The 144,179-nt window shown below is 43.0% G+C and overlaps 2 protein-coding genes and 2 pseudogenes across 5 annotated transcripts; 1 reads left to right on the forward strand and 3 right to left on the reverse strand.

Moving 5' to 3' along the window:
• Positions 1–12,777: 12,777 nt before the first annotated feature.
• Positions 12,778–71,316, forward strand: TXLNG (taxilin gamma). Of its 2 annotated transcripts, none has more exons than XM_004063857.4 (10): positions 12,778–12,974; positions 45,365–45,668; positions 46,955–47,046; positions 54,975–55,145; positions 56,447–56,641; positions 59,433–59,552; positions 61,098–61,172; positions 64,402–64,494; positions 66,628–66,723; positions 68,245–71,316. In XM_004063857.4, the coding sequence occupies exons 1-10, from the start codon at positions 12,873–12,875 to the stop codon at positions 68,569–68,571; spliced, it is 1,575 nt and encodes a 524-aa protein (XP_004063905.1). In that variant the 5' UTR covers positions 12,778–12,872; the 3' UTR covers positions 68,572–71,316. The 2 variants fall into 2 exon arrangements, with proteins under 2 accessions (XP_004063905.1, XP_063558892.1); XM_063702822.1 differs by having other exon boundaries at positions 12,824–12,974; positions 66,628–66,782; positions 68,245–68,385.
• Positions 71,317–71,451: 135 nt separating this feature from the next.
• On the reverse strand, positions 71,452–97,307 carry RBBP7 (RB binding protein 7, chromatin remodeling factor). 3 transcript variants are annotated; one of them, XM_031005737.3, is made up of 12 exons: positions 96,814–97,307; positions 95,854–95,998; positions 89,742–89,887; positions 85,468–85,641; positions 84,391–84,506; positions 80,477–80,637; positions 79,542–79,668; positions 79,344–79,421; positions 78,839–78,915; positions 76,037–76,094; positions 72,630–72,740; positions 71,452–71,905 (listed from the first exon to the last, which is right to left on the reverse strand). In XM_031005737.3, exons 1-12 carry the CDS (start codon positions 96,827–96,829, stop codon positions 71,837–71,839), a joined length of 1,278 nt encoding a protein of 425 aa, XP_030861597.1. In that variant the 5' UTR covers positions 96,830–97,307; the 3' UTR covers positions 71,452–71,836. The 3 variants fall into 3 exon arrangements, with proteins under 3 accessions (XP_030861597.1, XP_055232637.1, XP_030861595.1); XM_055376662.2 differs by having other exon boundaries at positions 79,209–79,421; positions 96,814–97,231; XM_031005735.3 differs by lacking the exon at positions 96,814–97,307 and adding an exon at positions 96,272–96,685.
• A 4,655-nt stretch (positions 97,308–101,962) lies between these two features.
• LOC115932442 (uncharacterized) lies at positions 101,963–102,035 on the reverse strand (annotated as a pseudogene).
• A 24,064-nt stretch (positions 102,036–126,099) lies between these two features.
• On the reverse strand, positions 126,100–128,920 carry LOC101151340 (solute carrier family 35 member C2-like; annotated as a pseudogene).
• Between the last annotated feature and the right edge of the window lie 15,259 nt (positions 128,921–144,179).

A 144,179-nucleotide genomic window follows, 5' to 3' on the forward strand; every position in this document is an offset into this window, starting at 1 on the left:
AAAAAAAAAAGAATTGTCCTGCAGACTGGGGGCAGTGGCTCACACCAATCCCAGCACTTTGGAAGGCCAAGGAGGGAGGATCTTTTGAGCCCAGGAGTTCAAGACCAGCCTGGGCAACATAGTAACACCAAGTCTCTACCAATAAAATGAAATAAATAAAAATTAGCCAGGCATGGTGGTGCATGCCTCTAGTCCCAGCTATTTGGGAGGCTGAGGTGGGAGGATCACTTTGCTACCGGGGAAGAGTGTCCAGGTTCTTGGCGTCTTGAGCAAAGAATTAGACAAAACGCACAAACAAAGCAAGGAAGGAATGAAGGGATTTATTGAAAATGAAAGTACACTCCACAGGGTTTGAGCAGGCCCAAGCATAGCTCAAAGGCCCTGTTTCAGAATTTTTGGGAGCTTAAAAATAACCTCTACTTGAGGTATGCCCTATGTAAATGAAGAGGATAAAGTAAAGTTACAATCATTTACTTGGCCTACGCCCTATGGAGAGGATATTTCCTGTCATAGCTGAAGTGTGAATCGGCCTTTTATTCCCTGCCTCCAGATCCTATTTTCCTGCCTCAACTTGAGCCCTGGAGGTAGAGGCTGCAGTGAGCTATGATCACACCACTGCACTCCAGCCTCGGTGACACAGCAAGACTTGTCTCACAAATTAATAATTAAATAAAAAGTAAATAAAATATGACATTGATCAAAACTTCATTAGTAGTATTAGAAGACAAAGTTGAGATCATCTACAAAGTACAGATGTTCCCTGACTTATGATGGCGTTATGTTCCAATAAACCCATCAGAAGTTGAAAATATCATAAGTGGAAAATGCATTTAATACACTTAACCTGGCCGGGCGTGGTGGCTCATGCCTGTAACCCCAGCACTTTGGGAGGCCAAGGCGGGTGGATCACCTGAGGTCAGGAGTTTGAGACCAGCCTGGCCAACATGGTGAAACCCCTTCTCTACTAAAAATACAAAATTAGCCAGGTGTAGTGGCACATGCCTGTAGTCTCAGCTACTCGGGAGGCTGAGATAGAAGAATTGCTTGAACCTGGGAGGCGGAGGCCGCAGTGAGCCGAGATGGTGACACTGCACTCCAGCTTGGGCAAGACAGAGCAAGACTCCATCTAGGAAAAAAAAAAAAATACACTTAACCTACCAACCATCATAACTTAGCCTAGCCTACCTTAATGTAAGCTCATAATACTTTTTTTGTTTTTTTTGAGATGGAGTCTTGCTCTATTGCCCAGGCTGGAGTGCAGTGAGACGATCTCGGCTCACTGCAACCTCTGCCTCCCAGGTTCAAGTGATTCGCGTGCCTCAGCCTCCCAAGTAGCTGGGATTACAGGCGCCAGCCACCACGCCCGGCTAATTTTTGTATTTTAGTAGAGATGGGGTTTCACCATGTTAGCCAGGTGTGTCTCGAACTCCTGACCTCAGGTGATCTGCCCACCTCGGCCTCCCAAAGTACTGGGATTACAGGCGTAAGCCACTATGCCTGGCCAAGCTCATAATACTTATATTAGCCTACAGTTGGTCAAAATCATCAAACACAAAGCTGTTCTACAATAAAGTGTTGAATATCTCATGTGCTTTATTGAATACTTGTACTGAAAGTGAAAAACAGAATGGTTGTATGGGTACTCAAAGTCAAATTCATACAACTTTGGCACCATCGCAACATCAAAAATTGTAACCCTGGAACTGTCTGTAGCAAAACAGGATATAGGAAAATAGAAGAGAAAAGATAAGAAACATGGAGCAGGGCACTGTGGCTCCCACTGAGGTGGGAGGATCACTTGGGTCCAGGAGTTTGAGACCAGCCTGGGCAACAGAGCAAGACCCTATCTCAATTTAAAAAAAAGAAAAAAGAAACATAAAAAAGAAATTATTAATAGGATACTATACAACTAGGTTGTGAATAATATCTACATGAAAATAATGTAAAAAAAATTAAGATATTAAATTAACAAAATGAAAACAACCATTTAGAGAGGATGATGATGGAAGTGAGCATCTGTGTGTGTGTGTGTGTGTGTGTGTGACTGTGAGTGAAAAAGCATAGACCCTCTTCCCTAGAAGCAAATCTATATATATCTTTCTGTGATTTCATAATCAGCCTGATGGCAAGTGACAGAAAAATCCAGAATTACAGTGGTTTAAACTGGATGCTGATTTCTTTTTCTTTTTTCTTTCTTTTTTCTTTTTTTTTTTTTTTTGAGTCTCACTCTGTCGCCCAGGATAGAGTGCAGTGGCACAATCTCAGCTCACTGCAACCTCTGCCTCCTGGGTTCAAGGGATTCTACTGCCTCAGCCTCCCGAGTAGCTGAGATTACAGGCGCCCGCCACTATGCCTGGCTAATTTTTTGTATTTTTAGTAGAGATGGGGTTTCACCAGGTTGGCCAGGATGGTTCCCCTTTCTTTTCTCTTCTCTTTTCTTCTCTTTTTTCTTTTTCTTGAGACGGATTCTTGCTCTGTCGGTGGTGCGATCTCAGTTCACTGCAACCTTCACCTCCCAGGTTCAAGCAATTCCCCTGCCTCAGCCTCCCAAGTAGCTGGGATTACAGGCACGCACCCCCACATCCAGTTAATTTTTTTTTTTTTTAAGATGGAGTTTCGCTCTTATTGCCCAGGTTGGAGTGCAATGGTGCGATCTCAGCTGACCGCAATCTCCGCCTCCCGGGTTCAAGCAATTCTCCTGCCTCAGTGGCCCGAGTAGCTGGGATTACAGGCATGCACCACCACGACCGGCTAATTTTGTATTTTTTAGTAGAAATGGGGTTTCTCCATGTTGGTCAGCCTGGTCGTGAACTCCCAACCTCAAGTGATCTGCCCACCTTGGCCTCCCAAAGTGCTGGGATTACAGGCATGAACCACCGTGCCTGGCCTAATTTTTGTGTTTTCTTTTTAGTAGAGATGAGATTTCACCATGTTGGCCAGGCTGGTCTCGAACTACTGACCTCAGGTGATCCACCTGCCTTGGCCTCCCAAAGTGCTGGCATTACAGGCATGAACCACCGAGCCCAGCCCTTTTCTCTTTTTTTTTTTTTTTTTTGAGACAGGGTCTTACTCTGTCGTCCAATTTGAGGCTGTAGTGGGCTAGGATGAAAACCACTATACTCCAGCCAGGGTAACACAGAGAAAGAGATTCTGTTTCTTAAAACAAAACGAAACAAAAAAAAAAACTTGAAAAAATTGTTCGGCTGGGCGCAGTGGCTCACACCTGTGATCCCAGCACTTTGGGAGGCCGAGGCGGGTGGATCATGAGGTCAGGAGTTTGAGACCAGCCTGACCAACATGGTGAAACCCCATCTCTACTAAAAATACAAAAATTAGCTGGGCGTGGTGGCTTGCACCTGTAATCCCAGCTACTCAGGAGGCTGAGGCAGGAGAATCACTTGAACCCGGGAGGCGGAGGTTGCATTGAGCCGAGATCGTGCCAACTGCACTCTAGCCTGGGTGACAGAGCAAGACTCCGCCTCAAAAAAAAAATTGTTTTAATTGTTTTGAGACAGGGTCTCAGTTTGTCAAAACAAAAAATTGTTGTTTTAATTGTTTTGAGACAGGGTCTTACTTTGCATTCTAGCCTAGGTGACAGAGCGAGACTCTGTCTCAAAAAAAAAAATTGTTTTGTTTTGAGACAGGGTCTTACTCTGTCACCCAGGCTGGAATGCACTGGCATGATCACAGCTCACTGCAGCCTCAACCTCCTAGGCTCAAACGATCCTCCTGCCTCAGCCTCCCAAGTAGCTGTGACTACAGGTGCGCACCACCACACTTGGCTAAGGCTAATTTTTTATTTTTTGTAGAGATGGGGTCTCCCTATGTTGCCCAGGCTGGTCTTGAACTCCTGGCCTCAAGCAATCCCCCTGCCTCGAATTCCCAAAGTGCTGGGATTACAGACATGTGCTACCACTCCTGGCCCCGAGATTTTCAATGAAGCCTAAACCTATTTGTGGTTTGTATTTTTCTTTTCCATTGTCTCTATACATGAACGTTGTTTCCATGTCCTTGAAGTCTATAATTATAGGCGAGACTTGGGGAAGTATATCAAAACAAAATGAATGAATCCCAATACTCTGAAATATGCAATATACGTATTCGAATTTTTGAAACGCACATACTCTCTCCCAATAGTCCATACATGAGAAGAGTTTTTATTTTAAAAATCCTCTTTCTGCTAGAGCTGGCACCCTGGTGTGTGCCCATCTAATAGTACACTCCATAGCCTGCCATCAGTATGCCTGAGTGATCTGTGTACAAAGTATAATCATTTTCTAAATCTTTCAGTGTCTGCCAGAAATGTGGACATCTATAGCAAATGCAGAAACTGGCCAAATTCCTACAAGGACTAAAATCAGGGTTAGCTCAGGAAGATGGTATTGTGTAATCATATTAAACAATAAGCTTTTTGTTCTGTGAAGAGGCAAACACTCTTTTTCACTACCTACAACCCCAATAGTATGCAACAAACATGAAATTCAACTCTTTTGATGAAACAATACTCTTGGCTGATTTAAAAGTTAGTAGGAGCTTTTCTTTCTGTGAAAGTACTCTGAGGTGGACAAGTCAGACTAGTGTGGCTAATTTAACTTCTGTTGACCCTTTAGACACAGCTCAGATGTCACCTTAAACCATCCTTAAACCTCCCCACCACCAGTAGAAAATAACCCTCAAGAGGTTACCCTGCAATACCTCCATTTTATAAATTACTTTATTGTTTGTTGTACATGTGAGTGTTCAGTGTTGGCCTGGGTGCCCCTTATTCTAAATCAAGGTATGCCTGGTGGCTAATACAGTGCTCCTGTTTAACTGATGAATGAAAACTTTCTATTGCCACCAAGTTTATCCTGGGATGACCTTGGTCCCTTGGCTGCTGGAGGGTCTACACAGTGTTGCAGAGGGACATTGCTGTCAGAAAACTCTCCAAGATGTCACAAGAAGGGATAGGATATCACCTTGGGGAATTGAAGGTTTGGTCCTCATCTGAACAGATTCAGAAAACAGATTTATTAATGCAGTTATCTATTCAGGGGATCTTTTTCTCAATAAGTATGTGTGGAGAGCTTTCTCTGTGCCTGGGTTTTTTTTTTTTTTTTGGTGGAGTCTTCCTCTGTCGCCCAGGCTGGAGTGCAGTGGTGCGATCTCGGCTCACTGCAACCTCCACCTTCAGGGTTCAAGCAATTCTCTTGCTTCAGCCTCCGTAGTAGCTGGGATTACAGGCGCCCACCACTATGCCTGGCTAATTTTTGTATTTTTGATAGAGGCGGGTGTCAACATGCTGGCCAGGCTGGTCTTGAACTCCTTACCTCAAGTGATCTGTCTGCCTCGGCCTCCCAAAGTGCTGGGATTACAGGCGTGAACCACCGTGTGCAGACTGTGCCTGGCATTCTGCTGGGCACTGGGAATATAGGAGTCTTATGGGCACAGTCCTTGCCCTCACTTTGTTTACTATCTGGCTGGGGGAAAGAGTCAATTAGACAAACCACTGCCTTGAAGAGTGGGGACTGGCCTGGTATGGGAAGTACAGTATGCTAGGGGTACATAACACGGGCAACTAAGATATCCTGGGACCAGTGGGGCTTCCTGGAGGGATCACCCAGAGTACACTCTCTGTCAGGGAATAGGTACACATTAACCAGAGCTGCTATATAAAGTCGAATATGCCTGTAATCACAGCACTTTGGGAGGCCGAGGTGGGTGGATTGCTTGAGCTCAGGAGTTTGAGACTAGCCTAGGCAACACGGTGAAACCCCATCTCTACCAAAAATACAAAAAATTAGCCAGGCATGGTGGTGCACTCCTGTAGTCCCAGCTACTTGGGAAGCTGAGATGAGAGGATCGCTTGAGCCTGGGAGGCGGAGGTTGCAGTGAGCCAAGGTCGTGTCACTGTACTCCAGCCTGGTCAACAGAGTGAGACCCCGTCTCAAAAATAATAATGGCCAGGTGTGGTGGCTCATGCCTGTAAATCAGCACTTTGGGAGGCTGAGGTAGATGGATTACCTAATGTTATGAGTTCGAGACCAGCCTGCCCAACATGGTGAAACCCCATCTCTACTAAAAATACAAAAATTGGCTGGGTGTGGTGGTGGGCGCCTGTAATTCCAGCTACTTGGGAGGCTGAGACAGGAGAATCACTTGAACCCGGGAGACGGAGATTGCAGCGAGCCGAGATTGTGCCATTGCACTGTAGCCTGGGCAACAAGAGTGAAACTCTGTCTCAAAAAATAAATAAATAAGTAAATAAAATAATAATAAAGTCAAAATGTCCCTTTATTAACAATGAGCAAATGTAAGTGTCTCATGGAGTTAAAAAGTACACATCTACATTCTCTCCCTGTGGTCACACCACAGACCTGCTTCCAATTGTAGGAAGCACAATTACAATGGGAAGGTGGTTAGGTAAGAAATCAAATCAATTCCCATTGATCGAAGGTGTTAGGATAACTGGAGCCTCCATCCCCACGTAAAGGATAGCCTTACAAATAGGATGATCATTTTTGAAGTCCTCTTTTTGACCAAGATTCTTTGTCTTCCAAAAATTGCTTAGATGGGCTTTGGCAGCCTGGCCTTCCTTACTCTCTCCCTAGGTTTCTAGGTTTCCACTCTTCTCATAGCCACATTGCTTCTTTTTTTTTTTTTTTTTTTCCGAGACGGAGTTTTGCTCTGTCACCCAGGCTGGAGTGCAGTGGCCCGATCTCGGCTCACTGCAACCTCCGCCTCCAGGGTTCAAGCAATTCTCTTGCCTCAGCGTCCCAAGTAGCTGGGATTAGTAGCCACCACGCCCAGCTAATTTTGTATTTTTAGTAGAGACAGGGTTTCTCCATGTTGGTCGGGCTGGTCTCGAACTCCCGACCTCAGGTGATCCACCCGCCTCGGCCTCCCAAAGTGCTAGGATTACAGGCATGAGCTACCGTGCCCAGCCCCCCATTGCTTCTTTAGCTATGTTAATATCTGTGATCGTATTATAGGGTATGATGAGGCCTGTAATTTACTGTCAGCAAAGATAGAGAAGGAAGAGGTGGAGGAGGAGTGTGTTGTGTTAAGAGCTGGAAATGACCCCACTTAGGACTTTATACACCAGGGGTGGTCAGCTAGTATTAGTTAAGGAGTCCATATTTCCTATTCTAGCCACTACAGATGCTTCTGTTAGCCATAGCTCAACCAATAACAGAGGCTTTCTTAAGTAGCAAAATGAAGGTTAGAAATGGGTTTTCTTGCCAGGCGCAGTGGCTCATGCCTGTAATCCCAGCACTTTGGGAGCTGAGGCGGGCGGATCACCTGAGGTCAGGAGCTCGAGACCAGCCTGACCAAGGTGGAGAAACCCCGTCTTTACTAAAAATACAAAATTAGCTGGGCGTGGTGGCACATGCCTGTGATTCCAGCTACTTGGGAGGCTGAAGCAAGAGAATGGCTTGAACCCAGAAGGCTGAGATTGCAGTGAGCCGAGATCGCGCCATTGAACTCCAGCCTGGGCGACAAGAGCGAAACTCCGTCTAAAAAAAAAAAAAAGAAATGGGTTTTCTTTTTTCTTTTTTTAGACAGGGTCTCACTCTTGTCGCCCAGGCTGGAGTGCAGTGGCACAATATTGGCTCCCTGCAACCTCCACCTCCCAGGCTCAGGTGATCCTCCTGCCTCAGTCCCAAATAACTGGGACTACAGGCGTGCACCACCACACCCAGCTAATTTTTTGGTATTTTTTGCAGAGATGGGGTTTTGCCATATTGCCCAGGCTGGTCTCGAACTCCTGGAGTCAAGCGATACACCCACCTTAGTCTTCCAAAGTGGTGGGGTTACAGGTGTGAGCCACTGTGCCTGGCCAGAAATGGGTTTTCGTAGGTGAAGTTAGTAGCTTATTAGCTTTAGCTAGTATAACAGGCATTAGAGGCTGGGCATGGTGGCTCACACCTGTAATCCCAACACTTTACAAGGCCAAAGCGGGAGGATCTCTTGAGCCTACGAGTTTGAGACCAGCCTGGGCAACATAGGGAGACACCCTCCTACCATCTCTACAAATATATATATATATATTTAATTAGCCAGGTGTAGTGGTACACACCTGTGGTCCCAGCTACTTGGGAGGCTGAGGCAGGAGGAACACCTGAGCCCAGCAGGTGGCGGCTGCAGTGAGCCGTGATGGCACCACTGAACTCCAGCCTGGGTGACAGAGTGAGACCCTGTCACCAAAAATAAATAATAAAAATAAAAATAACAGCATTAGAATGGGCTCACATTAGTGAAATCAGGGATATTCAAGACATATGCATTGTTTAAAATATGTGAGACTCTCCTCACTTTTGCGTTAAAAGAGTATAAGAATCTTTCTTAAAAAAAATCTTTGTCATACAGACAATTAATAAGAAAAAAAAAAGAATCTAGCAAGTCCGAAGCTTGTTTCCTTCAGGATAATACTCTAGGCTAAACCTCTAAACGGTCCTGTGTCCAGCTATAAACTCTGAGGGTTCCAGTTCCCTGATATCGGCTATAAGGCCAACAGAATCCTGCCTCTGTAATAGTGGTGAGTCCACCTTGAGAGCTCTACATTTCATCACAACGGTGGTCAGAGCATCTCAAAGATCAAAGAGTTGGGACCTCATTGAGCTTACTGTTCACATGAATTGTTTGATGCCTGCTTGCTCAAGACTTTAATAAACATCTGAATAAATGGAGCCATATTCAGGTTATATTCACATTCCTTAGGGAGCCTGGAGAGAACACCCCGTACCCAATGAGGAGCTATTGTTCTGGTGGCCTTTACCCTTCTAGCAGGCACAGTGTTTTTTTTTTTTTTGAGATAGAGTTTCCCTCTGTCACCCAGGCTGGAGTGCAGTGGCATGAACTCGGCTCACTGCAACCTCTGCTTCCTGGGTTCAAACGATTTTCCTGCCTCAGCCTCCCCGAGTAGCTGGGACTACAGGCACACGCCACCATGCCCAGCTGATTTTTTTTTTTTTTTGTATTTTTAGTAGAGACGAGGTTTCACCATGTTGGTCAGGCTGGTTTCGAACCCCTGACCTCAGGTGATCCGCCCTCCTCGGCCTCCCAAAGTACTGGGATTACAGGCGTGAGCCACAGCGCCCGGCTTTTTTTATTTGATAACTTTATTTATTTAGAGACGAGGTCTCGCTTTGTCGCCTACGCTGGTTTCAAACTCCGGGGCTCAGGCGATGCTCTTGCCTCAGCCTCCTAAACTGCTGAGATTACAGGTGTGAGCCACGCCTGCCGGCACAGTTAAAAGACAATAGTCCTGGCGCAAAGGTGAGAACAATCAATGTAAACAGAACATTGGATGACCCTTAAAGTCTTGGACATAAAGAAAGGATAGGCCAGGCATTGCGGCTCAAGCCCGTAATCCTAGCACTTTGGGAGGACGAGTTGGGCAGAGGACTAGTCGGGCAGAGCACTTGAGGCCAGGAGTTTGAGAGCAGCCTGGCCAACATGGCGAAACCCCATCTCTACTAAAAATGCGAAAATTAGCCGGGTGTGGTGGTGCACGCCAGTAATCCCAGCTACTAGGGAGGCTGAGACACGAGAATTCCTTGAACCTGGGAGGTGCAGATTGCAGTGGGCTGAGATCATGCCACTGCACTCCAGCCTGGGCGACAGAGCAAGACTCTGCATTTAAAAAAAAAAAAAAAGAGGCCAGGCACGGTGGCTCAGGCCTGTAATCCCAGCACTTTGGGAGGCCGAGGTGGACGGATCACAAGGTCAAGAGATGAAGACCATTCTGGCAAACATGGTGAAACCCCGTCTCTACTAAAAATAGAAAAATTAGCTGGGCGTGGTGGGGCACGCCTGTAATCCCAGCTACTTGGGAGGCTGAGGCAGGAGAATCACTTGAACCCGGGAGGCAGAGGTTGCAGTGAGCCGAGATTGGCCACTGCACTCCAGCTTGGGCAACAAGAGCAAAACTCTGTCTCAAAAAAAAAAAAAAAAAAAAGATATGCATTTAATTCAATTAAATATTTTTCATTTCTCTGAAGGCTTGGGGTTAATGGCATAGTTCTTTTCTTTTCTTTTTATTTTTTGAGACAGAGTCTCGCTCTTGTTGCCCAGGCTAGAGTGCAATGGCCTGATCCCGGCTTACTGCAACCTCCGCCTCCCGGGTTCAAGCGATTCTCCTGCCTCAGCCTCCCTAGTAGCTGGGATTCCAGGCACGTGTCACCACGCCTGGCTAATTCTATTTTTAGCACAGACCGGGTTTCACCACGTTGGTCAGGCTGGTCTTGAACTTCTGACCTCAGGTGATCCGCCCGGCCTCCCAAAGTGCTGGGGTTACAGGCGTGAGCCACCGTGGCCGGCCTCTTTCCTTAATAAAGATAACTTTATTGATTTTTTTCATTCCATACATACTTAAGCAATATAGAAAATCATGAAATTTGAAACCAGCCTGGGCAACATAATGCCCCATCTCTAAAAAAAAATTTTTTTTTGAGGAATAACTTACTTTTTTGTGTGTGTGTGTGTGATGGAGTTTCTCCTCACCCAGGCTGGAGTTCAATGGCACGATCTTGGCTCACTGCAACCTCTGCTGCCCGGGTTCAAGCGATTCTCCTGTCTCAGATCCCAAATAGCTGGAATTACAGAAACCCACCACCGGCTGGGGGCGGTTGCTCACACCTGTAATCCCAGCACTTTGGGAGGCCAAGGAGGGCAGATCAGGGGGTCAGAAGTTCAAGACCAGCCTGGCCAACATGGTGAAACCCCTGTCTCTACTAAAAATACAAAAATTAGCCCAGCGTGGTGGCACGTGCCTGCAATCCCAGCTACTCGGGAGGCTGAGGCAGGAGAATTGCTTGAACCTGGGAGGCGGAGGTTGCAGTGAGCTGAGATCGTGCCACTGCACTCCAGCTTTGGGTGACAGCAAGACTCCGTCTTGGGAAAACAAAAACAAAGAAAAAAGAAAAGCCCACCACCACCACCATGCCCGGCTAATTTTTGTATTTTTAGTAGAGATGGGGTTTCACTATGTTGGCCACCGCACTCCAGCCTGGGTGACAGAGAGAGACTCCGTCTCAAAAAACAAAACAAAACAAGACAAAACAAAAAAACATACTCGGACGCAATTCTACATAAATGGAATTTTTTTTCTATATCAATTTTTTAAAATGCTTATCAGTTTTAGTGGCTTCGTGGCATTCTATTGTACCATAATTTAACTACAGTGCATTTCCCACTTGATCCCTGGAGAATTGCATCACTGATAGATTTTATTCTGCATCTTGTTGGGACTTGCCTTTAAGAATATGAGACATGATGGCTGAGGTCATCAGTTTTATAGAGTCTAGTTATCGGTTCATTATCAGTTGTCACCTACGTCTCAAACTATGCTTTGGTTTTGAAATCGCAAAGCTGGACTGTGATGTTCTGCCCAGGAAACAAAATAATGATAATTTTTTCAAACTTACAGAAATATTTAAAAGTAATGGATGGAATTTCCCCAATATTGAAATTTACTCTCATCTATGTTATTAAATTGTTGCCGCCTGCTACCACCGTTTTGTATTCAAATCTAATAAAAATGATATGACTTGCACAGATTTTCTTAATGAATTATTATTATTATTATTATTATTATTATTATTTGAGACAGAGTCTCGCTCTACTGCCCAGGCTAGAGTGCAGTGGCGCGATCTCGGCTCACCGCAACCTCCGCTTCCCGGGTTCAAGAGATTCTCCTGCCTCAGTCTCCCGAGTAACTGGGACTACAGGCGCGCACCACTATGCCCGGCTAATTTTTGTATTTTTAGTAGAGACGGAGTTTCACTATGTTGGCCAGGCTGGTCTGGAACTCCTGACCTTGTGATCCACCCGCCTCGGTCCCCCAAGGTGTTGGCATTACAGGCGTAAGCCACCGCGCCCGGCCTCATAATGAATTATTTAAGACAATATATCAGGATTTCATGATGGTCTGTGCCTTTCAGAAGCTCGGCCATTGGAGATCTGGTTCCATCAGATGGAAATAGGGAATATTCCTGAGGAAAACTCCCCTCTCCCCCCCAACATCATATCAAGAAAAAAAAAATTCGGTTCAGCAAACCGAGTCTGTTGAAAAAATTTAGGTAATGAAACGAGTAAACGGGGTGGGAGAAAGCAGGATACATTCAACATGAATGAAGTGTCAAGTAAGTGTGCAGAAGCCGGGGCGGTTCAACCAAGGTGAATAGAATGCGGCACCTATCCCGCGGGAGCTCGGGACAAGTAAACCGTGGTAACAACTCTGGTGGAGGGGCAGGGCTCGGGGCAGGTGCCCGAGCACGAAACTTCAAATTCTAAGAGCCAATACACCTTCCGTCTTGAAAGTCGCGAAGTATTTTCGCTTATCCCCAAATCATTCGCGCCCAATTCCTAAGAACGGCAACAAAAACAAAAACACAAGAATGTGTCGCCGATCGTGCTCCTTCTCAAACACGGGGATATTTCTAAACTTTCCGCGAAAGATCATAACGAGTACCTTCCTATAGCCAGACACCGCCCCCAGAAACCGCAAGTCCCACTAGGACGCACACGAAGCACACTGGGTGCAGCACTCTCCCCTTTTCAGAACGCCGCTTTATGTTCCAATCCCGATCCGAGCCCGCGAGCTGTGGCCGCACGCCCTGCTGGGACTTGTAGTCCATTCCCGAGTCCCATTCCCGATCCGCGCAGACTCACACGGCCTCTATCTGCCCTTCGGTCTTGCTGAAGCCCAGCCCAGTATTCAATGCTCCCCACCCCCATCTCGCTCCGTCCCCTCGGGGGCCAACCTCCTCCGGTCACGTGGGAAGTCTCACATGCGGCGATTGGTCGTGGGGGCTCGGGGGCGGGGCGAAAGGCCCTGCGAGATTCTGTGCCCCTTGTCGGGCCGCTTGTTTGGCTGCTGCCGTCACCTCATGGCGACGCGGGTAGAGGAGGCAGCGCGGGGAAGAGGCGGCGGCGCCGAAGAGGCGACTGAGGCCGGACGGGGCGGACGGCGACGCAGCCCGCGGCAGAAGGTCAGTCAGGGGGACGCCCTCGTTGTTGTCGGGCCCGGGGGATATTTGGGCTCCCTTTTTCAGGGTCCACCTCTTCTCTCTCCCTGGTTACCTATAGCCACGGGACGAACATCCGGTCCTCTTCCCTCCCGGGGGTGACGACAGTGGGAGCAGGTGGGGGGGGTGGGACCGCGATGGATGGGGTGGGAAGGGACGACGGTTGGGGTTTGGCGGCGCGCGGCGGGGAAGCCGGGAGGGAGGGCAGGGGGCGCACGCGGTTCTAAGGGAGAAGGGGTGCGAGGCGGGGGTGCGCCAGGTGTGACAGCCACGTGCGGCCAGCACCGCGGGGATCCGGGCGCCAGGCGTTCCTTCTCCCAGTCACCGCCGTCACCGTGCTCCCGGCGCTGAGCGCCGCCGTCCGGGGGCTCGCTGGGGTCGTGGGCTCGCCCTCCTGGCGTCGGGCAGGTGCGCAGGGCGCGCTGCGGGGTGCCCCCGGGCTGCACAGGCTAGGCTGTTGCGCAGTACGATAACCGCGCGGGAGCCGGGGTGTGCTTGGCCCCCCTTCCTCCGCCCCCCTGCGCTCCCCGCCACTGCGCGGGCGGGCGGGCAGGCGAGCGGGTGAGTGTCGCAGGGCCGGTGCCAGCGGGACGCTCGGCCCCCGGGACCTAGACCCCGGGGCTCCGAGGGCTTGGCTGCACGTGGGGCCGGGGATGGATGGGGAGGCGATGCTGGAGGACCTCGGTCCTGCAGAGTTGGGATATCGCATGATAGCTGGTCCTCCCAGTCCTATTTACCACCCTCCTCTTTTTTCCCCTCTTTTCTTTCTTTCATTTATTATTAGTTTTTTTAATTTGATGAGTGGAAACTTGAATGCCTTCCCGACCCTGGCCTTGGGTCTTTCTTAATCTGGGAAACAGGCCGGACTGTTCCCCTTGCCTTACTTGACTCACGTCAAGGAGTTTTCAGTCCCTCCCTAGATACAGGAAAATTGAGACCTCTTTCAGAACGGGACAGTTCCACTTGTTCTGGAGCTCAGTGGGTGGAGTTTGAAAAAGATTGCACAACGAACGGGGTACAGGGTTTTCGGGGCCCTGGAATGGATAATTGCGGGGACTGAGACTGGGAAGGTGGGAACCCCATCTCTTTTTTTCTTGCAGGTGAACATACTGAAACGTTCGACTTGTTGGATATCTTGCTTGATCACCGAGGGCTATTTAATATTACTTAATTATGTATTTGAAAACTCTTAACTCCTGTATGAAATTACTAAATAATATTTTTCTAATGCAATTCGTAAACTTCAAATGGGAGAACAAAGGTCCAGTTTACGTCTGAGCAGAGTGTTAAGAATTAGCTTTTTGGGGCCTGTTTCTAAGGTCAGGTATTTTCATGTTTCTGCGTGACAGTGTTACTACTTCTCAATTACCTCTCTTTCTTTCTCTCCCTCTCTTTGTATTCTAAAAGAAAGATCCAGTGCTTGCAGGACTGAAAAAGAAGCTGTGGACCAATGTCCTGTAAGGGATTCAACACCATCACTTTGGACACTTCACTTATTCCCTAAGGGTGGAGTGCCAATCTCAGTGTTTGATTTCGTAGGTTCCCCAGGGGAGGAGGACTCTGATAAAAAGCCACTGCAATTGAGGATATAAGTTCCCTTTTATGACACTGGGATAAGGACAAAAAGTCGTTGAATTAGGAACTGAGGTTTAATCAACTAGCATTTAAAATAACCAAGATAGGAGGTAATGACCCTTTGAGGTGCAGAGCTCTGGTTAACAGCTGGATAGGAATAGTCATGTGTGTGTCTACTCATTTTTGTTTATGTACCTCATACTCCATTCTTCTTTGCTTATGCTCTTCTGAGCATCTTTTTCCTTTTGATTTCTAACTGACAGTGACGGCATTCAAATACATGGTAAAATATTAATCTTTGAATTTTCATTTAACAAATTGGGTGAATTATCTTGTGTTTGCAAAAATCATTTTTAAGCCAGCTATGGTGGCATGCACCTGTAGTACCACCTAGTCGGGAGACTGAAGCAGGAGGCTAGCCTGGGCCGCAGAGTGAGACCCTGTCTCTTAAAAAAACAAACAGACTTGTTGTGGTTTTTTTTGTTTTTTTTTTTGAGTCAGAGTCTTGCTCTGTTACCCAGGCTGCAGTGCAGTGATGTGATCTTGGCTCACTGCATCTTCCACCTCCTGGGTTCCAGTGATTCTCGTGCTTCAGCCTCCTGAGTAGCTGGGATTACAGATGTGTGCTACCACGCCCAGCTAATTTTTATATTTTTAGTAGAAACAGGGTTTCACCATGTTGGCCAGGCTGGTCTTGAACTCCTGGCCTCAGGTAAGCCACCCACCTTGGCCTTCCAAAGTGGCGGGATTACAGGCATGAGCCACTGCAACTGGCCAAAAATTTTTTTAAAAATCATTTTTACATTACTTCATTGTGTCCCTTAATTTTAAAATTTCTTTTGGGTCACTGACTTGAAAAAATATTTCTTAATTCCAACTTAACTTCTATCCTTTTTTTCAGGAAGCAGAAATGTTTAATGAATTGAGTTTTTTGAAAATATTGAAAGAATTAAAAGAAAAGTGAGTGTTTTGTCATTATCTAGTTACATTATGGGACCTGAAGTGAGGAACAATTGGAGATGGGCTTTTTTGGTTCCTGGTTGCTTTAACCATCTGCCTAGTCACTCACGACCTGCTCAGTTAATTGTGGCATTGTTTCATAACTACATCCATTTGAATGGTCTCTTGAGGTAACCTTTTGCTTCTAAAGGTAATGTTACAGTACATTACTAGGGGTCTCTTGAGGAATTGTCTAAAACTGTGCTGGTAGTAGCCACTAGTGACATGTAGCTAAATTTGTTAATTAAAATTACAATTTTTTTTCTTCAGTCATACTAACCAAGTTTCAGGTATTCAGTAGCCAGTGTGGCTAGTGGCTACCGTATTAGAGCAGATCTAGAATATTTCCATCATTGCATAAAAATTTTATCAGCATTGGTCTAAAAAGATGAGTACACAATATCTAGTATGTCAGGCATTTTTTAGAACATCAGGCTCATTCGTTTTACTTCCTAAATCCCTATGTAGAATTTGCTTTATAAGGTTGATTTAAAAAAAAATTAATAGACTTTTTTTGGGAATGGTTTTTAGTTTTACAGAAAAATTGAGTAGAAAGTACAGTTTCCATATACCCCCTCACACACACCCTTTCCCCCTATTATTATTATTATTTTTGAGATGGGGTTTCGCTCTTGTTGCCCAGGCTAGAGTGCAATGGCATGATCTTGGCTCACCACAACCTCCGCCTCCCAGGTTCAAGCAATTCTTCTGCCTCAGCCTCCCAAGTAGCTGGGATTGCAGGCATGTGCCACCACGCCCGGCTAATTTTTTTTGTATTTTTAGTAGAGACGGGGTTTCTCCATGTTGGTCAGGCTAGTCTCAAACTCCTGACCTCAGGTGATCCGCCCGCCTCGGCCTCCCAAAGTGCTGAGGTTACGGGCGTGAGCCACCGCGCCCGACCCTTATCCCCTATTATTTACATCTTGCATTAGTGTGATACTTGTGTTAAAATTCATGAGCCAATATTGCTATATTATTATTGACTAAGTCCATAGTTTACGTTAGGGTTCACTCTGGTGCTATATATTCTATGCATTTTGACAAATGTGTAGTGACATGGATCCACGATTACAGTATCACACAGAAGAGTTTCACAGTCCTATAAATCCCTTGTGCTCTACCTATTCATCCCTCTCTCCCTTCCCCTAGACTACTGACAGCCACTGATTTTATTTTTTTTAAATTTTATTGAGTTGGGGGTCCTGCTATGTTGCCCAGGCTGGTCTTGAACTCCTAGGCTCAGGCGATCGTTCTGCCTTGGCCTCCCAAAGTGCTGGAATTATAAGTATGAGCCACCACACCTGGCCTGATCTTTTTACTGTCTCCATAGTTTTGCCTTTTCCAGATGTCTAAGGTTGGTATTTTTTTTCTTTACTAGATTTTTGCTTGGGAATGTTAAAAATTATTTAACTACTATTAAACTAATTTTTAGGTCCATAAACCATGTGGAAGGATAATACAAGGTACCTAGGCCCAAATTAACAAAATCTTGCATTTACATAATGCCCTGTAGTTTTTATGGCACATTTGCACATATATTAACTCTTTCAGCACCAGTCAGATGCTGTGGAGAAGGCTGGGCAGCTTTCACTGCCCTCATTTGCTGATGACAAGCTGCTCAACGATGTTAACTCACTTGCCTAAGGGGTGAAGCTGAGTCTGGAACCCAATACTCTTTCATCTATACTACAGTAATGAGTAGTGTAGTACTGGGTAAATCTATGGATTTTGGAGTTGGGACTCCTGGCTTTCTGCCGCCCATAGCTCTGCAACCTTGGGCAAGTTTCTCAATCTTTCTAAGCTTCAGTTGCATCATCTGTAAAGAGGGGATAATGCTCATACCTACCACGGGATTACTGTGAAGAAGGAGTTGATGGGACACATTTGGCACAGTGTGGGATATGTAGAATTTTACATGGTTTGGAGGGGAGGACATATGGAAGAGATTAATTTCTCTTGCATTTAGGGTGCTAATTTTGTAAATCCATCTTCCAACCTTTATATTCTCTCCTCTTCCCAGAATCTCTCCGTGATAGACATAATGAGGAGAAATCAGGTCAGGGTTGGGCAAGAGTATGGGGGCAGGAAGAAGCCATTTCATTAATCTTGTTTTTCTCCCCATTTGCCAACTTGATGAACTTCCACTCTTCTGGTACAGAGATTAAGTAATGAGAAGTAAAGTGATCTTCTGCTTACACCATTGTTTTCTAATTGTATCACCAAGCTTTGGTAAATTTATTTTTTTCTTTTACTGGGATCAAATAGGACAAGCAGTAACGAGAACAAACCAGATACAGCATATTCTGCTATTCATGCCACATTTTCATATCATATTATGCCATATTTATTATGTTATTAGAACGTGTTTTATTTATTTATTTTTAATTTATTTTGTTTTTTTGAGATGGAGTCTTGTTCTGTCGCCCAGGCAGGAGTGCAATGGCGTAATCTCAGCTCACTGCAACCTCCACTTCCCGGGTGCAAGTGATTCTCCTGCATCAGCCTCCCGAGTAGCTGAGATTACAGGCATGCGCCACCAGGCCTGGCTAATTTTTGTATTTTTAGTAGAGATGGGGTTTCACCATGTTGGCCAGGCTGGTCTTGAACTCCTGACCTCAAGTGATCCACCTGCCTTGGCCTCCCAAAGTGCTGGAATTACAGGCATGAGCCACCGCGCCCTGCCTGGAAGGTGTTTTATGTTATTTTGTGTGTTATTTATATTGGTCTTGCCTAGAGAAGTTTTGTTTAGGAGGGTATATATCAAATCCAAATGACATAAAACTGCTTTTATGGGATTCTTCACACAAGATTCACTGTAATGGGCTTCTATTAAATAGATATGCTGTCACAGTTTTACACTTCTCAGAGCTATGTTTCAAAGGAAAGAAATTTTGAGACCTCAAATTTCATTTGTGTTTCATGCACTGTGTTAGTCACTTAAGGTGTGAATGCATTCTAATATCTCCTTAACTCTGCAAGGTAGGTGGTATCCCCAGGTATATAGATAAGGCATCTGAGTCTCAGTCAGAAACAAACTTGCTTGAATAATAGAGCCCACAGTTGGTGACGTTTGCTAGGGTTAGTGTATAGTTGTATAATTGATAGTATGACAGATGTCTTCTAATGCACAGGAAGTTTCTGCTTACCTCGTTAAGTTTTAACTTAATACCTCAAGAAATCTGTTTGCCTGTTCCTCCTCTTCCTGCTGCCCTCCCCCTAATTCCTCTTGTTTGGTTCTAATGTGATTATGAATAACTTTTAGTTAATATAACGGATGTGTCAGTATTTATAAAGTATGGGCCAGGCATGGTGGCTCATGCTTGTAATCCCAGTGCTTTGGGAGGCCAAGACGGGAGGACTGCTTGAGGCCAGGATTTTGAGACCAGCTTGGGCAACACAGGGAGACCCCGTCTCTATGAAGAATAAAAAACTTAGCTAGGCACATTGGTATGTGCCTGTAGTTTCAGCTACTTGGGAGGCTGAGGTGGAAGGATCACTTGAGTCCAGGAGGTCAAGGTTGCAGTGAGCCACGATTGGGCCACTGCTCTAGCCTGGGCAAGAGAGTGAGATCCTGTCTCTAAAAAATAATAATAATAATAAAAATAAGTATAGGCCAGGCACAGTGGCTCATGCCTGTAATCCCAGCTCTTCGGAAGGCCGAGGCAGGTGGATCACCTGAGGTCAGGAGTTCAAGACCAGCCTGGTCAACATGGTAAAACCCCATCTCTACTAAAAATACAAAAATTAGCTGGGCATGGTGATGCATGCCTGTAATCCCAGCTACTCGGGAGGCTGAGGCAGGAGAATCACTTGAACTTGGGAGGCGGATGTTGCTGTGAGCCAAGATCGTGCCACTATACTCCAGCCTGGGTGACATAGAGGGAGACTCCGTGTCAAAAAAAAAAAAAAAGTGTACAATAATATACAAATTTAGTATCATATTCATCAACATTGAGATGGGACATTTCTAGAAGAGGGTAGAAATAGGTAAGGTGACCTTTAAGATCCATTAAGACCCTGGGAGTACATTTTTATGTTTGAATCTACCTCCTAGTTGAAATTCTGTTGGCACTTATAAATACTTACATTTTATTACTTGAAGGAAAAGATACATAAAATAACTGGTGTTTTCCTCCTATGCTATCAAAATAATTGTATTAGCATTTATTGCTTAGGGTGTTGATTTGCATTCTGTGTTGCATTTCCAAAACGTCCCTAGAATGACCTCTGTTATCTCCTACTTCCCACCTTATAGTCTGTCCTGAGTAATGTTTACTGGCTACTTTTTTTTTTTTTTTCATGTTTCTTCTTTCCCCACTCTCAAGGTAGTAGAATGGTTTGGCAAGAAAGATGTGCCAGTAGCTTAGAAACTCATTTCTTTATGGGTCTTTTGGATTGCAAAATGGGCCATATTAAAAGTGAGAATGAATGCATTTTGTAAAATATCTTTTTTTTTTTTTTTGAGACAGGATCTCCCTGCGTTGCCCAGGCTGGAGTGTAGTTAACACTTATTGCGGCCTTGAACTCCTGGTCTCAAGTGATCTTCCTGCCTCAGCCTTCCTAGTAGCTAGGACTATAGGTGTGTGTGCCACCATGTCTGGCTGTTTTTTTTTCTTTTTTTTGAGAGACAGGGTCTTCCTATGTTGCGCAGGCTGGTCTTAAACTCTTAGGCTCAAGCATGATTCTCCTGCCTTGGCCTCCCAAACTGCTGGGATTACAGGCGTGAGCCACTGCACGCAGCCTGTAAAATGTCTTCATTCAAATATTATAACAGTTCTGCTATGTGTCAGCAGTTTATATCTATCAGCAATTTATACCTATTATATCTACTTATGGCGCTAAGAAGGTAAGTACTGTACATCCCAGTTTACAGATAAGGAAACTGACAGGTTGGCCTCCCTATGGCCACACAGGAGATGCTAAGTGGTATATTCAGAGTTTCGGCTCTTTGGGCTCCAAAGCCATTGTCCATATTTCGTATCTCTCATGTTAACATTTCCTCAGATGGTAAAGGTCACATAAGTGCCCCTAGTTGAAAGTGAGCAAAACATGCTGGTAGATAAAATAGTAATAGTAATAGTTTTTGCTAAATGAAGACAAATTATGAAGGATGGAGTTGGATGATTAGGGGATATCGAAAATTGATTGTAATTTGGGGACCAGAGGAGTTTTGAGCCTCTTAATATCTTTTGCTTCATTCACCTAGGCCCTAGGTTAACCTTGAGATTTATGATTTAGGAGGTATGCCATGCTACAACTTCCTGCAACAGTACCTCCAAGTGTAATTTGAATAAATTGAAAGGTAGAGAGTTTAGAGAGACTCTCTTTAACTTCTTCTAAATAAAGTTCATATAACCTGGTGTTAGCAAAGAGTTGAAGTGGTCTGGGGAAGTAAGACAAATAAAAAGAAGGCTTGATGTTTCAGAGGTGTATCAGGATTGGTCCATATGGAGCTAGGGAAGGATGACTTCATAAAATTGGGACAGGGATGTTCACTTAGGTAACCCATAAAAGTAAAGGACCATTTTACATCTAAGAGTCTGTGGCTTAAAGATGCTAGTTGTGTGACCCAGCCCCTGTCCTGTAAATAGATCAGGTCCAAGTATATTTCAGTGGCTTTGGGCATTAAAATCTTTGAATGTCCTGCTCCTTTGCTGCTGAAATAGGTACTTACACTAATACAAGTATCTTTCAGTTGCAGATATTCATTGAGTTACAGTTTTAGAACTAGAAGTGATTTTGCAAATCATGGAATCCAGCATCCTTTATTTTTATAAAAGAATAATTTAGCTGGGCGCGGTGGCTCACACCTGTAATCCCAGCACTTTGGGAGGCAGAGGCAGGCGGATCACGAGGTCAGGAGATTGAGACCATCCTGGCTAAGATGGTGAAACCCCGTCTCTACTAAAAATACAAAAAATTAGCCAGGCGTGGTGGCGGGCGCCTGTAGTCCCAGCTACTCGGGAGGCTGAGGCAGGAGAATGGCGTGAACCCGGGAGGCGGAGGTTGCAGTGAGCCGAGATTGCGCCACTGCACTCCAGCCTGGGCGACAGAGCGAGACACTGTCTCAAAAAAAAAATAAAAAAAAAATTTATTTTTATAAAAGAAATAGCCACAGAAGTTAAATGCAAAATTTAATGCAGTCATTAACATTCACTTATTAAAAGGCAAATGATGTACACAGTCTAATATAGATGTTACCAGTAAATGTACAATATTAGCACTTATACTGCTAGGTTATGAGACTAAAGAAGCTGTGTCCAAAGTAGACCTTTCCCGGATCCTTTTACTCATTCTTGGTTTCTTCACCAGTGGGGGAGATCAGGTTCCCTCATCCCTTAGTTTAGCACTAGTCTGCCTCTCTTTTCTTGTCATTTACCTACTAATGGTTCTGTGTGTTCTTTGTGCTCTTACATGCTGTGACAGTTACTCTGGATGCTTTAGCTGCCTGCTCCCAGGTAGTAGTTAGGACAACTCCTAGAACTTACCCTGCCTCCAATTTATGATCCCTCCTCAGAACTCCATCATTTCTCTGGCTTCATTTATTTATTAATTTGTTTGGGTAACATGCCATACAGTTTGCCCATTTATAGTGTATAATTCAATTTTTTTTTTTTTTTTTTTGAGTTGGAGTTTCACTCTTGTTGCCCAAGCTGGAGTGCAGTGGTGCGATCTCGGCTCACTGCAACCTCTGCCTCCCGGGTTCAAACAGGTCTCCAGCCTCAGTCTCCCGAGTAGCTGGGATTACAGGCATGCGCCACCGTGCCCGGCTAATTTTTTGTATTTTTAGTAGAAACGGGGTTTCATCATGTTAGCCAAGATGGTCTTGAACTCCTGACCTCAGGTGATCCACCCACCTCAGCCTCCCAAAGTGCTGGCGTTACAGGCGTGAGCCACCGTGCCCAGCCTCACTTTTTTTTAGTATATATTCAGAGTTGTGTGACCGTCACTACACTTGTTCATTTTTATTATTTTTTATTAGAGACAGAGTTTTGCCATGTTGTCCAGGCTGGTCTCAAACTCCTGGGCTCGAGGGATCCTCCAGCCTTGGCCTCTCAAGGTGCTGGGATTACAGGCGTGAGCCACTGTGTCCGGCCGCACTTGTTTATTTTTAACATAACCTGGGAAGAGCATGCTCTTTAGAGAGTATGTTTTTTACAGAGAAAGACAAGAATTCAGTCTCTGCTTTCCTTTCCTAGGTTCCTGACCGTGGACATCGTACTTAAATTACCTTATCACTGAGGCTGCTTGTTTATCATACCTGCCTATAAGATAGTTCTGAGAATTAAATGAGGAAGTAGTCTATTAAATACTGTTACAGAGGCTTCTGAATGAGCCAGAGCAATGAAGTTCAAGGGAAAGTGTTTATACCAGTTGTCCCTCACCACCCATTTGGATTCCACTGATTGGCACATCTGTCACTTAACAAAAAGGGGGAAAGATGCCTATTTGTTAGGTGTAGTTGAATAAGAAGGAAGTGGCACTCTTCTCCCTGTTCTCCTCCCTGGTCCCAGGGCATATTCCCTAGAGGTGGATCTGCCTGCTTATTGCTGCCAAGATGTGGACCCCTTTCTGGTCATGGTTTGACAGAGCTGGCCTTCTAGTCTCTCTATTCCTGCTCCCACCACAACCAGGACAGCAGTTCTCAAACTTTGGTTTGAGGATCTTTTTGTACACTTACACATTATTGACAGTCCCAAGGAGCTTTTGTTCTTGTGGGCTTCTTTACCTAATTTACCATATTAGAAATTCAATAAAAATTTTAACATTATTAATTCACTTAAAAAATGAAATGAGGCTGGGTGCGGTGGCTCATGTCTGTAATCCCAGCACTTTGGGAGACCGAGGTGGGTGGATCACCTGAGGTCAGGAGTTCGAGACCAGTGTGGCCAACACAGGGAAACTGTATCTCTACTAAAAATACAAAAATTAGCCAGACGTGGTAGCGCATGCCTGTAATCCCAGCTACTTGGGAGGCTGAGGCAGGAAAATCACTTGAACCCAGGAGTTGGAGGTTGCAGTGAGCCAAGATCATACCATTACACTCCAGCCTGGTCGACAGAGCAAGACTGTCTCAAAAAAAAAAAAAAAAAAAAGAAGAAATGTTGTACTCTGGTTATCTATTGCTGTGTAACAGATCACCCCAAAACTTACTGACTTGGAACATTTGTGATCTCACAGTTTCGGGGTTTAGGAATCTGAGTGTGGCTTAGCCAGGTCCTTTGCTTTAGGGTTTGTCGAGGGCTGTAGTCACCTGAAGGCTTGACTGGGAAAGATCCACTTCCGAGCTCACTCTTGTGGCTGTTGGCAGGATTCAGTTCCTCGTGGGCTGTTGGACTGAGGCCTCAGTTCCTCATGAGCAGTTGGCCGGAGGCCTTCCTTGGTTCCTTGCCACATGGGTCTTTCTGTAAGCATCTCACAACATGGCAGCTGCTTCATCAGAGTGAGTAAGAGAGAGTGCCAGCATGAAAGAGAAGGAAGTTGCAGTCTTTTGTATCGTAATCATAGAAATGACATCTTCTCACTTTTGATAAATTCTCTCTTCATTAGAAGCCAGTCACTAGGTTCAGCCCGCACTCAAGGGGAGGGGACCATTGGGGGCCATGGCAGAAGCTGCCATACATGTTAACATAAGTAACATTTTAAAAAAATTAAAAATACCTGATTTTCCAAAATGTTACTGGAAAGAGTGGCATTCTTTCACATTTTTGCAGATCTCTATAATGAATGGCTTAATAGAAGACATCTGCTTCTGCATTCAATCTGTTGTAATATGCCCTTTCAGCCTAAGTATATGAAGAGAATGTGGCCTCACACATGTATGTAGTTGGAACAGGGAGGAGTATTGTAATAGTCTTTGTGGATAATTGTGGAAATCCTTTGATTCTGTTGGTCTGTCTTGCGTGTCAAATGGGTCTCTTTTCCCCATGTATCATTTTGTAATACCATCCATTAGTCATTTCGAAAATATTGGTTAACTGAATTGTGTTCATCTTCCAAACGTTGGTACGTTTTGGTATACTATATAAAAATTACATTTGTTAATTAATCACCACTGATCTCATCAGAAAAGTCTTTTTAAGTATTGGGAAGCTGTTTAGCTCATGGTGGCAGATAATTTTCAAAAATTCTATTTTTTGCTTGAAAGCTCAAATTTTATCATTGGCAACAAGTACTGTTGTTTGCTTGCCTTGAAGTGGCAGGCTTTCTTCGTATATTTTGGAGAAAATGTCTGCCAAATACCCAGGTCTGAACAAACAACCATAGTTTGTTTATTTAAAACATGTTCCGTAGAAAGAGCAGCAAGTTGGGTTCATAATTCAAACAGCTGCACTCGTGCTTTTTTCGAAGACCACCAGCATACTGTGGTGTACAGCAAAAGTTTTTTGTTTTTTTTTTTCCTTAGAGACAGGGTCTTGCTCTGTCGCCGAGGCTGGAATACAGTGGCATGATCATAGCTCACTGCAGCCTTGAACTCCTAGGCTCAAGCAAGCCTCCTGCTTCAGCCTCCCAAGTAGCTGGGACTACGGGAATGTGCCACCATACAAGGCTAATATTTTTATTTTTTGTGGAGACAGGTTCTCACTATGGCTGGTCTCCAACTCCTGGGCTCAAGTGATCCTACTGCCTTGGCCTCCCAGAGTGCTAGGATTACAGGTATGAGCCACTGCGCCCAGCCAGCATTCCCCCTTTTTTTTTTTTGAGACGGAGTTTCGCTCGTTTCCCAGGCTGGAGTGCAATGGCGCAATCTCAGCTCACCGCAACCGCTGCCTCCTGGGTTCAAGCGATTCTCCTGCCTCAGCCTCCCGAGTAGCTGGGATTACAGGCATGCGCCACCACGCCCGGCTAATTTTGTATTTTCAGTAGAGATGGGGTTTCTCTCCATGTTGGTCAGGGTGGTCTTGAACTCCCGACCTCAGGTGATCCGTGCACCTCGGCCTCCGAAAGTGCTGGGATTATAGGCATGAGCCACCACACCCAGCCGCATTTCCTTTTTAAGGTGGAATAATATTCTACCTTATATATTAACCACATTTTGTATATCCATTCATCTGGCGATGGATACTTGGGTATTCATCATGATTCTTAGCTTTAGATGTGGTTCTTTAGGATGTCCCCTTATAGAAGCATCGACCTCCATGCCAGGCTTAATAAATGTAGGTCTGAAATAATGGCTTCCTCCCCTCACTTCCTACTCTGCTCCTTAGTTTCTTTAGCTATACAATGGGGTAATGTTCCTACTGTCTTAGAATTGTAACACTGAACTAAATAATGTATTTAAAATGTCAGGCATTAGGCCGGGCATGGTGGCTCATGCCTGTAATCCCAGCACTTTGGGAGGCCAAGGTGGGCGGATCACGAGGTCAGGAGTTCAAGACCAGCCTGGCCAACATGGTGAAACCCCATCTCCACTAAAAATACAAAAATTAGCCGGGCATGGTGGCGGGCACCTGTAGTCCCAGCTACTCGGGAGGCTGAGGCAGGAGAATTGTTTGAACCCAGGAGGCGGAGGTTGCAGTGAACCGAGATCGCACCACTGAACTCCAGCCTGGGTGACAGAGCGAGACTCTGTCTCAAAAAAATAAATAAGATGTCAGGCATTTAGTAATGTTAGTTTTTTTTATTCCTTTTTTTCACTCAGAACTTAGCCTTGAAGGTATTCTGTTAGCCATCTTGTGTGTTCCATTTATCTCACATAGTAAACTTAGATATTGACCATGTAATTCCACTTGGGAATAATTATCCATCATCAAATCTTTTTTTTTGAGATGGAGTCTCACTCTAGCCCAGGCTGGAGTGCAGTGGTATGATCTCGGCTCACTGCAACCACCGCCTCCAGAGTTCAAGCGATTCTCTTGCCTCAGCCTCCCGAGTAGCTGGGATTACAGGCATCCACCACCACGCCCGGCTAATTTGTGTATTTTTAGTAGAGACAGGGTTTTACTATGTTGGCTAGGCTGGTCTGAAACTCCTGACCTCAGGCGATCCACCCACCTTGGTCTCCCAAAGTGCTGGGATTACAGGCGTGAGCCACTATGCCCAGCCACTTTATTATTATTTTTAATTTTTTATTTTTGTGAGACAGGGTCTCACTCTGTCACCCAGGCTGGAGTGCAGTGGCACAGTCTCAGCTCGCTGCAGCCTCCACCTCCCAGGCTCAGGTGATCGTCCTGCCTCTGCCTCCCGATTAGTTGGGACTATACGTGTTCACCATCACACCTGGCAAATTTTTGTTTAGAGGCGGAGTGTTGCTATATTGCCCAGGTTGGTTTGGAACTGCTGGACTCAAACAATCTGCCCACCTCAGCCTCCCAAAGTGCTGGAATTACAGGCGTAAGCCACCGAGCCAGGCCTGGAGAGGAGGAAACTTTTTTTTTTTTTTTTGAGATGGAGTCTCACTCTGTCGCCCAGGCTGGAGTGCAATTGCGTTATCTCAGCTCCCTGCAACCTCTGCCTCCTGGGTTTAAGCGATTCTCCTGTCTCAGCCTCCTGGGTAGCTGGGATTACAGGCGTGTGCTAACACATCTGGCCAAGAGGAGATACTTCTGAAAAATGCTTATTTGTTAGTGTATTTCCTATGGAGCAGTTCTTGGCTTCAGCAACCTCAGACCTGATACGGTTTGGATCTTGTTCCCTCCAAATCTCATGTTATATTGTAATATTGTAATCCCAGTGTTGGAGGCGGGGTCTGGTGGGAGGTGGGGCCTGGTGGGAGGTGATTGGATCATAGGGGCCCTCATGGCTTGGTGCCAACCATCCCCCTGATAGTGAGTTCTAGCGAGATCTGGTTTTTAAAAATGTGTGGCGCCCCTGACCCCTTAGCTCTCTTGCTCCTGCTCTCGCTGTGTGGCATGCCTGCTCCTGTTTTGCCTTCCGTCAAGAATAAGAGCTCCCTGGGCCTCGCCAGAAGCGATGCCAGTGCCATGCTTCCTGTACAGCCAACAGAACCGTGAGCCAGTTAAGCCTCTTTTCTTATAAATTACCCAGTCTCGGGCATTCTTTTTTTGTTTGTTTTTTGAGACGGAGTCTCACTCTGTCTCCCAGGCTGGAGTGCAGTGGTGCGATCTCAGCTCACTGCAACCTCCACCTCCCGGGTTCATGCAATTCTCCTGCCTCAGCCTCCTGAGTAGCTGAGATTACAGGGACATGCCACCACACCTGGCTAATTGTTGTATTTTTAGTAGAGATGGGGGTTTTACCATGTTGGCCAGGCTGGTCTCGAACTTCTGGCCTCAGGTGATCTGCCCACCTCGGCCTCCCAAAGTGCTGGGATTACAGGCGTGGGTCACCGAGCTCGGCCTCAGGCATTCTTTTATAGCAATATGAGAATGGCCTAACACACCTCCCTTTCCATTACGCTTACCTGAAGTCTAGTCCCCAAAACATCCAGATAGTCAAGGACTTTCCCCCTTTACTCAGTGGTCAACTGATTTATTTAAAGGCAACCTACCTTTCTCCCAAAGATAGTGATTTCTTTAGCATTATGATAGATTAATTCTCCACCTAGTGGGGTTGGAGGGAAAGAGATTGGCTATTTTCTCTGCTTATAAATGAGTCTATAGTCGTTGGTGAGTTCTCCTGAAGCCCATGTCTTGCATGTATTTTATTCTTAATGTTAGTGTTGCATGTGAACCGTGTGACAGTAATAAAAAGCCCGGGCTTTGAACAAAGCCAGACTCCCTGTGTTCAGATCTTGGCCTAACCGTTGCATAATCTTGGGCAAATAAGGGATACTTTTTATTAGTGATTTTTTTTTCTTTCTTTCTTTCTTTTTTTTTTGAGACGGGGTCTTGCTCTGTCACCCAGACTGGAGTGCAGTGGTGCGATCTCGGCTCACTGCAACCTCTGCCTCCTGGGTTCACACGATTCTCCTGCCTCAGCCTCCCGAGTAGCTGGGATTACAGGCGTACACCACCACGCCTGGCTAATTTTTTGTGTGTTTTTAGTAGAGACAGGGTTTCACTCTGTTGGTCAGACTGGTCTCGAACTCCTGACCTCGTGATCTGCCCGCCTTGGCCTCCCAAAGTGCTGGGATTACAGGGGCGAGCCACTGCACCTGGCCTTTTTTTTTTTTTTAGACACAGTCTTACTCTGTCACCCAGGCTGGAATGCAGTGGCACAATCTTGGCTCACTGCAGCCTCTGCCGCCCAGGTTCAAGCAATTCTCCTGACTGAGCCTCCCGAGTAGCTGGGATTACAAGCGCACACCACCACGCCCAGCTAATTTTTGTATTTTTAGTAGAGGCAGGGTTTCGCCATGTTGGCCAGGCTGGTCTTGAACTCCTGACCTCAGGTGATCCGTCCACCTCAGCCTCCCAAAGTGCACCTGGCCCCTTTTATTAGTGATTCTGACCACTACTTAATGTTAAATTGGCTTGGTCGCATTTCCCACTGGCATAGAGCAAGGCAAAGGGAAAAGATGACATGAAATAAGGTATGACCTCCTGCCGTGTTCAGATTCTGAGCTTGCGTTAGTAATGGAAAAGTGAGTAAGTATGATACTGTGATATCCAACCAAAATCTCAACTTAAAAGGTCTTTTTTTAAAAATAAAAGTAATACATTCATACAATAAAAAACAGTGCTTTCAGTTTTCTGCTCGGAGAAGGCCAAGATGCTTTTTTTTTTTTTTTTTTTTTTTTTTGAGACAAGAGTTTTGCTCTTTTGCCCAGGTTGGAGTGCAGTGGCGCGATCGTGGCTCACTGCAGCCTCCGTCTCCCAGGTTCAAGCAATTCCCTGCCTCAGCCTCCCGAGTAGATGGGATTACAGGTACCTGCCACCATGCCTGGCTGATTTTTGTATTTTTGGTAGAGACGGGGTTTCACCATCTTGGCCAGGCTGGTCTTGAACTCCTGACCTCGTGATCCACCCTCCTCGGCCTCCCAAAGTATCGGGATTACAGGCGTGAGCCATGGCGCCCGGCCTGCTACTTTCTTTGGTTGTCCCAAATCGGGGTTCGTCGGACACCTGCTGCCTCCACCATGCAGCCTAAGTTTGACCTAACAAACTTTGCCTTACAGATGTGGCACGGATCTTTAAGAACTCTCCGTAACCATTAGAGATCCTGGGGACTGCCCAGTCTGTGGATTGCAATGTTGATGGCTGTCACTCTCATGACATCATAGATGACATCAACAGTGATGCAGTGCAATACCCAGCTATTTTTTTTTTTTTTTTGAGGTGGAGTCTCGCTCTGTCACCCAGGCTGGAGTGCAGTGGCGCAGTCTTGGCTCACTGCAATCTCCATCTCCCGGGTTCACGCCATTCTCCTGCCTCAGCCTCCGGAGTAGCTGGGACTACAGGCGCCCGCCACCACGCCCGGCTAATTTTTGTGTATTTTTAGTAGAGACGGGGTTTCACCGTGGTCTTGATCTCCTGACCTTGTGATCCACCCGCCTCGGCCTCCCAAAGTGCTGGGATTACAGGCGTGAACCACTGCACCTGGCCAATACCCAGCTATTTAAGAAGCACAAAGGGGCCAGGCGCGGTGGCTCACGCCTGTAATCCCAGCATTTTGGGAGGCTGAGGCGGGCAGATCACGAGGTCAGGAGTTCGAGATCAGCCTGGCCAACATAGTGGAACTCCGTCTTTACTAAAAATACAAAAATTAGCCGGGCATGGTGGCGCACGCCTGTAATCTCAGCTACTTGGAGGTCTGAGGCAGGAGAATCGCTTGAACCTGGGAGGCGGAGGTTGTGATGAGCTGAGATCGTGCCACTGCACTCCAGCCTGGGCAACAGAGTGAGACTCTGTCTCAAAAAAAAAGAAGCACAAAGGAAAATATTCCAATAAAGGATCATTTGACAGCCAAAAAGTAAAATAAATTAAGGCAGAGCCAAGAATTATAAAAAGAAAAAATAATTCTTCATTTCCAACTTCTAGGTCCACAATCCAAACAAAGGTAATTATGGTGAACAATTTTGGGGATATTCTTGTAGGAAAATTGTATCCATATATTGGCTTATACAGTATATGGATATTTTAAATTTATACTGATGTATTCATCCTGTACTGGCCATTTGCCTTTTTTCCTACCTAATTATACTATGTCGGCATACGATCTGTTTTATTCCTTTGAATGGCTGCATGGTTTTACCTTATATGGATGGCCGTTATTTAACCAGTTCCCTATTGGTGGACATTTAGGTTGTTTTCTGGTTTGGTGAGTAACCATTTACACTTGAGTGAGAATATCTGGAATAAACTCAAAGCGGTAGAATTGCTGGGTGAAAGTGCATGTGAGTTCAGAGGTTGATAGAGCTTGCTAATACCTCTACAAACCCACTCTACCAATTTAGAGCCCCCCACCCCCCGCCAAAAGTATGCTGAGTGACCTGTTTGCCCACACCAAGGTTGTTTTTTTACTCCTTTAAAATGTGGTAAGTTAAAGATGGTACCTTGGTTTGCTTTGCATTTTTATTTGTATATTGGGCATTTTTAGTTCTTTAATTGTGATCTGCCTGTTCACAAACCCTTGAAAACTGTGTCTCTGGCTCATCTGTAAGGGCTTCCTGCAGTCTTTTGGCTAGACTGAAAGTTTTTAGTTTTTAAAAATTTGTTGTAGATTTAAGGGGTACAAGTTTCGTTACATGGATACATTACGTAGCGGTGAAGTCTGAAGTCTGGGATTTTAGTATAACCATCACTAGGAATGGTATAAGTTGGGCCCAGTAGGTAATTTCTCATACCTCACTGTCCGTTGTCCCTCCACCCCAGGAATTTCAAAGATTTTAATTATTTAGCAAACTCATCTCCAATCACCACCACTGCCCCCGCCCCCCCTTTTTTTTTTTTTTTTTTTTTTGAGAGACAGAGCCTGGCTGTGTTGCCCAGGCTAGAGTGCAGTGGTGCAGTCATAGCTTGCTGATCTTCCAAGCTCAAGTGATCCTCCTACCTTAGCCTCCTGAGTAGCTGGGACCGCAGATGTGTGCCGTCACACACGGCTAATTTTTTTATTTTTAGTAGAGACAGGTCTTGCTGTGTTGCGCAGGCTAGTCTTGAACTCATGAGCTCAAGCAATCCTCCTACCTCGGCCTTGCATAGTGTTGGGATTACAGCCGTGAGCCACCGCACCTGCCCTCCACCCCCTTTTTAAAAATAGCTTCTGGGCTTTTTGCTTTCCTTTGAAGGGCCTTCTTGGCTACTCTGTGCTACTGAGATAGCCCTGCTCTGTCTATGGAGCAGTCATTCTGCTGTATATAATTTCATAAAAATAAAAAAACCAAAACAACAACAACAAAAGAAAGGCCTTCTTCATGCCAAGGTTATGGAAAAAAATTTGTTGAGGACTTCTTCAAGCTCTTTGTGGTTTTCATTTTTCATGTTTCAATCTTGGTATATCTGGAGGGGGTAAGACAGGATACCCCTTTGTTCCCCCATATGGTTTGGGAGATATCATAAATCATTTATTTCCTTTATCAATTTGAAATGACACCATTTTTAATATAGTAAATTTCCATGTATGGGTCTGTGTGGTCTGTTTTTAAAGACAGTGCTATATAACTTAGGAAGTCTCAGACAAGTATTTCATACTTAAAATTTACATAAGATCTCACCTTTGGGAGTTTATATTTGGAAACATTGAGAATTTATTATCTTAAAGAATATAGGCATATTGTAGAGACATGTATACCAGAATCTAATTATATAATAGTGCACAGTAATATTTTATCTGTTAAAAATAAATATCCTTTCATTTCATTTCTTTGTTCTAACACAGTAAAACAGACTACTATTTAAGGAGGCATTGAGTTATGTAATACATATTTTAAAGGCTTTGATCCAAAATGGTTAAAACAGGAATTTGAGATAAATGATTGATAAAGCATTAGCTGTGAGGAAAACTGTGCTATCCACAATAGTTCTTTGGAAGATTAAAATAGCCTTAGTGTATACACTGTTTTAAATGACTTATACAAAGCTGAAGTCATTTTTGTAATTTAGCCACATGACAATGTGATTTTTATAATAGGTTTGTTTGTGAAACTTTGTATTTGGAAATGTGAAAGCCCCTCAAAATACTGGAAGGGTTTAGGAGGAAGGTTTATGTTTTATAAAACCAAATAAGGCCAATAGCTGATGCCCCAAGAGTATGGGGTATCTTTGATATCTTTCACTATTTCCTCATCCATTTCTGCCTCCACTGCCCCTCCCAGGGCAGCGCGAGCAGGGTTGCGCATACACTGTTGTCCGTACACTCCTGGTTGAAGTTAACAACTCTTAGGGTAAATTATTAGAAACAAAGGGTTGGAAAGATTTTTAGAGATAATTTGGTTTATCCTAAAACACAAAATTAAGGCCAAGCATGGTGGCTCACGCCTGTAATTCCAGCACTTTGGGAGGCTGAGGCGGGCAGATCATCTGAGGCCAGGAGTTCAAGACCAGCCTGGCCAACATGGTGAAACCCCATCTCTACTAAAAAATACAAAAATTGGCCAGGCGTGGTGGCTCATGCCTGTAATCCCAGCACTTTGGGAGGCCGAGGCCAGTGGATCATGAGGTCAGGAGATCAAGACGATCCTGGTTAACACGGTGAAACCCCATGTCTACTAAAAATACAAAAAAATTAGCTGGATGTGGTGGTGCGCGCCTGTAGTCCCAGCTACTCGGGAGGCTGAGGCAGGAGAATTGCTTGAACTCGGGAGGCGGAGGTTGCAGTGAGCCGAGGTCGTGCCACTGCACTCCATCCTGGGGGACAGAGCGAGACTCTGTCTCAAAAAAAAAAAAAAAAAAATTAGTCAGGCGTGGTGGCACACGCCTGTAGTCCCAACTACTCAGGAGGCCGAGGCAGGAGAATCGCTTGAACCCGGGAGGTGGAGGTTGCAGTGAGCTGAGACAGGGCCACTGCACTCCAGCCTGGGTGATGGAGCGAGACTCTGTCTTAAAACAAACAAAACAAAAACAAACCACAAAATTAAAAAACAACAACAAACTAACTCCAGTTCCTTAAATAATCACTTCAAATTATTTGAAGCTGTCCCTACCCCCAAATTAGACATGTCTTACCTCCCTAAATCCCAGAGTTAATCCCTGCTAAAAATTCTACATATCTTTCATGATGTTTTCTGAATGCATATTGGTATTTCTAGTGTGCTGTGTATTTTTAGACATTTAATTTAGATTTATTTTGTAACTGCGTCAGAGATCTGTTTGACTTTGAACTTGCATTTTCCAAAGCTGATTTATAAAGTGAGGGAAACAGTGTAATAGAGAGAACATTGACTCTTGAGTTTGGTGGACCTGGTTTTGAATTTTCCCAGCCCCTTTTACTGATTTTAATATGATTTTGAGCAAGTTACTTAATCTCATCAAGTCTCATTTTCTGTACCTGGGAACAATAAGGCCTGTATCTCAGTGAGGCAGGGAAGGTTAAATGGGGTCACTCTGAGAACACCTCACACAGTGTCAGCCTGAGGTGCTAAAGGTTCCCTTTACTTATTTGATAAGTTCCTCCTAGACTGGGAATCTGAGGCAAGCTAAGGATGTCTGTCTAGGAAAATGCAGAAATACACACAACTTTTCCCAGCTGCTCCCTCTGAAGGTCCACTCTAGCTCTTGCTGGCAAGGACTGGGTAATTTGTGTCCTCTGCATATGCCTGGCCCTGGTCAAAGGTGTTTGAGCTCATGTGAGCAAGCAGTAGTTGAAATAATTAGGAAGTGAATGTGGGTGTTGGTAGAAGGGAAAGAAACCTAAAAAATTTTTTTTCCTTTTGGTTTTAATTTCCATGTTCTTAGTTTTGAATGTTTTGATCCAAAAAGCTATTACAAGTAGTTGATGAATGCAGAGTACTTCCTCATGTTCATTTGCAAAAATTTCTATGATAGTTGTTCTTTGCTCCTGTCATTTATTATTGATAAACTGGTGACCTCTCATTTTGAAGGCATCTCTTGGTCAGTGAGTGAGTCCTCTTAGCTCCAAGTATTGAGACAGTGGAAGGAAGATTGCGAAATATATCCTTTGACCGGAGGGGAGTGGCTAGGGTGGGGGATTATTGGTGTTTAAGGCTCTTGTAAACAAACACTTGTAGCACAGTGTTGTGCTTCTGTAAAAGGTACACATGCTGCTCACAAGATGCAGATGTGATAGCTTTTGTGTCATGATTTTCTGCAGGGAAGGGTTCTAATAGAAATCCATCTGGAAACTACTCAGTGTTGGTTTCATTTTCATTTGAGATTGGAATTTAAATAAATATTTCCTCCCCTTTTGTTTTTCCAAATAAGGCACTATATTAGAGCTCTTCATTTTGCTGTTAAAAAACATGTTAAAGCTCTCGTAAAGGTAACTCATGGCACCTAACTTAAAAGGTGAAAACACGCCTGCTGTGAAAGTCTTGTCCCCACTCACCCAGTTTGTCTCCAGTAATGTTTCTTTGTGTCCGGCCAGAGATTGGATATACTACTCTGCTCATACATTTACACCTCCTCAAGCCTCATATCATGGCATATGGTATGTGCTACAGGGTATTTTGCTTTTTCCCTTATTAACCTGTCCTTACCAGTAATTATATAACCGCCTTATTCTTTTTTTTTAACAGTGCAGTACTCAGTTGGATGGATGTACAGCAGTTTATTCATCCAGTCTATTATTTATTGATATTTAGGATATTTCTGAATTTTTGCTACCATAAATAATGCTGCATAAATAACCTTATGTATTATGTCATTCACAAATGCACTGGTATATCTGTAGGAAAAACTGGTAAGAAATGAATTTGCTGGATCAAAGCATATGTGACTTGATGTTTTCTCCCTCCAACATCTTATGAAAAATTTCAAAGCTACTGCAAAGTTTATACTAAACATCAATTTTGCCACCACCTAGATTTTACCTTTGACATTTTACTCTGGTTGCTTTTTCAGTTATCCATTTATCTGTCCCTTCACTCATGAAGCCATCAGAAGTACATTATGTGCTAAGTTTTAGCAAATGCATGCAGCTCTGTAACTGAAATCCCCATCAAGATACAGAGCATTACCAACACCCTAGAGGTTCCCTTGTGCTGGTTCCCAGTCAGTCCCTTCCCCGACTGGACTCCTTGGTGGTTAAGTCAATTTATCCTCCCACCAGGAATGCTTGAGAATGCCCCACACCCCCTCCCACAGTGTTGTCGAAGTTTTTGATGTGTAAAATGATATCTTATAGTTGTTGTTTTTTTTTTTTTTTTTTGAGATGAAGTTTCGCTCTGTTGCCCAGGTTGGAGTGCAGTGGTGTGATCTCGGCTCTCTGCAAACTCCGCCTCCCGGGTTCAAGCCATTCTCCTGCCTCAGCCTCCTAAGTAGCTGGGATTACAGGCACCCGCCACCACGCCTGGCTAATTTTTGTATTTTTAGTAGAGACGGGGTTTCACCATGTTGGCCAGGCTGGCCTCGAACTCCTGACCTCAGTTTATCTGCCCGCCTCAGCCTCCCAAAGTTCTAGGATTACAGGTGTGAGCCACCGCACCAGGCCAAGATATTTTCTTCCAGTATTTTCTTCCAGCACTTCTCTGTGTGTGTATGTACATACACACAGATGGTTCCTGGCTTACTGTGGTTCAACTTGCATTGTTGACTTTAGGATGGATTTATCACTGTGTAACCCCAATGTATGTTGAGCAGCATCTGTATACATATATATAGTGCGTATACAAAATATACAGTACATTCTGTTTTGTAATTCATTTTTGTACATCGTATTTTGGGAGCATCTCTTCCCATTATTAAATAGGCTTCTCTAAGATGGCTGGGCCAGGAGAAGGATGTTTGAACAGTAGTAGACAGAAGGTAGTTATGAAGCAGTATATTTTTGTGGTTAAGAGCATGGACTCGGAAGCTAGACTGCTAGAGTTCAAATCTTTGCCCTGCAGTTTACTAACTGTGACCTTAGGCAGGATACTTAACTTTACATGCCATAGTTTGCTCATCTCTAAAATGGAGAAAATAATAGTGCCTACCTAGTGGCATTGTTGTGAGGATTAAGCTAATTAATATAGGAAAGTTCTTACAGTAGTGCCTGGATGTACTATTTACTGTGTAAGTATTAGCTGCTACTACTATTATTTATATAAGAGATTGATCCAAGAAAAGGCATCCAGAATGGGCATCAGAGAGAGAAGACAGAGTAGGAAATTGTACTGGGCATATGATATAGAATTCTCTGGTTGAGGAGATGAGGTCTGAGAAATCATTTACAATTTAATAAAGTTATTGGCCTAAGAATTTGCTTAATATTCAATAGCCCAGGTACAGAGCCTCAAGTAGGTTGTTAATTGAATAGTCCTTGTGGTAGAAAAATTGGGGCCTGCTATTTCAAGAGTATTTGTAGACTGTGGTTTGAATCAAGTCCTGTTGGAACTGGGCTTATTGATAAACAAAAAGATTTTGTAGAGCCAAAGTATATCTTTCATTAGCAAATGTAAAAAATACCCCAATACCACATCAAAATTAGTTGTACAAGAGAGAAGGGAAATGTAATACTGTCTTGCTTCTAATGATAAAATAAAAATAGTGGTATTTTCATTTTTTGTTTGTTTGAGACAGAGTCTCGCTCTATTGCCCAGGCTGGAGTACAGTGGTGTGATCTCAGCTCACTGCAACTTCCACCTCCTGGGTTCAAACAATTCTTGTGCCTCAGCCTCCCGAGTAAACCGGGATTCCAGGCACGTACCACCATGCCCAGCTAATTTTTGTATTTTTACCAGAGATGGTGATTTGCCATGTTGGCCAGGCTGGTCTTGAACTCCTGACCTCAAGTGTTCTACCCACCTCGGCCCCCCAAATTGCTGGGTTTCCGGCATGAGCTACTGTGCCTGGCCAATAGTGGTATTTTCTATAACTTGTGTATTAATGCCTAGGTTCTTTTCGTGAATTGTTTTCAACAGCCATTTTTCCCTCTGTATGCTCCCCATCAGTTGGCATCTGAGTACCATTTGTGCATAATAAGCTATTGCTACTTAGGAGGCTGTATGTATCAAATACGTGATATTGTAATATGTGATAAGAGTTCAGAGGCAGGAGTATCTGGAAAGACAAAAAAATCGGAAGTATTAACTACAAATAGGAAGTGATGACATACAATTAAAAGGAAAATAGGTGATGTGGTGTTTGTGCACTATACAGATTAATTTAATATTCTTCTTTATGCCATATGACACCACCTATTATTCTGCATTACACAATAGTTTTTTGGCCTTCCTTGAGTCTATTTTTTTTTTTTTTTTTTTTTTTGAGATGGAGTTTTCCCTCTTGTCGCCCAGGCTGGAGTGTAATGGCGCGATCTCAGCTTGCTGCAACCTCCGCCTCCCAGGTTCAAGCAATTCTCTGGCCTCAGCCTCCCGAGTAGCAGGCATGCACCACCACGCCCAGCTAATTTTTGTGGTTTTAGTAGAGACGGGGTTTCACCATGTTGGCCAGGCTGTTCTTGAACTCTTGACCTTGGGTGATCTGCTTGCCTCGGCCTCCCAAAGTGCTGGGATTACAGGTGTGAGCCACCGTGGCCGGCTTTTTTTTTTTTTTTTGAGACGGAGTCTCGCTGCCAGGCTGGAGTGCAGTGACCCGATCGATCTCGGCTCAATGCAACTTCTGCTTCCCGGGTTCAAGTGATTCTCCTGCCTCAGCATCCCGAGTAGCTGGGACTACAGGCACGCACCGCCACACCCAGCTAATTTTTATATTTTTAGTAGAGACGGGGTTTCACCATGTTGGCCAGGATGGTCTTAATCATCTCTTGACCTCGTCATCTGCCTGCCTCAGCCTCCCAAACTGCTGGAATTACAGACGTGAGTCACCGCACCCGACCCTGAGTCTTTATATTGTTTTTTTGCTGTATAGTGGTAATAGTAAATGACCTGTATACTTTTTTTTCTTTTTTTTTTTTTTTTTTGAGATGTAGTCTTGCTCTGTCACCCAGGCTGGAGTGCAGTGGCACGATCTTGGCTCACTGTAACCTTTGTCTCCTGAGTTCAAGCAATTCTCCTACCTCAGCCTCCTGAGCAGCTGGGATTACAGGCGCCCGCCACCACGCCCAGCTAATTTTTGCTTTTTCTTTTAGTAGAGACGGGATTTCATCACATTGGCCAGGCTGGTCTTGAACTCCTGACCTCAAGTGATCCGCCCGCCTTGGCCTCCCAAAGTGCTGGGATTACAGGTATGAGCCACCGTGCCTGGCCAATGACCTGTATACTTTTAATCTGAAAACAAGAGTAACTTTTAATTAAATCTCCTTATGGTGTTTTGAAATAAGTGAATATTTATTCCTTTTTTGTGTGTGTGTGAGACAAGAGTCTCACTCTGTCCCAGGCTGGAATGCAGTGGCGCGATCTCGGCTCACTGCAACCTCCGCCTCCCAGGTTCAAGTGATTCTCCTGCCTCAGCCTCCCGAGTAGCTGGGATTACAGGTGTGTGCCATCACGCCCGGCCAATGTTTGTATTTTTAGCAGAGACAGGGTTTCACCATGTTGGCTACGCTGGTCTCAAATTCCTGATCTCATGATCCACTGGCCTTGGCCTCCCAAAGTTCTGGGATTACAGGCATGAGCCACTGCGACCAGCCTTTTTTTTTTTTTTTTGAGGTGGAGTTTCGCTCTTATGCCCAGGCTGGAGTACAATGGTGTGATCTCGGCTCACCACAACCTCTGCCTCGCAGGTTCTAGTGATTCTCCTGCCTCAGCCTCCCTAGTAGCTAGGATTACAGGCTTGCACCACCACGCCTGGCTAATTTTGTATTTTTAGTAGAGACGGGGTTTCTCCATGTTGGTCAGGCTAGTCTCGAACTCCTGACCTCAGGTGATCTGCCCGCCTCAACCTCCCAAAGTGCTGGGATTACAGGTATGAGCTACTGCTCCAGTCCTATTCCTTTCTTCCAAGTTGAGGTAACCATGAAGTCATCTGAAAAATATATCTGGTAAAGGACTTGTAGCTAGTTACATAAAGAACTCTTACAGTCCAACGATAAAATAACAACCCAATTAAACATGGGCAAAAGATCTGAAAAACATTCTTCAAAGAAGGTATACAAATGGCCAGTAGGCACATGAAAAGATGTTCAATATTGTTAGTCATTAGGGAAATGCAAATCAAAAACACAGTGAGGTACCATCACACTCAGTAGGATGGCTATAAAAAAATAATAATAACAAGTGTTGCTGAGGATGTGGAGAAATTGGAACCCTCACACACTTCTTGTGGGAATTTTAAATGGTACCAATGAGCTGCGCGTGGTGGCTCACGCTTGTAATCCTAGTGCCCTGGGAGACTGAAGCAAGAGGATTGCTTGAGCCCAGAAGTTTTGAGACCAGCCTGGGCAACATAGCAAGACTCTCCCTCTACAAAACTTAAAAAAAAAAAAAATGAGCCTGGCGTAGTGGCACATACCTGTAATCTCAGCACTTTGGGAGGCTGAGGCGAGAAGATCCTTTGAGCCCAGGAGGTTGAGGCTGCAGTAAGCTTGCATTGTGCAGTCTGGGCAACAAAGCGAGACCTCGTCTCCAAAAAAAAAAAAAAAGTACAGTTGCTTGGGAAAATAGTCTTACAGTTCCTCAAAAGGTTCAACATAGAGTGGCCATATAGCAATTCCACTCCTAGGACTGTACCCTGGAGAAATGTCCACACAAAAATGAATGCATTAATGTTCATAGCAGAAATAGTCATAATTGGCCGGGCGCCGTGGCTCAACGCCTGTAATCCCAGCACTTTGGGAGGCCGAGGCGGGCGGATCATAAGGTCAGGAGATCGAGACCATCCTGGCTAACACAGTGAAAGCCCGTCTCTACTAAAAACACAAAAAATTAGCTGGGCATGGTGGCGGGCACCTGTAGTCCCAGCTACTCGGGAAGGCTGAGGCAGGAGAATGGCGTGAACCCGGGAGATGGAGATTGCAGTGGGCCAAGATCACACCACTGCACTCCAGCCTGGGCGACAGAGTGAGACTCCATCTCAAAAAAAATAAAAAGAAATAGTCATAATAGCCAAAAATTGGAAATAACCCACATGTCCATCTGATGAATGGATAAATACAGTGTAGCCAAAAATTGGAAATAAGCCACATGTCCATCTGATGATTGGATAAATACAATGTAGTCTATCTGTATAAGGGATATTATTCAGCTACATGCATGGAATACTGATACATGCTATAACATGGAGGAACCTTGAAAATTTGCCACATGCAAATAGGCAGACTCAGCCCAGCGTGGTGGTTCACACCTGTAAACCCAGCACTTTGGGAGGCCAAGGTAGGTGGATCACCTAAGGTCAGGAGTTCGTGACCAGCCTGGCCAACATGGTGAAACCCTGTCTCTACTAAAAATACAAAAAATTAGCCGGGCATGGTTGCGGGTGCCCGTAATCCCAGCTACTTGGGAGGCTGAGGCAGGAGAATCGCTTGAACCCGGGAGGCGGAGGTTGCAGTGAGCAGAGACGGTGCCATTGCACTCCAGCCTGGGTGACAGAATGAGACTCCATCTCAAAAGAAAAAATAGACAGACTCAAAAGGCCACATATTGTATAGCTCCATTTATATGAAGTGTGTCTAGAATAGCCAAATCCATAGAGGCAGCAACTAGATTAGTGGCCTGGTGCTGAAGGTTATAGAAGCATTAAGGGTTGATAGCTAAGGAGAACTGGGTTTCATTTTCAGGTTATGAAAGTGTTGCAAAGTTGACTGTGGTAATGTTTGCACAACTTTGTGAATGCAGTAAAATTAGTGAACTGTACACTTTAAGTTGGGGAATTGTATGGTATGTGAATTATATCACAATAAAGGTGTTACAAAATAAATTGCTAATGGAACTGAAAAACTACAAATGAACCAATCTCATTCCTCAAGTAGCCTCAGGGTTAGGACAGGCCTCAGGGTTTTCTTGGTGAAAATTATTTATGCTTCCCCTTTTTTCTAAAAATTTCATGCTCACTGTATTTTTGATACGGCTTGACACCATATTTTCTGGGATTGTGTGGGTTTTATTATCATTAAGTGTCTGAGAAATTCTGTGTTAGAGATAAGCAGTCTTCTATTCTCTTTTGTTTGTTTGTTTTTGTTGTTGTTGAGATGGAGTCTCGCTCTGTCGCCCAGGCTGGAGTGCAATGGCGTGATCTAGGCTCACTGCAACCTCTGCCTCCCAGGTTCAAGCAATTCTCCTGCCTCAGCCTCCCGAGTAGCTGGGATTACAGGAATGCACCACCACGCCCAGTTAAATTTGTATTTTTAGTAGAGACGGGACTTCACCATGTTGATCAGGCTGGTCTCAAACTCCTGACCTCAGGTGATCCGCCTGCCTCAGCCTCCCAAAGTGCTGGGATTACAGACGTGAGCCACCGCGCCCAGCCCTTCTATTACCTCTTTATACACTTTTCATCAATATTTAAGGCCAACATTATAATTTTGTAGTGCCATTCATTCATTCTTTTTTTTTTTTTTGAGACTGAGTCTCACTCTGTCGCCCAGGCTAGAGTGCAGTGGCGCGATCTTGGTTCACTGCAACCTCTGCCTCCTGGGTTCCAGTGATTCTCCCTGACTCACCCTCCCAAGTAGCTGGGATTACAGGCGCCCACCACCATGCCGAGCTAATTTTTGTATTTTTAGTAGAGATGGGATTTCACCATGTTGGCCAGGCTGGTCTCAAACTCCTGACCTCAAGTGATCTGCCTGCCTCGGCCTCCCAAAGTGCTGGGATTACAGGCGTGAGCCACCGCGACCGGCCTGTAGTGCCATTCTTATACCTAATGGTTTTCAGGGAATAGATTTGAAACTATTATTATTTTTTTTGAGATGGAGTCTCGCTCTGTCACTCAGGCTGGAGTACAGTGGTGCGATCTCAGCTCACTGCAACCTCCGCTTCCCGGGTTCAAGCGATTCTCCTGCCTCAGCCTCCCGAGTAGCTGGGATTACAGGCATGCTCCACCACGCCTGGCTACTTTTTGTATTTTTAGTAGAGGTAGGGTTTCACCATGTTGGTCAGGCTCGTCTTGAACTCCTAACCTTGTGATCTGCCCGTCTCGGTCTCCCAAAGTGCTGGAATTACAGGCGTGAGCCACTGCGCCTGTCCGAAATTTTTTTTTTTAAATTGGGGAAAATGGTATTGATAGTACTCACTTTTTCCCTTTCTATTGCTTTTGTGTAAAGGGTCTCTTTATATATCTATGTGCCCAATTAGTACATGACATTTCAATATTTAATTAGAGGCGAAACTAGTAGTTACATGTGAAATGTAGCATTGAATTATCACTTTGCATCTGTTCTGTTAATAATAATACTGCTATAGTATGTTATTTGGGTATATTAATGATTTTTTTTTTTTTTTTTTTTGAGATGGAGTCTCGCTTTGTCACCCAGGCTGGAGTGCAGTGGCGCGATCTCGGCTCACTACAACCTCTGCCCAGCTAATTTTTGTATTTTTAGTAGAGACGGGGTTTCACCATGTTGGCCAGGCTGGTCTTGAACTCCTGACCTCAAGTGATTTGCCCACCTCACCCTCCCAAAGTGCTGGGATTACAGGCATGAGCCACCTCGCCCGGCCTATTAACAATTTTAAGAAGTTTCTACAGTAGTGAAATCTTACAAATGATTTTTCCTAAAACTTGATTGTGAATCCTCTCCCACCCCAAGAGACGAAGTCTCACTATATTGCCCAGGCTGTCCTCAAACTTGCCTTAGCCCCCAAATAGCTAGGACTACAAGCATGCCCCACGATGCGTGCCATTGTGAATTTTTGAAAAACTTTATGGGTTACGCTTGAGAAACATTGCTCTATAGAATATGATACATATGGAAGTGAATTTTTAAAATCTTTTCAAATAACTTAAGAGTTTCAGTATTTGTAAGTTTTTTCTATCTGAATTAGGCTTAGAGTGTGGCATCAAACCATAACTCTGAAATATATAACCCATTTCCCCTTAATGTGTTAATTTTTTTTAAGATGTCAAAGTATTACATGCACATTATTTTAAAAGTGTCATGAAAAGCAGCATATCTTTAATCTCTCTTCTTAGAGGAAAATATTTGTTTTGGTTCCTCTTACTTCTTGAATAATGTATAAATTGCAACTTTTAAGATAAACTTTACTGAAATACATAAATTGAGAAAAGTATACAAATCATAAATGTTAGGCTTAATGAATTTTCACAAAGTGTATGTGTTACCTCATCTAGACCAAGAAATAGAACACTGCAAGCACCCCAGGAGGCCCCACCCCCGATGGTAACCGCTATCCTGATTTCTAGCACCATTTATTAGCTTGCCTTGTTTTTGAACTTTATACATAAATGATTTCCTATAGTAGATACTCTTCTAGCACCTTTTTCACAACATACGTCTGTGAAACTCATCTATGTGGTTGCATCCAACAGTAGTTCATTCTCACTGCTTTGATACTATAGTTTATCCATTCTGCTACTGATAGAAATTTGGGTTGATTCCATTTTGGAGCTATTAGGAATAGTGCTCCTTTATTCTTGGCCTTTGGATACACATATGTACACACTTGGGCAAAATCCCAGGAGTAGAGTTAACTGGGTTAGAAGGTATCCATATATTGCCAAAGAGTTTTTCAAAGTGTCCTTGCCAATTTGTTCTTATGAAAGCACAGTACTGGATTTATCAACATTAGACTATAAAATATAAGATTTTATTTTCCTTAACCTCTCTATCCCCTCCTACTTTGATATTTTGAGTTCTTCAGTTGCACAAAATGATTATAACCTAAAATCTCAAATATCTGCTCTCCCATAAATTTTGAAAGTAGCTTTTGTCCATTTGTGATAAGAGAAGGGTACTAAACACCTCCTCACCTCAACAGTATTATTCAGAAAAGGAAGAGGCCCTCTTTCATACAGAGAGTAAATGCACAGAATTTAAATTTGTGCCACATCGTGACCAGGAAGTGTTCACAAGGGGAAAAAACTCAAATAGGGTTAACAATGTGATAGAAGACAGAGTAAGGTAAAATTACTGACATAAGAATAACATACTGGAATAAAGGCATCTTTACCATGTGTATTAGGGCAGGGATAGCTGCTTAAAATATCAGTCTCAAAATTTCCATGGCTTAGCATGAGAGAAGTTTATTTCTTGTTCACCTATAGTCCAGTGTAGGTTTTCTTTGTAAGTAGGGTGGCTTTCCTGTATGTACATAGGATATGGAGGCCCAGGCTGTATTTATCCTGTGGCTCTGCCATCCCTTAGGGTCTTGGAGATGTCTGCGTTTTGCCAGAGTCGGGGAGAGATGGTTGAGAAAGAACTTGTGCTTCTAAGAATAAAAGTCTTGGACAGTCGTGTCCTATGCCCACATTCAGTTGGTGGGAACTTCACGTGGAAGTCGCCCCTTGGTGTAAGGGGGCTGGGGAATAGTCCCTGGCTGGGCACTTGTCTCATAGTGCCAACTCCACAGGAACTTGGGGGAGCATGGGGTTTTGATGGATAGCTAGCTAGCCATCCCTGCTGTACTGTCTCCTTGAGGATAAGATCAGAATAATTAATATTCATTAACTGGGGACAGTTTCACTTCTGTTAAGGTGCTAATTATGTTAAGTGGTGAATTTTTATGTGGAAATCAATTTAGATTTATAACCAAATGGGTTTCTTGCCTCCTTTGGTACTGAATAGTTGTGTGATTCATTTTAACTAATTTCCTTATACTTTATAGTTAGGTCACCTCTCAGTGAAACCTAGAAAGTACCATATTTACATCAATTTTGCAAACCACTAAGGAAGAAAAAACCATCAGGCTATGATGTTCCATTGCTTGTAAACATTGATTACATTTGATTTAACCCCTTCTCCATCTTTTTTCTCCTCCTTTCCTCTAGTTTGAAATTGGCACAATGGAAGAAGCTGGAATTTGTGGGCTAGGGGTGAAAGCAGATATGTTGTGTAACTCTCAATCAAATGATATTCTTCAACATCAAGGCTCAAATTGTGGTGGCACAAGTAACAAGCATTCATTGGAAGAGGATGAAGGCAGTGACTTTATAACAGAGAACAGGAATTTGGTGAGCCCAGCATACTGCACGCAAGAGTCAAGAGAGGAAATCCCTGGGGGAGAAGCTCGAACAGATCCCCCTGATGGTCAGCAAGATTCAGAGTGCAACAGGAACAAAGAAAAAACCTTAGGTAATAATCCGTTCAGTGGTTGGACGTTTCACATGCTAATCATTTTACTTGTGTTTTCTGCAGCCCAGATAATTTTGAACACAGCCACTTTAGAGGTGCTTAGCCAACACACCTAGTGTCTTCGGTGAGGTCAGTCCATGTGTCTGCTGCAGTTATGTGCAGGAGGCGAAAACAGCAGAGAGGACGCTTAGTTTTTTTTTTTTCCAAATAATCAAGAATTGGCTAATTAAAAAATTTTTTTTGTAGAGACAGGGTCTCACTGTGTTGCCCAGGCTGGTCTCAAACTCCTAAGCTCACGCAGTCCTCTCCTGCCTTGGCCTCCCAAAGTGCTGAGATTTCAGGTGTGAGCCACTGTGCCTGGCCACATTGCAGTTATTTCTGATCATTTTCAGTAATCGTGTTTAATCGTCTCTTAAAGGTCTTATTGGCCTTGGGTTAAATGAGAGAAGATTTCATTAATAAAATTTTATGTGAGTAGAAAAGCATTCTTTTTTGAAGTCACCCTTTTTCCCCCATAGCAGTCTGTATGTCAGAGTTATTTTGAGATATATATTTTGATGCAATATCTTACATATAAGAATGAACATTAAAAAAATAAAAATGGTACCTATCACCTAGCTTAAGAAATAAAAGATTACCCCTTACTTTGAAATGCCATTAGTCCCCTCCTAATCTCAGCCACCTGCCTCTCTCTGCCAAAGTCCTTACAGTATTGCTAAGATCTTTCCCCACGGGAAGAGCTATCTTGTCATCCTTTGGTTAGTTAACCTTAGTTAACACACAGAATATACTTAGTAAATCATAAGAAAAGCACACGTTTTTAAATTGTTCGTAGGAAAAGGTTTGTTCTCCTGTGATTATGTGTGTCTTTGGCAAAGTGTAGTACCAACTGAAACTCCCTTTGAACTTGCTTGTATATTCGAACTTGGTTAGCAGGAAGCTTTAAAAAAAATTCCATGCCCTTTGTAACTTGCCCTTTGTCTTAACTTGGACATCAGTGATGAGGCAAGGAAATTTATAAGCTTTTAACAAGAGTTCTTATAAATAGCTAGCAGTGTTAGTGAGTGAGTTAAGAAATTTGGGGTGGGTATGGGGAGGGGAGTGAGGCCTGCTAATCCAGAATTTAAAAATTGCCTTTTTCATTGAGCTGGTAAATCTCTTATTTATAATCATAGGTGTAAATTAGTTTACTCTGGATGTCAGAGCACGGGAATTGTTAGTAGAATTTACAGGTTAGATTTGATCTCATTCTTCTGGGACTTACTTCTTTTCTTGTTAATCATCAGGAAAAGAAGTTTTATTACTGATGCAAGCCCTAAACACCCTTTCAACCCCAGAGGAGAAGCTGGCAGCTCTCTGTAAGAAATATGCTGATCTTGTGAGTATTAAGCCAAGGATGTGAGAGCCATATAAAATATAGCAAAATGTGTGTGTGCTTGATAAGTTTCTTAAAGTACAAATTTGATATGGCCTTAAATGTAAAATTATACTTTATTCTGAAATTGAAGAAGAGAATCTGGTTTGTTGGGGCTTTTTATTGGTTGTATAGTTTCATTTTATGAGGTAATATATAGGGAACATTGTAATACTAAGATGTGGCATAGATTTTCTAAAACTCAGTTTTAGAGTCTAAGTCAGCCTTTCCATTGCTATGTTGTCATGCCTTAGGTGCCACTCAGTTGGGGTGTAGTGGTTCCTGTCTTAAACTTTTCCTAAGGGAATTCTAGAGATTGAGGACTGTTTTGATTGAGATTGTGAGTTACATGAAATCATCTGCTAAAACAATACTTTGTCTCAGAAATACTTATTTAGCATCTACTATGTGTCAAGCATCCTTTTTTCCATTTTCTAGAAACATTGACCTTATCAAAGAGTTTGTTCTCAGCTTTATTATTTTATTTTATTTTTTTGAGACGGAGTCTCGCCTGTGGTCCAGGCTAGAGTGCAGTGGCGTGATCTCAGCTCACTACAAGCTCCACCTCCCGGGTTCACGCCATTCTCCTGCCTCAACCTCCTGAGTAGCTGGGACTACACGCGCTCGCCACCACGCCTGGCTAGTTTTTAAAATTTTTTAGTAGAGATGGGGTTTCACCGTGTTAGCCAGGATGGTCTTGATCTCCTGACCTCGTGATCTGCCCGCCTCGGCCTCCCAAAGTGCTGGGATTACAGGCATGAGCCACCGCGCCCGTCCATTCTCAGCTATATTACAGGTATTACAGGTAGCATTAATTCTCTTTTTGGAGTTTCTTTCTTTCTTTTTTTTTTTTTTTGAGACGGAGTCTCGCTCTGTCACCCAGGCTGGATTTCAGTGGTGCGATCTTGGGTCACTGCATCCTCCACCTCCCGGGTTCAAGCTATTCTCCTGCCTCAGCCTCCTGAGTAGTTGGGACTACAGGAGCGTGCCACCACGCCTGGCTAATTTTTTGTATTTTTAGTAGAGATGGGTTTCACCGTGTTAGCCAGGATGCTCTCCATCTCCTGAACTTGTGATCCGCCCGCCTTGGCCTCCCAAAGTTCTGGGATTACAGGCATGAGCCACCGTGCCTGGCCCGTGAAGGCAGTTTCAACTTGGAAACCCTGACATCCTATTTGAATTGAAGAATGGGAAAATCATAGAACCCTTTAAAGGAATGGTTGTGGGAAACTTTTAGAATAAGTGGTTCTAATATAAATGCTAAAATTATTGCCTTTTGTGAAATACTTAGGTGAATTATCATGTACAATTTATATGCATCTTCATCTGTTAAAACAGTTAATTCTATATCATAAGCCATTACTTTTTTTTAAATCAATGATCAGCTCTAAAAAAATGAATTCTGAGGCCGGGCGCGGTGGCTCACGCCTGTAATCCCAGCACTTTGGGAAGCCAAGGTGGGCGGATCACGAGGTCAGGAGATCGAGACTATCCTGGCTAACACGGTGGAACCCTGTCTCTACTAAAAATACAAAAAAAAAATTAGCCTGGCATGGTGGCAGGCGCCTGTAGTCCCAGCTACTCGGGAGGCTGAGGCAGGAGAATGGCATGAACCCGGGAGGCAGAGCTTGCAGTGAGCCGAGATCGTGCCACTGCACTCCAGCCTGGGCAACGGAGCGAGACTCCATCTCAAAAAAATAAAAAATAAAAAAACTGAATTCTGTTAGTTTATTGCTTCAAGAATGACAGTTACAGGCCAGGCATAGTGGCTCATGCCTGTAATCCCAGCACTTTGGGAGGCCGAGGTGGGTGGATCACGAGGTCAGGAGATCAAGACCATCCTGGCTAACACAGTGAAACCCCGTCTTTACTAAAAATACAAAAAAAATTAGCCGGGTGTGGTGGCGGGTGCATGTAGTCCCAGCTACTCGGGAGGCTGAGGCAGGAGAATGGCGTGAACCCGGGAGGCGGAGCTTGCAGTGAACCGAGATTGCGCCACTGCACTCCAGCCTGGACGACAGAGTGAGACTCTGACTCAAAAAAAAAAAAAAAAAAAAATGACAGTTACTTTCCCTTAGTTTATGAAGTGGTCCAGGTATACCTCAGTTAGCTGGCATTCAGCAGCCTGGCACCTTTCACTATTTGTAGCAACAGGACGCCCTGTGCATCAGTGAAAATGTCCCAGAGCAGTCACAAATGCAAAGATGGCCGAAAACACAGCCTGGTTGGATTGATGGCTTCAGGAAAGGAATGCTTCCATTGGCTGTGGAAGCCAGTCCCCCTTGGTGCCTTTCACATGGGGAGAATCATGCAAGAAATGGTGGAAAAAGAAGAAAGACAAGAACAGAAAAGGGAAAAGAAAAAATGGAGAAAAGAGTAAAAACCAGAAAAAGCAGTGTCGAAGGTTAGCTACCCAACCCAGTGATGTGACAATGACAGACAGCCATGAATTGGTTAGAAGAGAGAACAAACAGTGATCTGGGGTGGTTGTTCTCAGACTCACACCGATCATTGAACTTGTGGTTAAAATGCACATTCTGATTCACTAGGCCTTGGTTGGGGCCTGAGGATCTGCATTTTAACAAATTCCCGGGCAACAGTGATGATGCTGCCAGACCTTGGATCACACTTGAAGTAGCAGGGGTCTAGGGTGTTTTTGTTTGTGGCTTTTGGTTTTATTGTTTTGATTGTGGATAAGGTTATTGCTAAGCACCAGCAGTAATGACTGTGTTCATTTCAGGATGTGACACATTGAAGACTTGCCTAGTGAGTAATCTCTCTTTTATACAGATTTGTGCCAAAAATTTGAAAGACAAAATGTGTATTGTTTCCAGAAAATGTTCTAAAGCTTGATTTCTTGAAGCAACACATATTTCACTTAAAAGGTAGATAGAGGCCGGGCGTATAATCCCAGCACTTTGGGAGGCCGAGGCAGGCGGATCACCTGAGGTCGGGAGTTCGAGACCAGCCTTACCAACATGGAGAAACCCCGTCTCTACTAAAAATACAAAATTTGCTGGGCGTGGTGGCGCATACCTGTAATCCCAGCTACTCAGGAGGCTGAGGCAGGAGAATCACTTGAACCTGGGAAGCAGAGGTTGTGGTGAGCCAAGATCGTGCCATTACACTCCAGACTAGGCAACAAGAGTGAAACTCTGTCTCAAAAAAAAAAAAAAAAAAAAAAAGTGGAGTATATATATGTGAGGTCACCAAGGGAGTCACAGCCTTTTCCCAAGGATTATTCTGAAAAGTTCCCTTCCCTTTTGCCATCACTGTCCTCTGCCCGTTTATGACATGTATCATCTGATATCATTGTGCTTGTTGCACTGACATGCATAACTGTTTTGTGGAGCAGTTGGAATGGATTTCTGTGCACTGTAACTGGGATTGTCCATTGGAGAGACCCTGTGGCCAACATGTTCACCAGATCACATGGATTCATGAAATTGTAGCATTTTGCTTTTAGCTGTGGATACCATTAACATGATCCTTAAGTACTTTATAATGCTATTCTTTCCCATCCTGTAGTCAGTTTGTATAGATTATATAATCTATAGATTATAATAATCTTAATATATGCTTGGGTAGGTTCCATTCTCCTTACTCTTTTCTTCTGAAGTATCTTGGCTATTCTTGGCCCTTTACTCTCTATAGATTTTAGATTCAATTTAGTAGTTCCATGTGTTGGGGGGCACTATTTGGGATTTCAAAGAGCATTTCACAGAATCTGTAGATACATTTGGGGGAGAATTGCCATCCTCATGATATTAATGTAACTTAAAAAGTGGTTATCCTGGCCAGGTATGGTAGCTGAGCCCTGTAGCATCTGCACTTCAGGAGGCTGAAGCAGGATTGCTTACAATCAGGAGTTCAAGACCAGCCTGGGCAATGTCGCAAGACCCTGTACACACACACACACACACACACACACACACACACACACACACACACACAACGTCGCAAGACCCTTTACACACACACACACGCACACACGCCTGTAGTCACTGCCTCTTGGGAGGCTGAAGTGGTAGGATCGCTTGAGCCCAGGAATTGGAGGCTGCAGTGAGTTCGTGCCACATGGCAACCCAGCCTGGGCGACAGTGCAAGATGCTATCTCCAAAAAAAAAAAAAAGTTATCCTTTTGAGGAAAAAGTAAAATTAGATCCTTACACACCAGAGGCAACAATCAATTCCAAATAGATTAAAGGCTTAAATGTCAAAAATTAAGCTTTGAAATTTGTAGATATTATTTTGATTTATCAATAGATAAATATTTTTCCAACCTTGAGTTTAGGAAATATTTCTTATAGCACAAAAAGCACTGTCAGAGGAAAGATTGTACAAATTGGCTTTATTGAAATTAAGAACTTTGTTTTCGTCAAAAGATGCCCTGAAAAAAAAGCGAGAAGATGGCCAAGCGCGGTGGCTCACACCTGTAATCCCAGTACTTTGGGAGGCTGAGGCAGGCGGATCACGAGGTCAGGAATTCAAGACCAGCCTGGCCAATATGGTGAAAGCCCGTCTCTACTAAAAAAATAAAAAAAAAAAAATTAGCTGGGCATGGTGGTTGCGCGCCTGTAGTTCCAGCTACTCAGGAGGTTGAGGCAGGAGAATCGCTTGAACTGGGGAGGTGGAAGTTGCAGTGAGCCAAGATCGCACCACTGCATTCCAGCCTGGGCAACAGAGTGAGACTTCATCTCAGAAAAAAAAAAAAAGTGAGACGACATTACAAACTGGGGAGAACATATTTCCAACAAATATAACCAGCAGGCAATTTAGTATCAAGAATATCTAAAGAACACTAATGTGAAAAGGACAAATAGCCCTATGGAAAGCTGGATGAGAGACATGAAAGGGACATTTCATAGAAGTGGAAAAACAAAGATACGAAGATACCTTAACATAAAGGTCCATAAACATTCAAAGAGATGTTCCACCTGATAAGTGATTAGGGAAATGCAAATCAGGACCACAGTGAGATGCCATTTTACGTCTATTGTAGTGGCATAAATGAAGAAATCTGATCATTTTGGAGAGGATGTGGATCTGCGTGGTCTCTTATATATTGCTGTTGGGAATATCAATTCACCATTGTCATGTGAAATCAAACATTTAGAAATCATTGCCCAGCAACCTCATTTCTGATGTTTGCACAGAGGAGAAATTCCTGACACGTGTATACCAGGAAACACATGAGAATGTTCATACCACTGTGAGTAATAACAAAACCTAGAGACAGCCCAGATGCCTGTTGATGCAAGAAGATGGATTAATAAAGAGTTTTGTGTGTATGTGTGGTGTGTTTTTATTTTTTATCTATTTGTTTGTTTATTTTTCAGACAGGGTCTCACTCTACCACCCAGGCTGGAGTGCAGTGGCGCAATCATGGCTCACTGTTTATTTTTTAGAGACAGGTTCTCACTTTGTGTGGTATGTTTGTGTGTGTGCTGTGTTTTTAAAAAGTGGAATATTATACAGCCTGTGGGCCAAATGCATCCGAAGTCTGTTTTTACACTGCCCACAAGCTAAGAATGGTTTTAATTTTTAAGATGTTTAAAAATAAAGAAGAACACGTGACAGAGACCATATGTGGCCTGCAGTGCCTAAAATATTTACTTGCTGGCCCTTTACAGAAAAAATCTGCTAAGTCCTGATCTGCAGCTACACGCCAACAATGTGGATGAGTCCTAGCAATGTAATCGAGTTGTGCTGTCCAAGACAGTAGCCATCAGCCACATGTGGCTTATTAAATTAGTGTAAATTAAATGAAAATTTCAATTCCTCATTTGCACTAGCTACAATAAAGTCAAAACAGCTAAAACCAAAAGGATTTTTTTTTAGAGAAGTACACACAGATGAAATGAAATTATATAGAAAGGAAAGTGAAGGAATAATGAACACCGGATTCAGGACTGCGCTAACCCTGGGTCAGGAAAGGCAGGAGCTCTGCACCCTGGTGAAATTACAGCTAGTATGTGCCGGACCTGCAGCCTCTTAAACTGGGCAGCCGCGTGCAGTTCGCAGTAATTTTGCTTTACAAAATTATGCAAAAACAATGATGTTTTTTTCCTGCAAGAATTTCAGTAAAGGTGTTTTTAATATCTGTAAATGTGGCTGTAAGGATGCGTGATATGTTTTGGTAGGCCACAAGATGTCACTCTTGCTCTTCAAATTGTGACTCAGCATCATTTTCTTTTTCAGTAAAAGCTTTATTGAAAGGTCAGTAAGGCTGCCATCTTATCTGTTCATGTTGATTTAACCTTGAAACAGACTGATTTGTTCCATACCCAAAACTGCAGCAGTTCTTCTTACAAAGAACCCTGAGTGCTGTTCACTGAGTTTTAGATTCTGATGACTGTTTCAGTATAGTAGTCTGTGGGTGTAAAACTTGATGGTATTGACTCCTAAAGCATCATTTAAAAAAAACAAAACCCTGCCGGGCGCAGTGGCTCATGCCTGTAATCTCAGCACTTTGGGAGGCCGAGGTGGGCGGATCACCTGAGGTCCGGGGTTCGAGACCAGCCTGACCAACATGGAGAAACCCCATTTCTACTAAAAATACAAAATTAGCTGGGTGTGGTGGCGCATGCCTGTAATCCCAGCTACTTGGGAGGCTGAGGCAGGAGAATCGCTTTAACTCTTGTTGCCTAGGCTGGAGTGCAATGGCGCGATCCATTGCACTCCAGCCTGGGCAACTAGAGTGAAACTCCATCTCAAAAAAGCAAAACCCGGCCAGGCATGGTGGCTTATGCTTGTAATCCCAGCACTTTGGGAGGCCAAGGCAGGTGGATCAATTGAGGTCATGAGTTTGAGACCAGTCTGGCCAACATAGGGAAACCCTGTCTCTACTAAAAATACAAAAATTAGCTGGGCGTGGTGGCAGGTGCCTGTAGTCCTAGCTACTCGGGAGGCTGAGGCAGGAGAATCGCTTGAACCCGGGAGGTGGAGGCTGCAGTGAGCCGAGATTGTGCCACTGCACTCCAGCCTGGGCAACAGAATAATAGTCCATCTAAAAAAATGATAATGAAAATAAAAAAATCAAAACCCCAAAGCACAATAAATTGATTGTTAAAATATTTGAATTTCAGCAGGTTTTTTGCCAGGTAGGAAATGATCTAGACAGACATTCACCCAGCAAACAGCAATTCGGGACATGCCTGGCTTTAGCACTGAGTCACTCCTGGCCTTCAACATTGGAGTAGGTTTCAGCTAGAACTGGAGCTGGTTTATTTTCCAAAGGGTTAAGGCTGGAATACTTGGGCAGTGTTCCCAGTGGGCCCAGGAAAATTCAGGGGCAGGAGGTATCCAGTTGAAGGGCATCATCCTTCAAAAAGCACAAGATCGTAGCTGGAAGTTGAGGAGCCCATGTTGCTTGTGAGTTGTTGGGTTGAAAGCAGGGAGAAGATCTGTGATCAGTGTCTGAAGTCAGAAAGCTGGCAAAATTCAGGACCCCAGGGGATAGCAGGCCAATACGGAAGTCAAGAAAGCCAGAGATTCAGGCTGCTGGGTTCAAATCCCACCTCACCCCTTACTGATTATCTGTACTAATTAAAGAATGTTAGGCAACTTATTAATGTCTCCAGGCTTATACATTTCTTCTATAAAACCTGGATAATAAAGGGTTGTGAAAATTAAATCTGTCTAAAGAATTTTTTTTTTAAAAAGAAAAAGATTGATTATTTTCTGCTGCCCTAAATTTGCTTACTTTTTTGTCACAACTGGAAGAGAAGAGAAGGGTGGCAGTGTAGCATGGCATGAAACAATTTAAATAATATATTACACCATAGTATTTGACTTTTTGAAAATGTGTTCCATAGCTCTCATCATAATTCTAGCCATAACTGTAAGATTTTTACTGTACTTCCTAAATATAAAGTGCTTATGAATTTTAGCTGGAGGAGAGCAGGAGTGTTCAGAAGCAAATGAAGATCCTGCAGAAGAAGCAAGCCCAGATTGTGAAAGAGAAAGTTCACTTGCAGAGTGAACATAGCAAGGCTATCTTGGCAAGAAGCAAGCTAGAGTCTCTTTGCAGAGAACTTCAGCGTCACAATAAGACGTTAAAGGTTAGTTGCTTCATTTGTCTGTTTTTTTCAGGAGGGACTTATCTGATTTCATAATCAACCTTGTGCCTATCTGAAATAAATCCTTGTCTCTACTTGGAGGCAGATACTGCCTTGCTTTTTATTTTGCTTGGCCTGATGCCTTGTGTGAGGTCATTGTAAATGTAAGACCAATTCTTTCTACGTAAGTTTTGGTTTCCTGTTCAAGGAAGAGCACCTTAGTTGCCTCATACTTGGCTCCCGGGAATCTACGCTCAAGGCCCTCCTGCTTAGAGCCATGGCTTAGGAAGCTCAGAATTGCCAGTTTTCTGCTGAGCACTGATACAGCTGATCACCAAGTAGGAAAAGCTGCAGTGAAATGAGAAACTAGTAACAGACAGTTTGGGAAGGGAGAACTGCTGAGCTCCTGGGTGGAGCATTGCCCAGTTCCACTGGCCCACCCCCAGCCATTCAGTTGCTAAGTACTTTTAGGAAACCACTTATACCTTGGCTGATTGTAAAGGAAGAGGGAATAGGTATCCAAAGATTCATTGATATCAACAGGGGAAGAAGGAAAGGAGCAGAGCCGTGGGAAGGAATCTGCCTCTTAGAATGGGACAGACTCCCTTTATGCCCCAACAAACTCCCTTTATGCCCCAACAAACTCCCAAGGCCCTAGATTATAAGCGCACTCTTGAAATGGATCTTCACCTGGTATGGGAGCCATTGTTACCTTCTTTGCTTTTGAGCCCTTGGATTTAGATGTCAAAGTAAGTGGCATTTTTTTTCCCATAGGAAATCAATATTTTGAGTAGGCTGGTAACAGTTCAGACATGTAAAGGTCTTTTGACACTCATATCCTAGCAAGAATTGAAAGTAAGCTTTGAATTTTTTTGTTTTTTCTTTTTAATCATCAGAAAGTAGTTACAAAAAGGAAGCTTTTTGAGATGAGGATTCCATTTGTCCTTTGCCCTTTAGGGAGTAGGTGTGACCCAGAAAGTAAGTCGCAAGGGGGCAGGATCTCTTCCGACCCATCTAAGATGATGGCCTGTATAACCGGCGAGTATTGCAGTAGAGTGAATTGTAGACAGCCATAACATTTATTTTGTAGCAGGACAGTTTGCATCTCTCTGGTTATCTGTCTACTTAGGAAAAACTGCTTGCTTTTCAGTGATAGCCTTCTGGTCATAAATAAGGGGGAGGAATTGTAGTTCAGAAGCAACACATCAGGGCAGCAACAAATGAACCCACATTGCAGCAGCTTCTCTTGTGAGCATCTTCTCTATAGATCTGTATTATTAACAAAAATTATTTTGGGTAATAAGGAGGAAAATATGCAGCAGGCACGAGAGGAAGAAGAACGACGTAAAGAAGCAACTGCACATTTCCAGATTACCTTAAATGAAATTCAGGCCCAGCTGGAGCAGCACGACATCCACAACGCCAAACTCCGACAGGAAAACATCGAGCTGGGGGAGAAGCTAAAGAAGCTCATCGAACAGTATGCACTGAGGGAAGAGGTAATGGCATTTGGTTTATTTAAACGGCTTCTCAAGATTAGCAAAAGTGTCACCATTCACACCTAAAGTAAAACTGCTGTCACGGGTGTTTCAGAACTTTGCATATGCATCGGTTATTTATTAGGAAACGATCAGGCACCACAAATGAGATCATCACTTGATGTCCCAGGAGTCACTGGGTTTGGGACTTATTTGAGGTTATTTCTAGGAGACCCGTTTAAGTACTGCTTGTCTTCCATGAAATACTGGAAGATTGCAATTTTCGCATGTAGATTGTTTTCCCTTATCCAGACTAATAGTGAATAAATATTTGGGCCCCAAATACCCTGTATCTCAGACATCTATGATAATCTCTACAGTATCCACTACCATTGCATTATACTTGTACAGTTAATGTTTCAGATTTTTTTTTTTTTTTTTAATGAGGGCTTTATATTATTTGGGAGGAAAAACCTACTTCTAACCCCTCACACATAAGCCCATTGAGGGTAAAAAGTTTACTGGGAAGATCCATAGCTAATGAACTTGGCCATTGGCCTTCAATGAAGACTTTTGGAATTATTTTATAAGCTAATCTGGAAGTTCAGAGGTAGTGTCCTCTGAACAAAGTGAGGAACTTGAAAAACCAGGTTAGTACCTATTTGCTAGAAGGTACTAACCTGGTTTTTCAAGTTCCTCACTTTTAGAGGTCCGATGGACAGGGTTAGAGACTTTAGGTTTTTTTAAATGGTGCATCTCTGCCTTTAACATTTAGTAAAATGTTGGGCTTGTTATGTTTCTTACAGAAATGGATTCAAAAAGCTGATTCAAATTAAAAAAAAAAAAAAGATCAGGCATCTGTGTGTTACTTTATCTTGTTTTCAACTCAAACTTTATAGTTTTACATACAGCCCTTCAAAAACTTTTTTTTTTTTAAAGATTTTATTTTTCTTACTGCCTTTTGTTTTTTTAAAAAAAAATTATGGAAAATTTCAAGCTTAACAAAAAGTAGAGAGATAATATAGCACCTGGCTTCAGCAGATGAAACCGTAATTCCGTGTGTGTGTGTGTGTGTGTGTATAGAGACAGTTTCTTGCTAAGTTGCCCAGGCTGGTCTTGAACTCCTGGCTCAGGTGATCCCCCTGTCTTGGCTTCCCAAAGTGCTGGGATTGTAGATGTGAGCCACTGTACATGGCTGATAATTTCATCTCTGTTCCCCTAGATTATTTTGAAGCAAATCCAAGATGTCAAATATTCCATTGATATTTGAATGTATAGCTCAAAAAAGTAAGGATTTAAGTATAACCACAATACCAGTTTCATACCTAAAAAATTAACAAATAGGCCAGGTGCAATGGCTCATGCCTGTAATCCCAGCACTTTGGGAGGCCAAGGCAGGAGGATTGCTTGAGCCCAGGAGTTCGAGACCAGCCTGGTAATATGGCGAAAGCCTGTCTCTACAAAAAATACAAAGACTAGCCGGGTGAGGTGGTACTCACCTGTAGTCCCAGCTGCTCGGAAGAGTGAGGCAGGAGGATCACCACCACTGTACTCATGGCTGGGTGATGGGAGTGAGACTGTCTCAAATAAATAACAATTACTGAATATTAAGTATCTAGTCACTATTCAAATTTTTTGGATCAGCTTCTTTTTAAAAGAGAAATTGTTTGAAACAAGATCCAAAGAAAGTCCATTTCACTGGTTTATATAACGCCAGTCTCTAAAATATAGGTTCCCCCCCTTTATTCTTACACTGTATTTATTGAAGAAACGTCTTTTTTGTCATAGAGGTTAAATTTTCTTTTTATTAGATTATAAAGCCCTTAATTGTCTTAAAATGATTCTTTGTTTTGTTGTTTGTTTTGACAGTCTATGTACCTCATAACTGATGTAGCAGATTTGAAAATCAGATTTGTTTAAATCATATTGTATGTGTCTTATGTAATGTTCTTTGGTCAGAATATAATGATCAGATTACTTGCAGGCGCTCTCTTGAGAGCAGTCTGTGGTGCTCTCAATACATAGTTAGACCACCTTACTTCACCAACCAGCATTTTCCCCTCTCATATAGGGTATTGTAACTGGAAGAGTTCCGTTTCTCCAGCTGGGAAGGGATTGTTCTGTTGACTTTATTATACATCAGTAACCACTTAACAGTTTTGTTTGGAAATACTAATGAGCTTTTACCAAATGTCTAAAGTGTGCCAGGCACCAAGCACCTTACCTAGTGTCACCATCGCATTTACTGTTACAGCTCTGCAAGGTAGGTGGAGGTATCCCCCTGTACAGAGGAGGGCACTGCGCTCCAGCGTGGAGAGGAATTAGCCCAGGGCCACACACTGGCCAGGATTTGACCTGGGCCATTCCTACCATCATACCATGCTGCCTCCAGCTAAGGAATTTGGGAAAATATGGGGAGGGAAAAAAGGAACTGTGTGCATGATGTATGGTTTAGTACTTTGCTCTTCTTATCCTTCTTTGTCTTGGTGCACTCTGAGCCTTATTTTCAGTGTGGGGCAGAAATAGGAAGTACCAAGCTGGTGAGGGGGACAGCCCATGTCTGACAGGGTGGGGGAACAGGCAACAGTCAGAGGGCCGCGCTTCTGCCCGTGTGGGATGGTTTGCAAGGTGGTGTCAAATCGCCGCTTCTCTCAGCGGAGTATACAGGGACAGAGAGAGAGCTGGTGTTCTTAGCTGCAGTGGTAGCAGCAGAACAGCAGGGTGAGCAGGGTGCTGTAACTGCTGTGATGTTTCCTCCCCACTGTGTTCCTTTCTTTGGTGAGTGATGGAAGAAACTCTCCTTTTCCCATAGCACATTGATAAGGTGTTCAAACATAAGGAACTGCAACAGCAGCTCGTGGATGCCAAACTGCAGCAAACGACACAACTGATAAAAGAAGCTGATGAAAAACATCAGAGAGAGAGAGAGTTTGTAAGTTCTACTTCTTAAAAACAAAGACATTATTGCCAACATTGTAACTGAGGCCATTTGAAACATCAAATTGTAACCAAGGCCGTTTGAAACATTTATCTGTTCTACCTTTAATGTAGCACCTGGGGGCATGCCAGCTGGTGTTTTGCTGTAGATTGAGAAGAGAGTGTGTGGTGTGTGTGTGTTAGAAAGCATTTGGCTGTTTATTTCTATTTAACCTTTTATACAGAAAATATACTGGAAAGATTATACCAAATCAGTGGGAAGACCTGCACTTGTTGTTTTTCTGTGCTTAGAATATTTCGTTCCCATCTTAGATAATGGTCATCAGGTTCAAGAGTTGTGCTCACATTTAGCACGTTAAATTTGGTGATTCAGTTTAACAACAAGCTTACCAAGCCACAGGTCTCCTATATACGATTACATTTTGTTTTCAAACAAGTAACTTGAAACTGGGGAAGTCATTTATTTACTTACTCTGGTATAATTTTCTGATAAAATTTAAACAGAATTCTCTACCCTAATCACTCAGCATTGTTGCCAGTGTATGCTCAGATTCTATTGCCTGTCAGTAATTGTGAATACAGTGGAATCTCATTGGGTATGTATATTACCATGTGCAAATTCAGCTAAGTGCTTATCCACAAGGGAGAAATGATTGCAATAATGCAGACTGTTGCATCCACAGCCCTGACATGAGCACAGTGTGAAGATTCAGTTCCTGAGTGGCCCTCGTCATGTGGGCATGTCACACTGAGTGCATCTAGGGTTTAGAGCGACATGTTTTTCACAGTGTGATCCTTCCATATGAACTGACAATAGTATCCAGTGTTCAGCTGAGAAATGGTTATCATTTCCAAAGTTGGAGTATAAATTTTATACACACACACACACACACACACACACTCATATTCATTACATGTGTGTACTTTCTGGTTGCTTCAGTAGGACTTTTCTAGGCTTCTTTGGACTATGTGTGATATTTTACTTCAGGGACTGAATTTCACAACTGCCTACTATGCAACTTTGTGATTTTCTTGAAAGCACAAGTACTATATATAAATGAAAATGTCCACCCCCTCCCCGCTTTCTAAAAAAGTGCTCAGAAACCAGGTCTCAAGATTGATTGCGTTGCTTTCCCCATACGCTTTCACTCTGCCTCGTCTTGCCTCCGGGAATAGTGGGGCTTTTCTAAGTCACCCAGATAATATCAAGATTATCAGCCATGTTCTCTGCTAATACTGTACGTGTAATTATTTTCACCTAAAACACAACAATTTAACTCTGAGTTTTAGAAACCATATTAGGCCCCCAGGGTACTTTTTCTGCTTCAGCAATAAAAAAAATTGTTCCTGCATTCCTAAGTGTTAACCAGCGGGACAGATAGAAGATACAGGTAAATGGCAATTTGTGGAACAGACTGTTTCATCTGTAGACCTGTGGTTCTTGCTAAAATAGAAGGATGAAGCCTAACTCTGATCATTTGATATTTAGTCCTGCTTGTAATTACCATTAGCATTTTGCCAGAATGTTTCTGTTTTCTAGTTATTAAAAGAAGCGACAGAATCGAGGCACAAATACGAACAAATGAAACAGCAAGAAGTACAACTAAAACAGCAGGTAACTTCACAGCAGGGGACAGTACAATTTTTAAGAAAAATCTGTGGTTCCTTTGATTCTGCATATCTTCAATCTCCTCTAAGATGGTTTTGCTTTTTGCTTTTTCCCAGCCAGAGCTGACCAGGACTGAGGCAGAAATCTCATGGCCCTCTTGGTATTTTCCACTTTATTTAGGTTAACTACCTCATCCCAGTTTGCCCAGCACTTTCCTGTTTTTGGTACTGAAAGTCTTGTGTCCCAGGAAATGCCCCATCTCAGGCAGCCTGGGACGGTTAGTCAACCTGTCTTCAGTGACCCTTTCTAAGAGCCCAGAAAATTCCTCCCTTTTTCAGTCAGTTACACTAAATTTCCCACTAAAGGAAAACTGACACATCTGCATATTTTATTTATTTTGTATCAAGTTGAACCACATGAAATTGCTAAACAAGAATATGTCCTTGGCCTAAAAAAATGGCAGTTTCATATAGTGAACTCTAATATCTTTAGAGTTTTGTGCTATAAGCACGTAAGTTGTTTTAAAAACTACATATAGCTGGGTGTGGTGGCATGCCTGTAGTCCCAGCTGCTCAGGAGTCCTAGGCGGCAGGATCGCTTGTGCTGGTGTTTTTCATCACGGCCCTCCCTCTTGTTCATTCCAGACCCTGTAAGTGTGTCCTACTGTGATCTCTCTCTGTGGTTGCCTTGTGTGGAATGAGTGTAGGAGGAGTTAGCTCCTTAAAAAAAAAAAAAAGGTACAGGAAAGACTTGCCGTGGCTTTACAGATGGGTAAAATTAGGCATTTGTACCTATACATTCATCCTTTTTTCAGTTAACTGGATTACATTTGGCTGAAAGAAGTGTTACTTAAAAGTTTATCATATAAGTTTTTGTGAAGACTCTAGATTAGCTGTAAAATAACACTGATACCTTGAGACTGGCATGATCTTCATGAGCACCTCTTTGAAGTGCTGCTTTTCTTTGGGAACATCTTACAATGTGATGAATTTAAGGTCCTATAAAGCTAGCCTAACTTAGAGTGAATATTCAAGAGGTGTCAGATATGAGGAATCTTTGGAACTGAAGATCATGCCAGAAAGCTTCTAGGAGATTTGAATCTCTTACTTATCAGCCCTATACAGTCAGTTGTCCATGTAAATAGAGATGAGAATTGATGTGGAGAAGGTACGAAGTCTCCAGATGGCTTTGGAAGATGTTCCTGAACGTGGATGTCATTGACAATGCTGCGGAAGTCACCAGAGGGCCCTTTTACCAAGCCCCCAGGCCAGCTCCAATTCTATTGTACTGTCACCACCGTAGCTTCTGTTGTCTGTGATCTGTACCACTCAGAGTCCTCTTATCCAGTCACTATTTGTTTCCTTTGCTGTCACCTCGTTTTCCTCTACCTAAATGTGGCTGTCCTTCCCAAGCATGTCTCACCTTCTCTGCCCTTACCATGTCATTTCCCAGCATCTGCTGGTGAAACTCAAAGTCTTTGTGCTGTCTTCACCCGCTGTTTTGTAATCTAGCCATGGAGGTCCATGTGTGATGATAGTGGCCACTTATTGGCTACCCACTGGGCCAGCACTGAACTCTCACATGGGACAGTCTTTATTTGGATGTTCCATTTTCAATAAAAGTGGACCATGCCTGCCAGGCGCAGTGGCTCATGCCTGTAATCCTAGCCAAGGTGGGCGGATCGCTTGAGCTTAGGAGTTTGAGACCAGCCTGAGCAACATGGTGAAACCCCATCTCTATAAAAGATACAAAAATTAGCCAGGCGTGGTGGTGTGTGCCTATAGTCCCCTCTATTCAGGAGGCTGAGATGGGAGGATTGCTTGAGCCCAAGAGGGAGGTCGAGGCTGCAATGAGCCGTGATTGCGCCACTGCACTCCAGCCTGAGTGACAGAGTGAGACCCTGAAAGACCACATCAAAACTGCTGTAACTTCTAATGTCCCTCAGGCACTAATACTGCTCCCTCCCTCTGCGTGAGCACCACTCTTGCCCCAACTCCAGGCCTGTCATGTCAGAGGCCCCGTCAGTGTCTGCTAACAAATCCTGTGTGTTCTCCAGGTCACCCTGCATTTCTCTTCCTGCTTTGTCCTCATCCCAGGCCAGGACCTTGTGCAGATGTGGCTTGGCCATCTCACAGGGACCTCGTCTAGCCTAACAAGCACGAGGTCACTGTGAGATGACTTTCAGTTGGCTTCTGCGTCCACCACACCACAGTGCGTGCTGCTTAAGTGCTTCCGGGATGGCCTGTCCCCCTGCTGGCTGTGGCTGGGCGGGCACCATCATATTCCACCCTGCCCTGCATCCTGTGCGCTAGGTGGTGCTGGTGAATATTCTGCATCCAGCACTGCTTATGCTGTTTCTTGGCCTCTGAAGATCCTTTATTCTTCTCTGCTTTTCTTATATCTATCGTGTGATCTTGCCCAAAATACTTTATTCCTCTGGGTCTCTCTCTGTTCCTCTATCCTGAAAATAATGTGATTATGTTGGATAGTCTCTGAAAGGTTCCCTCCTGGTCTAAGATGAACTCATTCAGCTCACCTATGAGGGCCAGCTCAGGCCTCCCACATGAAGCTTCCCCTAAGTATCCTGAGCCTCACTGTGCCCTTCCCCGTATACTTCTCTGGACTCCTTTCTAAGGGGGAGAAGATGGTGACTCCATTTTATATTTTGCTTGCCTTGTTGGTTAGCATTTTTTCCCTCATCCTTAAATAAAAATTCCTTGAGGGTAGGACTATGTTAAGAGTAGATCTCTTTACGTTTTCTTTTAATTTTACTCTCACCGAATTCTTCTTCCCCAACCAAACCAATTCTTTGGCTTCTGTTGCATTTTCCTCCCTTCGCTGAGGAAAGAGATACCATTGCTATCAAACTAAGAACTCTGCAGGTGATATTCTAAAGGAATGATCTTTTCCCAAGGACAGTTTTCACGTGGCAGGAGAGGGGTAGTTGGGCGAGCACTCCACATGCATGACGTTTATAGTCACCACATCCTTCAGGCTGTGTTATGACCAATGGGTGGAGATCTAATATTAAAGTCAACAGAATGTCCTCAGTTTTAATGCATTTCTGTGGGTTGTCAGAACTTTAGCCATCTATGTCTGGTGTCCAAGGATTGGATGTGCATTTGTTCGTATTTCTATCACTTGTAATAAGTAACCATACTATGTTCTTTTGAAAGTTTGGGAACTGGAATTGTTTGCGTGGAACTCAGAATGTTTCATACTTTTTTTCCTATAGCTTTCTCTTTATATGGATAAGTTTGAAGAATTCCAGACTACCATGGCAAAAAGCAATGAACTGTTTACAACCTTCAGACAGGAAATGGAAAAGGTATTTACATATTTTTAGTAGAATAGTATATCAAATGGAATTTGTATAAGCTCTTTTAAGTGTGATTACTATTTTGCTGAGTTTCCTTTGTTATGATACTGTCTTCATTTTCTCTTTAGTGATCCTCCAGTGGCATTTTTGGTCATTTTGCCCTCAATGTACCCCAAGTAGCTAATGTTCTCTATGCTCTTAGAATTCTACCTTTATTATAGTGAAATCCTATATTAAATGCAACTTGTTAGAAATAAAGTGGTGGTTTTTTTGGTGTGTTGCTGTTTTTTGTTTGTTTTAACCACTTTAGAGGATCATCCTCAGCCCTCTCATAAAACTGTGTCCTTGGAGATTAACTATTGAAAGACATCCAAGCCCAGAATAATCATCATATATTTTGGTTGGTTGATATATCAGTGTTTCTACCTTTTTTAGCTTCTCTGTTTTTCTTATCTTTACTCCCACTGAATTCTTTCTCCCCTGACCAAACCAATTCTTTCACTTCTGTTGCATTTTCCTGCCTATGTTAAGGAAAGAGATATCCTTGAGATCAAGCTAAGGACCAAAGTATATAATTTTATGCATATCCAGCCAGCCAGCCAGCCTTATTTTACTTGGCATCCTTCCCTTAAAAATGGGGGATTTAAAAACATAGTGTTGGGTTGGGGAGAAGTACAGTAGTGCCTGGCACTTTGTTAGCATTCAGTAGATGTTAGTCATGACTCTTATTAGATCTCACATAGTGGTGGAGACCGTGCGCCCTGGGTTAATGTCCCAGTTGCATCATAGAACGTGTGACTATGGACAAGTTGTTAAACCTTTCTGTTCCTTCACTGTTAAAAATGGTAACAAAAACCTGCCCTTCATGAAACAGAGTATTTCAGACAGTGCTTGGCACATTAACATGTACTCAGTTACCATGTGGCTGATTGGTGCTCAAATTACCACCTCCAGGTATTTTTAGACCTGGTAATCTGGAGAATTCCATGAGTAGCAGATTCGTTCTGCCTGCCAGTCCTTTCAGTTGAGGCTGCAATTGAGGGGGCGCTGTTAGGCACAGTGCAGGTGATAGCTGGACGCCAGCACAGACTCACTGTTGAGGTGGAACAGAGAGTTCCCGCCTCCTGGATCTGCCATCCTTCTGGTCCTCTGGGACTGGAACACATTCCTCTCTGTCCGTGGCTGCAGAGATCACCATGGGTCAGCAGTCAACCTAGGTCTTCCACCAGCTCTTCCCATGGCCTTTGTCCCAGTTTGCCTTGTGTTACAGTTTTGTGGGTAATCACCCAAGGCACAGGGCACTGGCTCTGTCTTATCCTTGTTTCCCTTAACACCACCTGGCTCAATGCCCCGACCTGGATCAGAGCTGGTGTGCAGTCAACAGTAGATGAAGGCATATTGAGAAAGTAGCTAGCTACAGGCATGGATAAATGCATCCTGAATTTCTGAAAACTGTGTTCTGGTAGCATAGGTTTAACACTTCCCTGATTTGGGGACCCACTTTATCTTTAGCAAAATCTGAAGTAAATCAGCCTCACGAATTGTGAGGATGACCAAAGCTGAGGTATTAACTACTTTTATCTTCTTGGTCACTGGAGTCTTACCTGAATCATGCTGCCTTGAGTTCTGAAACTGATGTGTTCTTGGAGGTTGTGGTGGAGTGTCAGTTCTTAATGTCTTGTGGGGCTGAAGATCGCTGTCCTCCCAAGAATCTGAGGAATTCGTTTAATGGACAGAAAACTCAGTCATGGGCATTTTTTCATACAACTTAGGGAGAAGGAGGGCTTGTCTCTCGTTACCCGGAGCTGGGATGAAAGCTGCACGTCAGCCTTAACTGAGTTCAGAGTGTGGTGGCTGACAGCTTCCTCCATGTGCTGCTGCCTCTGAAATTGAGGAGATTAAATTTGTTTTTCTCATAATACAAACCCCCTTCTTTGGTTCCACCCTAGGAGCTTCTGAGATAAGCTCTGCTACCGACAGGCAGGCACAGCTACTTCTATAAAGACACACACAGCTGTCAGCCGGGTGAGGGAGGTGCAGGGATGGGGGAGGGGAGGGGCACAGAAACATTTTTGTGTACTGGGACAGGGAGTAGAGATAAGGAAGGGAACTTAGAATTTAAATGTGCAATTGTGTTCACAGATGACAAAGAAAATTAAAAAACTGGAAAAAGAAACAATAATTTGGCGTACCAAATGGGAAAACAATAATAAAGCACTTCTGCAAATGGCTGAAGAGGTGAGATGGTCTCCTGCGACTAAGGTGTAGTCTTAGTCATGGGGACTCCTTGAGTTCAGGTACCTATCGGGGCCGGGGACGTGTGCTCTAACACTACTGCCATAGTTGAGGACTCCAGCCCGCGTTGGGGCGGGGGTGGGGATGAGTTGCTGGGTAGAATCTGTGACTTCTTTCCTGGCAGTTAGGTTAGGGACAGGGCCCTGAGTGAGGGGCTGAGCTTCCTACCACCCAGTTAATCAGCCCAGGCTTGTGTCGGAGATAGCATAAAACATCTAGATTTTGCTTTCTTCTACAGCAGTGATTTCTCAAACTTGAGCTTGCATCAGACGCCTGCTTGTTAAGACCAGGATTGCTGGGCTTCTCCCAGAGGCTGAGTCACTAGTTCTTGGGGGCGGAGGCAGATAATCTGCCTCTCTAACAAGCATGCAGGTGATGCTGATGCAGCATGCAGGGCCTTTCTAGCTTGACTTATTAGGCTTTCAAAAAAAGCAACAAAGTACGTTTTGCCTGTTTTATATAACACTTCAAGAAAGAAATAAAACGCTGGGGCACATGTGTACAAGAACCTTGTTCTCGGCTGGGCGTGGTGGCTCATGCCTGTAATCCCAGCACTTTGGGAGGCCGACGCAGGTGGATCATGAGGTCAAGAGATCGAGACCAGCCTGGCCAACATTGTGAAACCCCGTCTCTACTAAAAATACAAAAATTAGCTGGGCATAGTGGCACGTGCCTGTAGTCCCAGCTACCCAAGAAGCTGAGGCAGGAGAATTGCTTGAACCTGGGAGGCGGAGGTTGCAGTGAGCTGAGATTGCACCACTGCACTCCAGCCTGGGCGACAGAGCGAGACTGTCTCAAAAAAAACAACAAACTTCTCATCTAAAAATTGGTAGAGGAGAAATCTATGTAGAAGTGAGTCATTTTCTGTATGTAGGCCTTTGTGTCTGCTACTCTTTGTGATATCTTGAATTTCCTTAATAGTTCAATAGGAAATGTCTTAAAAAGTTTATCTTTGGCTCACGCCTGTAATCCCAGCGCTTCGGGAGGCCAAGGCGGGCAGATCACGAGGTCAGGAAATCAAGACCATCCTGGCCAACATGGTGAAACCCCATCTCTACTAAAAATACAAAAATTAGCTGGGCGTGGTGGTGTGCGCCTGTAGTCCCAGCTACTCGGGATGCTGAGGCAGGAGAATCACCTCAACCCAGGAGGCAGAGGTTGCAGTGAGCCGAGATCACGCCATTGCACTCCAGCCTGGCAACAGAGCAAGACTCTGTCTCAAAAAAAAAAAAAAAAAAAAAAAGTGACAAAAGGAATTTAATTTTGTCCCCCTGAAACAATATGTTAAATCTCATTTGGTATAGTTATGGGTGCAGTCATGCTAGCTAGCTAGAATGTTAGGAGGCTGAAGAGATGGAACATGTTCCATAGGTGAGAAGTGTCCAATATGGCTGAGCTGGCTTAATTTTTTTGTAACCTGATTGATATTTAACAAGGTTACAGAAATCCTCTTTTTTCTTACAGAAAACAGTCCGTGATAAAGAGTACAAGGCCCTTCAAATAAAACTGGAACGGTTAGAGAAGCTGTGCAGGGCTCTTCAAACAGAAAGGAATGAGCTCAATGAGAAGGTGGAAGTCCTGAAAGAGCAGGTATCCATCAAAGCGGCCAACAGGGATTTAGCAGCACCTGTGATGCAGCCCTGTACTGCCCTGGATTCTCACAAGGAGCTGAACACTTCCTCGAAAAGAGCCCTGGGAGCGCACCTGGAGGCTGAGCCCAAGAGCCAGAGAAGCGCCGTGCAAAAGCCCCCGTCCACAGGCTCTGCTCCGGCCATTGAGTCGGTTGACTAAGATGAGGTGTGATCACTGTATTGAGAGATATATTTTGTGTATAACTTTCTCTGTTAGTAGTTAACTATTGGTTTTGTGGTGAAAATTTTCTTACTTTTTCTACCATATCTGTATTTTCTTAGAACTACTGGACTTATGTGGTACAGGAGGCTGCTTAGCAGTTTTGAATAGTTTAATCTATAAATTTTCCTCAGCTGTGTTGCACATCGGCCTCGTTCTCCCTCCACTGGAATGCATGTGTTCATTGCCTTGTCCTTTCTCTCCCTGCTCCTTGCACATTATCATCCTAATGAAAATTTCACTGACAGGGCCGACCATTACAAGGGAACTTTGTTCTGACGATGGTTCCTTGATGTGAAAACAATATTAATTTAAACGTCTTAGCCCCGCCCCCCCATTAATATTATTCAGAAAAAGAAAATACCAAGGTGATTAGTTTTGTCTAATAACCCATTTAAATGCCAAGTAAAAATAAAACTCTAGTGTTGGGTCAGAAGCATATTTGATTGAAATTAGCTTTTTGAAAACATTTATATCTCGGGACAAATTGAGATGGCCACATGCCTAGAATCCTAAGTTTCGGCAGAATATGTATATAAAGATGTCACTTGTGGACAAAATAGTACATAGAGGCAAATCACTAGACAAATAAGCTTAGTGTTTACGTGACTGAACAGTCATCCTGCTTTGGTTTCAGGTGTGGGATTTGGACCATGAGGGGCTCCCGTAGAGGATGGCGGTTTGTGTTTGATTCTGATTTGGGATTTCAGTACATATTCTCCACTTCCCATAGAACGCCACTTATTCTTTGAAAACTGGTGTTCATGTTTGCCGTTCAATGAAGTTCCTTGTCAAAGACAAGGACGGTCAATTCACGTGTCACTTTCACTAGGCAGAAGTTTCTCCAATACCTTCTGGCTACTTGAAAGTTATTACAAAAATTCCACCAGCAAAGTACTCCAGGTTTTTCAAAAGGGAATTTTCATTATGGATCAGTACCAACCGAAATTGATTTTCATTTCCAAAACAAACACTGGCACCAACATTTTTACTTTGGGAAGACTTGGCAGAGTGTTAGTCATGATCTGTTACTTATGTGTTCAGCCTGTTTCTCACCCCCTTCTTAGTTACCATCTCTTTTTTAAGAAGAAAAAAGAAAAGCCACAGTGTTATCAAGGTCTCTACACTTGGACTGGGGGAAAATTTGAAATTAAGCACATAACTTTTGAATTAGTTGTTTCAATGTTGAATGTGGCGCAGTTATGCAGATGATTAATCAGGCTGAACTGATGGAAATTTTGACTTTGTCCCTGGTATAATTTGCATTGAAATGCTTTATGAAATAAAAGGTTCTACTAGAACTGATGTTAGCACATTCCACTGAGCAAAACTATCAGACTGACACTTGTTAAATTGCTTACTGGACTGAATAAACTCTGTTTTGTCCAGTTAAAAGGGTTTTCTCTTTGTTACAAGTGTTATTTGTAAAGTCCTGTCACATTCATGGTCTAAACTGGGTTGAAAGAATTGAAAATTGTCCAACAGATAGGAAACCGCCTGGAGTGGAGGAGGGTTGTATCTAAGCCTCCACCATCAGTCATGTTAATTCAAGGGGCCACAGTGGAGGAGAATAAATCCACAAAGTAGATTATCTAATTACCATCATCAAAATGAGTCAGAAGCAAAAAACACCACCCTCCAACAGCCTCTTACGAGTACACCCTGTTCTGCTACTAAAATACTAGACTCATTTCCCTGGTGGGGGGGGGGGGGGGAATGCAGGTATAGATCAGAAATATAATCTACCTTAAAATTAGTACTAATGATCACATTTCACAAGAACTCTGCTGGATGTACAGCTCTTAACATTTTATTAAGCCATTTGTGTAGCCCACCACGTTTCTTTGTGGTGCTTGTCCTGTGTGGAAGATTGTAAATCTTGGGCCTGTTGCATACTTCCAAGGGCTTTAAAGCAATGTGATTAACAGTACTTGGCCTGCTGCTTTTGGCTTACTTTGTATTTTTAGCTAGATGCTATTATAGTGTTGAAAGGATATGGATTCTGTCTGGGATGCATTTGTTGTCCTTTCAGAACCCTTCCTCCCATTACCCTGTGAATAAAAACAAATGGGACCCTCTGAGAAGGACATCTTCCTACAGTGATCACCTCACCAGCCCAATGTTGTGGCTTTGTAGCACACCCCATATCTACCATATTCTAGAACACTGTAATGCTACTAGGCTGGCCCAGAAAAGGTTTAAATGTTGAATTCACTTAAATTGCAATTGTTGCACCATCATGGAATCGTGATGTGTATTATTTATATTGGCGGTAGACTCCAAGGTGTAGAGAAAACTTGGGTCTTGGGTAATATGGACCATTTCATCCTCAGACTTGTTAGGAGTACACTTCTTGGTCTTGAGACCAGTATTTTTCAGTTATGTATGCAACTGCCTTTATTACACCTGGTTATCACAATTCAATTCTCAGGTGTTGCAGAAAAATCTACCTCTTTCAGACTGTAGATGGAAATAACTGTGAAAAAATGATGCAGATATCTTCTAGTTTGTGCTAAACACACTGCTTTATTTTTACAGCCCACGTCTTTCATGAGGATACGAATTGTTAAGAGGCAGTCTCGTTTTGCTTTTCAAAGACATTTTGTAGAGATTTTTCACTAATGTGAATCTGATTTTATCTACTTGATTCTGTATAGATTAAGTAAATATGTATGATAAACTTAACAGCTTCTGTGTATTCTTTTATTATCCATGTGACCTTAACTGTAGGAGTCCAAAGGTACCATTTTACCCATTTCTACTCAAAAAGTAGACTCCCCCGCCCCCCCCACCCCTACTAAGCTTTTAAAAAAACACAAGTTTTATTTTAAAACTTTATTTCTGCAAAGCCAATCAAGAAGTGTTGGAAGGAAAAAGTGTAAAAGTTATTCTTGCATATTTGGGAACAGCAAGCACTTAGTTTGAGAAAATGAGGACTTAAAACAGTTGAATCAAAGGCAATACCCTGCTACTTGTATTTAAAATCAATGGTGATGTTCTTTCTTAAGCAACATTCTTCTCTTCCCTAATAGCTACAATATGATACAGTACGCAACAGCTCACTTGAAAGTGCTAGAATCAGAGGATAAAGAAGCCATAAGCCACCCCACTTACATTTCCTACTATACAATGCCTTTTTGGCGCTTGATAAATCAAGCATTCACGTAGCATTACATTCAACAGAAACATCTCTCGTACTTTGGGTTTAAGATCCTTGTCCCTCCAGTTCGGATGTCGTGACATCTGACTCTTCATCATTGTAAATATTTTCAGCCTGGAGATAACCAAATAAATTCACAGGTAAAAACTCCCTATGGTTTTTACAAGGTCATGTAAAAACAATTTAATCTATTTAGAACTTACTAGTTTCATTTTTACATTTCTCTCTTAAAAACTTCAATAAGGAAATGGCAGGCTAGCCAGTATTTTGAAAAATTCTTTGCCAGTGTGTAATTCCGTATGTATACTTAGCCACCCATCCATGCACTACTTATTTCAATCACTGTTCATAAGAGATGTTTTCCAAAGGCACTTCAAGCATTGTTTAGAGGAAGTGGTAGCCCAGATGTTATGGAAGTCTCGGTTAACAACACCTTAGAAATGTCAGCTACTTAGTGCTCATCCTCAGAGAACTTGGTGTCATTTGAATGCCTTGACCTCTCCTTCCCGTATCCCTCATGCCTACCACACAGAACAGACACTGGAGACAGAGTAGCAATGCCAAGACTCCAGTGTATGAAGAGCACAACAACAATGAAAATCAGTGCAGATGCAGAGATTTCTCCTGACCCGACAGGTGCTACAAATAGCAAACAGTGGACGAAGCACCATATGGGACTGAAGATTGTATTGTTGAAATGGAAAAAGTTCTTTTAAACAGTTTCTGTAAATGTTTGGCATAATATGCACCTACATATTCAAAATAACTTTATTACATTATGTAAGTAGTAAATCTCTCCTTTACAAGACAGTCATTCAAGAAAAACATTTTAACTCACCATTTGCCATATCTGCATGATGTTATCCTCAGACACTGAGCAAATGACCCAAGGCTCATTGGGGTTCCAGCTAAAATCTGAAATCTTAGCAGTGTGTCCTCCATGAATAAACTGTTACAAGAACAAAAAAAGCTTTGGTTTCATATACTCTCCTGTTAATCCTAACAAAGATTTTACTAAGTTTTTAGAGCTATCAGTATTTCAACTGGGGGTGGGTGCTGTCTGGTTTTAGAAGGTGGTACAGGCTCAGTAATCTATACTTATTTTGCAAATTTCCAAACCTCCAGAAAAGGTGACAGAATATAGTACAATGGATACCTGTATACCCTTTACCTAGATTCACCAAGTAATACTAGCATAACTGATGCTTTATCCATGAGCCTATACAATGAAATGGCTGAAGACTTTAGCCTGCATTCCTTAAGAATGAGGACATTTTCCTAATCAAAATGCCATTTCCATACTGATTATGATGAACATTAATCCAGCATCATTTGCTCATATACAGTTAGGTGCAAACATCTAAGGTAATCAATCCGTTATATGCCATGTAACATACTCTTCTATTATACAAGGGGCCTGAGGAGTCTTCTGGTTCTTCCCCTCTCCACTTTACTGAGAGAGGCATACTTCTTGCCCATCTTTCCAACGTACACAGACAGCACCAGGGTGAAAGAAAATCCCTGGCTCCAAAAGCATAGCTCCAGATAGTACCTCATAAGCTATGCCTAAGGTGAGAGCTTTGCTAAACAATTCTGAAGACAGCAGTTGTTCCCTGCAAGAGACAACCTCGTAGGAACGCACTATGCCTTATTTATCTTAGAATTAAGATTTAAATGAAACACTTCTTCACAAGGACAGTACTAAATACATTGTTTGGAACTGGGACATCACACTTTCTGACAAAGTCTGATTTGACTCTAGTTTGACAATGAGGTCTCTGCCTGCCAACTAGGTATTATGCAATGTATCTATTTTACCGAATAATCTTATCGGGTTAAAAATATGAGGTGGGGCTGGGTAAAACTCACGCCTGTAATCCCAGCACTTTGGGAGGCCAAAGCAGGCGGATGGCTCGAGCTCAGGAGTTCAAGACCAGCCTGGGCAACATGACAAAACCCCGTCTCTACAAAAAATACGAAAATTAGCCGGGCGTGGTGGGGTGTGCCTGTAGTCCCAGCTACTCAGGAGGCTGAGATGGGAAGACAGCTTGAACCTGGGAGGTGGAGGTTGCAGTGAACTAAGGCTGCGCCACTGCACTCCAGGCTGGGTGACAGAACCAGACCTTGACTTAAAAAAAAAAAAATGTAAATAGCTTTTTAAAGTACTCTTAAGGGGTACACAAATGAATATATTGGCCGGGTGCGGTGGCTCACGCCTGTAATCCCACCACTTTGGGAGGCTGAGGCGGGCGGATCACGAGGTCAAGAGATCAAGACCATCCTGGCCAACATGGTGAAACCCTGTCTCTACCAAAAATACAAAAATTAGCTGGACATGGTGTTGCGCACCTGTAGTCCCAGCTACTCGGGAGGCTGAGGCAGGAGAATCACTTGAACCCGGGAGACGGAGGTTGCAGTGAGCTGAGATCGCACCACTGCACTCCAGCCTGGGCGACAGAGAGAGTACTCTTAAGGGGTACACAAGTGAATATATTTTAAGATCACTGGGGCTTAGAATACATACAGGAGTTATCAAAGCATACTGGTGGAATAGTTTACTACTTTGTTTTTGGGACAGGGTCTCACTCCCATTGCCCAGGCTGGAGTGCAGTGGTGTGACCATGGCTCACTGCAGCCTCAACTTCCCGGGCTCAGGTGATTCTCCTACCTCAGTCTCCCAAGTAGCTGGGACTACAGGCATGCGCCACCACACCTGGCTAATTTATGTTTTTTGTTTTGTAGAGACAGGACAGGGTTTTGCCATGTTTCCCAGCCTGGTCTTGAACTTGTGGGCTCACGTGATCCACCTGCCTTGGCCTCCCAAAGTGCTGGGATTCCAGGCAGGAGCCACCATGCCCAGGCCCAGTTTACTACTCTCAAATGTCCCTTGATTTCAAGCTCTCTTGTGAAAAGCAAAATCCTAGTGTATTTTCTCAAGGACCTTGGAATTGTTGCAGAGGCATAATATACAAAGTAATACGTTTTCCCTTCTCCCTAAAAAAATAGCTGGAGACCTTGAAAACATTGTACTATGTGAAAGAATCAGTCCCAAAAGACAAAAGACAAAAGTCATATTTATATGAAATATCTAGAATAGCCCAATCTTATAGTGCCAGAAAGTAGCACAGTAGTTGCCAAGGGCTGGAGGAAGAAGAGAATTGGGAGGTGATAGCTATAGTTTCTTTCGGAGGGGATGAATAATGTTCTAGAACTGATTTGTGGTGATGGTTTTACAAGTGTATGAATATACTAAAAACCACTGACTTCAAGAACAAAAAAAGAAAAAACCCCCCAAAACCCAAGAACACTCCCTCCCCACTGAACTGTACAGTTTAAAGAAGTGAACTGTGTGGTATGTAAATTATATCTCAGTAAAGCCGTCATCAAAATAAAAGGGACTGGGGCATTCTTACAAGGTGGGCCTAGTGAACATCTTCTGTGTGCAGGGCTTGCTCTCAAGGGCCTTCTTTACCTTTGAAAACTTGTGGACATTCAATATACTCCATAGGTTCACAGAAAAAATGAATAAATAAAACTCATGGACAAAGTACAAGTGTGCCAAAAATGAGTACTGGCATTAGAACTAAAATCGTAAGTGACAGAGTGATGAGTGACTATCTGCCAAATAATGGGAGGAGACAAATGTTGGATTCAGAGCAAGGACAGGGAACCATTGCTAAATCCGGCAATGCTTCATAGAAAAATGACGAAGTGAGCACTGAAGGACTCAGACGGGAAGAATGAGGATGGGCAGATACCACCACATAAGCTTTCAAAGGGCCAAGGAGATGCGTGATGCTTCAGTCAGGCATGGGAGGGAGATAGTGGGCTCTGCTAACATCAAGATTGAGAAAGCACTCCTTTTCTGGGCAGGAAACTTAAAAAGCATTTAAAATTTTTTCTATACTGTTAGGAAATGTTAAGTACTGCCAACTGAATAGCAATTATACTCACTCCCCATCCCCAAACCATCACAAATACCAGAGTTGAAATCAGTGAGAAATTACTATATACTATTTTCCAGGACCTCAAACCATTCTCAGTGAAACATTCATAAAAACCTACTGGGCTCCATTTACTATTTTTGATAAATGTCAAAGCCCAGTTGCAATAACCTTGAGGGCCTCCATTTTGAAACCATCTGCAAGAGCTAGAATTCGAAGTTCTGACCCATTCTCGAAATAAAGAGATCAATGACAATCCAATCTGCATATGACATTTCATCTTCTATAAGCCAATGCGTACCAGGAGTTCTGGAGGCCCATCTTCTGCATCTTCTGCTGATTGTTCTTCCCCAATTTTACTGTAAGAATAAAGAATATAACGCTTTCATCAGTGAAATTCTTGTAGCACGAACATCTGCTAAACCAGTATCAGCCCAGAAAGTAATCTTAAAACACAAACACACTCACAAAAACAACTTATTTCTATACTACAATCAATTAGGTTTTTTTTTCCTTAGAGACATGGCCTCGCTATGTTTCCCAGGCTGCAGTCAGTGGCTATTCATTCACAGGCACGATCACTGTGCACTATAGCCTTGAACTCCTGGGCTCAAAAGCGATCCTCTCGCCTTGGCCTCGCCACATCTGGCTACTGTTTATATTTGGTGTAAGGGTGGGATGTTTACTTTCTGGAAATAAGTTAGAGTTGTTCATAATTGAAGTTGCAGAATGAGGAATTATTGTCAATAATAAACAACTCAAAATCCCTTCATTAACTGTTTATTGCCTTAGAATTAAAAGGTGAAATGTATAGTTAAAAAAATCTACACATGAACTGATGTGCAATCCCTATACTTCACTCAAAGCCTTTTGCATCCCAGGAGTAAAATATAATTACAAATCAGTACTATAGATCTGTCTAAAGATATGGCAATAAAACTGAGAAATGTGTAAGCCAAGGAAACGTTTTTATGGTTTTTCTCTTAAAAACTTCAATTTGTAGAATTTGCCAGTGCTCAACAGTGAAATCACTCTTTATGTATCAATATCAGCCCTATCCTTATACCCAACCCAAAGACTTTAGTAGTAACAACTACTAAAAAACAAAACCCAGCCCTCCAAGTGAGACATTTTTTCCCTTCCCATAAAACTAACCAAACAATCTCAAACCTGTGGGATTGCTAGACAATACTTATCTTCCACCTGTCAATATAGTTGCTAAAACTCACCATTTTAATCCCAAATTTTATCTAATGTAATTTTACAATTTTTTGTAGAGACAGGGTCTATGTTGCCCAGGTTGGTCTCGAACTCCTGGGTTCAAGCGATCCTCCTGCTTCAGCCTCACAAAGTACTGGGATTATAGACATGAGCCGCCATGCCTGGCCCCCTATCTAATGTAATTTTAATATTAAACAAGCTAAGAAATAATTCTAAGAAGAAATTACACACAATGCTCACAAATTATTGGCACCTTCAGGGGCAATTCAGTTGCCAGGGCATCAGACTTCCAAACCTTGCTGTACGCTTCATACAACCTCTTTATAGTTTTGATTTAGGTTTTATTTTACTACTAAAATTGTTTTTAAATCAAATACAATGCCCCCAACTGTCTGCTTTAAAGGTTTTCTACATCTTCAAGTATTTATCACGGCAAGAGTTTGCTCCATCAGAACCCTGAACATTAGCTATTTTAAGTTTTACATACAAGCATTTTATTCTCCAGCGTTTCTTCTATATACTGAGGATTACTGCCTCTATAATTAAGGCAGCCTTGGTTTTAATATATAGGTTGAGCATCCCAAATCCAAAATGTTCCAAAATCCAAAACTTTAAGCACCACGTGACACTCAGAATTTGGACTTTCACACCGAGTGCAATGGCTCATGCCTGTAATCCCAGCACTTTGGGAGGCCAAGGCGGGAGAATCACGTGGGGTCAGGAGTCTGAGACCAGCCTGGCCAATATGGCAAAGCTCTGCCCTTTTTTTTTTTTTTAAGTAAAAAATACAAAACCGGGCATGGTGGCTGTGGCAGTGCCTGTAGACCTGTAGACCCAGCTCCTCAGGAAGCTGAGGCACGAGAACTGCTTGAACCTGGGAAGCAGAGGTTACAGTGAGCCAAGATTGCGCCACTGCACTCCAGCCTGTGTGATAGAGCAATATTCAGTCTCCAAAAAAAAAAAAAAAAAAAAGAAAAGAAAAGAAAAGAAAAAGAAGAAGAATTTGGACTTTCAGTTCAGATTTGAGATGCTCAACCAATTAAGTATAATGCAAATATTCCAAAATCCTAAAAATTCCAAAACCCCAAACACTTCTTATTCCAAGTATTTTGGATAAGGGATACTCAACCTGTACTAAATTCAGTCCACTTCAAAGCAATATATTTAATACAAGCAGGAAATAAGTTATTTTTTGGTAATTTTATGATTTAAACTTAAGATGACATTTTACAGAGCAGTATGTAACTGAGCAACTTTATTAAGTTCTAAAGGCTCAGATGAAAAAGTAAAGGAGTCTAAAATTCTTAGAACAGCAAGTCTGAAGTAAAGGAACTTTAAAAATTGGCAGAAACTCTTTATACAATGAGGCCCCAGAGAACATAAGCTCTCTGACAGCTTGGGCTGTCCTTGTCCCCTTCACAAAGGTCTCCCCAGCAGTTACACAACCCACAGCAGGAGTGCACATCTGCAGAATGAATCACTGAAAGCAAAGTAAATGGTACAAAAACCCAGAAAAAACAGTCCTGCCTACACGTACTATGAGATCCAATGAGACATAAAACAGCTAACATCTTGATTTCTCTATATCAAGTGTGTTTTAAATACAGTCATTTGAATGCAAAAACAAAAACAGACACATACACCTTCATGCCTGAATATTAAGAGACAAAACTCACACCAGAGAAATTTATTTTATGGTCCATTTGCTGCTTCACTTCTATTTTACAGAACAAAGGCTCTTTAGGAAGATGCTTAGAAGTTTCTTTAATATTAGGTTTCTTGAAGGGGGGATTACCAAATTGCTTTTCTAGTTTATGAATTACTATGTAACTTGCCAGATAAGCACATTTATGCAGTATCTTGTCACAGGACCGTAAGTTACCTTAAATCCCACACATTCAGGCGGCGGTCAGTACCACTTGAAGCCAGAATAGTTTCATTATGTGGAGACCAGTGGACCTAGTAATAGATAATTTTGAAAATGTATTTAAAGAATCATCCGCTGTTAGGTTTGTGGCTGTTGTTCTAATCTGATATTTTCCCATCTTGCACTCTATTATCTTATCCTTGGCCTGATGGCCTCACTCTCTTGTCCCCGACTTTCAAGTGCTCTGCAAGGGCTCAGCTCCATCCTGTCCTCAGGAAGGCTGCACTCCCCAGCACTGAGGAACTCAGCCTGGGATCTCAATAAATTTATTCGACCCCATAACCATCCCAGAAGCTTTTTAATTCTTCAACAAGGTGTACCTTACCCTATGAGCATCTCCATGTAACACCACGTACAAGACATTTTTTTCAATAGTGGACCCACGAGTCTGGTATAGCTTAACTGATGAATCCCTGGATTTCATTTCCTGACATACAGACACCAGAAAACTGTCACATACCTGGAAAATTTCATCTTTATGAGATTCGAAGGTATGGAGTTTTAATTTTAAGTTACGCAGATCCCATAAAGCTACGGTCTAAAGAAAAATAACAAGTGAAAATGATTTCTATGCTTTACCTAACAATTTTCAAATATCTGATTAAGGCACAAGAGAACTGGGTTTTATAAACACCAAATAATGCAAAAACTTCGAAACCTTATCCGCAGAGCCGGTGGCTAGAATAAATTCGCTGTAGGGATTGAATGAGAGGCAGTTGACTTCGGCAGTGTGCGCATCCACCAAGTGGCTTGGCTTGGAGGTGGTATTGGACCTGGTGTCCCATCTAAAACACAAAGGTAAAGGCACACAGCACCCAGGGATGACACACTCACATTCGGCCTCACATCACTGTCACTGCACTCCACAACTAGCTCCACTATGTGCTCCCCTTCATGAAGAAACCAACCACACAGCTGGTGATTCAGACCTCGACCACTAAATGATACATTTGAAACCTACAGAGAACAAGCTAGGGCTGTTAGTCCTGTTTTTTAAATTAGATTCCTATTTTAATTACCAACTATTTCAAGTGTACAAAAAATACAGACTATGTAGAGAATAATGTCACAATCTGATACCTAAAACTAGTTTTGACAAATGCCCAGTATTTTGTCACATTTGCCTTAGGTATTTCTTTATAAGATTATAAGTGAATGAAGCCCTGTGGCCACACCTTGATGAAATCATTTTCCTCCCTGACCTCCAACTGGCATCACTCTGGATCTCAATTTTGATATTTACCACCACACCAAGTATGTTCCTTCACATGTCCATACCTAGTTTTCTTTTTTTCTAAATAATAAGTGATCCTCCCACTTCAGCCTCCTGAGTAGCTAGGACTACAGGTGCACACCACCATACCCAACTAATTTTTTGTTTTTAAATTTTGTGTAGAGTCTCACACTCCTGGTCTCAAGCAATCCTCCCGCCTCAGCTTCCCAAGGTATTGAGATTACAGGAGTAAGCTACCTAAAGCTGTTTTTTAAAGCCATAACTTAAAAAAAAAAACCATCAAACTACAGTCTGCAGCAATCACTGATGGTCATTCAGGTCACCCATTTAACAAGATCCCACTGAATTTTCCACCTTACATCATAAGTTTCTGATCATCAGCAACAGATCCAAACAATGACTCGTGCAGCAGGTGCCAGGCCACATCCTCTACAACAGCTGAGTGGCCAGTAAAGATCGCTTTAGCATCCACAATTTTGCCTTCTTTTGGTCCTGCGTTTATATCCCACAGACAAACAGTCTAAGAGAGAAGGAGAGAAAAAAAAAAAAGAACAAGGGTTAATAAGAGACTGATTTTTTTTTTTTCCCTCGAGACAGTGTCTCAGTCTGTCACCCAGGCTGGAGCACAGTGGTGCGATCTCGGCTCACTGCAGCCTCCGCCTCCAGGGCTCAAGCGATTCTCCTGCCTCAGCCTCCTGAGCTGGGATTACACGTGCAGGCCACCACGCCTGGCTCATTTTTTTTGTATTTTTAGTAGAGACGGGGGTCTCACCATATTGGCCAGGCTGGTCTTGAACTCCTGGCCTCAAGTGATCCGCCCGCCTTGGCCTCCCAAAGTGCCGGGACTACAGGTGTGAGCCACTGTGCCCGGTCAAGAGATTGAATTTAAATGTTAACATCTTATTTAAAATAATTTCATTACAAACAAAACTATTCAACTATATAAAAGTTTGAGGTAAACACAAGAGAGAAAATATAAGCAAACAGAAGAGTATGTGGGTGCAGCCTCCATGTGAGGTGCAGAGGAAAAGGACACTCCACTGTAATGAGGGGGAGGGGAGACTGAGTACAGTGGCAGGTAAGGACACTGATGCTGGAGTTTCTACCTACATACATTCAGACATTCAAGTACCCCAAATTCACTTAGACAACACAACAAATCACCAAGAGCCCGGCGCTCAGCATCTACTGAACACAAATGCACATCCTAAAAGTTTACACTGGGATGGGAAGACTGGGAATTAAAATTAAACTCTGCCTCTCACATAGCAAAAGCCTCATGGACAAGTCTTTCACTTCATGGCAGAAACCACCACAGACATCAGGAGATGGGACAGGTAAACGACACTGGGCCAGAAACCTCTACTAGTCTACTCTGAGAGGTCAAGGCCTGGCGCCCACAGACAGATCCCCAATGATGTGCTCCTTGAAACGTCAGCAGAGCCCAAGCAGAGGCCATGGGGCCTCTGCTTGGGCCTCAAAGGTCACAGCAGCCCACAAATAAGGAGGCCTCATGATGTGGGTCTTGACATCCTATCACAGAAAGAGTTAAGAGGAAAGTTTTAATGAAAAAATACTGCAAGGTATAGGGCAATGATTCTCATTCAATAGTTAATAAGAAATAATCCCATGAAGGTATATTAGCACTAATTATAGTTCCACCGACACTGGTATGGGTTTTTTGTTTTTTTTTTAAATTCATAGCACGTGATCATGAAAGGGCTTCATCTGTTTTTATTAAATCACCTTTTTTTTTTTTTTGAGACGGAGTCTCACTCTCTTGCCTAGGCTGGAATGCAAGGGCACAATTTTGGCGCACTACAACCTCCGCCTCCCGGGTTCAAGCAATTCTCCTGCCTCAGCCTCCCGAGTAGATGGGATTACAGGTGTGTGCCACCAACTAATTTTTTTGTATTTTTAGTAGAGACGGAGTTTCACCATGTTGGCCAGGCTGGTCTTGTACTCCTGACTTCAGGTGACCCACCCGCCTTGGCCCCCCAAAGTGCTGGGATTCCAGGCGTGAGCCACTGTGCCCAGCCACATGAAGGACTTTCTGTAACAAAGCTATTTCCCAGTAATGGCTATTTTCCCAGTAACAAAATTTTTTTTTACACAATACATATGCCCTCAGTCTCTGTTGCTACTTACACATGAAGACACTCAATGTGTGTGAACTGAAGAGAAAGGAACATGTGGCGCTCCTGCCATTCACACCGACTCAGAAGGACCTGGCAAGATTAGCATGATGCTTGGCATGTGGGTAGCCCCTGGTAAATGTCAGCTATTATTATTACTACCAATTCCCAGCCTGGTCTCTTCAAAAGGTACTAGTAATTGGGTTACTGAGTACAATCCACTTATCCACTTTCCCTACTTGGGAAACCGTCTCATACACACTTTGAGGGAAGCATCCTTTCAGAAAGCCTATAATCCCAGCTCTTTGGGAGGCCAAGGAAGGTGGATCACTTGAGCCCGGGAGTTCAAGACCAGTTTGGGCAATATGGCAAAACTCCATCTCTACAAAGAATACAAAAATTTGCTGGGTGTGGTGGTGGGCGCCTGTAGTCCCAGCTACTTGACAGGCTGAGGTAGAGAACCACTAGAGCTGGAAAGGTGGAGGGTGCAGTGAGCCGAGACTGAGCCACCGCACTTCAGCCTGGGTGACAGAGCAAGACCTTGTCTCAAAAAAAAAAAAAAAAAAAGTGAAAAGACAACCAACAGAATGGGAGAAAATTTTTGAAAATCATAGGGACTTACTTATACCTAGAATACATAAGAAACTCTTATAACTTGACAATAAAAAGACAAAATTAAAATATGGACAAAGAATTTGAATACCTATTTCTCTAAAGGAGATATGCAAATGGCCAGTAAGTACAAGAAAAGATGCTCATCATCATTAGTCATCAGGGAAATGCAAATTAAAACTACAATGAGCTGGGCATAGTGACTCATGCCTGTAATCCCAGCACTTTGGGAGGCCAAGGCAGGAGGATTCCTTGAGCCCAGGAGTTCAAGACCAGCATGGCCAACATGGTGAAACCCTGTCTCTACTAAAAGTACGAAAATTAGCTGGGTTTCATGGTGCATGGCTGTAATCTCAGCTACTTGGGAGGCTAAGGCAGGAGAATCGCTTGGACCTGGGAGGTGGAGGTTGCAGTGAGCTGAGATCGTGCCACTATACTCCAGCCTGGGTGACAGAGACAGACTCCGTCTCAAAAAACAAACAAAACAACAACAACAACAACAAAAACCAACTCCCCACCCCCAAGCCAAAAACAAAAAAAAAAACCCAGGAAATACCACTTTATGCACACTAGGATAGCTATAATAAAAAAGACAAGCATTAGTGAGGATGTAGAGAAACTGGAACATTTGTACATTGCTTGTGGAAATGTAAAATGGAAAGCCACTTTGGAAAACAGTTTGGTAATTCTTCAAAAAATTAAACAGAGATACCATATGATCCAATAATTCCACTCCTAGGTATATATCCAAGAGAAATAAAAACATACATCTACACAAAAACTTGTAAACAAATGCTTGTAACATAATTCAAAATAGCCCAAAAGTAGAAAGAATTCAAATGGTTCATCAACTGACAAATAAGCTAACTGTGGTATATCCATACAGTGGAATATTGTTCATCCATAAAAAGGAATGGAACATAAGTAATGTTACTTGAAAACATTATGCTAAGTGAAAGAAGCCAAACAGAAAAGGCCATATATGAGATTCCATTTACATGAAATACCAAGAACAGATAACTCTATAGAGACAGAAAATAAATTAGTGCTTACCAGGAGCTGGGGGAAGGCAGGGAATGAGTGGGGAGTCACTGCTTAATGGGTATGGAATTTCTCTTTCAGAGAGCGAATGAAAACATTCTAGAATTAGTGGCAATAGTTGTGCACCTTTGTGAATATACTAAAACCCACTGAATTGTACACTTAAAAAATACTTTATATTAATCAGGTCCCACAAACACTCTACAGTTTCCATTTTAAGGGCCTGGAGGGTCCTCTTTTAAATAATGGGAGGCCTTTTGCCTATGCTCCCTCCATTCTAAGGCTACTTCAAAAGAGCTTTGTGGAATCCAAAGACTCATACAGGGCAGTATGAAAACCATCTCTCTAAAGTCCTGGGGGAATGTTACCACAATAATCAGCAGTATTATCTTAGAAAACCTTTCATCTATATAGTACTCCTTCAGCACAGCTGTGACACGTCAGCTCTCACTATATGAACAAATTACAAAGAATACGTTTCTCACATGGTCATCAGATGCACTTAGGAGATGTCCACTCAAATTCGAATTCCAGGAGAGACCATAGCCTTCCTTCTGGTGACCTCTTAATCTGAGATCAGGATTACATTCTCCACTTGGGTCTAAGAAAAGATGAAAAACATTAAGTTATTCTCTGTTTATCAGAACTGGTGAGAATAAATTCTCACTCCTTCATTGAGTGAACAGCAATTGCACACGAACAAGATCTGGTCTTTAATACCCAATGCAAATTGAGCCTCATGACCATTAGATGATTGGTTTCTTTGGAAAACCTAATACTATCTCCAACACAAAAACATTAAAAACTATAGCTATCCTACAAATTTGGGCAGTGGTGACCCTATCCCTGCAACCCCCCAATTTTTTAGAAATATTTCTAACACAGCAGGTCTGGTTGCTCAGTCCTTGCATGCCTCTAGGGTAGCCTGCAACCATAAATGACCCTTGGCCAACCCCTGGGAATGTGACCCTCAGAAAGTTCTTCACGTCACTGACTGATAAAGTTGTGTAAGCCCAGAGCAGTGGGGTATGCCATAGGGACCTGTCAAGACTTGTAGGATTGTTTAGCAAGATTCACAATGTATTTGGCTTCACTATTGGGGTCCTCAATTTTGTTACCATGGCTGGTCATAGAACAGGATGTGCCCACGCCAACAGACCTCCACAAAAATCCCCGATTCTGAAACTCAAATGGGCTTGCCCTGGGTAGAGACATTTAGCACATGTTCCTATGGTTTGCTGCTAGAGACAAAACATGTCCCACGTGGCCCTGGATGGGAAGGACTCAGATGCCTGTAGCTAACCCCTCTGGACTTCCCCTGATGTGTATCTTTTTCTTCCTACTCTTGCTCTGGATTCTTTGCTGTAATAAACTTTAGCTGTTAGTATAAGCTGCTTTTAGGTAGTTCTGGCAAATCCCTGAACTTGAGGATGGTTATGGGACCCCCAAAGCAATTTTTAAACCTTTAAATATTATAAAGTATGCTACTTTGACCTTAAAAACGTTACCAGTTCGAATCAAGAAAACTGCTCAAGTAATGACCTGACTCTATTATTACATACCTGGTTTAGCAGGGTGTTTTGTATAGTCAAAAACCAACACATCAGAAGATGGTGTTTTTGTAGCAATGATGTGAGGATTCTGCGGCATGTAACGAGCACGGTTTACTTCTCCTTCGTGATTGATTTTAATTTCACATTCAATTTTTCCTGTTACAGAACCAAAGCCACCAAATTCTAATGTGAGGAGAAAGAAACACACACACACACACTCAGGATTAAAATTCACAAATCACTTAGTTCAATCAACCTAACAGATTTTGACCTGGCAGAATACAACACAAATTGACAAGACAAAGACAGAAACATGCATAGAGAAAACCCAAAAATGTGGGTTCATTTGCCACATCAATTTATTCTTAAAGCCCATTTGCACTGGAAAATATTGGTAGCTGCCTTATGCAACTTAATTCAGTTCCACCTTGGATCTAAAACAACTGTCCTCTTTCAATTATGAAGATGATATAGTTATTCACTGAAATTTCAAGTAACCATATAATAAGCAGACCAACAGCTTTTTAGTTCAAATACAACTCACTGGAAGTACTGCACTGAATTAGCATCTTATTTTAGGATTCATCAAAACAGGAAAGGTTTTAACCCTCCACAGTATGAACACCCTTTGAGTCTGAAGTCAGAAGCATCCTCAAATCAATCAGAAACCCACGCTAACCCCTACCTGTCCCTAAACACACATACGTTGGCCCTGCCAGCATACTTGGTTTAACTGCTAGTGCAGTGCCAAGGTTAACCTTTCCGCCCATCTGGTGTGTGAATAAGACTATAGTATTAAATAATAATGAAAAAGGCCTTGTAAAGTAACAAAGTCATATAAAAAGTACGGTAACTTCCAAGAAGTAGCAACATGTTAGCAGAAAGAATACAAGTAGAGAACATCTAAGCAAATACAGCAAACAAGAACATTCTTTTTTGTGCTCATAGATAAAAAACTTGAATTAGTTGCTGACGCTTAAAAAGATAGGAGGGTTCACATTACAATTGTGTTATTCTTCCTGACCTATATTGCCTTTTCTTTGCACATTCCATTTTAGCTCACCCTGTGTCTCAGGTCAGGGACAACTAACACAAATGCCTACTGGAACCAGGCAGGTAAGAAGTAAAATAGACCGGGACCTGGAGCAACCACCAAAAGGAGCAAACCATTTCTCAGTTCCAGGCAGCTCCTTCTATGTGGAATGCTTAATGAACATTCGCTTCCATGTCTTAATATCAGTATCTAGCCGTTCCTCTCTGAAGCAAACATAGCTTACTATTTCAGTGTGGTTGAAAAAACCATATCTCAAATCCACGATTACTCCAAAGCTCCTCTACCCACTACTCTCATGTGACCACATGCAAAAGGATCCTTTTTCCTCGTAGCACCTTCTGTTCCATGGTGTCAATGGAAGAAATGTGCCTCGGCATGCTAAGACCCCTCCTGATCCAATCGTCTCCTCCCTCCTGAGACTGCTCCAAATCTGCTCCACTTTGACCTTCAACATCCCATTCCATGGACTCCAGTGGCTCTAACCCTTCTGCTACAAAGATACTCAAGTTTCCTGATCCCTTTAGCTAAAACAACCTGAAGAGCTCTCCTTTAAAAAAAAAGGGGTGGGGGCGGGGCTTCCAAGTAGGATTTACTTTGAACACAGAGCTTTGTTTTCTCAAACTTAAAATTTTGAAAAGTCACTGTCTTAATGATAATATCCATTAAAAAATGTAACTCAATATTGGCTGGGCGTGGTGGCTCATGCCTGTAATCCCGGCACTTTGGGAGGCCAAGGCGTGCGGATCACGAGGTCAGGAGAGCAAGACCATCCTGGCTAACAAGGTGAAACCCCGTCTCTACTAAAAATACAAAAAATTAGCTAGGTGTGGTGGCGGGCGCCTGTAGTCCCAGCTACTCGGGAAATCGCTTGAACCCGGGAGGCAGAGGTTGCAGTGAGCTGAGGTCACACCACTGCACTCCAGCCTGGGTGACAGAGCGAGACTTCGTCTCGAAAAAAAAAAAGAAAAAAAAAAGAAAAAAATATATATATATACTGAATATTAACAAAGGTATTAACTGAATTATTTCAGCTACTTGTTAGAATACACTGGATGTGTAACTTTAATAATATATTAACATCATTATGCAGAGACTGTTAAACTGCAAGCCCGGTAAATACATACTTCAGGGCTAAAAGCCATTTAAAAATTTCTGATTACAATATATTCAGGCCGGGAGTGGTGGCTCATGCCTGTAATTCCAGCACTTTGGGAAGTTTAGGCAAGCGAATCACTTGAGGCCAGGAGTTCGAGACCTGCCTGGCCAACATGACAAAACCCAGTCTCTACTAAAAATACAAAAATTAGCCGGGCATGGTGGTGGACGCCTGTAATCCCAGCTACTCTTGAGGCTGAGGTACGAGAATCACTTGAACCCAGGAGGTGGAGGTTGCAGTGAGCCGAGATCGCACCACTGCACTCCAGCCTGGGCGACAGAGCGAGACCCTGTCTCATAACAAACAAAAACAAAACACAAAAAACCCCCAATATTTAAAGAAATAATGCATACAGTTGTCGGGGAATGAACAGTAAATTGTGGGAGTAGTAAACTGGGTCAATCACTTTGGAAAATAGTTTTCTATGAAGTTGACAATGAATACACCATACAACCTAGCAGTTTCACTACACTAGAGAATGTAATATTTTTGAGACAGGATCTTGCTCTGTTGCTCAGGGTGGAGTGCAGTGGTGTGATCCTAGTTCACTACAGCTTCGAACTCCTGGGCTCAAGCGATCCTCAGCCTCCCAAGTAGCTAGGACTACAGGCATGCGCCACCACACATGGCTGATTTTTAATTTTATTTTTTGATAGAGACAATGTCTCACTGTGTGCCCTGAGTGGTCTTAAACTCCTGGGCTCAAGCGTTCCTCCTGCCTTGGCCTCCCGAAGTGTTGGGACTATGGGTATAGCCACTGCACCTGGCCAGTATTTTATTTTCAATAAGAAAAAAACCCTAAGGCACGTATTAGAAAGTGCTAATAGCGTTAAGCCATTTGGGACTGTGAAGAAAGAGTTAATACAGCAGTCTGGGTGCTTAGCCCTGGAGTCTCTGAGGAACACTGGGACCCTATTACTGACCCTTGGCTAACTCCTGGGAACATGCACCTCAGAATGTTCTTTCTGTCACTGATGAACTGATGATTTTGTGGTGTGCACCTGGAGCAATGGACCGCGTTGTACCAGTTTGTCAGGGTTATTTTGCAGATATCAAGATTGATGACACGTACCTTCTTTTATTACTGGGTCCTCAGTTTGTATTACTGGGGTCCTCAAGTTACAGTTGCTGTGGCTGGTTGTCAGCAGGATGTGCCTATGCAACTAGTCCCCCAAGAAAGCCTCAGACCCCAAGACCCAAACAGGCTTCCCTGAGCAGAGATATTTCACACATGTCCCTGCAGTTTGCTGCCAGAAAGCACATCCTGTGTGGCCTTGGACAAGACTTGTGCCAGACCTCCCTGAACTTGCCGATGTACATCTTTTTCCTGCTGCTTTTGAGTTCTTTACTGTAACAAACTTTAGCCACAAGTATAATTTGCTCTTGGGAGTCCTAGCGAAATCACCAAACTTGGGGTGGTCATGGGAATACCAAAACAGGAGAGTATATGTTTGACAAATTAAAAAAAGAAAAAAGCAGCCAACAGATTCCTAAATTAACCCTACCACTACTGCCTCTCTCCTCAAACAAAAAATACCCATTGCACACACCAACACATATTACTTCTACCAAAGTGGAATATTGTAATTACACATAGCAGTTAGTCACTTAATTTATCTTGGATACATTCCTATACCAGTGCCTACAGATTTTTCTCACTAAAAAAAATTTTTTTTAAAATTTTTGGTAGAAATGAGGTCTGTGTTTTTCAGACTGGGCTTGAACTCCTGAGTTCAAGCAATCCTCCCACCTTGGCCTCCCAAAGTGCTGGGATTATAGGCGTGAGCCATGGCACCTGGCCTTTCTTATTAATTGCTGAGTAGTATTTCAAACATACCATGTGCTTAACCAACTTTCTATGAACCAACATCTGGGTTACAAGGTTGATCCTAATTTTTCAATTCTGCAATTACGACTAAAATCCTTGTGCACATGTGGGTGGGAAGTTCTGTAGAATAAAGTCCTAGAAGTTAAATTACTGGGCCAAAAGCTAATAGTATAGTTTTAATAGCATATGCTTTGAAAGAGACATTTTCCCTTTGACACCAATATTGGAATATATGATATACCTACCACCCTTGTCACTGTCACAATGGGAAGCATCAAACTGTGCATCATCATTGGGAATATGTACTCGAGCAACCACCAGATGATTCTGCTCATCAGACGTATGAGTCCCCAGCACTAGCCAATGAAGGGCATAATCTTTTCCTTCAGGTCTGTTTAAGAAAGAAAATAAGTCACACTAATCCTACAAGAAATCTCCAATTGCTAACAAATTCAGTCTAGTTCCCTCAAAATACATTCATATTTCTTTAGCAAATATATACTTAGCATCAACTGTGTATCTTCTCCCCCTCTGGTTACCAACTTTACAATCCCCACATATGCAAATATAAGAAAATATTCTAGCTACAACATGCAGAGGGCTTGCTTCTTTCCCAAAGAGCCATCCTCCTGTGCCTCAATTATCAGCGTGAACACTACCTTTTATAGAGCAGCACTCCGGGGAAGGTAGACCCAACTCAGTAAACACAGACAAACATCTACACAGGAATCCACCAACAATCCCCACACTCATAAATCACAACTTCCCACCTAAAGAAATCTTCTTCCCACCTAAAAATATCTTATACACTAGATGTTTCTTATTTCCCAATAAGAAATTCTACAAGGTAGTATGGACAGAAAGTGTTGAATCAAAAAAACTTAGCTTAAATCCTGGATCAAACTAAAATGCAGCTGCTTAAAACACAACCTCCCTGGGGCCTCAGTTTCTTCACTGAATAAAATAGGCTGTAAGTGCAAATGGCATGATGTGAAACTCACTGACGTTTATGATACCTAAGTTTATGAAACGAACATTCTCAATTTTACTGAGGTATCTTTGTTACACCTTGTTCTGTGGAAACACCTTGAGGCTGAAGAACTTGCCCAAACCTCTTGGCACCTTGGTCCAAGCAGTGATTTTTGCATCAGTATCTATCAAAAAGGCTTTCCCATTTGTATTATCTAGAATACAATTTTCAACTGTGCTCCATGGTCCCACTTCAATGAAGAGGACTGAGAAGTAGGGATCTAGGCCCTAACACAAGACAAGTTAGGCCATTTATGTGTTTCTAAATTTCAGCTGCGCAAAGGATTCAATTTTTTTTTTTCTAAAAAGATTGATTACTTCTAGGCAAGTAATTTAGTAATAAGAAAATACAAGATGCAATTTTACCAAAATTTGGCTTACGGTAAAAAAGTGTGTGCACATGGAGAAGAGACACACACACACAGACACACTCCCCCCAGAACAGAGTAAGGCAGCCGTGACTAAGCAATAGCAACCTGTTTGAAAAAAAGACAACTGGGCACCGTGGCTCACGCCTGTAATCCCAGCACTTTAGGAGGCCAAGGCAGGCGGATCACCTGAGGTCAGGAGTTCGAGACCAGCCTAGCCAACGTGGAGAAACCCCATCTCTATTAAAAAATACAAAATTAGCCGGGCATAGTGGCGCATGCCTGTAATCCCAGCTACTCAGGAGGCGGAGGCAGGAGAATCACTTGAACATGGGAGGTGGAGGTTGCGGTGAGTCAAGATCTCAAGATCACACCATTGCACTCCAGCCTGGGCAACGAGTGAAACTCCGTCTCCAAAAAAAAAAAAAAAAAAAGAAAGAAAGAAAACGTGGGTCTTGGTTGATACATGCACAGTGGGCCAAGAATATGATGTGGCTATCAAAAAATTAATTAATTCCATCTTAGGTGGTCTTTATATGTGTGTAGGGGGCAATGCACATGAGCACATGTGCCCCCCATCCCCGATCTTTTCTTTTTTTTAAGAGACAAGGTCTCACTATGTTGCCCAGGCTGGCCTCCAACTCCTGGACTCAAGTTGATCCTCCTGCATCAACCTCTTCAGCAGCTGGGACTACACATGTGTGCCACCATATCTGGCTTGCCCACTTATTTTTAACCAGTAAAACCATTAAAATTAGGCTCTAAGCAACATACTTTATGAGGACTTGGACAAAAATCAAACCTTTACAGGGAATAGTGGCTTAAAATGAAAGGGTAAGCCAGGTGCAGTGCTGTGCACCCGTAGTACCAGCTACTAGGGCTACTACAGAAGACTGCTTGAGCCTAGGAGTTCATGTCCAGCCTGGGCAACATAGCAAGACCCTGTCTCAAAAAAAAAAAAAAAAAGAAAGAAAGAAAGAAAGAATAAATATTTGGCCGGATGTGGTGGCTCACGCCTCTAATCCCAGCACTTTGGGAAGCCGAGGCAAGCGGATCGCTTGAACCCAGGAGTTTGAGACCAGCCTGGGCAACGTGGCAAAATCCCATCTCCACAAAAAACACAAAACACAAAAACAAAAAACAAAAATTTAAATAAATATTTAAAAAGAGAAATAATAATGCTTGAGAGAAAGAAGGCACCACAGAGCAATGCTGGTACTGTCATCAAAGGAAAAAAGTCACTCGTTTTTTGTGGAGTTAAGCAGGAAAACTAAGACCAACAGGTAAAAAATAACACGTAGGTCAGTTTATCACAGGCCCTTCCTAAGGAACACCGTCCCAAGACGGACTGGAGGAGCTTAAAAATCCCTCTGGACTCAAATTTAATTATTCCAGTTTTCCCCAACTTGATCATCATATGAGGACTTTTCTTTTTACTAGAAATCCCTTCACCTCCATCATTAAAACACAGCCTGTTTTCCCAATCAATATGACACTATTTTCCTCCAATACTGGATGTACCTAAAGGCTGCAGAAGCACTAATGGTTAAGAAAGCCTATTCATTTTCAGCGCAGAATCCTTTGACCCCAGTAACCACCACTAGGAAATTTAGCCAAGCATCACATAAATATGGCCTATTGCAAGATTATTCTCAGCAGTATTGTTTATAGAAGGAAAAAGACTGAAAATAACTAAATATCCATCAGTAAGGAACTGGTATCATACATTACACAGTGTATCCATAAACAAAATTCTATGGCACTCTTGAAAAGAACAAGCATATCCAAGCATGCTGACAGGAAAATCTCCAATACATACTCTTAACTGACAAACTCAAGTGAAGAACTTGCTACCATAAAAAATGAAGATACAGGTATGCACTTCTACACGCTGGCAAGGATGGGTTAGGAAATTGAAAACAATGACTGGGGAAAGGAAGTAGGACAGTAAGGGATGTGGAAAGGGGACTTATTCTTCACTCTACGTCCTTTTGTACTTCCTGAATTTGAAAAATTACAAAGCTTTTTAGGTAGACAATAAGTTAGTCTCAATATATTTAAGACATTATTCAACAAGAGATATGAAATAACTATCTAATTAAAACAAATTTCTTAGAGATACTTAAATAAAACCTTTTAAAAGCCAAATCAACACCTGTAATCCCAGCACTCTGGGAGGCCAAGGCGGGCGGATCACGAGGTCAGGAGTTTGAGACCACCCTGACCAACATAGTGAAACCCTGTCTTTACCAAAAATACAACAATTAGCTGGGTGTGGTGGCACAAACCTGTAATCCCAGCTACTCAGGAGGCTGAGGCAGGAGAATCGCTTGAACCCGGGAGGTGGAGGCTGCAGTGAGCCAAGATGGCGCCACTGCACTCCAGCCTGGGAGACAGAGCCAGACTGTCTCAAAAAAAAAAAAAAAAAAAAAAAAAGAAGGAAAGAAAGAAAGAAAGAAAGAAAGAAAGCCAAATCAATTACTTGGACAATTACCTAACTCAATTGAAGGACAATAGCTAAGAAAGTCCAAGTAATCGTTATGAAGCATGTTGTAAGTCAGCAGAAGAAAGGCCTATGAGGTGGAGTAGGATCTTGTTCCTCAGAGTCAGGCATTGAGAATAGTCAACATTTTTACTGTTCTGTATGGTGATAAAACACAGTCCCTTTATACCCCAAACTGAACCCTGCAAAGAACCACACAGCAATCCTCAACATCCAAGAATGCAGGCTGCTTGGCATTTTCTTACATTCTCTAAGCCACTGCACATCCCACAACCCAATCCCACAACCGCTTTGTATACAAAGAACACCATGATACACATTAAATAATTTAATTAAAGCATTTTGTTACATTCCTAAGTATTACATATTATAGGTAACATTTTTTTTAAAAAAAACTTCAGCAAGTAGCTTTCATTGAATCCAAACGAAGAAACAGAGCTATTTCAATCCTGACAAATTATTTCTGAACAGGAAGGGGTGGGAGAATCAGCATCAGTCACCACTTACCGTGTACTTATGCTGCACCAGGCACTTTAACATGCATGATCTTATTTCATTCCCTCAAATGTAGGTAGTCAGTATGACCAACATCTCCATTTACAGCCCAGACAACACGGCCCCAGTTCATGAAGCTAAGAAGTAGGGGCATGATTCTAACCCAGGTCTCTAAGTTTAAAGCCCCTGCTGTTTTCTATTATGTTACAGTGGGTCAAAAAGATCCCCCAAAAGGTAAATTTAGTTAATACATTTTAAATCTGCTTAACAGACCAAAGAGGCAAATGCACACGATGCTCCAAACCAGAACTTGAATACCCGAGTATATGATGCTTAATCTATTTTTCAATCTGTTCAAAGGTGGCTGTAAACGTCAATGCTTCCAAGTCTCCATCATTTAGTTCTTCTCTACTCTTCCCACATCTGTACATTTACATTTAGATTTTTGGGAAGCCTAGTGGAAATTCCTATCTGTATGGAAATCAATGTTTGCATATGGAGAACCTGGCTACTGTAAGAGCAGTTTTATATACATTAGATTATTATTATAATAATAATTTTTATTTTTAAGAGACGGATTCTCGCTCTCACCCAGGCTGGAGTGCAGTGGTGCGATCTTGGCTCACTGCAACCTCCGCCTCCCAGGTTCAAGCAATTCTCCTGCTTCTGCCTCCCTGTAGCCTGTAGCTAGGACTACAGGTACACGCTGCCACGCCCGGCTTTTTTTTTTTTTTTTTTGGTATTTTAGTAGAGATGGGATTTCACCTTGTTGCCTGGGCTGGTTCTGAACTCCTGAGCTCAGGCAATCCGCCTGCCTCGGCCTCCCGAAGTGCTAGGATTACAGGCGTGAGCCACCACACCCGGCCAAAATTAGCTTATTATTTGTATAACTTGTTGCAAAATCCTCTTTTTAGGTTAGAGTTTCATTTAATCCTCTTTAAATTATATGCCCGCAACACCCAAATTTAAGATGCTTTTTTGTTTTTTGTTTCTTTGGGAGACACGGTCTCACTCTGTTGGCCAAGCTAGAATGCAGTGGCGCAATCATGGCTCACTGCAGCCTTGAACTCCTGAGCTCAAGCTAACCTTCCAAAGCACTAGGATTACAGGAGTATAAACCACTGTGCCTGGCCCCATATTTAATACACTTTAAAAGTACATGGTCAAGTTCCTACTAGAAAAGGTGCAAGTGAATGAGAAAGGCAGTCTAATGCAGGGACCAGCTGTGTGATCTTGGGATGGCACTTAAACTCTCACTCCCAGTTCCCTTATCAGTAAAACAAGGATGATGAAAAGTACCTACAGCATAGTACTATTATGAGGATTACAACAAACAACAGGACGTAGATTCTTCAGATGTGCCAGGCCCTGTTCTGAGTGCTCAATAAATGCCAGCAATTATTACCAGAGAAACTGCAGATGTAACAGAAAAGAATACTCTTATGAAGACTTAACAGCAATCTCAAAGTGTATTCCATAAGCCGATAACATCTTTTCTTTGGTCAGTTGTTGACAAGGTCTTTTTCCCTTTACCAATTAAAATGTATTTATCTTGGGTGACTGTTACGTGTGTTCACTTTGTAAAAATTTATCAAGCCATACAACACTTAAGATGTGTGAATTTTTCCGTAAATATTCTATTTTTCAATAAAGTTTTAAAGAAACGCATTAGTTTGGGCCCAGAGAGATGCTGCTCTACATTCAAGCCCAGGAAATGTCAAATATATTCAGTGCTTCCTCCAAACACCATTAATCTCACAACAGCTTCTTTCTCCCCTTTTACCACCACACTATACACCAGAAATCATCCCACAAATCACGTAAGTTTTGAAAATAAAAACCACCTGCCACCTCATGCAAGGGCTGATTACATACTTATGTTCTATGCATAAAACGCCAAAACTAGGAAATTCAGAACGACAGTTAAATTTAAACAAAATAAAAGTTGCCAGAAACCCTTACTTAGTCACTTCAGGAAGCCACTGAACGGTAAGACTGGGCCACTGAAGAGCATGGGTCATAACCAGGTCATATAGAAACGGTGTATTCTTCTTCCAGATTTTATATTCTTCATTGATGACACGCTCCTCCACAGTATCTTCAAACACTGAAATTTGGAGAAAGCCCACACAATTAAGTGGCTAAGATAGATCAAAGTCAGAAATTGGAGGTCACCTCAAGATGGCCACACCTCATGTACTCTTTCCTTTTACCTCTAATTTGGACACGGACAACTAACTGCTCTTCCAGAAGGTGGAGAAAATATTAACAATCAGGAAGCCTATTTTTTCCATTGAGATCAATACCCCCTGCGTACACCATGTTGGGTAGTCAATTACACGGACATGGAAATTGTTTACCCTGTTACAGCTGTTCGCACCTGTTCTAAGATGACGACCTGTACGTACAGGGGCTGCGCGACCCAGTAGGGAAGACAAATGCACGTGTAGCAGAAGCCCACAGGCCTGGTCTCTCCAATCCCCATCAGGGGAGGCCCCAGCTCCCACGACGCCCGCCTCGGCAGCCATAGGCCTGAGGGCTCCAGCAACCCCCGGACAAGGGCCGCGACCCCGAGGCGGTCAACGCGCGCGCGCGTAGAAGGAGCCGAGGCGCTCGCTTCCCAGCGGCGGGGGCCGCCTCCGCCCCGGTGCCGCGGGCGCCGGAGGGAGCGCAGCCGCTGGAGGAGGGAAGGAAAGAGGGGGGCCCAGCCCTCGGCCCCGCGCCCGGCTCCGGAAGTGCTCGGAGCCCTCGGCGCGGCGGTCCCGTCCCGCGCAGGCCCCTCGAGGCGCGCGCCCAGCCTCGCGCCCGGCCCCGCCCCCTGCTCCGCACGCCAATTCGCGCCTTTCGCCGGCGCGTGCGGCGGCCTCGCGCGCCCGCCGCCCCCCGCGGCCTCGGCGCGCGCCGCCCCGCAGGGCCTCTTACTCTCTTTACTCGCCATCTTGCGTCGGGTCGTTCGCCCCTCGCCGCCGCCTCGGACTCCCCTCGTTAGCCAAGAGCAGCCCGACCGCTGGCGCTCCTGCCTTTCCCAAGCGCGTCACACTCCCCGCTGTCGAAAGCCCGGGCCCCGTCTTGCTGCCTGGGTGCTCCCCAGACGCCGCGTCCTTCTTTCCTGCCTCCTCCCCGCTCGCGGGTACCGAGGTCTGAGGCGCTCTTCTCTCTCTCTCCAAACTTGGAACGAGACTTTTCAACCCGCGCCTCCCAGCCCGCCCAGGCAGCTGAGCGCAGGCGCATCCACCCTGGGAAAAGTGAGAGGAGGCGGAGAGGCGGGTCTGGGAGCCAACGGCTCCGGCGCCGAGACCAATGACGCGCGGCGGGCGGGTTTGACGCGACGTTCGGAGGCGGGCTTCTGGGGGTGGGCGGAGCGTGCCGCGGCAGGAAGTTGGCGATGCGCAGGCGCGAGGGCTCGCCCGGCGCTCCCAGGGCCGGCCGCGGAGGCGGATGGGGCGCGCGGGGGCGGGGCGGCTGAGGGCCCGAGGGGGCGGGGCGGATGGGGGCGCACGAGGGCGGGGCTGATGGAGGCGCGGCTGGCCGGCTGAGCGGGGGCTGCGAGCCTTGGGGCCCGCGGGGCGTGGTTGCTTGTAGCGGCAGCGGTGGTGGGGGTGAGAGGGGGGCAGGGAGGCTGCCGCCGCTTAGCCAAGCAAAATCTCAGAGCAAGAGGGGAAAATGGTTCCTGTTCTCGAGAGATTACTGTGCCTTCAAAGTCTCCCTGATAATCACGGACATGCAATTCTCTGCACCCCTGAAATGTTCTCCTCCAGCCGACTGGCCTTTCCTGGGGCCCGGTCGGGCCGAGGTGGGGCTGGTCTCAGACGGAGGAGATCTTCTGGAGAGGCCGCGGGCGTTTTCTGCCTGCAAAAGCCGCCGGGCCGCCCTGTTAGGCTAAATGTGCAGCCTGTGGCTGCACAGGCCGCCGGCGGGCCGAAGCCGATTTACACTGTTACATTTTAATTTGCTCGATGTTTGGGTCCTTAAGATGATGGTTTGCGGCCTCTTCGTGCTTCAGGGGATTTTGTTCCTGCACTGGCGTTCCTTTCTCATCCCAGCCCCGGCCCCTGCTGAGTCATTTTTGTCACCTGCCGGGGTCCCAGCGCGACCCCACCCCAAGCTGGCGGAGCTGGAGAGAGCAGGGCTGAACTACCCTGGGCCTGCTTACCTGAGCCCTGCTCTGCTCAGGAACTTCGTAGCCCGTGAGGAGTGTGTCGGGGGAGGAGAAAGCTGGCTGCAAGGCCAAAAGGGAAATAGAAGAAAATGAGGGCCAGGAGCAGAGGGGACGGAGTTGGGGGAGGCGACCAAGGTGCCTGCGTGCAAAGGGAACCGAAGTGTACGTCCAGCTCCGGGAGAGGCTCCTCTTGCAAAAGCACCCCCGGAACATTTGCTGCCTTGATACCTTTCCAAGTGCCTTCATGCTCAGATGCTATCTTGCAGATGCCGCTGTCATGCCCACTTTTCTGACCGGGACGCAAACCCAGACGTTAGTCAGTGGCAGAACCAGTCACATTCCCTTCTGTAGATATTTACTGTCTTGTTTCCGATACAATACAGTTCATTATTATAACGCCCTCCCCCCATTCTGGGTCAAGGAATCTTGTTAGTGCCTAAGGCTGAGGGGGTGGCTAGAGAGGGAAGAGAGTTGGAAGGGTGTTTAAGCAATACAGCCCTCATATTCTAGGACATTAGTTGGCAAGACTTTTTCTAAAAGGACCGAGATAGTAAATATTTTAGGCTTTGGGGGCAACTGCTCCACTCTGTCGCGTTGCAGCGCAAAGCAGCCATGGAAAATATGGATGCATTTGGCTGCGTTCCAATAAAACTACAGACACTAAAATCGTTTTCACGGGTCACAAAATCTTTTGATTTTTTTTTCTACCACTTGAAAACGGAAAAACCATTCTCAGCTCGAGAGTCATACAAAAACATGTGGTGGGTTAGATTTAGTCGGAGGACTGTAGTTTGCCCACCTTGTTCTAGAATAATGGTACCTTATGGCTCTGCTTCAAAGAGAACCTCGTGTGCAAAGCAAGAGGCGGCTTGGGAGATGATTTGTATCCCTTTAATACAGTGTACTCATTTCTGACAAGTAGACATGATTTCCAAAACCTATTAAAAGAAATGTTTAAAGGACTGAAAGAAAAGAAATCTTCCCAGACGACTTGGCTTTAAAATCTTGATACTGTTTACCTCAGTGAGGGTCAGAGAAGGAAATATGGAACAAATATTTTGGGAATTTCTGAGAATATTCACACACTATCATGCATTTAATCCGAAAGTATCATGTACAGCATATTTCATTAGTTTTGCATTTTTGTTGTTGTTAAATTGAATCTGTCAATTCTATTTAATTTTTTGGCCTTTTTTCCATACTACTTTTTTTGCATTAAAGAAAGTGATATGTTTTCTCTCTTGGATTGCTTAACTGTTGGGTTTGTTTTGCCTTTCTCCCCAGCCTCTTAGCTCTGGTCCTAATCTTTTCTGGCACTTTTCTGGGGTTGTTCTTTTTGTCTCTCCTGTGCTCAGCTAATAGAGTAAGGCACAAACAGGTGCACACACACAAGGAAGGGATGAATTTTATTTCATTTTTTCGAAAATGCAAATTCTAAATGGACTTCATGATTGCGCTTAGTCACAACTTGAAGTTTGAAAAACACTACAGTATGATTTTTAAATTTCTATTTCTGTCTTTTTTTCTTTTTCTTTTTCTTTTTTTTTTTTTTGAGAGAGGCTCTCATTCTGTCACCCAGGCTGGAGTGCCGTGGCACGATCACAGCTCACTGCAGCCTCAACCTCCTGGGCTCGGGCAAACCTCACACCTCAGCCTCCCAAGTAGCTGGGACCACAGACACAGGCCACCATTCCCAGATTTTGTTTTGTTTTGTTTTTAGTAGAGACAGGGTTTCACCGTGTTGCCCAGGCTGGTCTCGAACTCTTGAGTTCAAGGATCTGCCCACCTTGGCCTCTCAAAGTGCTGGGATTACAGGCATGAGCCACCGTGCTGGGCCTAGTTTTTAAACCTTTAGCTGTTGCCGACTACCCTTTATAAAATAGCAACACGCCCTCATCCACCCCCACAAGTAATCACCTCCTATCCCCTTTACTCTATTTTCTGTTTTTTCACAGCGCTTATCGCTTATCGCCATCTGACAGATGTTTGTCCACAGGCTTTTTCTTGCACACTAGAATGTAAATTAGAGGGTAGGATTCTTGTTTTGTTGTGCCCTCAGCACCTGGACCGGTGCTCACCAGATGAGGAAGCTGAGCCAAAGTGGTGAGGTTTCTTGCCAAGGTGACATAGCTAGTGAGTGTTGGAGTTGGAATTTGAATTTAATCAGTCTTATATTAAGACAGTGAAAGTGATCCTATGGATAGAATAAACTATTTACTAAAAGGAATCAGAGACATAGTACCCAGACATACCTGCAGAGTGACTCCATGTTCATTAGCAGCTATGGTTCACTAGGTTGGGGGCAAAAAAGTTTTAGCCATTCAAAAAAATTTTTGAAGTACCTACTGTGAGCCAAGCAGTGTTCTGGAAACTGCAGCTAGCTGGATGAACAAGGCATACAGAGACCCTGCTCTTTTATACTCTCCTTTATTGTTTGTTTTTCTTATTACAAAAACAAAGCTTGTTACAGAAAGATCTGAAAATTATACAAGCAAAAGAGGAGCATAAGGAATACCAATTTTGTTTCTGGCCAAATTGTTTTCATCCAGTCATTATTAGGAGCAGAAGAAAATACGCTAACATATTAATAGCCGTTGTCTCTTGATACTAGTATATTGTTATTTTATTCTTCATATATTGCCCTATTTTAAAATTTTTTCCACTGGATGCATACTGCTCATATAAATAGAAAAAACGCATGCATTTTAGAAAAAAAATGTCAGAGGAGTAATACAAATGAAGAGTTGTCTTAATGTGATAAAATTCTAAGAAATTTCTTTTAAAATATTGTTTAATGCAATTGTGTGAGAGGGAGTTGAAGGAAAATTCTTTTAATAGAAAATACACTGTTCTTTGAACTCGTACTTTGTTTGCATTGACTATTCTGATATTTTATTAGGAAAAGTGAAGTAACTGTTTTATACTTACAAATGTGTTAATATGTAACCTTTGTGGGGTGTCCCTCTGGATTTCTAAAAGACCAACCTACCCTGTTGCTAGCTGTTGAGGCTAAGCCACTTGAGCTCTGCACTGGGGACAGTGAATAAAGGAAATGACCTAGACCAGAATCACTGAGGCTTAGACTTAGAATCACTGGGGCGTGGTAAATAAATATTTGTCAAACGAAAAATAATGAACAAGAAACTCCTCTTAGGCTTGTCCCAATCCATAAGCAGCAATGAGAAAGCTTTGCATGTAAACCTTCTTTTTTTAATTTTATTTTTAATGGACATCACAATCGTATAAATTTATGGGGTACAATGTGATGTTTTGATATATATTTACATTGTGAGATGATTAAATCAAGCTAATTAACAAATTCGTCACCTCTCATATTTAACATTTTTTGTAGTGAAAACTCTTAAAATATACGCTCAGCAATTTTGAAATATATAACACATTACTATTTATTATAGTCACCATTCTGTAGAATAGATCACTAAAGCTTATTTCTCCTAACTGTAGAATCTTCTTGTAGACACATAGCCCTGAGTGTTTCACTCCAAGCACAATGTTCTTTTATTCAAAGTTTTCATATACAATGCATTCTTATTTACCACTGAAGACCTCTTCTGAAATTTATTAAAGTGTACGTTTGTTGTAATTTCTGGCCACCATCCATTTTTCCTTCTCCAGGAAACAGCATGCTAGATTTCTTTTGAGTGAACTACTCTTCCTTAATCAGTTACAGTTTGGGAGGACTGTGCATCAGGATGTCCCACTCTCTACCAGCTAAAAGGTAGGGCACCTGACCCCAGTGGGCAACACCCTTCTTGGAATATGAGTTCTATAGATTCATGCTGGTGAAACACCTGGAGGTGCAAGTCCATTGATTCCTGCTTCCTGGATCTCTGGAATGGCTCTGGTTCCTACCCTTTCCAAGTTGGCTTCTTTGATTCTGTGAGCTCTTACGTAGCTTTTCAATTAGCAATAATCACGCCTCGGATAAACCTCATTGGCTACGATACTGCCACTGTGCAAAGCTCCTACGTAGCTTTTATAGATTTCCTTTTTCCTTAAGTTAGCCTGTGTCCATTTGTTGCCTACCATCAAAGAAATCTGATATTTGCATAAACCTACCTCCTTCTCTCTCCAAGTCCTGAATTTAACCACAGATTATCCTGAATAAGGAACATGACATTTGTAGCTGGAGAGGACACAGACACAGTACTAAAAAATTCGCTTGCACAATACTAAAAAATTGTGCTTGCAATTGTATAAGAAAGATACAACACTCTGGAAAGCAAAAGCTGTGCTAAGTATTTCACATAAAGCTGATTCAATACAGAGAATTGGGTACATACCAGCTACCTCACCTGCTGGCTGGCACTCCCCACAGTCATTGCTCCGACAACTGAGAAGAGTAGTACTCGGCTGAGACTCAGATCACCAAGGAAGGTGTGGCTGGTTGGTGCTGGCAGCTGTGTGGTATGGTGGTGCTGAGAAGGCTGAAAGAAAGTGGAGGCCAGAGCCATGTGTGTTGGGCGGCTGTTGGTAGGAGTTGGCAGCAAGAAGACCCTTCTCACCCCTTCCAATCTCCCATCAGAACCTTCCATTGACAGAACCTAACAGGAAGGCAACCAGCAAGGGAGTTTGGGAAAAGCAGTTTGCAGTGCCAACCCTAGCACCACAAACAAAGTGAGAGGGGGTTAGCTTAGCACTAAGGGAAGGCAGGCAAATAACCACAACAAAACCGTGCTTCACTTTTAAGAGGATCAGTAATGGTTTTTGAAAATAGAATTCCCTAGTAAATTGGAAATTTGCAATATAACTGTGGCTGAATGTAAATTACTTCATTATTGTACTATACTGAAAGACCTAAAGGCACAAATTTCAAATCTGTAACATGTTCTCTGGCCCTCAGTGACGGCATATGGATATATCAGTCGGAAAATTTGCCTTCCAATACATATTTATGAGGTACAGGAGGTACAGCAAGATTGTTTAGTTTGATTATTACAAAGAGGAAACTGGCACTGATGTAAAGCTATTATAGCCATCAAAAGGTCTATAATTGTAAGGTCACTTACAAATTGAGAATTGCTTTTCAAAATAGGTTAGAAGAGAAATCAGAGACATTAATTATATTGTTGAAAAAATACTTCACAATCTCTAAAGGGAAATTATACATGCTTCAAATGTACAGATCTATTAAGCCAACAGATTTTATTCAGAAAGTTTGCAAACTTACTGCTCATCTGAGATTAATCGATAGAGGAGAAAATTATTATGCTAGTAGAAAACAAAATGTTAGATGAAAATGCATCTGTGAATGTTCACAACAGCTTTATTTGTAATAGCTAAAAACTGAAATCAGCCCAGATGTCCTTCAACTAGTGAATGGTTAAACAAACCGTGGTACATACATATCATCAATGTACCAATAAAAAGGAAGAAACTATTGATACAAACAATAACCTGGATGAAGCTCCAGGGAATTAGGCTGAGTGAAAAAAGCCTATCTCAGAAGGTTACATACTATATAATTCCATTCATATTACATTTTTGAAATAAAAATCAGGACAGATTAGTTGTGCCAGGGGATAGGGATGGGGGGTGGTGTATAGGAAGGTAAGTATGGTTATAAAAGGGCAAAATGAAGAATCCTTGTGCTTGTGTAGTATTGGAAGTGTTCAGTATCTTGACTTTGGTGGTAGATACACGAACCTACAATTTTGGGTGATAAAATTATATAGTACTTTACACACACACACACACACACACACACACAAGGAGAAGTAAAACTTGGGGAATCTAAATCAGATGAGTGGATTGACTATCCTGGTTGGGATCTTATACTATTCTTTTGCAAGAATAGTACTAGAGATCTTATACTATTCTTTTGCCCAGTTTCCTTCGTGGGAAACTGGGCAAAGTGTACAGGGGATCTCTCTATATTATTTCTTACAACTGTGTGTGAATCTACAATTATCTCAAAAATTGTAATTAAAAAGTATAAATGGTGTGCAGACCGCATGTTCTCACTCATAGGTGGGAATCGAACAATGAGAACACATGGACGCAGGGAGGGGAACATCATACACCAGGGCCTGTTGGGGGGTGGTGGGCTGGGGGAGGGATAGTGTTAGGAGAAATACCTAATGTAAATGACGAGTTGACGGGTGCAGCAAACCAACATGGCACATGTATACATATGTAACAAACCTGCATGTTGTGCACATATACCCTAGAACTTAAAGTATAATAAAAAAATAAAATAAATAAAAAATAAATGGTGTGTAGAAAAAAAAAACCTTAATGATGCTTTCAGTACTGTTCCATTTATCAACTGAAATAAAGGCAACAGTTCCTGTATGTGTGGAGTGGTTCTTTAAAAAGCTTTAAAATTATAGACAATTTTAAACACACAAAACAAAACAGAATAGTGGAATGAACTATCTATGTACATACCATCCAGCTGCAATAGTTATCAGCTCATAGTCGAATGTGTTTCATCTCTCTCCCCAATCCACCCTTCCGATCTCTTATTATTTTGATGCAAATATTACACATCACACTATTTCATCTGCAAGTATTTCTCTATGCATCTCTAAAAGATAAGGACTTTTCAAAAAATTCAAAATAACTACAATACATTCTCATATGTAAAAAACTAACAATAATTCCTTGATGTCAATATCCAGATAGTATTTACATTTCCTGCTTGTGTGTGTCTTAGCTTTATGGAGGTATAATGTATGTACAATACACTGCACCCATATAAAGTATACAATTCAACGGGTTTTGACAGATGTAAACACCCATGAAACCACAACTACAATTTAAAAAAAAAAAAACAAAAAAACAGAACATTTCAATCACACCCAGAAGTTTCCTTGTGCCCCTTCCTCCATCAGTGACTACTGAGCAACTACGGATCTGGCTGCTGCCACCACAGATGAGTTTGCAGAGAACGTGATTTTGGAAAAAAACCTACTTAAATGGTACATAATTTTATAAAAATTAGAAGGGTGTTTAGAGAATGAAGAAAGATGTGCATATATTTTTGTCTGGTATATTTCAATAGTGAGCCCCAAGGCAGAAAGCAAGTTAAATTTGGAATACTCCAATAGTAGCAGCCCTTACTCAACACTTTTTGGGGGTATACTATGTGCCAGATATTTTACCTATATTATCTAATCTGTCTCCTGATAACCTTACAATTATTATTAATCATGTTATTATCATCAAACCCATTGTACAGTTGAGTATACTGAGGCCGAGAGAGGTTAAGTAACTTGCCCATGATCTCACAGATTGCAGCTGAAAATGTTTAGATAAAAAAACAGATCGTCTGACTCCAGAGACAATTCCCTTAAACACTGAGCTGTAGTCAGTTTATCAGCAAAAAGAACTGATATGAAAATAACACCTCAAGGTGTTGCTAAAAAGTCTTACCTCTCTTTGACAAAGGAGCAAAGGCAATTAATGGATAAAGGATAATCCTTTTAACAAATGGTGCTGGAATAACTGGACATCCACATGAAAAAAAAAAATCGAAGCCAGATATAGGCCTTACACCTCTCACAAAAATTAACTCAAAATGGATCAGAGACCTAAATGTAAAATGCAAAACTACAAAACTCCTAAAAGATAGTATAAGAGAAAATCTAGATGACTTTGGGATTGGTGATCACTGCTTAGACACAACACCCAAAGTATGATCTACCAAAAAGAAAAATTGATAAATTGAACTCTATGAAAACTTAAAACTGCTCTGCAAAAGACATTCTTAAGAGTACAAAAAGATAAGCCATAGAGAAAATATTTGCAAAACATTTATCTGATAACGACTGGTATCCAAAACATATAAGCAATTCTTAAACACAACCTTAAGAAAACAAACAGCTCAATTTAAAAACAGACACCTGAACAGACAATCTGAACAGACACCTCACCAAAGAAGATCTACAGATGGCAAATAAGCATATGAAAAGATGCTCCACATCATATGCCATTACAGAATTGCAAATTAAAACAAGAAGATACCATTACACATATATTAAAATGGCTAAAATCTATGGAACAGTAAAAAGATCGGTGCTTGCCAGAGATTCAGGAGCGGGGAGGGAGATATGAATAGATGGGATTTTTAGGACAGTAGAACTATTCTGTATGGTACTGTAATGGTGGATACACGTAATTATATCTTTGTCAAAAGCCATATAATGTACGACACAAAGACTGAACCCTAATGTAAACTATGGACTTTGGTTAATAATAATGCATCTATATTGGCAGATCAATTATAACAAATGTGCCATATTAATGCAAGATTAACATGTGTGAAATTAAAGTAATAGAGATTAACATGGGTGAATTAACATGGGAAACTGTATTAATGGGAACTGTACTTTCACCTCAATTATTCTATAAACCTAAAACTGCTCACAAAAATAGCCTATTAATTTAAAAAGCCTTATCTTCTCTAAGACTCATTTTCCTCATCTCTGAAGTGAGGAGTTGGACTAGATTTCAGAATGAAATCCTGTATTTATAAGTAGAGATAAATTGTTTTTTTATCCCCTTACATTTCCAAAAGGGTTCACTTTATTATTTTTCCCTTTCTCTGCCATGTGGCTTTCAATGATTGCATTGATAGATCAGCCAAGCTGGCATCACTTGGCTGTGGGTGTTCCGGCAAAGAATAGGCTCACACAGAGGATTCAAAAGTTTTCTTTATCAAGTCTTTTTGGTGATCTTTTAAATAAAACTTTGGGGGAAAATGTGTTTCTCAAGTCTAGCAAATGTTTTCTGTTCCTTAGTTTGAAGGTCATTTTGTGTATTCATCTATAATTTAGCTTCAGCGACCTTGAAAATACGATCATTTCAAGTTAGAGTAAATATTCAAATTTTTTGGGGGAAATCCTTTATTTTTTTTCTTTTCTTTTCTTTTTTTTTTTTTGATATAAAGTCTCGCTCTGTCACCCACGCTGGAATGCAATGATGTGACCACAGCTCATTGTAGACTTGACCTCTGGGACACAAGCAATTCTCTCTGGGCTACAGGTAAATGCCACCACGTCTGGCTAATTTTTGCATGTTGTGTAAAGACATGGTCTCTCTATATTCCAGGCTGGTCTCAAACTCCTGGGTTTAAGCCATCCTCCCACCTGGGATCCTCCCATGTGGGGATCACAGGAATGAGCCACTGCACCCGGCCAGGAAATCTTAATTATCCTATGATTTTAGTGAAATCCTTTGTTAACCATGCCGTGTAGCCAAATATCACAGTAATTTAGTCTTAAATGAACATAAAGATTTATATAGTAGTGTAAATTGGTCACATGGACTTTATTGTTTCATCCTGGCATTAAATTAAAAGACATTCAAGGGCATCATGGCCATATGAACTCTGCCATTCTAACTTCTCCTTGCTGAAGGGAGGTACAACATTTATATAAGCCACCATGTCCCATTCTCCCTACTGGCAGTCATAAGTGTTTGGTCATGTTTAATGAGTCAAACTGAGTGAAGAATGAGGTATTAGAGAACTAGATTTAAAAAAATCAGCAACCATCATAATGTATATCATAATGTTATTTAAGTTGTAAATGTATAAATGCGCTGTGGATGATTCCTATTGAATCGTTTATTTTTTTGTGAGACGGAGTCTCATTCTATTGCCCAGGCTTCCCAGGTTCAAGTGATTCTCCTGCCTCAGCCTCCCAAGTAGCTGGAACTATAGGCGCCTGCCACCACACCTGGTGTTTTTTTTTTTTTTTTTTTTTTTTGAGACTGAGTCTCACTCTGTAGCCCAGGCTGGAGTGCAGTGGCACGCTCTCAGCTCACTGCAACCTCCGCCTCCCGGGTTCAGGCGATTCTCCTGCCTCAGCCTCCCGAGTAGCTGAGACTACAGGTGCGTGCCACCACACCCTGCTAATTTTTTTGTATTGTTAGTAGAGACAGAGTTTCACTGTGTTAGCCAGGATGGTCTCGATCTCCTGACCTCATGATCCGCCCGCCTCAGCCTCCCAAAGTGCTGGGATTACAGGCATGAGCCATTGCACCAGCCCATATGTTATCATTTAATTCCTAAGGAGTCAGGGTAATTTGAGTTGATGGACCTTAAATTTACATTAAATAGTATTTTGTTGTTCTGGGGGTAACTTAAATTTACATTAAATAGGTGTTGTTTTTCTGGGGGTAACTGTTAACACTAAGTATTTTTGCTTATGTTATATTAATTATTCTTTTCTAGTCAAGAAAGAAGAGACTTGCCCCATCCACCACTTTACTACCATTATAGAAAGAAATGTTAAATATGTATATTTAGATTGCTTACAGCAGTGGCTTTTACATTTTTCTTGGCTGCAACCTATAGTTACGCATACATTTTTCATCTATATGTCTATCTCATCTATCTATCTGATACTGAAACATTTTTTTCAAAAAATAGTACTTATTTTTGTTATGTATAATATACTCTGATATGATCTGTTTTATTCTATTTCATTTTAAAAAGTGCTGCTCATGACCCTCTAATTTGATTCCACGAATGGGCCAAGACCAGCAGCTCGAAAAATGTGGCTTGGAGAGCTCCAGATAAAATGTGCAGTGAATAGACAAAATTATCACATGTAATGATAAAAATGCACTAAAAGAAGGTTTTTACCACTTCACTTCTGAATAAATGTAAAAATTTAAAACTAACATACCATACACTATTTCTGGGGAGTAGGATTGAGAGATAAATCCTTTTAATTTTAGCTTCAAAATTGTTTGAAAAATAATTTTCACATAGAACTTTTATAGTAAAAAAAAAAATCTAACATGATATAGTTATTTACCACAACGAGCTGATGTTGTACTTTCTAAAAGTAATGTTTTATAAAAAATAGTAAAAAATTGGGCGTAACAGGAACATGGAATTATAGGGTATTAGTTGCATAAATTGTAGATTATTCATGGGATGTACTATGGAATCATCATAAATGATTATGTAAGGTCTAGCTCAGTGGTTCTCAACCAGGGGTAATTTTGCCTCCCAGGGGACATTTGCCAATGTCTGGACACATTTTTGGTTGTCATAACTGGGAGAGGGGGATGCTTCTGGCATCTAGTGGATAGAGGCCAGGAATGCTGCTAAATATCTTCCAATGTACAAGACAGCCCCCCACAACAAAGAATAATCCCCAAATATCAATAATGCTGAGACCAAGAAACCCTAGTCTAGCTAAAAGGCTATATCTATATTTACCTCATTTTGCAAAGCTGTAAGTAATCTTTTTGGTACATGTACACCCAGAAAAAAAGAAGCTTTCTACCTAGGAAACCAGACCACCTTGTGTCTTGTAATTGTTTAATAAATATTTGTTAAATTATTACATAAGAAAGAAGATGAACTCTGTAATTACTGAAATGGAAAGATGTCCACAATATATTTGACTGAAAAGCAAGCAGGTTATAAAACAGTATAAGTGATCTACAGATTTAACGCAATCCCTAACTCAGTTAAATTCTTTGCAGAAATTGATAAGCTGATCCTCAAATTCATATGAAAAGTCAAGGGATCTGGAAAAGCCAAAACAATCTTGAACAAAGCTGGAGGACTCACACTTCCCTAGATCAAGACTTACTACATGCTACAGTGATCAAGACAGTGTGGTACTGGTGTAAGGATACACATATATATTAATGGGATTCCACCAACTGACAAATGGGTAAATAAAATGCATTGTGTCTATACAATGAAATATTACTTGGCAATAAAAAGAAATGAAGTCTGATACATGCTACAACATGGATAAACCTTGAAAACATCATACTAAATGAAAGAAGCCAGACACACAAAAAAAACATATTGTATGGTTCCTTTATTTATTTATTTATTTATTTATGAGACGGAGTCTCGCTCTGTCACCCAGGCTGGAGTGCAGTGGCGCGATCTCGGCTCACTGCAACCTCTGCCTCCTGGGTTTAAGCAATACTCCTGCCTCAGCCTCCCGTGTAGCTGGTTTTACAGACGTGTGCCACCATGCCCAGCTAATTTTTTTTTTTTTTGTATTTTTAATAGAGTTTCACCATGTTGGTCAGGATGGTCTTGAACTCCTGACCTCAGGTGATCCGCCCACCTTGGCCTCCCAAAGTACTGGGATTACAGGCGTGAGCCACCTCGCCCGGCCGTATGGTTCCATTTATATGAAATGGCCAGAATAAACAAACCCATAAATACACAAAATAGATTAGTGATTACCTAAGGTTGGAAGGTTTGGGGGAAAATGAGGAGTGATTGCTAATTTGTCCGTTTTCTTTTAGGAGGTATGAAAATGTTCTGTAATTAGACTGTGAATGTACTAAAAGCTAGTCACTTGTATGCTTTAATTGGGTGAATTGTATAGTATGTGATTACATCTCAATAAAGCTGATTTTTTAAAAAAGAAGAGCCAACACGATGTGTCTCTGTGCCCCAGAATGTAGTGGGCTCAGATAAATGTGGAACGTTAACGGGTCAGCGTGTACCTGGTTTCCAAAAACATTCTTTGTGAAACTCTTGATTGATGAGTTGCAGCTGCACGAGAAGGGATGTGACTTGGCACTTGCTCCCAGACAGGGACAATGCACCGAACACAGTGTACACACGTAGGTGCCCATTTGAAGGGGTAGCTGTTCTGAGTTGAAGAACTGCACCAGGTTCAACCCAATTCTTGTACTGTGCATGTCCTGTGTGGGGGAGGGACCCGGAAGCTGTGCCAGACCTCAGGAGGCAGCTGCTGTTTGGCCACGTGCATTGCTCACTGAATATCTCTTAAAGCTAAGTAAACCAGTGTAGGGGGAAATGCCATTATGTGTAGTACAACCGTATATTTAGCTGTATTAGTGATTTTATCTGGGTGACAGGATTTTGAGTGATCTTTATTTTCTTTGTATTTCTCTGTGTTTACTGATTTTGTGTGTGTGTGGAAATATTAATATATTAATGTCTTCAGAAAAAAATCTGTACAAAGAAGTTTAGCTCTCCCCCCGCCCCGCCCCTCCCCAGCACCAGGGGTGTTACTGGTGAGGCTGAAATCCCAGGCAGAAGAGTCAGCGGCCGCCCAGGTCCCTCACGTTTTGTGCATCCTGTGGCGAGGGTGCTTGGGGACCCGCAGAACTCAGGCGGGGACTGCTTCGCGGGAAGCCCCACCCCGCCTCCACGGTTCTTCATTTCTAATGCGCAAGCGTGAGAACAGCCTTGCATGGGTGGTAGGTCGGGCATAAACTCTTGGGCTCAGGCTCCAGGCAGGCTAAGCTCTGGTGCCAGCTGTGTGGGGGAGTGCCCGGAAGGGCCAGGTGCCCGGCACCCAGAAACAGGAGTCCCCTTCATCCAGTGGGAAGTGGAGTCTCAGTCTAGTCCTCCCAGTCCCCACAGGGGGAGCCACAGGTTCCAGCTTGTTTGTTGCCAGGTGCCACTGAGAGAGCGCCTGGGATCATTCATCGAATAATCCTGCCCGTCTCTCCGCACTTTTAAACAGCCATATAGTACCATCCTTTGTTTAAACAGAGAACGTCTTTATCCCACAAAGGTAGGTAGTCCAGGAAATACCGAGATATAGGAACAATAGGATTACGTGATCAAACCTTCTCAAACAGATTTTCCTTAGTAGTCTCTAGAGCATTCAAAATGCATATTCTATTTTATGTCACTTTTCTTTCTAGTAGTCAGATTGCTGAAGATTTCTAAGCTATCCCTTTTATAAATGTGCTGCTTCATCAGCTAAACGCAGACCAGTTTCCACCTCTAGCCACGGGAGGGCGCACAAATCAAGGGACGTTTGGTATAACATGTTTTAGGACCTCCTGGCTTGGGTTGAGGAAAAAAACAGGGGCATTGTGGTCCTCTCATGAATGTAGAGCAGCACTATCCAATGGAACTTTCTGCAATGATGGAAATGTCCAATATCTGTGTTGTCCAGCACGTCAGCCACTAGCCACAAGTGGATATGTGGCTAAAATGACTGAAGAAATGAAATTTTAATTTTAGTTCATTTAACTATACATTTATTTTTATTTTTACTTTATTTTATTTTTTGAGACAGGGTCTTGCTCTGTCACCCAGGCTGGAGTGCAGTGGCGAAAGCACGGCTCACTACAACCTCAACCTCCTGGGCTCAAGTAATTATCCCACCTCAGCCTCCCAAGTAGCTGGGACTACAGGCCTGAGCTGCTGTGCATGGCTAATTTTAAATTTTTTTAATAGAGACAGGGTCTCTGTATGTTTCTCAGGCTGATCTCGTACAACCATCTCGGCCTCCCAAAGCACTGGGATTACAAGCGTGAGCCACCGCACCTGGCTAATTAAAAATTTAAATAGCCACACATGGCTACTGATTACTATATTGGAGAAGAGCATTAGACTGTATAGGAATATTGATTTTTCTGAATGGCTTTACAAAGTTGGCATTTAAACGACTTTGAATCTAACAACAATACCTTAAGGGTAAAGAAAACTAACATTGATGTTCCCACCATTGGCCAGCTTCTGTGCCAGGCAGACTTACATTCCCATCTCATTTAACCTTTGCTATGCCCCTCAGTGAAGGATATTAGTATGCTCATTTCATGAAGATGCAGCAGAACCAGAGAGATGAAGTAACTGGTTCAAAGTCATCAAGAAAGTCACTGAGCTAGATAAATGCATCTAACATTCATTGAGAACCTACAATATGCCAATAAATATTTCAGCAAGGCACTATTACAGACACTGGAAATCTATAATAGAAACCAGTGCTAGGCTGGGTACAGTGGCTCATGCCTGTAATCCCAGCACTCTGGGAGGCCGAGGTGGGCGGATCACCTGAGGTCAGGAGTTCAAGACGAGCCTGGCCAACAAGGTGAAACCCTGTGTCTACTAAAAAAAAAAAAAAAAAAAACAACCAACCCGGAAATCAGCCAGGCATGGTGGCGGGTGCCTGTAATCCCAGCTTCTGGGGAGGCTGAGGCAGGAGAATCACTTGAACCCAGGAGGCGGAGGTTGCAGTGAGCTGAGATCACGCCACTGCACTCCAGCCTGGAAGGCAGAGTGAGACTCCATCTCAAAAAAAAAAAAAAAAAAGAAACCAATGCTAGATATGGGGACCTTTTTAGCAGATGCTGTCATTTTGTCCTATATAGCATTTTCTGATTTATCAGAGGACAATCCGTACATTTTAGCACATTGTATTCTCAGAGGTAAAAGGTACTTCCACATTAGCCCCTTATTGCTCTCTGATGTATGAAATTCTCTAATCACTGTGAGCTCTGATCAAGGCAGGGAGATAATTGCATTCCATTTCCAACTCTGTCACTAACTAGGCCTATCCCCTTAAGTAGATGGTTTGCTCTTCCGGATCTATAATTTCCTCATTTCTCAAACAATGTTTTTAGCCCAGGAGAGATCCAAAGGTTATTTCGTATTTCACAGATTATGAGACTTATTCTCTTTTTCCCGCACATTTTAACATCTCTGAACTAACGTTCATCTGAAATACGTCATAGTAGAGTTGGCAACATTTTTTTCTTAGTTTTATATATAAAATAATGGTGTATCTTATAATCATGGCACCTTGAACTAGACGAAATATGATCTGTGTAATTTAATAACGTCATTGAAAATATGTATCTTCATATTTATTTTAATATATCTGAATATATTAAAACAGAAACAAAGACAATGACCTTTTATTGTGATTCTAAATCCAATTTAGAATATTAAATTACATATGTTATAATCAGAGCTTGCCCAAGTAACCATGCAACACACAAACTCAAAAATCTCCACTGCAGGCTGGGTGTGGTGGCTCACACCTGTAATCCCAGCACTTTGGGAGGCCAAGGTGGGCAGATCATTTGAGGCCAGGAGTTCCAGACCAGGTGGGCTGACATGGAGAAACCCCATCTCTACTAAAAATACAGAGATTTGCCGGGTGTGGTGGCATGCACCTGTGATCCCAGCTTTTCGGGAGGCTGAGACAGGAGAATCGCCTGAACCTGGGAAGCAGAGGTTGTAGTGAGCCAAGATCTTGCCACTGCTCTCCAGCCTGGGCGACAGAGCAAGACTCTGTCTCAAAAAAACAAAACAAAACAAACAAACAAACAAAACTTCACTGCAGTGTACTCCCATGTAGAATGGAAGATCAGCAAGATTCATCTTAGACAAAGTTGGGGGATGGGTACAATTTTGTTTCTCTTGAGTTTCACATCCTTTTTCTTTATTTCTCTCCTTCAGGTACTTAAAGCTTTTAAGCAACTTCTCCTCTGTGATGCCTTCTACCCTTTCTTCCCTCCCTAACCCCCATCTCTATCAGCTACACTTGAGAGTCAATTCATTCCAGGGATATTTTCTCATGAAGATTTATGACCAAGGGAATCACCTGGTATTATACCAGTGATGTGTTGGTATATGTTTAATAACCGGCTCTCTGGTGGTGGGGGAAGGCCTGATTTGCAGCACTTGCCAATTTCTGTGGTATAAATAGTCCTGCAGTGGCTGATTTCAAGCTACCGATCTGACGTCAGTCACCTCATAAAATTCCTGAAAACTTCACAATGAGCTCTCATGAGCCAGTATGACCCTTCTCCAACACATCACTGCTTGGTACAGACTTGATTATTCCATTCTTCTGCCAGAATCCTGTGATGATTTCTGATTGGCTCCAGAGTGGATTCCAGTTTCTCCAGCTTGATATTTAAGAGCAGAATATGATCTCATGGGCGCTGAAGCTTATGCAGTTTGGGGGCCCTCTTTAAGAACAATAATACGAACTTCATAGTACAACATTAGATACAAAAGTGAATAAGTATTTGGAATGAGAAATCACGACACATTACAAATGTTAAAAAGCTGACAAATACCAGAAACATCACAAAATCTGGAAAAATCACATAATATGCTTGGAAGAACTTTCCCCAGGCTTGCTTCTGGCTTTGTGCATTTTAAGCCTTTTTTTTTTTTTTTTTGAGACAGAGTCTCGCTCTGTCGCTCAGACTGGAATGCAGTGGCGTGATCTCAGCTCACTGCAACCTCCGCCTCCCAGGTTCAAGCAATTCTCCTGCCTCAGCCTCTTGAATAGCTGGGATTACAGGCACACACCACCAAGCCTGGCTAAGTTTTGTAGTTTTAGTAGAGACGGGGTTTCACCATGTTGGTCAGGCTGGTTTCAAACTCCTGACCTCAGGTGATCTGCCCACCTTGGCCTCCCAAAGTGCTGGGATTACAGGCATGAGCCACTGCACCTGACCATAAGCCTCGTTTTTTGTCCACTACCCACATCTGGTGCCAGGTGCCCTCGGACATGATCATATTGTGATATGTCCTCTGGCAGTGGGGTGTAGGAGTATTCCTGAGAGCTATTCCTTATTTGGATGGCTAATCAATGACTTAATCATTCATGGAAATGACCGTCAAACATGTATGTTTCTCTAAACCCTAGCCAAATGTATCTCCAACTCAACTTCCCCTAGCTAGATCCCCAAAATGCCTGTAGCCACTCTAATGTCACTGAGCATAGCGGGAAGTGTATCAGTCAGGGGTCGATCTGATAAGCAGAACTGCCATGAGAGATCTAGAATAAGGGATTTATTATAGGGATTCGATCCTATGTGACTGGGGGAAGAGTATGTGTAAGCTGTCACCTCCATGTTTATTGTTGAGCCTGAAGTTGCTATAGGTCAGCCAGACCAGCATTTGGAAGGAGAACTGCATGTGGATAACAATTGGAATGCTTACGGACAAACTGGAACACGTGTCCAACCTCTCACCACCTCTTGTCATGGTGTCGTGTGTGGCCTGCACGAGAAGCTGGTACTCTTTGCCACGGAACTACACATGCATTTGACCCAGGCTTTGGAGTCACTGAAGGAGCTGTCCAGTGTCGCCTAAGTGAGGGATCAGATCAGTGACACTGCCTGCAAGCTGCCACAGTGCCTACCCCCACACCCCCAGACTAACCTTCAGAGCTTCAAAAATATGCCTGCTGGTGTACATCTACCCTCCACATCGCCTGCAGAATGTCTCTAGTGGCCAGTGCTAACCTGGAACCACATAGAGCTGAGAACTCTGGGAAAAAGCTCCAGCTTAGCACTATGCTCTCTGTGCATATATTGAGATGGAGGGGAAGTTGGAATGGAGACAGTGTTTCTAACTGATTGCAGCTTAAGCATTTTACTTTTGCAAATTTATTTTATTTTATTTTATTTTTGAGACAGGGTCTCACTCTGTCGCCCAGGCTGGAATGCAGTGGTGCAATCTCGCCTCACTGCAGCCTCAATCTCCTGAGCTCAAGCGATGCTCCCACTTCAGCCTCCCAAGTAGGTGGGACTACAGGTGCATGTCACCATGCCCAGCTAATTTTTGTATTTTTTATAGTGATGGAGTTTCACTATGTTGCTCAGGCTGGTTTCGAACACCTAGGCTTAAGTGAGCCTCCAGCCTTGGCCTCCCATAGTGCTGGGATTACAGGCATGAGCTACCGAACCTAGCCTACTTTTGCAAATTTAAACACATGGCCATGTGCACATTGCTAGGACCTTTCCTTAAGTTTCATTATCTTCATGGTAAATCCATCGTGTCAGACAACCAATAAAATCTGGTTCCAACCTACCTCTCAACCTTATCTGATCTCCCTTCCCTTCGTTTTCTCTCTCTATCTCTCTCTGTCTCAGTCTCTCTCTCTCTCTCTCTCTCTGACACACACACACACACACACACACACACATACACACACACACACACACACAAAGACACACACATTTACTGAGCTCTTATGCACCAGGCATGTTCTAGGCTCTGGGAATCCAGAAGTGAGCAAGACACAAAACTTCCTCGCCTCATGGAGTTTACATTCTAATGGGATGTCGAAGACGAAGCAAAGAACCCCATTTGTCTGTTGGCTGCTTATAAGTGCCCTGGAGAAAAGTAAAGCAAAGAAGGGAGGTAGGGAGGTAGCAGGGAGGATTTCGCAGGGGTTGGTCAGAGAAGGTCTTGCTGAGAAGGTTGAGCAGAAATCTGAAGGAGGAGAGGGAGGGAGCCACATGGCTATCTGGGGACACAATGTCCCAGGCCCAGGGATATAGCGCAAAGTCCCCGAGGCAGGGGAGGCGAGGCGAGGTGGATGGGCTTGTTCTGTTTTTGCAGGACTGGAGCAGAGCAGCTCTGCACTGCAAGGTCACTGAGCTATGGCAATCAGTGGGCGAAGAGGTCAGCAAGGTGGATGTGGGTGGCTCAGGCAGGGCCCTGTGAGCCATTAGCCTTTCCTTCCAAGTGCAACTTTGAGTTTTAAAGGATCACTTGGCTTTCTATGCTGAGACAGACTGTAGGGGGACAAGGATGGACTTAGGGGCCCCAGTTAGGAGGCCTTCACAGTCATCCCAACCACTACGCTCTGCTCCGAGTTTGCCCAGCAGACCCTGCTCTGTCCTGCTTGCTTTGCTTTTGTTATTTGATCCCCACCTGCCTAGATAACTCTTCCTGCTTTCTCTTTTCTTCTCAATTATGCCAAATTTGATGTCTTGATTTGATTTAAATTTCCTGTTACAATTTTGATAGCATAATTTTATTTTTGCAAGACTTCCTCCTGAACCTGATAAGAGACGGTAGGTGAACTGATTACGTGACAAGGTGTCTTTAAAAAGGGAGACTAGGATCTCCCCAACAGGGCCTGGTACTGCTTACATCCCTAAGCCTCACTCACCTCAGCCTAGTCTGGACCCTGCAGGTAGATCCCCACAGATGACATCACAAAGGGAAATTAGTAACATTATCATGATAACCTGACAGACACTAGACAGCATCTTACCCAAGTGATCAAAGCAAACATCACCAGCAATCGGGCAAGTTGACGTCATGAACCTTCTGATGTGGTTCCCCGAGAAGAACACATCATCTCTTATGTGGTATCCCCATCCAAAAATGTATAACTCGGTTGGGCGCGGTGGCTCACGCCTGTAATCCCAGCACTTTGGGAGGCCGAGGCGGGCAGATCACTTGAGGTCAGGAGTTCCAGACCAGACTGACCAACATGATGAAACCGTGTCTCTTCTAAAAATACAAAAAATTAGCCAGGCATGGGTGTGGGTGCCTGTAATCCCAGCTGCTGGAGAGGCTGAGGCATGGGAATCACTTGAGCCCAGGAGGCAGAGGTTGTACTCAGCCATTGTTGTGCCACTGCACTCCAGCCTGGGCGACAGAGGGAGGCAAGACTCTGCCTAAAAAAAAAACTGTGCCAGCCTGGCCAACATGGCGAAACCCCGTCTCTACTAAAAATACAAACATTAGCCGGGCATGGTGGTGGGTGCCTGTAATCCCAGTTACTCAGGAGGCTGAGGCAGGAGAATCGCTTGAACCTGGGAGGTGGAGGTTGCAGTGAGCCGAGATCGTGCCACTGCACTCCAGCCTAAGTGACAGAGCGAGACTCTGTCTCAAAAAAAAAAAGTGTAGCTCAATCTACTCTTGAGAAAACATCACACAAACCCAGACTGAAGGATTTTCTGCAACATATTAACAGAACCATTTCAGATGAAAGGAGATCGAAGAGCCATGACATGATATATGCCATGTGTACTTGTGGATTAGATCCTGGACTGGGAGAAAGTGCTGGAAAGGACATTATTGATACAATTAAAAATTTTGAATATGAGCTGTAGATTGGATAATAGTGTTATAGCACCTTTAAATTTCCAAATTCTTGTGATTGAACTGTGATTATGTAAGAGAATGTTCTTGTTTTTGGGACGTACACCCTGAAGTATTTAGGGGGTAAATGGACATGATAAACTTACTCTCTTATAAATCAAAACTATTTATAGCTATCTACATTCATCTATCATCTGTCTATCTATCTATCTAGAGATGGTAAAATGTTAACAATTGATAAGTTTGGGTGAAGGGGGTATATGGAAATTCTTTGCACTATTCTTGCAACTTTTCTGCAAGTTTGAAATTATTTCACAATAAAAACTTTTTCCAGAAAGTGATTACAATTTTAAAATTCTAGATGAAGGGACTGGAGATTAGAATCTTTCTTTATAACAGGCATCTCCTTTGGTTCTGAAATAACCATGAGTGTTATCAAATAATCATCTCTCTGCAACAACAGAGCGGTTCAATCATTAATTTTTTGATAGCTTTGAACTTGCAGTTTTCATTTGCATCTTAAGTCCACTAGCTCTGTTGAAGTGGGCAATTAATAAGGTTCAAACAGTTGTAAGTTTAAATGTCTGACCAACCTGCTTATCTTTAATTGTTTGAGAAGACCAGAATGCTCAAGGAAAAATTGCTTTATGTAAAAATAGCATGTTATTAATAAGTGAAGTAACTCCGTATACAGGCATACAGTTTTTTCTTTTTAAAAATATGTTATGTATTTATTTATTTATTTTAGCTATCTCCTACCAAAAGGAATATTTACTTTTAAAACTAGAGATGGCAGTCTCACTATGTTGTCCAGGTTGGTCTCGAACTCCTGGGCTCAAGTGATCTTCGTGCCTTGGCCTCCAAAAGTGCTGGGATTAGAGTGGTGAACCACCACGCCCAGCTGAGGCACACATTGCATGCTTTATTTATTTATTTATTTATTTATTTTAACACCACTAGAATTTAGAATAGGACTTGGAATACAATGATAGTCTGTCAATTGTCAACCTTGGCTACACATTGGAATCACCTGAGGAATTTTAAAAACTGCTGATGCTTGGGTCTTCCCCCCAAATTTTGACATAATTAGTCTGCTGTGCAGTGTGAGATATTTAAAAACACCCCGGATGAGCACACTGCAGTGGAGATTTCTTTCTTTCTTTTTTTTTTTTTTTGAGACAGAGTCTCGATCTGTCACCCAGGCTGGAGTGCAGTGGTGAGATCTCGGCTCACTGCAACCTCTGCCTCCCAGACTCAAGTGATCTTCCTGCCTCAGCCTCCTGAGTAGCTGGGACTACAGGTGCATGTCACCACACCCAGCTACTTTTTGTATCTTTAGTAGATATGAGGTTTCACTCTGTTGGCCAGGCTGGTCTCAAACTCCTGACTTCAAGCGATCTGCCCACCTCGGGCTCCCAAAGTGCTGGGATTACAGGCGTGAGCCACTGTGCCCAGCGTAGTACATGACTTTTGCACATGCTCTTCCCTTGTCTCTTTGCCTGAATAGCTATTTATGTGTCCTTCAAATATCTGTCCAAGTGTCACTTCTTCAGGGAAGCCTTCTCTGACCTTTGACCTTCCTGACCATGTCACATACCCTATTAAAAGCTCTCATGGATTAGCTGGGTGTGGTGGCATGTGCCTGTAGTCCTAGGTGCTTGGGAGGCTGAGGTGGGAGGATCACTTGAGCCCGGGAGTTGGAGGCTGCAGTAGAGCCATGATCACATTACTTTACTCTAGCCTGGCTGATAGAGCAAGACGCTGTCTAAAAATATATATATATAAAATTGCCGGGCCTGGTGGCTCATGCCTGTAATCCCAGCACTTGGGAGGCCAAGGCGGGCAGATCACCTGAGGTCAGGAGTTCAAGACCAGTCTGGCTAACATGGCAAAACCCCGTCTCTACTAAAAATACAAAAATTAGCCAGGCGTGGTGGCTGGTGTCTGTAATCCCAGCTCCTCGGGAGGCTGAGGCAGGAGAATCGCTTGAACCCAGGAGGCGGTGGTTGCAGTGAGCCGAGATTGTGCCACTGCACTCGAGCCTGGGTGACAAAGGGAGACTCTACCTCAAAAAAATATATATATGTATATATATTAAATAAATAAATAAATAAATAAATAAATAAATAAATAAATAAATAAAAAGCTCTCACAGAGCATGTGTTTGCGTGACTATTCAAGAAATATCTGGCTTCACTGAAGCTCCGTGAAGGACAGGACTTTGATTTTGGTCATAATTGTCTCCCCTGTTTCTGATTGTGTCTTGCCTAATAATATGTTAAATTTCATTAATTTAACATATTAAATTAGACCTGCTTCACCAGGATGATCCGTGTCATGAGCCTTAACTGTTTTGCTGCTGAGTTTACTAAAATTACATTTAGGATTTAGCGTCTATATTCATAAGTGACACTGGCTGGGAATTTTCATTTTTTAGGCCTGTATCTGCCATGGGTCAGTCAGGAGACAGAAACCACATCAGTCACTTAAACAGAAATTAATATAAAGGATCTTGACCTAGGAAAGACTCAAAAGAGAACTCTAAGGTGAGCAAAGGAAGGCTGAGTGAACAAAGGAAGAGGTTGGAATTACTAAAACTTAGAAACGTCGAGGAAGGGACTGGGACCCAGACCTCAGGGGAGAGGGCGCCATCCCCTGCTGCAAGGAACTGCTGTAGTCAAGATGTAGAAAGCAGATGGGGAGGAGCAAGACTATTTTCCCTTTTCCCGATTTACAGTCTCTATCTAGCTCCCCCTACTGGCAGAGCCTAGCAGAGAGCAGCTGACAAAGCAGAAATGTTTGCGGAGTCCCAGCCCTGGCAAGGACCAGTTTGGAACTGGGAGACGATAACGTACTATCGGGCACAAGGTCTTCGAAAAATAATCTTTTCCTACATGTACCATAGATTGTTACAATTTATATAATCCCAATTTCTCCCCTTATTAGATGTGTATTTTTTGGATGAGCTTTTAAATTTTCCACTCTGTTTACTCATCTACAATAAGAGAGCAATAATCCTGTACCTATCTCATAGTGTTATTATTTGCAAGTTTCAAATACATTCTCTGAGAAACACAGCAGTTTTGGGTGCTTTTACTCTTGGAAGGTCTTTTACAGATTGTTCTCCACTGTTATTAGTGCTTAATTTGTTGTTGTCACATTTATTTTTATAAAGAACCATCGTGTGTTTACCTTATCCAGAGTCAAGAAGACTAAGCCCATCTCAAACTTAACATGTCTAGAGTTGAACTCTTAATCTCTGTGCACAACCTTTACCTTATTTCCCTGCCCAGTTGTCCTTATCTCAGTAAAGGGCAATGCCAACCAACTCATTATTCAACCAGAAACCTTGGAGTCATCCTCAATTTTAAAAAAAGTTTATTTATTTATTTATATTTATATTTATTTTATTATTTTTTTGAGACGAAGTCTCACTCTTGTCACCCAAGCAGGAGTGCAATGGTGCGATCTCCACTCACGGCAACCTCCATCTCCCGAGTTCAAGCGATTCTCCTGCCTCAGCCTCCCGAGTAGCTGGGATTACAGGCGCCCGCCACCACACCCGGCTAATTTTTGTATTTTTTTAGTAGAGACTGGGTTTCTCCATGTTGGCCAGGCTGGTCTCGAACTCCTGACCTCAGGCCATCCACCCGGCTCAGCCTCCCAAGTGCTGGGATTACAGGCGTGAGCCACCACGCCCAGCCAAAAAGTTTATTTTTTAATGATTATGCATGTTGTGAGTCATCAGCCATCCAATTATAAGTGCCTGTTTCATCGAAGTCCTTCAGAATGATTTCTTAAAATTTAAATCACAAATGGCAGTATAGCTTTTCTTTCTTTTTCTTCTTTTTTTTTTTTTTTTTTCAGACAGAATCGCACTGTCGCCCGGGCTGGAGTGCAGTGACGTGATCTCAGCTCACTGCAACCTCCACCTCCCAGGTTCAAGCGATTCTCCTTGCCTCAGCCTGCCAAGTAGCTGGGATTACAGGCTCCCGCCACCATGCCCGCTAATTTTTTTGTATTTTCAGTAGAGACTGGGTTTCACTATGCTGGCCACGCTGGTCTCGAACTCCTGACCTTGTGATCTGCCCGCCTCAGCTTCCCAAAGTGCTGGGATTACAGGCGTGAGCCACTGCGCCCGGCCAACATTTCTTTCTAGAATAGTCTTTACATTTCTTTCTTTCTTTCTTTTTTTTTTTGCCATTTTGATCTAGGGGTGTTTAGTGATTTTTTAATTGCTAAAGACACAAACGAATCTATTAGTATTTGGTGAATGTGGATTTTCCTTTTCAGCAATTTCTTTTGATTCTACCTCTAAAATGTATCTCGAGAGCCCTCCAATTCTTTCCATCTTCATGGCCACCAGCCCAGTCCCAGCCACCATTAACTTTCACCTGATCAGAGCCACAGGCTCCCACCTGGTCTTCCCAACACCACTCATGAACATTCCAATCCATTTCTCATAAAACATCAAGGGATAGTTGATTAATTTTCTTCCTTTCATTAACTCTTCTTATGCCTTTCCATTGTACCTTGAATGAAGTCCAAACTCCTCATCATAGTCTCTAAGGCCTTATGTGATTGGACTCCTGCTTACATCTCAGGGACGTTTCATATCAAACTTCCCTTTGCTCACTGTGCACCAAGAACATTCTGATCTTTCAGATCACTGAGCTTGCCCATTTTTATTCCACCTTAGGGTCTTTGAACTTACTGTTCTCTTTCAGCCTCTCCACAACCCCAACCCTACTCCTCCTTCTCTTCCTTTGAGTCTCAGCTTAAATGTCATTTTCCCAGGGAGACCTTTGTCAACCACCCAATATAAGTCAATTGACTGCCCTCCCTATTACTTTCTAGGCTAATTTCATACCGCACTTTCTTCCTAGTGCTTATCACACTGCGTGAATTTTCTTTGTTTATTTACTTTTGTCAGTATTCCTTGCTAGAACATAAGTGCCAAAATTCTAGAATCATTTGTGTCTTGTTCACTGTCTTGTACCTATTATCTGACATGGTGTCTGTCCCATAGCAGGTACTCAAGACACCCCTCCATCTGGCAGGCTGGAAATTGAGCGGGGAGAATGAGGGAGACTGTTTCGGGTGGCCGAGATGATGGTCTGGCTGCTCTTTCTACCCAGGCATGGGCAAAGCCCAAGTCCTACAGGTGGGGAATGCGTCAGCTTGGGCTCATGTACTTATGGTTCTTTTTTTCCACTGGGGGTGGGGAGGACCTACAAGATGTCAGAGGAAGATGACCAGAGTCACCAGTGTGACCAGAGTCACCTATGCAAGTTCCCTTCACTGCCAAATGAATAAAAGGAAAAAGAAGATTGCAGCCAGGCACGGTGGTTTATGCCTGTAATCTCAGCACTTTGGGAGGCCAAGGTGGGTGGATCACCTGAAGTCAGGAATTCGAGACCAGCCTGGCTGGCCAACATGGTGAAACCCCGTCTCTACCAAAAATACAAAAAAAAAAAAAAAAAAAAAAAAATGAGCCAGGCGTGGTGGCATGAACCTGTAGTCCTAGCTACTCAGAAGGCTGAGGCGGAAGAATCGCTTGGGCCCAGGAGGCAGAGGTTGCAGTGAGCCGAGATTGCACCACCGCACTCCAGCCTAGGCCAGAGCGAGACTCCGTCTCAAAAAAAAAAAAAGAAGATTGCTAACATCTTTAGGAGACATGTAGAAGGTAAGCTGTAGAGGATTATGGATGGACTTGGAAATTAGTTTGCAGACTACTGTGGTAATCCAGCAGAGACAGAGAGGATGTGCTTTGGATGGGGTAGTAGCAGTAGAGATATAAGAAGTGATTGTATTTGAGATGTACCAGAAAGATCTTGTAACGATGTTATGTCATTCTTGCTACTTAATTTGATTTTTGTTCTATGAACTGAGGACCCCCATCCACTCTGCCCTGATCATCTATTTACATTCTCTGAGGTTTATATATCTACAGGACTCTTGAGAAAGTTTCTTTTTTCTTTTTTTCTTCTTCCTCATTCTGTTGCCCAGGCTGGAGTGCACTGGTGTGATCATGGCTCACTGCAGCCTTGACCTCCTAGGCTCAGGGGACGGTCCTGCCTCAGCCTCCCCAGTTAGTAGCTGGGACTACAGTTGCATGCGCCACATCTGGCTCATTTATGTATTTTTTGTAGAGACGGAGTTTCATCATGTTGCCCAGGTTGGTCTTGAACCCTTGGACTCAAGTGATCCTCCCACTTCTGCCTCCCAAAGTGCTGGGATTACAATCGTGAGCCACCATGCCCAGCCAGGCAAGTTTCTTAAAACCTCCAAGGCTTAGGGTACTCATGTATAAATTGCAGCAATATTGTGGTGTGGATTTCCTGGCAATACCAATGGGTAGCTTGGGAGTTTAGGTCTCCCCCGAATGATCTTCACTGGGTAGGCTTATTCTTGGTTATAGACAACTGACATCTTCTCAATATTTTGAAATTGCTGTGCAAATACAGATTCAAACAGATAGCTATTTCTAGACACTATATGGAAATTTGGAAGCAGCTATTGTGTGGATATGAAGAAAGTTATTTTAACACAACTTAAATCAACTAGCCTAGTGCTCTGATAGGCACTGGAAAATGTGACTTTCTAACACTTCCACCTTATTAATTATTGAAGAAATAATTAAAATGAAAACCAGAATTAATTTCTCACCCAAATTAAAAAAGATAGAAAACAAAACAAAATGAACAACTACAGAAACCCATGGGGCCTTTGAGGCTTTGGTGAAATGACCACTCAGACAATGTTGATGGGTGTGTAAACTGGTATGAAATCCTTCATGTGAGTTGGTGATGTGTATTGGTCCTCAATGATATTCACACCTTTTGATCCAATTTCTCTGCTTCATGAAAATGTTATATGGAATAATCCTAAAGTTGAAGAAACCTTTATGCTTACGAGGGATTTTTTGTTCCGTTTCTCTGGACCGTGAACCATGTATTTCCAAAGTATAAATAAATTTGCTGTCTGAGAAAAGATGCTGCCCAGGTGATGAGGGCCCCAGCCTCTCCAGATCCCCTTCCCAGTTGCTCTGCAGCCCAAACCCAGTCCCCTTAGATAGCTGCTAAGCCTCAGAAATGAGACTTGGCTGTCAGAGTCTGGGAAATAGTTGAGGAGAACCAGCCCACTCCCATCTCCTGCTGTGATTCTAGCATAGCTTGGGCCCAGCTCTGGCCAGGTCCCAAGCTGGCCTGGTGCTCACCCTCTCTGTTTGACCATGCTCCAAAGGGAGGGGCAGGAGCCACAAGTCCCTGACCTGGCCACACCACATGGTCATGCCCGGGTGACTCCCGGCCCACTGCTCCCAGCTGCCATGAAGAGCCAGCCACCCAGGTCCCCTGAGCTACTGCCAAGTGTTAGTGGGGAGTGGCCTGCTTTCGAGCTGCTCCCCTTGGCTGGTCACTGCAGCCTCTGGGCCATAAAGTACTCCTCCTCCCCATTGTCATCTTCCTCCTGCTGGCCGCTTCAGGGCAGTGGCTCCAGGTGGGAACTGGAGCCCAGCCCCTTCAAGGTTCAGAGCTGTCATCACCTCTGGAGTGCAGGGCTTTGAGGATATTCCTGAGAGGCAGAGAAGGAAGCCCAGCCAGTTCAGGTGGCTGATCTGATCACCCAGCAGATGAGCTGCCAACAGCAAAGTGCAGACTTCCTTCCAAACGCCAGCAATGGAGAGAGTGAGGCTGGAGGGTCTGGAGACCAGGATGAATTCAGAGAAGTCCAAACCAAAGGTGAGACGCCCACCAAGGAAGAGGCTCCCAAGTACCCTAGGAGCAGCCCTGTATCCTGGAAATGAAATATTTCCCCAGACATGGACAAATGGCGACTTTCACATACAGCAAAGAGAGGGAAAAGCCCCAGAAACGTGAGTGGCTGCAGGTGGAACATGCTGTCGATGGAATCCTGGAAGCCAAGATCAGCCTTCTGCAGGAATGTCCGGGTGAGGGTTCAGTGAATGCCACCAATGAGCAAGGTCCCCAGCACCAAGGCAAAGCCCTCCACATTGGGCTGTGTGGACTTGAAGGTGAACATGAAGAGACCCCCGGCAATGAGGAGGATCACAAGAACCAGTGTCATTGCAGCTCCTTCAGCTTGGAGATCAGAGAGAAGATTGATGATGAAGAGGACAGCTAAAGATTTGGTTATTGTGAAGCTCCAGTTGGACAACCCTATGTCAAGTGCTGTTGCCAGTGCTGTGGGAGCCACTCTTCTGAGGTAGTAGTTCCGGCTCAGCACCACGAGGGTCTTGTGGCTGGATCATTCAACCAGCGCCCTTCATTGTGGAAGGCGATGCCTGCCAGTGAAGAAGCATAGTCAACATTGCCTTCCACCCAAAGGTCACAAGAGGGCCCACCTCCCTATCCATGGAAGCTGCTACGCCCTAGCTCCTGGATCAGCGGGGGCAGGCACCTCTCTTAAAGACAGTTTGCAGGAAGAGCCGATTGAGGTAGACTATGGCTTTCAACAAGAACGTCACCTGGCTAGAGAAGTCCTCTTCACCTCCATGATTCAGAACCATCAGCGGAGCCCCAGGCAGAGTTCTCACCAAAGGGGCCGGTAGCCTGAGCCAACCCCTTCAGCGGTTAACTAGGTGCAGGGCTCACAGATCCCCAGGTCTGCTCTGACTAGGGTGCCTACTCTTAAAGCTTTTAAAGGTTTATTACATCATATACCTAATTTTTCAACAACAGCGAAGGAATTATAGTTCATTTGCCAGATCAGATGGACTATTACCCAGCCATTAAACATGGTATATTTAAAGTGTAACATATACGAAAATATACTTTTTTCTTTTTTTTTTTTTTTTTTTGTAGAGACAGAGTCTTGATCTGTCGTCTAGGCTAGAGCACAGTGGCATGATCTCGGCTCACTGCAACTTCCTTCCCCTGGATTCAAGTGATTCTCCTGCCTCAGCCTCCCGAGTAGCTGAGATTACAGCCACCTGCCACAACACCTGGCTAGTTTTTGTATTTTTAGTACAGACGGCGTTTCGCCATGTTGGACAGGCTGGTCTTGAACTCCTGACCTCAAGTGATCTGCCTGCCTCAGCCTCTCAAAATGCTGGGATTATAGGTGTGAGCCACTGTGCCTGCTGGTGTCTGAGTCTTGGACAACCCAATTTGCTCATCCATTCCATTTATTATAGTATTTGGCTTTCTTTGATTTTATGTTCTTCTCTTATGAAAAATGTTGCTCGAACCATACTTAAGTTTGCAAGTGCCTATACATAACAAATTTTCTACATTAGAGAAAATTTGCTGGGTTGTAGGTTCTGGGAAACTTCAAGATTACCAGTAATTTCTAATACAGTGTATGAGTTGACCCTTCCACCATTCTTGCACGTGTCTATTTATTCCATATAATTGGCAACATTGGAACGATCTAATGTTTTAATGAATTATTTTTGTCTATCTAGTGTATGTGAAATGGGATCCTCTTGTGTTTTTATATTGGTTTTTACTAATTAACTATGAAGTTAATAAATTTTCATGTATAGTCTTTGAACTTCTGTGAAACAGTTTCCAGTCAATGTCTTACATTTAGTTCATTTGTTTGTTAGTTTCTCCCAATTTCTTTATGTACTCTTATTATTTCTGTGCAGGTTTGCTGTGGACCTGCTTTCAACTCATCAAATACAAAGGAGTCCTACTGCTGGATCATAGTGTATAGTGTCTTTATTACTGCAGTGCAAGCACTTTCCAAGTGTCATGTTTGTTATTTCCCCATTTTCCAAAGCAAGTCACGTGGCCAAGCTCAAGAGTCAGAGTGAAGAGAACTACCCAAGGCAGGGATATAGGGAGGGGAATGATGGTACCCATTTTGAAAACAATCTATTGCAGTAATCATAGACCATAGCAGCTGCTCAGAATCAGGATGATTTAGGCTAGGAAATAAATAAAAATGGCCAGCCCATGGCTTCTGCGTCCCTCTAAGATAAAGTTCAAAGTCCTTAGCTGTGATACATGACTACCTGCTATATGTTATCTCACTATAATGCCTTCTCCCCACCTCAAAACTATAGAGAATGGGCACACAGAGCTTTTTTAATGGGGAATGTACCTTGCTATTTCACACCCTGTATCATTGCTCCACACCCTGTATCATTGCTCCTGCTGGTTCAACTGGCATATAATCCCCCACCCTGAGTCCCACAGACTAACCCACCATTGATCTTTGAACATCTTTAGAGACACAACAGGATTTACCTCCTCAAAGAAGCCTACCCTCTGCTTTGGATAGAATTGAACATTCATTTCTTTGGAAGTCATAGAGCCACATGCAGTTTTTTGTTTTTGTTTTTTGAGACTGGGCCTTGCTCTGTCACCCAGGCTGGAGTGCAGTGGCGTCATCACAGCTCACTGCAGTCTCGACCTCCTGGGCTCAAGGGATCCTCCCTCCACAGCCTCCCGAGTAGCTGGGACCACAGGCACGCACCACCATGCCTGGCTAAATTTTTATTTTTAACATCTTGCTATGTTGCCCAGGCTGGTCTCGAACTCCTGGGCTCAAGCAATCCTCCCGCCTCGACCTCCCAAGGTTCTAGGATTACAGGTGTGAGCCACGGTGCCGGCCCAGATTTTTAATTTTGCACCTAAATAACTTTAGCGCTCATTTGTTAACGTGCCCGTCTCCCTTTTGGTAGACTCTAAGATCCTCAAAGGTAGGGACTATATCTTTCTTATATTCATATTTTCCTTCCTTCCTTTTTTCCTTCCTTCCTTCCTTCTTTCATAGATGGAATCTTGCTCTGTCATCCAGGCTAGAGTGCAGTAGCGTGATCTCGGGTCACTGCAACCTCCGCCTCCCGGGTTCAAGCAATTCTCCTGCCTCGGCCTCCTGAGTAGCTGGAATTATAGGCGCCCACGACCATTCCTGGTTAATTTTTGTAGAGACGGGGTTTCACCATGTTGGCCAGGCTGGTCTTGAACTCCGGACCTCAGGTGATCCGCCCACCTCGACCTCCCAAAATGCTGGGATTACAGGCGTGAGCCACTACGCCCGGCCAGTATTTTCATGCATGGATAGTTGTTCAAATTGATGCTTTGGCAGAGGTGGTGGTGGGGCAGTCATTGGAGAGTCCTATTCCATCATCTTGCTCCAACTTCCCCCATTTTATTTGCTTTGTGAAACAACAAGCTTGAAATACTGAAAACTTCATGGCAAACTTTGTGAGAAAGAAACCTACTACTACTTAACACTGAAAACAGAAATATATAGCTTTGGGCCAGGCACAGTGGCTCACGCCTGTAATCCTAGCAGTTTGGGAGGCTGAGGTGGGTGGATCACCTGAGGTCAGGAGTTCAAAACCAGCCTGGCCAATATGGTGAAACCCTGTCTCTACTAAAAATACAATTAGCTGGGCCGTAGTGGTAAGTGCCTGTAATCCCAGCTACTCGGGAGGCTGAGTCAGGAGAATCGCTTGAGCCTGGGAGGCGGAGGTTGCAGTGAGCCGAGATCGCACCACTGCACTCTAGCCTGGGCAACAGAGTGAGACTCTGTCTCAGGAAAAAAAAAAAAAATTTGCAGCCCTAACAGAAACAAAACTCAGCTTGACATATTAAATGTAGAAATCATTACCTAGGTAGAAAATTTTAAACTTTGTCAAGTTTCTTTGGAATGGACACCCATTAAGAGTTACAACAACATTTAAATTCAGAAAATCAATCATCTCAAAAAATTTTAACAGCTCAAATATTTTTCATAATTATGTTTGTGAAAGAAATGAAAACGAAAAGCCCAGGAAGCAGGGTGATACTATTGCTAGTTATAATTTCTATTTTTAACACCCTAAATTTCTTAGTTCTCATTTCTTCTTGCATTTCAGCTTGTGGTTGGCTTTGCAAAGCTAACATTTTCTTTGGTGACAGTTTTTAAAACATAAGCCAGAAGACTTTGGTCAGGAGCTTCCCCATTCCATAGAACATCTGAGAACTTAAAAAAAAAATGGTATTTAAATTGGACTAAGAAGATAAAGTAATGTGATATTTTGATAGGTGCTTATTTTTGTTTTGTTTGTTTTTAACTTCTGGACCTATCCCAATGTTTTCCAGGATCCTCAGAACATATGGGTGGTCTTTTCTTTTAAAAATATATATAAACCCGGCCGACTGTGGTGGCCCATGCCTGTAATCAGGCTGAGGTGGGAGGATCACTTGAGCCCAGGAATTTGAGACCATTCTGGGCAGCATAGTGGGACCCTGTCTCTACAAAAAAATAAAAAATTAGCCCAACATGGTGGCACATGCCTGTGGTCCCAGCTACTTGGGAGGCTGAGGCAGGAGGATCACTTGAACCTGGGAGTTTGAGGCTGCACTGAGCTATGATCATGCTACTGCACTCCAGCCTGAGTGACGGAGCAAGATACTGTCTCTAAGAAAAAAAAAGTGGGGGGAGGGCGGTGTTTTTTTTTATTACAGTCTCTTTCAGCAGGAAAATAAAAGCTTTCCCAGAAGCATCCTAGGAGAATTCTTCCCTTCATTTTGTTGGCCAGTGTTGGGTAACGTGGCCATTATTAGATGCAGGGGATCTGGGAAAGTGGATAAGAGGAGCATAATAGCTAATGTCAGATTGTTCCCTAAATAAAATGGGAGTTGTATCAATAAACAGAAGGTTTGTGGAGGAGGTGGGGATGAGATGGCAGTTAGGCAGGCAAAGTACATCACCTGCCATGATGCAATATTTGTGTAGCTAAAAACTTGTAATGCAGTTAGATAGAATGAATATGTTCTAGTGTTCCATAGCACAGCACGGTGACTGTAGTTAATGATATAGTGTGGATACTTGTTCCCACACAAATCTCATGTGGAATTGTAATCCCCAATGCTGGAAGTGGGGCCAGTGGGAGGTGACTGGATCATGGGCGCAGATCCCTCATGAATGGCTTAGGCCATCCCCTTCATGATACGTGAGCTCTTGCTCTGAGTTCACATGAGATGCTTTGTTTAAAAGCATGTGGCTGGCTGGGTGTGGTGGCTCACGCCTGTAATCCCAGCACTTTGGGAGGCTGAGGTGGGTGGATTGCCTGAGCTCAGGAGTTCGAGACTAGCCTGGGTAACATGGTGAAACCCCGTCTCTACCAAAATACAAAAAATTAGCCGGGTATAGTGGCATGTGCCTGTAGTCTCAGCCACTTGGGAGGCTGAGGCAGGAGAATTGTTTGAACCCGGGAGACAGAGGTTGCAGTGAGCCCAAATTGCACCACTGCACTCCAGCCTCGGTGACAGAGCGAGACTCCTTCTCCAAAGAAAGAAAAAAGCATGTGGCAACTCTCTCCCAACTCTCTCTTGCTTGCTCCTGCTTTTGCCATGTGACATGCTTGTTCCCCCTTCACCGTCTGCCGTGATTGAAAGCTCCCTGAGGTTTCACTGGAAGCCAAGCAGATGTCAGCACCATGCTTCCTGCAGAACCATGAGCCAATTAAACCTCTTTTCCTAGTCTCAGGTATTTCTTTATAGCAATGCAAGAACAGCCTAATACAGTTAACAGTAATTTATTTTGTACTTCAAAATAGCTAGAAGAGATTTGAAGTGTTCCCAATACAAAGAAATGACAAATATTTGAGGTGATAGATACCCTGATTTGATCATTACACATTGTATGTATGTATCAAATACCTAAATACTCTGATTTGATCATTACATGTTGTATGCATGTATCAAATACCTAAATACCCTGATTTGATCATTACACATTGTATGCATGTGTCAAAATATCACATGGACCCATCCCATAAATAAGTGCAATTATTGTGTATCAATAAAAATGTTTTGGTTGGGTGTGGTGGCTCATGCCTGTAATTTCAGCACTTTGGGAGGCCGAGGCTGGTGATTCACTTGAGCACAGGAATTTAGGACCAGCTTGAGTAACATGGCATAACAGTCCCTACAAAAATTACAAAAATTAGCTGAGTGTGATAGCATGCACCCAGCTACTCAGGAGGCTGAGGTGGGAGGATCACTTGAGCCCAGGAGGTGGAGATTGCAGTGAGCAAAAATCTCACCACCGCACTCCAGCCTGGGTGACAGAGCAAGACCCTGTCTGAAAAAAGTTTTAATGGTAAATTACATTTGAATATCAGTCAAAATGGTGACAGCAATTATTCTATAGTCTCTTACTACTAAAGTGGGATCCCTGGTGAGCAGAATGGGTGTACCCTGAAAGCGTTAGAAATGCAGAATCAGGGTCCACCCTCGACCTACTGAATTAGAATTTGCAGTTTAACAAGAACTGCACGTGATTCCTATGCACACTAAGATTTGAGATGCTCTAGCCGAGGTGACTCAGTACAATATGCCTAAAATACTCTAGATCAAGCAATTTGCTATTGTGAAATAGGGACAAATTGGCATCAGTACTCAAAAGCACAGAAAATAAAAGTCCAAATATAAGAACAGTGAGCAAAAATCAGAAAACTTTGAAATGTTGTAATGTGAGCATAATACGATAGATATAGGAGAAGAAAAGAGATTATTTTTTCGGTCAAGTGGAATGAGACTTGCCTGATGGCCATTGTATCACACCCTAATGTCATATTTATGATTACATTCAGTAATATTAAGTTCCTTACAGCATATAAAAGTGCCATTTAATAAGTCTTCACCAGCAAAGATGGAATAATCAAGCATTCAAACTGACTAATCCTTAAGTACAAAGATGAAGCTGGTGTCACCAGTGATAGCCAACATGAAAGTTAGATGAACTGCTGTAAACCTACCTCATAAGACCACGACTTCCTCTCTGTAGGATTTTAATTCTTTATTGAAACACTTTGTAGTGGGTGAAAATGAAGTTTTCTCATTATCTTTTAATGAGCTCTTACAGTATATTTTATGCCAATCATTCTAAAGTATTTTAAGACTCACTGATTATTAATTATTGATTATGCTTGTTGCCTCAGCCTCATTTTTTGAGAATAGAAATACTAATTATTTTCAATGTTGACCCAGGCTAGAGTTCATTTAAAAGCAAATACATTGGTTTCTTTGGAACACTATTTATAATAGACCATAGTCTATAGTGGTCATGCTTGTGGTGAAAGTGCTTATAGTACATACATACCCCAAAGTTGGAAGTAAAACGCTAGAGTCAGCATTTTACTTTGGGAAGGTTATACCAATTTATGTGAGCAAGCATATTTGCTTTTTAATTGTGAAACTGGACCAGCATAGAAAACTATTTTAGCTAAATGTATTGCTTGAATTGATCTGTTTCATCACAGAACTCTTCCAGGCAGCAGACTTGGAGAACTGCTTCTTTAAGGGAAATTAATTCAGGCTGTAAAAAAAAAAAAAAAAAGGCAGATAGAAGGCATTAAAAACAGACACTTCATGAAAGAAGACATAGGAATGTCCAAGAAGTACACGTAACAGTGCTCATCATCGTTAGTTATCGCGGAAATGGAATTAAAACCCAGTTGAGATACCACTATGTGGCTAAAATTTTGAAAAGCTGACAATGCCAAGTAATGGCAACAATGTGGAGCAACTGGAATTTTCTTGAACTGCTGGTAGGAACTTAAAATGGTACAACATGGATCACCTGAGGTCAGGAGTTTGAGACCAGCCTGGCCAACATGGCAAAACCCTGTCTCTACTAAAAATACAAAAATTAGCCAGGCGTGGTGGTGGGCACCTGTAATCCCAGCTACTTGGGAGGCTGAGGCAGGAGAATCACTTGAACCCAGGAGGTGGAGGTTGCAGTGAGCTGAGTTCTATAGTGCCACTGCACTCCAGCCTGGGCGACAGAGCAAGACTCTGTCGCAAAAAAAAAAAAAAAAAAAGTACAACAATTTTTGTCGGTTTCTTATAAAGTTATACATACATCTACCTTAGGACCCATGAATTCCTTGCCTAGGTATTTTCTCATGAGTCATGAAACCATTTGTCAAAAACAAACAAACAAACAAAACAAACAAACAAAAAACCCCGCACAAAAATGTTCATTAGCAACTTTCTTCCTAAGAGCCCCAAACTGAAAACAACTCAAATATCCATCAGCGGGAGAATTAATAATCAAATAGCAGTATATTGATACAATGGAATACTACTGAGTAATAAAAAGGAAATAAATAGGACATATGCAACAACATGAATGAGTCTCAGAAACATCATGTTGAATGAAAAAAGCCATTCTGTCAGAGTCCACGTAAGTGAAATTCTAGAACAAGCAAAACTAACCTATAGTGATAAAATCCAGAAAGTAATTGGAGGGACTTGCAGGGGTGGGGAGGGTAGGTACATGGGGATTGAATGGAAAGAGGCAAAAGGGACCTCTAAGATGGAAGAAATAGTCTATGTCAGCCTGGCCCAGTGGTTCAAGCCTATAATCCCAGCACTTTGGGAGGCCAAGGCAGGTGGAACACTTGAGCCCAGGAGTTTGAGACCAGTCTGAGCAACATGGTGAAACTCGTCTCTACAAAAAATACAAAAAATTAGCCAGGCATGGTGGTATGCACGTAGTCCCAGCTACTCTGGAGGCTGAGGTGGGAGGATCACTTGAGCCCAGGAGGCAGAGGTTGCAGTGAGCTATGATGGTGCTGCTGCACTCCAGCTTGGGTGACAGAGCAAGACCCTGTCTCAGAAAACAAAAAATGAAATATTCTATGTCTTGATTTTGGTATCGGTTACACAAGTACATAATTGTCAAGACCCATAGAACTGTATACTTAAGATCTATGTAGGCCAGGTGCGGTGGCTCACGCCTGTAATGCTCGCACTTTAGGAGGCAGAGGTGGGCAGATCACTTGAGGTCAAGAGTTTGAGACCAGCCTGGGCAACATGGGGAAACCCTGTCTCTACAAAAAATACAAAAATTATCTGGGCATGGTGGCATGCACCTGTGGTCCCAGCTACTCGGGAGGCTGAGGTGGGAGGATCAATTGAGCCTGGGAGGTCAAGGCTGCATGAGCCGTGTTCATACCACTGCACTCAAGCCTGGGTGACAGAGCGAAACCCTGTTTCCAAACAAACAAACAAACAAAACAAAACAAAACAAAACAAATCAAAACTATATGTTTTATATCAATTATACTTCAATTTAAAAAGTAAGACCCCCCCTTTCGTCCCCACGCTGCCAAAGAGGATGTCTGCCCAGAGAACCTAACTAGTGCAAAAAATTCTGTTTCAGCCAAGTCCCTCTAGGTAAGACATAAGTTCTGTTGGACTTGAACTCCAGGTAGGAATTAACCAACATGCACTATGGCTCTATCCTATCCGAACCTGAGGATCCTGTGGTTTAACTAACTTACTCTGGTGTTTTAGTAAAAGCTGCCTTTCCTACCTCAATTTTTATTTTCCTTTTCTGTCTTAGCTTTTCTGGTCTTTTGACTACAAACATTTGTTGATAAGGCATGATATATATGAAAAAAAGTGTTGTCTTTTTTGAGACTTATTCCATCTCTTTTTTAAAAAGAAAGCACAATGGTGTGTTTGACTTTTCTTTTCTTTCTTTCTTTCTTTTTTTTTTTTGAGATGGAGTTTCACTCTTGTTGCTCAGGCTGGAGTGCAATGGCGCGATCTTGGCTCACCGCAACCTCCACCTCCTGGGTTCAAGTGATTCTTCTGCCTCAGCCTCCCGAGCAGCTGTGATTACGGGCATGTGCCACCACACCCAGCTAATTTTGTATTTTTAGTAGAGACAGAGTTTCTCCACGTTGGTCAGGCTGGTCTTGAACTCCCGACCTCAGGTGATCCACCCGCCTTGGCCTCCCAAGTGCTGGGATTACAGGCGTGAGCCACCGCGCCCAGCCCTTTTCTTTCCTTTTTTTTTTTAGAGACTGTGCCTCACTCTTTGCCCTGGCTGGAGTGCATTGGTGCCATCATAGCTCACTGCAGCCTCGACCTCCCAGAGCTCAAGTGATCCTCCCACCTCAGCCTCCTGAGTAGCTGGGACCACAGGTATGCGCCACCAAGCCCAGCTAACTTTTTTTGTTTGTTTGTTTTAGTAAAGACAAGGTCCCCCTGTGTTGCCCAGACTGGTCTCAAACTGCTAGGCTCAAGCGATCCTCCCTCCTTGGCCTCTCAAAGTGCTGGGATTACAGGCATGAGCCATTGTGCTTGGCCGTGTTTTACTTTTCCAACTGCCAAATTTGATCCAGTGCAGTTACTTAATTATATTAGATTACTGTTTATATTAAACTCAAATAATGATTAAATTGAAAAATTTCGTGACAAGAGCTCACAAATGAAATCAGCCGAAATCAGCTAGTGCTTGTTTTAACCTATCCTTGGCTGTGTATGCTGCCTTATCCTCAGAGGGCATACAAGGCTGAGCTGACAGATGAATGACCCCTGTTAATGGAGTACAGATAGTTCACAGAAGCCAAATGTGATCAGCAGCACTTGCAAATGTCTCGCTTTCAATGCTGCCGCATGGCAAGAACACAGGTGGTGTCCTCAAGAGGTCTCCCTCTATGCTGTTTGACCTCCACAGCACACTTTTCACCTGCAGCTTCAGAATCCAAGGTCTATCCAGAAGACAGGATATTTTTTAAAAAAACTTTAAAAATAGAGATATAACATACATACAGTTGTGGCAGCTAGTCAGCAAAGATGGCTCCAATCTTCATGCTGTGGCAGTCCCCTCCCACATTGAGTCAGGCTGGCCCATGACTTGAGTTAAACAAGAGAATGTGGCAGAAGTGACCGTGGGCCAGTTCTGGGCCGGGCTTTTAGAAGCATTGGTAGGTTCTGGTTCCTTTCTCTTGGAACACTTGTTTTTGGGAGCCCTGTCGGTTTGGATCATCCAAGAAGCAAACACCAAGACTGAATTATATGTGCAGGAGATTTATTAGGGGAAATGCTACTGAAGGATAAAGGGCCCCCGGCCAAATGCACCAATCTTATGTGCAAAATTAATTGAGGTTTTTGCCATTACTTTCAACGGCAAGAGCCACAATTACTTTTGCATCAACCTAATACATACAGCTCAATGAATGTTTACATATACAAATCCATATATAAAGATCACTCGGGGCCAAGGCTGGTGGCTCACACCTGTAATCCCAGCACTTTGGGAGGCCAAGGCAGTTGGATCACCTGAGGTCAGGTGTTCGAGACCAGCCTGGCCCACGTAGTGAAACCCCGTCTCTATTAAAAATACAAAAATTAGCCAGGTGGGTGGTGCATGCCTGTAGTCCCAGCTACTCAGGAGGCTGAGGCAGGAGAATCGCTTGAATCCGGGAGATGGAGGTTGCAGTGAGCCGAGATCGCGCCACTGCACTCCAGTCGGGGGGACAGAGTGAGACTCCATCTCAAAAAAAAAAAAAATCAATCGGATCAACATATAGAACATTTACAACAACCTAGAATGTTCTCTTATGGCTCCCTCCCCAGTCAATGCCACTCCCCGACATAGAGGTAGCCACTCTCCTGAGTTCTATTGCCATGTATTAGTTTTACACATTCTTGAACTTCACTTAAATGGAATGATACAGTACATACTTCTTAGTGTCTGTCTTCTTTCACTTATTGTTGTGTCCATTACTCATCCACATGGTTGGGTGCAACAGGAATTTGTTCCTTTTTTTTTTTTTTCTTGAGACCGAGTCTCGCTCTGTCACCGGGCTAGAGTGCAGTGGTGCAATCTCGGCTCACTGCAACCTCTGCCTCTTGGGTTCAAGTGATTTTCCTGCTTCAGCCTCCTGAGTAGCTGGTACTACAGGCATGCGCCACCATGCCCAGCTAATTTTTGTATTTTTAGTAGAGATGGAATTTCACTATGTTGGTCAGGATGGTCTCGATCTCTTGACCTCGTGATCTGCCCGCCTCTGCCTCCAAAAGTGCTGGGATTACAGGTGTGAGCCACCGCGCCCGGCCGAATTTGTTCTCTTCTATTGCTGTATAGTTTTGTATTTGTATGAATATACCATACTGCTTTTACCTATTGCCCTGTTGTAGATGTTTCTGGGTTTTGGCTCTTATAAATACAGCTGCTTTAAACATTCTTATATAAGTCTCTGGACAGACATGTGCACCATTTTCCTCGGGTCTATATCTAGCAGTTGGATTTTTGGGTCGTGGGATGGCACATGTTTAGCTTCAGTAGATAATGCCAAACTGATTGAGTATTTTGTAAACAGATTTCTATTTAGTTTAATAAATGATAATGACAACTCAGGGGCATTTAAGTAAGAGCCCCCCTGCTTACTTGTCTTTCTCACCCACTTGACTTAAAGCTCCATGGTGGCATGAATCATATCTATCATCTTTTAAAAAGTTTTTATTTTTATTTATTTTTAATTTTTTTCAGCTAGTCAAAATGAAGCAGTGGGAGTGGAGAAAGAACAAAGACATCCATAACTGATTGTGATCACGTCGTTGTAAACACCACTGCACTCGGACCAGCCTATCTTCTTCATGTAGTGCAGTGTATGTGGTGGCTATTTGTTGAAAAAAAAAAAAAGAGTATAGGCCGGGTATGGTGGCTCATGACTATAATCCCAGCACTTTGGGAGGCCAAGGTGGGAGGATCGCTTGAGCCTTGGAGTTTGAGACCAGCCTGGGCAGCAAGTGAGATCTTGTCTCTACAAAAATATTTTAAAATAAGCAAGATGTGGTGGTGTGTGCTTATAGTCTCTGTAAGCACTATAAGCTACTAGGGAGGCTGAGGTGGGGGGCTTGCTTAAGCCTGGGAGGTCGAGGCTACAGTGAGCCATGATTGTGCCACTGCCCTCCACCTAAGCAACAGAGTGAGACCATGTCTCAAAAAAAAAAAAAAAAGTATAAATAAGGTGTCATTGTTTAACACTGAGAAATATATACTTCCGACTGGATTTTAGGTACTATGGTGAGCAAATGTAGGAAAAAAGACTAATTTTTTCCCTGGACCTTCCAAAGGCATTATTTATAATCATTTTTTCCCAGAAGTGACAGTATTTATAACCATTTGACTATACGTGTATGAATAGGGATTTTCTAAACTTTCTACTAGATTTCAGTATTGTGGAGACACGTCCAGAGTAAAATAATTAAGTCCTTAGAGTAGGGCTGTTTAATAATTAAGTCTTTAGAGTAGGGCTGTTTAATCTGAAGTTTGTGGATGGGTTTTTTGAGGGCCTGAAATTGCATGCAAGATTTTATGTGCAAATAGATATGTCACTCAGGATCCTTGATTGCAAGTGGCAGAAGCTCAGCTAGGATTCACTTATGTAACAAAGGGGTTTCATGGCAGGGTCTTGGTTTGGCTCATGTAGTTCAAGGAAGACAGGCACAGCCATGCCTAGGCCAAAATCTCGGGGTTAAGCCCAGAACTTGGACTAAAAACAAAAACCAAAAAACAAAAAACAAAGTCAAAGACAAAAACAAAACAAAATAAAATCTGGGGGTGCCTCATGCCCTACTGGTTTGGGGACATCTGGTTGGCAGAATCCAAAGCACAACTGAAAAACAAGTTTCAAGAGAACCTAGAAAATGTAGTTTTTAGCTTTCCAATTTCTGCAGGACAGGAAACACCCTAAAATAATGTTGTAATGGATCATGGGATTCTTTCTTTCTCTCTTTCTCTCTCCTTCCTTCCTTCCTTCTTTCCTTCCTTCCTTCCTTCCTTCCTTCCTTCCTTCCTTCCTTCCTTCTTTCCTTCCTCCCTCCCTCCCTCCCTCTTTCTTTCTTTCTTTCCTTTTTGACGGAGTTTCGCTCTTGTTGCCCAGGCTGGAATGCAATGGCACGATCTTGGCTCACTGCAACTTCCGCCTCCTGGGTTCAAGCGATTCTCCTGCTTCAGCCTCTCAAGGAGCTGGGATTACAGGCACGCACCACCACGCCCTGCTAATTTTTTGTATTTTTAGTAAAGACAGGGTTTCACCAAGTTGGCCAGGCTGGTCTCGAACTCCTGACCTCAGATGATTTGCCCGCCTTGGCCTCCCAAACTGCTGAGATTACAGGTGTGAGCCACCACACCCGGCCATGGGATTCTTTCTTTAAGACCCCAAAAATTCTTCTCAACTTAACACTGTGCCATCAATGGTGCAAAGCTGGATCTATTGGTGAAATCTATTTGTCATCCCTGTGCTATTTCATGTTGCTCCCAGATCTCTTACTTTTGTTAAGAAAAACATATGCAAAACTTAGAAATAGGCAAAATGCCGGCCACATGTCCTTTCAATGTCATATTAGAGCACCGTTTATAGCATACTTTTCTATAATGGATAACATAATGATCTGTTCTAGAAAGGCAGGCCGTAAACTTACAACAAAAACTGCTTCAGCCCAAATTGTTTTAGTACCAACCCATCCAAGCCATGTGTTCCAAGATTCAGCAACTTGTGTGGTTTACAAAATCTGACATATGTTCCTTCTCTACCCAGCCCAGCCTTAGAACCATCTGAGCCCAGCCATCTAACTTCCTTCTTTTGAGTCGCTACTGAGATGTTGTAAACTCAGGGCTCTCCCTTACTCAGCAAGTTTAATAAATTTAGCTTTGTGTCATCAAAGGGTGGCTCTGGTGGTCTTTGTGAGGTGCTCTGCAAAAGTCAATGGGTGCATTGCTGTATAGAAAATGAAGAGTGAGGTCGGGCATTGGTGGCTTATGCCTGTAATCCCAATATTTTGGGCGGCCAAGGCAGGAGGACTGCTGGAGTTGAGGAGTTGGAGACCAGCCTGGGCAATATAGTGAGACCTCGTCGCTACAAAAAGTTAAAAAATTAGCTGAGCATGGTGGTACGTACCTGTAGTCCTAGCTACTTGGGAGGCTGAGGTGGGGGGATTGCTTGAGCCCAGGAGACAGAGGCTGCAGTGAGCCGAGATTGCATCATTGCACCCCAGCCTGGGCAACAGAGCAAGGTCCTGTCTAAGAAAGAAAGAAAAGTGAAGTGTGGGCAAAAAAGACAAAACAGGAACAACCATAAATACAACTTGAAGCAAGGTTTTATTAGGTATAAACTTCTTGGAATTAGCAATCAACCAATAAAATTAGCTATTGTCCTTGATTTGAGGAGAGCAGGCCTCTGCATTTGCAGACAGTGACAAACCATGATCGAATGGTGAAAAACTACTGTAGAAGAACATTAGGGAAGTGTTGAATACCAACTGGCTACAATCTCTTTTCAAACAAATGACCCCCTACCTGCCAAAAACTATGGGATGATTTTTGGTCCTTACCTCTCTACAATATTTGATGATGTTGATCACTTCTTTCTCAAAATTCTTCTGTAGACTTTCATGACACTGTGCTTTCCAGATTATCTTTCATCCTCTCTGATAATTCCTTCTCAATTCTAAATGGGCAGAGAGAGATCAAGCAGGATAAAAAATAAGAAATGACGATTGAGTTAGTGGTTATGATGCCATCCATGCTGTTAGCAAAAGTCATGGAGCAGAGCAGACAGTAGACAGATTGTAAAGGATAGAAGGAAGGGTAGCAACAGCGCCTGTGAGCCTCTGTTTCTAAAATTTGGAGATTGTTGTTGCTTTTGTTTACTCTGGGTTTTTCTTTCTTTGATTTTTGCTCTTCCCTGTCTGCTTTATTAGTGCCAGTTTTCAAGCAGTTAGTGTGCATCTGCCATGCATAGGAGCTGTTCCTGGAGCTACTGGGATGCAGAGATGGCAAGGCCCCTCCCCGTCCTCCAGAAACAGATATCTGAGGATAAAGAAAAAGAGAAGCCAAGCACAATGGGCATCACTGAAGATGATGAATGCCCTATGAGCCCTGCTATATACTGAATATATGTATCCCTCCCAAATTCCTATCTTGAAATCCTAACTCTCAAGGTGATGGTATTAGGAGGTGGGGCCTTTGGGAGGTGATGAGATCATGACGGTGGAGCCCTCATGAACAGGATTAGTGTCTTTTTAAAAGGGACCCCAGAGAGCTCACTTGCCCCTCCCATTATGTGAGGACACAGCGAGAAGGCATCGTCTATGAATCAGGAAGGAGGCCCTCACCAGACATAAAATCTGCCTGTGTCTTGATCTCGGACTTCCAGCCTCCAGAACTGTAAGAAATAAAAGTTGTATGTAAGCCACTCAGTCTACACTATTTTATAATAGTCACTGGAATGGACTAAGACAAGCCCCCAGGTTACCTGGAGAGATTTGTTTTTAAAAGTTGAAAAGATTTGACCATATTTAGGTAGGAAGATAAAATCTAGAGGATTGTTAATATGAGTTCATGTTGGCACTTTCTAAAAGTGAACTTTGCCACATTAAGCCAGAGGCATTCATTGTCTTGAAGATTTTTTTAAAGACTATTACAGCAGGAATGCAAAAACAAAGTAAATAACTTTTAATCACCAAAATAGGCTCTGGAACCCATTTCAGGGGCTGTGGTTGACAGTGAAAACAATTTCCACACAGCTTACTACTTGTATCAACATGCCTTTGCTATCCCAATTCGTGATTAGAAAGAGCCTAAATCAATCCCTTATTGTGGTGGGAATTGTACGATTTGAAATTCAGGAGCTCTCTCTCTCAGTAGCCAAGTTCCCTGCGACAAAGAGGGCTTATTAGTTGTGATTGTGTTCAGCTGCAAGCTAAAAAAAAAAAAAAGCTAAGAACGGCTTTTCTTTTTATTATTATTGTTATTATACTTTAAGTTTTGGGGTACATGTGCACAATGTGCAGGTTAGTTACATATGTATACATGTGCCATGCTGGTGCGCTGCACCCACTAACTCGTCATCTAGCATTAGGTATATCTCCCAATGCTATCCCTCCCCCCTCCCCCCACCCCACAAGAGTCTCCAGAGTGTGATGTTCCCCTTCCTGTGTCCATGTGAGAACGGCTTTTCAAAGAGATGTTTATTTCTCTTATCAAGAAAAAATAATGTGAAACATATAACAAGGCAAGAGGGTGACTGAAAGTCTTCCAAATGTCATATGACAGCACTATCCAACAGGCCTGCCCAAGGTTTATTTCATTCTTTAGGAGAATGTATCTTTGTTTGACCCTTTTTTTTTTTTTGAGACGGAGTCTCGCTCTCTGGCCCAGGCTGGAGTGCAGTGGCGCGATCTCGGCTCACTGCAAGCTCTGCCTCCTGGGTTCACGCCATTCTCCTGCCTCAGCCTCCCGAGTAGCTGGGACTACAGGAGCCCACCACCACAACTGGCTAATTTTTTGTATTTTTTTAGTAGAGACGGGATTTCACCGTGTTAGCCAGGATGGTCTCGATCTCCCGACCTCGTGATCCGCCCGCCTCGGCCTCCCAAAGTGCTAGGATTACAGGCGTGAGCCACCGCGCCTGGGCCTGTTTGACACTTTTAATTAGGGTTCATACTCTGTAAACTTACAAGTAAACGTGTAGATTTTTGACCAAGAGTAGTAGAAAGGATAACCCCAAAGTTATGGCTTTATTGCCCTGTAGGGTATTAAGGGTTTTGATGCTAACGTGCTTATATCAGCACTTTTTTCTTGTTTGAATATATACATTTCTGTTTCTCAAATGATCTTTGAAACAGCTTTCCTATGCTGCAGGTTTCTTCATGAATAAGTCAAGTGAATTTTTTACACACATTCATCTATATTTCGGACTATGTGGGGGTGGGACGAAGATCTGAGGTCTAGCTGTTCCTTTAAAGAATGTTCACCAGTTCTGTT

Source organism: Gorilla gorilla, chromosome X (genome assembly GCF_029281585.2).
Source record: "Gorilla gorilla gorilla isolate KB3781 chromosome X, NHGRI_mGorGor1-v2.1_pri, whole genome shotgun sequence".
Taxonomy (NCBI): Eukaryota; Metazoa; Chordata; class Mammalia; order Primates; family Hominidae; genus Gorilla; species Gorilla gorilla.

Bases quoted from the DNA above. Each gene is read 5' to 3' on its own strand.
- RBBP7 (XM_055376662.2), bottom strand. The intron at 80,638-84,390 runs GTGAGAAACGTA...CTTCTCTCTTAG, and splicing joins TAAGTGCATCTGATGACCAT to ACTGTTTGTCTGTGGGATAT. The intron at 72,741-76,036 runs GTACGCATTGGC...TTCTTGTAACAG, and splicing joins ATGGGCCTCCAGAACTCCTG to TTTATTCATGGAGGACACAC.
- TXLNG (XM_004063857.4), top strand. From the start codon at position 12,873: ATGGCGACGCGGGTAGAGGAGGCAGCGCGGGGAAGAGGCGGCGGCGCC. The intron at 47,047-54,974 runs GTGAGTATTAAG...TATGAATTTTAG, and splicing joins GTAAGAAATATGCTGATCTT to CTGGAGGAGAGCAGGAGTGT. The intron at 64,495-66,627 runs GTATTTACATAT...TTGTGTTCACAG, and splicing joins TCAGACAGGAAATGGAAAAG to ATGACAAAGAAAATTAAAAA.